The 144,179-nt window shown below is 38.6% G+C and overlaps 4 protein-coding genes across 6 annotated transcripts; 2 read left to right on the forward strand and 2 right to left on the reverse strand.

Moving 5' to 3' along the window:
• Positions 1-14,490: 14,490 nt before the first annotated feature.
• Positions 14,491-31,640, reverse strand: LOC146005244 (ribosome biogenesis protein SLX9 homolog). Of its 2 annotated transcripts, none has more exons than XM_083144334.1 (4): positions 31,381-31,640; positions 27,570-27,880; positions 24,010-24,220; positions 14,491-14,773 (listed from the first exon to the last, which is right to left on the reverse strand). In XM_083144334.1, the coding sequence occupies exons 1-4, from the start codon at positions 31,509-31,511 to the stop codon at positions 14,650-14,652; spliced, it is 777 nt and encodes a 258-aa protein (XP_083000460.1). In that variant the 5' UTR covers positions 31,512-31,640; the 3' UTR covers positions 14,491-14,649. The 2 variants fall into 2 exon arrangements, with proteins under 2 accessions (XP_083000460.1, XP_083000461.1); XM_083144335.1 differs by lacking the exon at positions 31,381-31,640 and adding an exon at positions 31,238-31,371.
• Positions 31,641-31,732: 92 nt separating this feature from the next.
• Prosbeta6 (proteasome beta6 subunit) lies at positions 31,733-40,693 on the forward strand. Its single transcript, XM_083144333.1, has 4 exons — positions 31,733-31,909; positions 33,681-33,870; positions 38,552-38,788; positions 40,363-40,693. Exons 1-4 carry the CDS (start codon positions 31,818-31,820, stop codon positions 40,546-40,548), a joined length of 705 nt encoding a protein of 234 aa, XP_083000459.1. The 5' UTR covers positions 31,733-31,817; the 3' UTR covers positions 40,549-40,693.
• Positions 40,694-47,578: 6,885 nt separating this feature from the next.
• On the reverse strand, positions 47,579-62,760 carry LOC146005365 (uncharacterized). 2 transcript variants are annotated; one of them, XM_083144572.1, is made up of 3 exons: positions 62,679-62,760; positions 54,202-54,732; positions 47,579-51,258 (listed from the first exon to the last, which is right to left on the reverse strand). In XM_083144572.1, the coding sequence occupies exons 2-3, from the start codon at positions 54,573-54,575 to the stop codon at positions 49,986-49,988; spliced, it is 1,647 nt and encodes a 548-aa protein (XP_083000698.1). In that variant the 5' UTR covers positions 54,576-54,732; positions 62,679-62,760; the 3' UTR covers positions 47,579-49,985. The 2 variants fall into 2 exon arrangements, with proteins under 2 accessions (XP_083000698.1, XP_083000699.1); XM_083144573.1 differs by lacking the exon at positions 62,679-62,760 and adding an exon at positions 57,962-58,044.
• A 440-nt stretch (positions 62,761-63,200) lies between these two features.
• LOC146005306 (uncharacterized) lies at positions 63,201-83,723 on the forward strand. The gene is made up of 3 exons (XM_083144438.1): positions 63,201-63,269; positions 76,374-76,932; positions 78,984-83,723. The coding sequence occupies exons 2-3, from the start codon at positions 76,544-76,546 to the stop codon at positions 80,293-80,295; spliced, it is 1,701 nt and encodes a 566-aa protein (XP_083000564.1). The 5' UTR covers positions 63,201-63,269; positions 76,374-76,543; the 3' UTR covers positions 80,296-83,723.
• The last annotated feature ends 60,456 nt before the right edge of the window (positions 83,724-144,179 follow it).

Here is a 144,179-nt window from a genome sequence, read left to right on the forward strand (position 1 = left end):
ATGATCCAATTTTGTGCCTGGACCACAATACTGATAGCCTGGAATGTGTAGTTCAAATGGCAGCTTGTTTATAATGTCATTAACCAAGCCCCGACCCTCAGAAATATTCCAAAATTTAGGTGGTAGAGTATTAATAATTTTTATGAGATATCCAATCCCCTTAGGGTCATTCACTATAAAATTAGATAATTTGGTGCTTATCATGTCCATAATTCCAACCTTTTCATTGTAAAAATTGTGGTTCCCAGCATTTTCCTCCCCAGCTATCACCAATAACCTATCTACAAGTTTCCTGACATCATCAACCCACACAAATTCTTTAGGCAGGGTGTTGTATTGTTTGATTCCACTGCCAGTCTTGATCTGTGACCATATGGGCTTGATTAAATTATTGTATTTTGCCCCACTGCTAGACTTGACTCTTTTTTGTGTGGGATCATTGTTCTGGTATAGAGCATCTGATTTTATTAATATTTCTTTGTAATAATCATAATCTTGATCTGTATAGCTGCCAGGCCTTTTCCTAGTCATCAGTTCCCACAACCCAGGTGTGCCGGGATATTTAACAAAACCACCTCTTTGTCCAAGATGAGATTCTGAATAAACAATTATATCATCTCCCATAAATGTTACTCTGAAATTGCCAATTCTATGTATGATGCTACCATCACGCTCTGTGTCAGCATATAAGCCAAACACCTCATCTTTGTTGTCTTTAGATGTGCTTAAATATTTTTGAGCAAGAAGACCCAATTCAATAGGATCCTGAGTAGCTTCAATTCTTCGAGGAGCAATAGGACTAGGTGTATGAATACTGGAAAGTGGGGTGATTGGATAATCTAATATGTTTCTTGCAGCTACAGGCACAAGCTCTGTGATCAAATTTTGATTTTGCTCTGTAACAGTTTTGATATTTTTACCTAATTCACTAATAGCATCAATTACAGGCTGTTCTGCTTGTTTGTGTTTTTCATAAATTCCCCGGTTCTCTGATTTCCATCCCTTAAATCTTTTTACAAGATAATCTCTTAACTTAAGATCATCAATGATTGGCCTTTTCATGGTTATTTATATATGTTTCAATGTCTAGAAAATTGTTGATTTTATTTCTGTATTTGCCACTACTGGGTTTTCTTGTCATATCAATTGTGACAAACCCATAACTGTCCTGGTTCCAGCACCTGCTGCAAAATTTAGAAAAATCATTGTAGCTCAAGTCCCCACCTACATATTCATCATGTATGTGTTTGAGGTTGGTATGATCTTGATGAAACACACATATAAAATTGCTGTTGTCTCGGATCAGCTGCTTCGGTATTTTAGAAAAAGTCTGTGCCAGGTAGAAGCAATCAATGTTTTTGTGTCGGCCCTGTGTAAAGAAATTTCTAACCTTGTTTTGATTATCCAGTATAATGTCATCAAACACAACAACAGAATTATCGAGACATTCATGAAGTGGCTTAACATCTGATTCAAAAGTGGCTATATCCAATCCATCATATAGTTTCATCAGCTGCTGATATTTTAATTGTTCCAAGCTCTTAGAGAAGATATACAAGTGCCTGTTTTTCCAGTCTAACCAGTTGGGTGCCAATAAAAAATTATCAACCATTAGTGTAGTTTTACCACAAGCAGATGGCCCAACAATAAGACATCTAATATTATCAGGCAGCAACTTGCCATTTCTCTTATTCTGTTGTTCAGGTTCTGGCAGCCTTTTTATAACATCCCAGGTGCTCATATTATTATTTTGTTTGCATCGATCCAGCTGTGTTCTGGAAGTCCTAGCCATTTGACAAATAACTTGTTGCCTTTTCTGCGGATGATTTTTTCTATGAGATATGTGTCAGGCTGTTTAGTTTTGCTGAGCTCTTCTTCATAGAATCTGCCTTTGACAATTTCTCCTCGATGATCCTTTATTATATATGTGTTAAGGGTCCCAGGTTTAATTTGAACCACTGTAAATAATTCAGGGCTCCAGTTTCTTGTAAAGCCTCTTTTGAATAAGTGCTTATATTTGCTGATTCTTACTTGATCACCCACCCTGTATTTGGCCTTTCTTGTTGTTGGCTGGTATCTAGGATAATAAACAGTCCTGATCAATTTTTGCTCAACAGATGAAGTTACTTCAGAGGGTTTCATGTTGATTGTGGAATGGACCGAGTTGTTATATTTATGTAGAAGTTCTGGAAGAATATTAACCCATTTATAATTACCTTGAAGTGTAAATTGTTTATACATAAGATTTTTTAAGGTTCTGTTGAATCTCTCTACAATTGAGGCTTTGAGATCACTGTAACTCAAATAATGTTGTATTGCCTGGCTTTTAATAAATTGTTGAAACACTGAATTATAAAATTCTTTGCCATTATCTGTTTGCAAATAGCGCGGTGATCTTCCACTCTGATTGATGATTGTTCTGATGGCTTCTGTAACACATGTTCCAGTCTTGGATTTGAGTGGCACAGCCCAGGCAAATTTTGAAAATGTATCTATTACAGTGAGTAGATACTTGTAGCCCTTGTTGATTTTGTCTAAGTTTTTCAACTGCCCACTTGCCATTTCAATCAAGTCGCTCTGCCATAAATCATCTATGCCCTTTGTGACTACTGGGAGTCTCTTAAAATTATGTCTGGCTTGTCTGTGTAGTTCATCAACAATAATTTTTCTAGACATAATATGTAAACAAGAATATTGCAACTATGGGGTGTTCAGCAGCTGATACTGCAGGATTTTCTAAATATAATTTGTCCCCTATTTGTATTTTAAATTCCAAAGAGCCATCATCTTCAGCATATGCTGTTTCTAATGTATTGGGATCTGTAAAATCCTCTAACTCTACACTGGTGATTTTTGCTTTGTTATCAGCATTTGTTATTGATAAGGTAGGGTAGTGGTGTGCCTGTGGTTGAAGCCAATATTTGATCTTGATTGGTCTCAATGTGCCCCCAACAAAAAACTGGTAATAAAATTGTGCAGGGGACAGCATATATATTTTGCCACCTGGTGTAAATGGTGAATCATATTCTTTGTTGGGGATGCTGTACAATTCAAGAATTACTGTATGTTTTGGATTCTCGATTATGCCTGTTATTTCCTTTTCTGCTGTAAGCAATCTGCTTGTTACAGATTCAAGGTGCTCATTGATGGTCCTAACAACATCATCATGGCCTGGCTTGATTTTTATGTCCACAATAAGTTTCTTGTATTGTTGCACAATCTCTTGAAGCTGGGTGGCAAAAACAGACAGAGCATTTGCTTGATTGGATTCCATGGTCCCTAGCTGTTGCTTGATATTAGCTACAATTTGTTGCAAATTTTCAATAACTGCCAATTTTGAATTTTGAGCAGTAAGATCATGGGCCTGTCTTCTGATATCCTCAAACAGGGCATGCAGTTCATTAATATGTTGATTGGTTGGTAGAGTGGCCACTGTCTGAGTGAGTTGTTTGATCTCTGCCTGGATATTCTTGATATCTTCTGATTTCAATATCCTATTCACTGCCCTCTTTATATTTTTAAGTTCCTGTGATGTAGGAAGATTTGATACAGTATTTTGTAAAAATTCAAGTGCCAATTTTATATTGTTTAATTCAGAAGCATCAGCCACATTTTGCATAGCATTTTGGAGCAGGGCTATATCTGCCTGAGAGGGTGTGGATTGTTGTAAAATTTCAAGTTTTGTTTGGATATCATCGATCAAGTGATGAAAATGAGATAGCTCAGATTCAGTGTTGAGGTTTTCAAGCTTTGTGATTTGGTGCTGGACACTGACAAGAGTATCTACAATCCCAGGCAATCGGGATTCTAGTACATTTGCCAAATCACTTTGCACTGCTGCTATTGTACCTTCAAGATGGGTTATGGTACTTTGAATTTTTCCAAAATCTTCATATGTTTCAAGTTGCAGCTTGATGTTGGCAACACTCCGAGTTATAGCACTCAAAGCATCAGAAGATGGCAAATTGTTCATAAAATTTTCAAGTGTCTCAATTTTTTCTTTAACCTCGGCTATGGCATTGTGCAGAGGGTCCAGATTAGGTATTTGGAGTGATTGAATCTGTTCTTTTAGAGTGGAAATCACTAGATCAAAATCTTCTTGTGATTTTATGCTTTTGACAATTGTTTGGAGTTGTGTCTGGACATTATTTATTTGCTCTTCCAATTGCTGTTTCAATTGCTCAGAGTTGGTGGCCTGGGTCTTAAATTTGGCTTGAAGAGCTGCTAAAGCTTCTTCTAAACTTTGAAAATTATCCAATGTGGCCAGATCAGTATATTTTTGAAGCAGCACTTTGAGTTCAGAATCAATTTTAAGAAGAGGGTCCATGCATTGTGATTGCAAATTTGTAATTTCTAATTGAAGACTGGCATTCAGTGTGGTTTGTAAAGCTTGTAAATCACTTCTTAATTTCTTGACTCTGACATCAAGCATCAAAATCTCATCACTGTGATCTTCATGCCTTGTATGGCCAAAAATATCATTAGGCATTTTTGTTTTAGTGGTTATTTATTATTGAATATCTAATTCTTAATTCTATAAAAAAGGGTATAAGCTTGTCATAAGATCCAGGGACCTCAATATATAAGCAGTCACCAGCAGAAACAGTATATACAGTGCCAGAAATCATGTTTGAGTGCTTAATTCTATAAATATTTCTCCCTATTGAAATCTTGACATCACCCTCAGGGGTTGTAATAAATTGCAATTGCCCACCTACAGGTAATTGGTAATGATTTAAATTATTGTTAAATATGTACAATATTTTACCTGTTTCATCATCAATATCTGTAAGTATGCTGTTCAGATGAATAATTAACAAGCCACTCAGTTTAGACAGCATATCAGGAGAGGGTTGTGGTGTTGGCAGCTCCATAATAGCCTGTTTTTTGAACCCAAATAAGTTCATAGGCATGTTTATTTATTTCAAATCATGCTCTGTAATTGGGCATTGATTTCCATTTTTCAAATCACAATGCCCCCAAGGTAAAGTATGTATGCCACATGATAAAATGCATCTCTTATCATCATGTGGGTCCAGAGCCACTTTTCTTACAATATTTGAAGTCAATAAGTGATCCACACTCTGAATTCTGGATTCTGATGTTTTGATTAAATTCTGGGATTTGAGGCAATTTTTATAATCCTCAAATTCAAGCTTTTTTTCAACAGTTACTTTGCCAATACCCTTGGCCTTTTTGGCAGCAACACCACTACATGTTTTAAAACTATACATCTTGGCACTTAACCCAGCAAATTCCACAATAACATCACCAAGTGTCTCATCTTTTAACTTGCCAGGCACCTTTTTGTTGTGGGGTTGAATCTTTGTATGTTCACTGGTATCAAAATATTTAAACAATTCAGGCTGTGACATATCTTGATAAACATCTTCTGTTTGAATATCAAGAATAAAACTATCCGTGTCCATGTACATCAATTTTATATTATCACCATAAAAAGGTTTCAACACATCATAATACAATGTTAACATATGTAATTTGGCCAATTCCAATATCACAGCCCCTACATAAATAGGTTTATCAAACTTAATCTTTGTTTTTTTCATGTTGAAAAGTGCCATGTGCTCATCATAAATTCTTCTATAATTGAAATTAGGCTTTGCAACCAATTTTTTGCTCAGGCTGGGGTCAGTAATTATTTTAACATCGGTATGTTTTCTGACATTTTCAATAGTTTTGCCATACACAGAATTAACCATCAATTTAAACAAGCCCTTATCAAATTGGCTCTTTGCAGATGTTCGAAGCTCTGTATTTGTATCAATGTATGGTTTCAACCATTCTGAGTGCCTGAACCTCAAAACTTTTCCAATTTTGGTCACTTGAACACCATGTTTCATCAGGAACTGGAGGTTTTTGTAATATATGACATAACCCTGTTTCGGCTCCAGAGTCATCATGAGCTTCTTCTGTTTAGAGCCAGGTGAGCACTGAACCTCGGGAATTGGGGGCAGATCAGAAAATTTATTGTGCAAATCATCAGGAATTGTCAGATCAACCTCTAAGAATAGGCCATACTTACTGTCATCAAAGTCCTGAAGATCTTCAATATTGAAATCTTCAACCCATTCAAGCCCTGCATATGGCAGTTTTTGCATCATGGCATGACCATAGAGGCTGTTTGCATCTACATACACTATATAATTTGATGGCCGTGCTGGATCATAATTGGGAATATGCTTGTTATTTGCTCTGGCATATCTCTGGGAACATTGCACCATCCCTCCTCTTATACATTTCTCCATAAACAGATACGTATCTTGATCTTGGATCAGATCCAATGGCTTTTTGGTGTTGAAAAACATTGCGGCCCATGCTAGGCCCGGGGCACTGAAAAAATACACTATCTGGCCATTCGTCACCGGACACCTGGAACGAGTATTTTAATCCGGTTTCAGGCGTCCGTCAGTATCGTGTGGGGCCACCTTTCGCAGCAAGTACAGCCGCAACCCTCTGAGGAAGACTGTCCACCAAATTGCGATAGGTTTCGACGGGAATCCTGCTCCATTCCTCTTGCAAAGCGGCGAACAACTCTTTAGTGTTTTTTGGGTGGTGTGGCCTGGCTCTCAACCGGCGCTCCAACTCGTCCCAAAGATGCTCAATCGGGTTGAGATCAGGACTTTGGGCGGGCCAATCAAGTTTTTGCACACCCATATCCTCGAACCACGTGTTGATCACACCTGCCGTATGACATGGGACATTGTCGTGCTGAAACAGATAAGGACCACTACCGAATTGTGCCCACAATGTCGGTAGCGCAGAATTGTCCAGGATCGTTTTTTATGCATCTGCATTCATGTTTCCACGCAATAACACAAGAGGACCAAGACCATACCAGGAGAAGCACGACCACACCATGATGCCACCTCAGCCAAATTTCACCGTGGGTACAAGACACTCTGGTAGCAATCTTTCTCCGGGCATACGCCACACCCACACGCATCCATCGGACCGCCACAGCTGGTAGCGCGATTCATCACTCCATAGGACGGATTTCCATTGCTCAGGGGTCTAATTGCGGCGTTCGTTGCACCACTTGACACGCTGGCTCGCATTGCGGGATGTGATAAATGGCTTGTGAACAGCTGCACGACCATGGAAACCAAGTGCACTGATTTCCCGGCGGACAGTACGATCACTTGCAACACTACTGGTAGCCGCACGAAACTCTTGTGCCACCGTCTGGAGCGAGGCCATCCGATTTGACTTCACAACACGTTTCAAGCTTCGACGGTCCCGATCTGTTAATATTTTTGGTTTAGGTGGTCTGGGTGGGCATTTGACAACCCCCTCCTGCTTCCACTTCCCGATAACATCACTCACAGTCGATCGGGGTATCGCAAATTTGTTGGCAATCTCACGTGTTGAATGCCCAAACCTGTGGGCTCCGATAATCATTCCTCGTTCCGCCTCGCCAAGTTCGCGTCGTCTGTCCATAGTGGCTGCTCTACCTACTGTGCGCCTATTCTCCACCTGCCATGCCTTTTATAGCTCGTGGTTACGTGCCCAGGTGCTTCCACACGCCTTTGGTGGGGTGTCCGGTGACGAATGGCCAGATAGTGTATATTGGATCCAGTTTATAATTTTGCATGGAAGATTTTCTGAATGCCTGCAGTATATCAGCTAAGAGGGTCACATCAAGTTTCAAATATGCCTTGTGATAATCACCAAATGTCTGGCATTTTAAATTGTTCCACATCAATTGGGCATGGTGATAATCTTCATCAGTGATTCCAGATCCTCTGATTTTGCTGTAAAACTCTTCTTGCGGTGGCAGAGAACACTCATCAAATTTAGAAAAATCTGTAACATAGTCATATGGATATACACCCTTCCGCCTAATTAATTTCAGGTCCTGATTTGGAAACAAGGCACTTGTGATTTTGAATTGATCATCAGATAATTGATTTGCCAGTGTAGCCAGGCTAGCAGATAAAATTCTGTAAGAATCAAGAAATCTTATGTGAATAGGAACACCATTAACTTTAATTATCTTGCTAATAGATATATATTTCTCATCATTTTCAGCTAAAATATTTAAATTCTGCTTGTCAAACCCCTCGTACCTGATCAGATGATGGAAATCATAATTGGATGCTCCATGGCAAAATATGGGGATAAATTTTGGTCTCTGGATCTGAATATTGCAGCTATTACACAGGGCCATTTTGAATTTACCATCTGTATGAGAATGGTGTTTCACCTTGATATTTGCATCTGAAAATTCAGAATCACATACCGGGCATTTTTCTGCATTGTTGAAATCTTCAATCTGTTTCTCTGTTAAAGGCAACATGGGTTTTGATTTTAATAGAACATTAGATGCTATGTCATGGCACTCATTTTCTATTCTATGTGCAAATATTTTGATGGCATCTGGTCCCATGTATAAGTGTGGCTCACTAGCTACACCATCCTGTACAATCACATAACAAAAGCTGGAAGGTTCATGTAGCTGGTATGGTGTAATTGAAGATTCTTCAGGATCTGGATTGCAGAATGCAAGAGGTTTGAGGTTTGATTCAAAATCACAGACAATATATGCTGGGTGTTCCAACAAGGCTTCAAACTTTTTGAATTTTGCATTTTCACTTGGATTAGGCATCACCATATGAACAGGTTTATGATTTTTACAGTATTTTAAATGCTCAATTAACTTATTTTTTGCAATTTCTGCACTCTCTTCACGAACCCCTTTTACCATTTTTTGACCATAAAATACAGTTAAGCATCTTCTGCACAACTTGAATATTGTATTGGATTTGTCTAGTTGTGTTCTCACTAAAGCTTCAAGATTATGTATCAGAGTGTAATGATATGTGCCATCCCCTTCAATTAAGAGCAGATCAATCGGAACAGCAGATTCATCATCAATTGTACTGATTCTGAGAGGTGCTATCAAGCAATTGCCACGGCCAGTGGAACAAATAAATACATTAATAGATAATTGTTTGCCATTGATATTCCTGGCCTTTTTTTCAAATTTATCAATATTCTGAACAGACATTGGATATTCTAAACCCTCCATTGCCTCATCAAAATCATTTTCATGTTGTTTATAATAAGTTATTCTCTCAGGATGCTTTGAAACTGGATACAAAGCAGCTAAAATACACCACAAAAAGCATTTCTGGTCGGTATTTTCAATATTGACCACGGCTCTTTTGTTTTTGATATTAGCAGGTAATGGCACATAAGTGGAACCTTGTAATGGGCTGAATTCAGAAATATGAACATATAACTTGTGTGGAGATCCGCATAGGCTCCATCCTGACTCTTTTGCTGCAAATTCAGAGTGTTTAATATTCAATTGATCTATCAAACTGCTTATTATTTTGTCTGAATTTGTATTTAGGTACACAGGTACAGTTTCTGTTATGTGGGGCTGTGTAAATTTTGTGCCATTTGGCTTCTTATATTGTGCAAACAATTTGAGGGACAGCTTATAAGAGCCATTTTGTGCATTTAGAATTGCCTGCACATCAGGATTTACACTGTTCAAAAAATTCTTAATTCCACATCTTGGCTCTGATACAAACCGATAATCTCTTAATTGGCCATTAAAACTGCTATGGATAGGTGGTGCATAGCGTGGCTGCTTTGCTGCTCTAGCATTAACAGGTGCTTCATGCTTCCTTTTCAGAGCAGATGTAGATGGTTGTGAGGGCAATGTTGATGACTGTGCAGAGCAAGTATCTTTATGTTTATATGTGAAATATTCCATGCTATATTTTCTATTACATTTGAGACATATTTTTGTGGGGGTTCTGTATTTGTCCGGGTTACAAATCTTTTGGTGCTTGGCCCAATTGGGGCTGGATATATTTTTATTGCATTGATTACAATATTTTTGACTTGGCATTTTTGTTGTTGTTTATTATATACAATTTCCTGGGTTTCAAATCAAAACTCTATGCTGGATAAAAAATATCAGCTGGGTTCAGCACTGTGCTTTGTATATTTTGTGTGTGTGTGTGTATGTGTATGTGTGTTAATATTTTATGGCTTTGGTATTTATATAAAATTTCTTGGGGTCCAAATCAAAACTCTATGCTTATCTTATGACAGGTTGTAAAGCCAATAGCCTACAAGTGGAAAAAAAAAAATATTCATTCACACTAACCTAGCACAAATGCCTGCACGGACATGCATGTCTAGAATGGCAATGACCTTGTTATGTATTGATTTTTGTATAACAGGCTGGGACAGATATAAGCCTGACCCTAAATATGAGTGGATTACAACAAACAAGCTGGATGTCAGGCAAAATATTGTTCAATATACCAGAAATATGATATTAAAACAAACAGGCCTGTAAGTATGAGAAGCACTGTAACAACACATCTGTTTTTCTCAACCACTCTCACAATAGTGGCTGATGCAATTGTTTGCACGCAAAGCTTCATTACTCGGGAAGCAAAAATCAATACATAACACAGTGCCAGGTCATTGCCATTCTAGAGGGGCTCTGCATATAGATAAAAAAATTGAACCTGGCATCCAATTGAACTTAAACCTGAAGTAAATATGTGTGGGTAGGTATGGGTTTTAGCTTAATTTCAGGTATAGCCAAAAAATATCAATTTTTGACAAGTTTATGGACAAAAATCCGGCTGATGCAATTTTTGTAAGTATGGCCAAATCTGCTTGAGGGGGGTTCATACTTTCCGAAGAGCATTTTTACAAAAATCTTGGATTAGACGGGGTTCCACACTTGAGCAAAAAGCTCATATGGGCATGTTGAGCTTGTTTTAAGTGTAGCCAAATCTGCTTGAGGAGAGTTCATACTTTCTCAGGAAATATTTGAGGGCATTTTCACAAAAATCTTGGATTAGACGGGGTTCCACACTTGAGCAAAAAGCTCATATGGGCATGTTGAGCTTGTTTTAAGTGTAGCCAAATCTGCTTGAGGAGAGTTCATACTTTCTCGGGTTTATAATACAGTCAATACAACTACTCCTGGGTCATTATAACATATCACATCTTGCAGTATGTGGTAAGATAATTCGGCACAGAAGACCAGAAAATGTTGCACTTCATACATAAACACTGGATGCTATTTACACTATTTATTTCAGCACTAGCACTGGACTACATTGAAGTGGAGTTGGCCAACATGTATCAATGTTACTTGATGCTCTCTTGTCGGTTATTACTCAATATGTAGAATGCATTCAAGTGTGTCTGAAATTAAGAGAATCATCCTGCCACTTGGTGGTGACAAGTTAAATTACCACTTAAAATGTGCAACTTCTCATGCATTCTTAACACAACATAAATAATGCATGCACTAAGCTATTCCAATCAAGCCAATTCAACTCCCTCCCTCCTCCTGCATTGTGCTGGTTGCAGGGTCGGCTGCTACCCCATTGATTGGTACTTTTTGTTACTCTTCCTGACAAAAATATTTTTCCATTCCATACACCATCATCTTAGGAAGATTCCACACCAAACTGGCAAGTGATGCTTCACCACAAACTACACACATCTGAGAAAAACTTTCCCCTTTTGTCTGGAAAAAACATTCCACCATCAACCATAGACCACAATGCAATGCAAAAAAGCGACAAGTGGTATGTGCAATGTATCTTACCATTTCAGTTCGAGAGGTTCATTGTCATGCTACATGTCACTTGTCAATGCAAGATATTTCTGGCCTCAGAATATGTAACCAAAATGCAAGAAGTGTGTGCCATTATGAGTTTCTGAGCTACTCTTTTGTCTTATTTATTATTATACAGGGTGCATCAGCATTCATAGTATAATATGAAGTTGTAATTATGTGTTTTTGTTAAATAACCTTAGTACCTAATTGTACAGAAAGGAATGGCATTTACCGGATAATGTTTGAATATGACCCTTGGCAAATGAGTATCATGGCACGTCACACATCCTTCCAAGCGGTGTCAGATGCTATCCATTTCTCATTCTAACATGTTCGTTGGCCACTCTAAGACTATGATAAAAGTCTTTAAAGGTGAACATTTCCAAAAATTCAAGGGTACAAGTAGATGTTTTCTCACATACATACATACATACAAATAATATACAGGGTGTCATTTTAATGGCGCCCACGGACCACGGAAACGTATAGAGGACATCAAAATAAACAACTTTTCTCAGTAACATTTTTCTCGTTGGTGCGTCATTTCGGCGCTACAGTCGTTCAAAAAAGCCCGTTTTGCCGCCTGAATGCTGGCAACCACACACAACATTTGATTACATTTGTGACGTCATATCCCGTCGTGAAGCGATGCGTTCCAGGGTTGCCAGGAACACACATACTCTGTGAAAAATGACATAGCTACAATCAGCCACATTATGTACCGTAACACAAAACGAGAAAACACGTTCTGTAACCTAACAGGAAGTAAACAAACGATACGAAAAATGGTAGAAAGAAAATAAAATTCAAGTGGAAGTGGTCATATCGAATTTTGTCTCAGCTTACATGTCAAATATTTTCAAATCTAGTTACCAAGTTGGCATCTACAATTTAGTCTATCCACTTCGTCCTTCTGATACTAATTGTCTGTGACACACTGAACAGATGACAAAACAGAAATGAAAGAACTCAAAATTCCAAACGTAAGCAACAGATAATATAATGTATATTCAGAGCATTATGAGGCAAGTGGCAAAAATGATTGAAAATACAGGGATATAAGTAGTAGTAATACTACAAGCTCTAAGACGACTATGTGTTTATCTATGCACCGGATACACATGTAATAGTTTGCATCTGTGAACAGGGCAGTATATTCGGTATTGATTCATCATTAGATTGTTACTGTGGTTGTACGTGTTTTAGTCGTAATGTAACAACGTGAACCTCGGATACTTCCGTTATCAGCACAAAAGTACCGCATGGCATCTGGACACAAACCTGTAGATATCAACCTTGCAACGAGATTTGCAAATATTTGACATGTAGTTGGGCGTAAACAGCCACGTGTAAGCTGTAAGTCCAATAAAATTTATAGTTCTTGATATTTTAGATGTAGGCTGAGACAAAATCCGACATTGACATTTCATTTTGAATACATTTTTACCATTTCTCATATCGTTGGTTTCATTTCCCCTTCCCCTGAGATGACTGCTGATCTTCTGGCTGGTAGGCTATGATGTTCGGTCTGCTGGACGCGTTTCTCGCTTCGTTTTACAGCTAATAATGTGGTTGGTAGTTTGTCATTTTTCACAACATTTGTGTGTTCTTTGCAACCCTGCCGTGCGCTGTTTCGCCGGAGGATATGACGTCACAGGTACGATAAAATGTTGTGTTGGGTTGCCAGCATCCAGGCGGCAAAACGGTCTTTTTTGAACGGCTGTAGCGTCGAATCGACACACCAACGAGAAAAATGTTACTGGGAAAAGTTGTTTGTTTTGATGTCCTCTATACGAATCTGTGGTCCGTGGGCGCCATTAAAATGACACCCTGTATAATGATGTGAAGGGGTCTGTGTGATTCCAATGTATCCAAATATTCTAATCAATTCAATTAAATGGTATATATATTTAAAATATTTAAGGTGTGGAATTTACATTTGCTATCTCACATACTCAGATTCGAAATACATCTACAAACACACGTTACAAATGTTATGGGATACACTAATGTACCAAAAAATGTTAACTATACAATAATTTCAAACTCAAATTTACCTAATCAGCTTCAAGATACCTTATCTTGCAAAAATCTTCAGTGTCAGATAGATTGTTCTGCAAAGGACACTAACAAAGCAGATTGAGAGAATTCTGTTTCATGTTCCATGCAGCTTTCTTTCCTTTCTTTGATAAAAATTAAAGCTAAATTGTGAAAAACTAGCCTCAGGGATAGAAATGTATAATATATATAAATTCAATGAGATTTGGATTAATAAAAGTTGCAATTTTTCATGTCTCCAGAGAAAAATTCACGTAGAATTTCTGAAGCCAATAATGCCTGCACAATTCCCGGAATTCAAGGAATCCTGGTGCATATCACCCTGGATACTGGTAATGAAATCTCTGATGGAATCCTTCAGTTCCAAGATTGTGTCAGGATGTGTTTGGAATACTTCTTGCTTGAGGAAACCCCACAAGAAGAAGCTCGAATAGGACAAATCTGGGGATTGAGCTAGCCACAGGATGTCACCGTAACAGGAAATCACTTTCTGTGGAACGGTCTGTTAACAAGAAATCCACCACATTTCACAGAATAACAACAAACAGCTAACGCACCGTCTGCTGCAAAAGGCAATTCATGCACAGTGTAATGACAATGTTGTTAACCGCACATTGTTGCCAACATCACCGTCATTTCCTACTCAAATTACATTATAAATGCTGACATATTCTGTACACATGGCATATGGCATGCTAATATTTGATTTTTAACCTCCACATATTCCTAATATTCTTATACACAATCAAGTGGTTGTTTTCAGTTGTTAAATGCACCAGAGAAAGGCAAATATAAAACATACGTCATATACGTAAGTCATTTAATCATATATCCACATAGTAAAAAAAATATATACATGTTTTCTCACATAATATTTAGTATTTTATTTGTAGAAGAAAAAGCAGGGTTACCACTTGTTAAAATATTAAACAAACAAACAAAAAAAAAAACAAAGTTTTGGCCCTTCAAGTTTCCTCCATGATGCCTTGTCGAATTTTATTGTGAATAAATGCTGTAATTGTTTCAAGAGGGTTCGACTTATAATCAGGATCAGCCCACACTTGCTGAAGGGTAATTATGTCTTGCATCCTGGAAAAAAGTATTGTTTAGTTTAGAAAAGTATTATCTGAACACTTCCATTTTCAATCTAATTCTTTCTTAGAAACTCAAGTAACCTATTTTAGATTATTATTCTAGCATCTTATCAATCTGCTATGAAAAGTGTAATTACTTTTGTAAGTATTCTTCCTGTGCATGAGGTAAGAACTTGAAGTGATACATAAGACAGTGTATGATTTCTTAACATTTTTAGCATTGCAGCAGAGGAAAGTTGGGCAAAAACAGACAAATTTACATTATTAGTTACAAATACATATTTACTTTTAATGTACTGTCATGCAATTAAAATTGTTGTAATTAGTGATTAGCTGATATAAAATTTTGGTCGATACCGATATAAAATTTGCCGATTTCAAGACTTCAAAGAGTGCGAATGGCAATTTTTCTTGTTCACTCCTCAGCTCCTTTTCCATTTTGCTGCTGGAATAGCGATTTTGGTAGCACTTGCCTTGTTGAACAGTTGTTCTCCATTATAAAGATTAATAAAACAGCCAAAACATCAAGAAAAACTGACAAACATTTGTTTTCTGCATTAAGAGTTTGTTGCACACAAGAACATAATACGGACTCTGAGAAGCTAGTTTTTTTTTTTAAAAAAATGTGTCAGATCTCTGGAAACCATAGAATGTTTCTTGCCATAATGCTTGCACAATTGTAGCCAATTTATACATGTAAAATAATATCACAAACTACGAGGGTCACTATTTATATTTTGAGCCTTGGCAACACTGATTGAAGTTAGGTGCGATTTGACGTTTGCACGGAATCATCTGGCATTATTGACCATAACGTACTTCAAATGTCTTGTCAATAGCTTCATTTGTGTTGTTTATGTTGCCTTGGAGATTGCGCGACAACAATAAAATGGAATTAACTCGTGAACATTTTCGTGCAGTGGTGCAGGAACGGGGGGGGGGGGGTACAGGGGTATATTGTACCCCCTCAAATTTTTGAAGGGGGGTACTGTACCCCCTAAATCTGTAAATCGAGTTGTACCCCCTGTACCCCCTCCCCCCACCTTTGGTAATTTGACAGCAGACGCAAGGTGCTACTGTTAAAAGAACATACTTTCAATTCGCCCAATAAAAAAGTGTATTTTGTTTATAACTTACAAGTGTTATCTTCCTTACCACAGAAATTCAAACCATTGTAAACTTATTCTACTACATTGTGCTTGCTACTACATTGTGCTTGATTTTTTACGATTTTCGACGTGGATTATCAAGACAAGAGTGCATCGATCAACTTACTTCCACATTTGGCGAAGAAGCCCCATCCTTTGCCACTGTGAAACGCTGGTATAACGAATTTAATCGTGGCCGCCATTCGCTCACCGACGAGATTCGCGAAGGTCGTCCAAAATCAGTTGATGTTCAAGAAAACATTGATGCTGTGCAAAACCTAATACTGCAAGATCGTCATGTGACATACTGTGAGATTGAGGCAACCATAGGCATTAGTTCCACCAGCATATATAAAATATTACATGATCTGTTAGCTGTGAGAAAGGTATGTTCTCGTTGGATCCCACATAATTTGACAAAAACTTAAAAAGACGCTCGCGTCAATTGGTGCAAACAAATGCTCAATAAATACAATCGTGGTGCTTCAAAAGACGTATATAAGATTGTAACAGGTGACGAATCATGGATATATGCATATGAGCCGGAACGTAAACAGCAGTCGACTGTATGGGTGTTTCAAGATGAACCCAATCCAATCCAACAAAAGTTGTTCGCGCTCGAAGCACATCAAAACAAATGTGGCAAAACAAAAGTAGTCGCCTGTTTTTTCAGGGAAACTGGTCATGTGGCAACTGTACCTTTAGAGGAAAGTAGAACGGTCAACTCTGAATGGTACACTACAATTTGTTTGCCAGAGGTCTTCGGTCAAATACGGAAAACAAACAAACGCCGTAGGATCATTCTTCATCAAGACAATGCCCAGCTGTCACACATCTCGTCTAACAACAGACTTTATGAACAGTCAAAAAATCGATTTGATGAGTCATCCACCATACAGTCCTGATTTGGCACCCAATGACTTCTTCTTGTTCCCGAATGTCAAGAATAAATTGCGTGGAAAACGATTTTCGTTGGCGGAAGACGCTGTTGATGCGTTCAAAAACCATATTATGGAGGTGTCTCAAGAAGATTGGAAAAACTGCTTTGACAAGTTGTTCGAATGAATGCAAAAGTGTATTGACCATAAAGGAGAATACTTCGAAAAACAATAAAGCAGTTTTCAATGACAAATTCCTGTTAAATATAAATAGTGACCCTCGTACAAACAAATATTTCACTTTAATTTTATTTCACTAAAACCAATTAGATTATAATTAAAATATTTTTACTACAATTATACACACACACACACACACATAATCGTGTAATCATTCAGTTCTAAGCACGGTAGTATACGAAGGGGGATGAGGGGGAATTGCACCTCCTGGTTTTTGCATCTCTTGCAGTTGCTTATTTATGGAACTTGGGATGGGGACTCTACATATAGTTTTTATAATATACTGATGCTGGAATAGCAATTATTGGATTCCTCCCATCAGGGGCGAACCCCTTAGTTCTGGACTTCAAGGGGTTGGAGTTCGAGATGTACGGCCCAGAGAGTTTCGACTGACTGATTGATTGATTTGGTGTTTTAAGTCCACTTTATGCACAGTAAGGCTAATCGGGACTGGACCTACAGTTTAAAGTGGGATCCGAACCACTTGTGCCTCCACTGGGTATCGAACCCGGGACCCCTTGATTACAAGGCAATGACGCTACCACTGCAACATGGGGGAGGCTCCAGAGAGTTTTGACATTAACATTATGTGGCCCTGCTCACAAACTGAGTTTGACATGGCTGATTTAGACCAACTGCTTACCTTGCCTGCTCTCTTAAGCCTCGACTGGATGTTGAACAGAAACGTGATTTCGAGAGTATCGTTAGTCCCTTTCCTAACAATAGTACAAAGAAGTGCGAGGGAGGCGTTGGCATCGCTGTCTACAAATTTCCCTCTGTCCTTATCAGACGCCTCCCATCTTCGCTGCCGACATTCTGCAACTGGTCTCACTTATCGCACCAAATTCAAACTCCCTCTTGGTCTAGCTCCGTATTTCTATCTTCTGAGGCAAGGCCAAGTTAAATGTTTTCGTTGTTAGAGCGTACTTATGCTGAGAGATTTAAACTAACAACCTAACCACGAAAGCATTCCGCACTTACGTCAGAAGATGAAATACAGTGTGTGACCAAGATGGTGTTCGAAATTGGTGCGATGAACCATACCCTTTCGGCAAATTGGCCCCATGAGTACGGTGCCTTGTACGGCGGGTTTTATGATCTGAAGGGAAGGAAAGGAAGAGAGGGGACAGTGAGGATTGAATGGTCGTGGTCACTGGCAGATGTGCCGGAAACATGTTTTCTTTAGTTGAACCATAGTGTCGAGAAAGTTTTTCCAACTTGCTTTGAGATCACCAGACCCTTTGCGCTGTGAAAAGTTGCTTGTTTTAGGTTTGAAGGTCCCAGGTGTAACTTGGCGAGGATAAGGGGTTTGGGAGATCAATTGCTCCCCAAATTTTCAGGCTATTAAAAATTTACAAGTTAAGGATATTTTTAATAATCTCCAGCGACGTAAGGAACAACGAAAAAAACAGTAGCTTTTATAATTTATCAAATGTAACAGTTATTTACTTAAATAGTTCTGGATGTTTTCTTCAATGAGATGGACAACTTTTTTATTCACTTCCCCCGCCAACTTAAGTCCCAAGTTCGATTTTGCCCTCCCCTTCCCTCCCAAAATATAGGCCCCAAATATTTTCGTGCAAAACGCTACTCAGTTTGTGATATCAGTTCACGATTATTCGTATTTTTGCATCTAACATTCCAGTAGTTTGAGATATAGATAAGTGTCCAGAATGGATGGACACACGTAAACAGTGTGGTATATAGAACATTTCTAGGGGAGGGCGATAAGCAACTTCCCGTAAAGCATTGACAGAATTAAAACAATAAGAAAAGTAGGATTTGTCCACCAGCCGTATTTGTGAAGGAGCATTCTCGAATGCATTATTAAACTGTAGACCAAGCAGGTGTGAAGCATTGCAAGGAAGCAGATAGGAGGAAGTGAGAAAGGCAGGAAGCATCGTCGGTTGTGTTCGTCGATGGAAAACCATTCGTCATGAGATGCCTCTCTCACTCCCTCCTATCATCGCAGAAGAAACGAGAGGTGGTTTTTCGAAAACGATGACATTTATCCAACATCCCCAGTTCTTTTCTTTCTTCATTTATTCTTTAATGTTTCAATGCAAGAGGTTCGGTTCCCTCTGGTGCTACTCTGTTTATTTTAAAGTGCATTGTGCAGGCAGGAAGTTCGCATCGCAAGAAGCACTCATCAGCCTCCATGCAACAGAGTAGCACCAAGGGGAGCCTCTTGCATTGAAACATAAAATAAATGAAAATAGAAAAGAACTGGGGCTGTTGGTTAATGAATCTTGTGAAAACTATATCCGAGCAAGTGTTGCTATTTTTTCTTTACAGAGTGTAGTACAGGAGTAAAAATTTAGGCAACAAAAAGGGGAGGTGTAGAAACCAGAATTCCCCACTTCACTTTACACATAATCTTGAACGTAACCATTCTGCTTTTTAAACATCTTGTAATGAAAGGCTCCCGGGGTTCAATTGTCACAGAGGACATTGTGAAGTGATTCAAATTCCATTCTAACCAGTCGGAGTAAAAAATTGACATAACAAAAAAATTGGAAAAATAATTTTTAGTTATTGCAACTCGTGAAGCAAGGAAAAGAGTAGGGAATGAATGTGAAACATAATTAAAAAGATGTAGAGGGACTTTTATATAGCGCATTAGAAAATTGACTGATATTACTATGCTTTAGTAACATGATTCATTCTAATTTCTTGTGCTTTATTTGTAATGTAGGGAGCTGTGGTCTAGTCAGTAAGGTGCCTGTCACGCGGGGAAGCCAGGTTTGATTAACGGGGTGGGTGATCTAAGGTCGGAATTTTTCCATACTTGTTCCTGCATAAAATGGCTCCGGGGCTCACCCAGCCCCAACTCAAATGTTAACGGGGGGGGGGGGGGGGGGGGCAAAAGGCAGCTGGAGGGTGGTGCTGATCATATCACCTCCAAAATGACAAGAGATCGAAAATGTGTGGTATTTAAGAAATTTCCAGAGGGGGGAAATTCTACCGACTGTCTAGACAGAGCATGAGATAATGCTTATATATTGTTGCATGACCTGATATAATATATATGTAAATATATATATATATAGATAGATAGATAGATAGATAGAGAGATATATAATGTGATTGGTTAATTTGGTGTTTCAAGTCCACCTTTATGCATAGTAAGGCTAATCAGGATTGGACCTACAGTTTTAAAGTGGGGACCAAACCACTCTGTGCCTCCACCGGGTATCGAACCTGGGACCACTTTATTACAAGGTGACAATTTTAATTGGTAAATGGGGTCACTCCACACTTCGTTTTGTCACCGAACTTTTATAAAAGGCTTTGAATAAAACATATTTTTAATAATTGATGAAAAATTGCTGATATAGCTCTTTGTATCTTGACAGAAAGAAATAATAATGATGATGGTGGTGGTGGTGGTGGTGTTCTTGTTGCTGTTTAATTTAAAATAGTTACATTAAATTAAATTACTTAATAAGTCTTTCAGGTGGGGAGGGGGTCCGGACCCCCTAAATATGTCCTTCCTGTTCTTCAAAGCCATATGATTCCAATATCATCCTTGTCTTCCAATAAGTTCAGAGGAAATTATACACAAAGGCTAAATGAATATACAGGGTTATCCATTTGGGTATGGATAAAATAAAACATTAATAGAAATGTAAATGTGATAGTAGGAAAATTTTCGTGTTGGTGTTTTCATGCGTGAAACATGGCCCATTTTTCTTTTCTGAGAACATAATAGTCATTTTCCTTACTTAGACATGTTGCAGTTGTTTCTACTGTCCCAACTCCAACAAGACAAGAACTTGAACATTGTGCACGCCCTTACATGCTATCGACAGAATCACCCCAGAGATGTTACACCAGATGTGGATTAAATTGAATCACCGTTATGAGTTGTGCAGAGTTTGCAATGAAGGTCATGTAAAAAACTGTCAACTGTAACAAACTGTTAGTAGTGTATAAAAATAAAAACTCCCACCTTTCAGTATTTTGTATACAATTACATTTGACCAAAAACAATTCACATACATTTTATTTTATCCATACCCAAACGGACCACACTGTATTTTTCATTACTTAATATTAGTAACATAATAAGGAAGTGCGTATTACTCACTATCAAATATAAAAAGCTGGAAACTTTTATAAGTGTTTTTTACCCTTGCCTTCAACCTATATTCCTATTTAACACTTTTTTACGTGACACCATGTTTGGTGTCTAGATATTAATGTGGACCTGAAGAAGGAGGAAGTATTGACCTCCGAAACGTCATTTGGATAAATTTATACTCACTCACGTAAGTTGTGAATTTTTAATACTATCTAAAAAGTAAAAAAAAAGTTCTCCCCTGTGCATAGCACCACGCCATGAAGGCATATAGGGGGTGTGGGGGTAACGCCCAACACTTTCTTGATCCGGTCGTGAGTGGAGGTGATGTGATCAGCATCACGCTATTAAACGTATTTATATTTTTATATTTAATATTAGTACTTGATAAGTCTTTCGGGGGGGGGGGGGGTTTCGGACCACCTAGACCCCCTAAATATGTCCTTGATGTAGACCTATATTTGTTCACAATTTCCATTAAATCCCTAATGAGTGCAGAACAGGGCGCAAGATCTTCATATATTTCAGAATTATCCGTTTTTAAAATTATCAAAAATCCTCAAAAATTACGAAATAATAATTATAAATATTCCAGTAAGAAACAGGAAATTCATGTGTGCTGTTCAAAAATGGGATTTTCCATGCCCGAACATTGTTAATCTTGTGCCCCCAAGAAAAAAGTTCCTGCGCTGCTTCTGCTTGTCGGAAGTGCTTGTACAGTTGTTAACATTAAAATAAGGAGTGAAATCTTCTATATTAATCAAAAAAATTATACACAAGAACAATTGCCCATACAAAGTGGATTCTATGTTCTGTGTGAAAGCACTGTACTCGACCCTGGCCAGCGAGAGACACTGAAAATGAGATTGAGTAAGAGGACAATTGTACGTTACACGTCACGTTAATATGTCAGTTTAAATTGCTGATTTTTATACTAAATGTTGTTTTGAATTCATGGAGTGCAAATAAATTTAGAATAATTTTCCAGCTCCACACCACGTGCATACTTGAAAGCATTGCTGTCTTAATACAGCAGGAATTTTTTTTGCTGGGATGAACCCAGGACTAGGAAGTGTGTGTGTGTGTGTGTGTGTGTGTGTGTGAGTGTGTGTGTGTGTGTGGAGGGGTGTGTGTATGGGGGGTGTACACACGCGTTGATTGTCTTCGAAAACGTTTTATACAACAAAAATAATATTTTATTATTTAATTAGAGTTTCAATAAAATTAATATAAATCGCTACGAATGTTTGAAACCTTCACGCCTGAAAAGATTCTGTGAGCTCTGGACTTTCGAAGTATTTATAACTATATGTAGTAAGAAAAATAAAATATCAAAATTTGATTACTGCGTATATTTATTCCCATTATTGTGCTTAAAGTAAATATATAGAAACAAAAGCGAAGAGTTTTAATCACAGAATAAGTGAATGACATAAGTTGACTTCTTCCTTCGGATGAGACTCATAAACTGGCGTGATTTGTGACTAATAATCTTGACGATGCACTGCTTCGACTTCCAAAACTGTCTGTCTTGTCTTTTGAAAGGAGCCACTGAAGTAATGTTGTTCCCTGATGTCATAAAGGTCTGTCTCTGCCTGAACAACACAAACCCAGATGGCAAGAAAAGATAAGCTTACAAACTGGGGGGTAAAACCTACCCCCCCTGCCCCTCGCACTTTGAGGGGCATGTCCCGCAGACGCGAGAATGGCAGGAGGAGGGTTGTTGAAATGCTTGTTGAAAAAGGACAGCAGCGCTACAAGCGGAAAATCCTCGAACTTTCAGAAGGCGTTGGAACTAAATACTTGTATAAAATTATGTAATTTTTATTCAAATTTTGTGCAAACACTTGGAATTATCTATATAAATTCACGACACTAAGATCCACAATATTGAACCTAAACAGTATAGAATTTTAAAACTCTTCAAACACCCCATTTAAAGCTGCTTTAGAGATCCCATTAATGCTGCTTTACTATTTCTAGTATGCCAAACTAGAACCCCAAATTGATTTTTTAGAATCTACATCACTCCGTGTATCCTTCTAGAAAAGCCTTGCAGAGTATCACCGAAATTGGAAGCATATGTTAGGAGATTTTGTCAATAGAAGGAGAAGCAGTTTTCAGCTGTTGAGACAAACATCCAGCCGAGGCTTAAGATTCCCCTTTACTAACCTCTTCTCACCTGGGAGCTGGCTGTCATTTTTTTGATGATATAGCAGTTTATTTCCAGCTCCTGACATAAGACAGAGGTTTGACATAAGACATGCATGTGGAGGTGTTATAGAGCGACCACAAGGAAAAAAACCTTGGACGAAAAGTCCCTGCGCAGCTTTCCCTTCTGTTCCGCTCGGGCCATAAGGAAGCATGGTCCACTCTCCCCCTCCCCTCTTCGCGGGAGTATGGTGCACAGGAGTTGTGGGTCTGAGTAGGTTTCTTTGCTTGTGGTTCCACTATAGCTACGGATACTGTATTTCTAGCTGCAGCAGAGAACAAGAACAAAGTATGTCTAACCACTATAGCTACGGATACTGTATTTCTAGCTGTAGCAGAGAACAAGAACAAAGTATGTCTAAAGAAATAACCCCAATATTATCATTATGTATTTCTCCACTGGAACCTGAACAGATTCCAAAGGCATCCAGGAACTGGGGGGGGGGACCCTTGCTGAGAGCAGTGTGTACACAGTGGATGGGAGTACTTTGAAGGAAATAGGTCGATAGCTTGTGAATTTACCTTTTTCTCAATTTTGTACACTTTCGGTTTCTTTTTGAACAGCCCTTTTACATAAATCCAGGGTGGTATTTGTAGGGAGGGATGAAACCCTTCATAAGGATAATTCTATCACAATTGTAAACCTTAAGACTTCAGAACAGAGATAACTTACATGTTTTTCTCCTTCTGTTTCATGGTGAGACAACCTTGCCTGCTTTTCTGAGACTTCTGCCTGGATTCTGATTGGCTGCTTTGCTTCTTCATGAGCTCTTCAAGAGAGGGCAGGGCATCAGCGAGAGGCCTCATATCACCAGTAATTACAGTCTTTTGTCGTTTGCGTCTTTCTTTCTGTTCCTTCTCCATTTGATGAATTGCATTAATTTCTGTAAGATATCAAATTCTTTTTAATACATAAACAAAAAGATTAAGGACAGACTGATGGAAAACAATGCTGATATAAAATGGCAAACATTTTAACAGTACCTGGTGGAAAAGGTCAAAATTTTTCTTTTACAACTATATATTTTTTTACCTTGTCCTCAAATTTCTGTGGGCATGCATGTTTTTGACGAAAACACAAAATGTGAAGCAAAACACTGTGATGCTAGATTTTCATGTTTTTGAATGGTGCGACATCATTTTCAGAACATATTTTGGCATAGAATGATGCAAAATTAACTGCCAAATGCAAAATAAACTTTTAAACATTAAATTTAGCATTTATTTACACAACACTTGAAAATTGATTAATTCTGCTGTAAATATTTCAGATGCAAAAATGGACTCCTTTACACAGGAATAAACTTAATACTCCAAAAATTACATAAATGTGCTATTAACCTTTTGGTGACCGATCGTCTCGATCGAGATGCTCTTAGGTAACCCTCAAGTGCCCTATCATCCTCGATTGAGATGCTTTGTTAAGGTCGTAGTTTTTACATTATAACTTCGCTATTTTCGGCTAGAACTCCGATATTCTTTTTTCATATTGTTGTTAACCCATGTATTTAACAGAAATGATTGTCGCATGTTTTTTTTTCATGAAAATGGCGGGAAAAAGGTGACTTCTTTTTTGTGTCTTTTTTCAAGGGAAAAATTTTGCCGACAGAGGAAGGTCGGCTTCGTTGTTCTAAAGCAATGCGTTTCCCTCACCCCTTGAAACTACATTCAAAGGAAGTTTGTTTATGGGTACCCGAGGTCATGCTGCTGCAAGTGGGGGGTGAGGCTTGAGGGAGGAGGAAGAGGGGTTGTTGAAACTGCATCGTAAGAATGGAAGTTCGAGGCACATTGAAGAAAAGCCTTTGTTCTTGAGTACAAGTGTTTCACAAGTGGCTACAAAGTTTACCCTGCATTACCTAAAAATAGAATTCGGAAGTAGCTGCAAGAATTGGCACGCTTTTTTCACTCCGTTCTAGCTTTTCATCCTGGAAGGTTGTGCGTTCCTGAGACTCGTTTTATGCCCAAGTGCCAAAGATTTTTTGAGTGAAGTGTGACTCTTTCCAAGACTTTCTTATCATCTTTGCTTCGTTCGTGTGAAGTGTGATAGTGTCGTCTGTGCCTGCCGTGTCCCCAAAAGGCTTATAGTCAACCATGGCTGCCCTGAGTGATCTCCGTTCTGATGAAATCCGAGATGAGCTGGAGGAGATGGATAGAGACTCCAATTGGGATGAAGAAGACATTGACATATCAGAAAGTGATTCTGATGATATGTCACAAAGACATTTCCCTTCCCCTCCTCCTGCTCCTTCACCATCCAACTGGCAACCCCCTCCTCGAACTGGTAGGACTGCTCCCAACCCCCGACCTTTCCTAGAACAGACTGGACTGAAAGATCGACACATTGACAATGCATCCTCTCCCTTTGACTTTTTTGCACTGACTTTCTCCGAAGAAATCTTCCAGCATCTGGTGACAGACCAACAGGTACTACTACCAACATATCACAAAGCACCCAACGAGAAAGTCCGAACGTGACGTGACCATTGACAAAATGAAGACTTTTGTTGGTTTGACAATACTGATGGGACATGACTGCAGAACACGTTGGCGAGACTACTGGTCCACGAAACCCCTCTGCTACACACAGTTTTACGGACAACAGATGTCGCGTAACAGCTTCATCCACTTGCTCAGATTCCTCCACAATACGAAGAACCCCTCCCCCCAAGATCCCAATTATGATAGGCTGTGGAAGATGAGGTTTGTCTTTGACAAGATCAATGAGCTTAGCTCTAAATGCTACTATCCTACAGAGCATTTAGCAGTTGATGAAGCTATGGTTTTGTACAAAGGGAAAGTCTCCAAGCAATGGCACAACCCGGTCCGTCAGGTCCCAGTCCATCAGCCAACAGGCGGTAAGAGGTTCGTGGCTTTCGTCACTTCCCTGCCATGGTACGAGAACAGCGGAGATGTGTACAGTGCGGGCATCGAAACCTATGATGAAGTAAATGCCGCTGTATTACCTGTAAGGTGCCCCTGTGTCTGGAGCCATGTTTTATGGAGTATCACCAGTAAGGTATCATGGCTCCAGACCAAGCCTGGGAGCTGGAGCAGCAAAGGTAAGTATATAAAAAGAAAATCTTATTTGTACTCCTCTTTCTATTTTTTTTTTTTACAAACTGACATGCCTGCGATAATTTCCATGTGCATGTTGATCTGTTCGTGTCCTTTTTTTCAGGGGACATTGTTTTTTCAAAAATTATTATATTTTGGGGGATTCCCCCCTTCCCCTCCATATATACGCCGAATGTGCATAAATTTCATATACTCTGATTCTGTAATTCATTCCACGTACAATGGTATATCATTCATCTCTCTAGGGCAATTAGCTTCCGAGTTATAGTCATTTCAATGTAACCCTGCATTTCGCTGAAATCCGAAGCTTGACACAGTGGCGGACATGCCTTTCGTTTTGGGGGTACAACTCGTGTTACATTGGTCATACGATAATGATGCAAATAGCAGGGGAAAAACCCCAATTTCTTTTTTAAAAAATGATTTTTTAGAGGATTCCCCCTCCCCTCCATATATATGCCGAATGTGCATAAATTTTATATCCTCTGAATCTGTGATTCATTCTGCGTACAACGGTATATCATTCATCTCTCTAGGGCAATTAGCCTCTGAGCTACCTCATTTCAAGGTAATGCTCCATTTTGAAGCTTGAATCAGTGGCGTGCTGACCATTCCTTTTGGGGGTACAACTCACGTTACATTGGTCATATGATAATAATGCAAATATTTTTGTGTTCCTTACATGCCAGCGATAATTTCCATGTGCATGTCGACACTGTCATGTACTTTTTTTCTGGGGGGGATACCCATTTTCCCCCGAAATTTTGGAATTTCTTCCATTCCCCAACCCCATATACGCCAAATTTGCATAAATTTTATATAGTCTGAATCTTCATCTCTCTAGGGCAATTAGCCTCCGATCTACACTCATTTAATTGAAACTCTACATTTTGCTCAAAATCGGCCCGGGGACCAAGGGGTTTACCTGTGACAATGGCCTTGGGATCCAAAAGGTTAAAAGATGTATATTTTGTGTAATAAGCATAGTTTTTCTTATTTACCATTTTAACACTGCAATCCATTTTACATACCACAATTTAATTCCAAAAACACAACCTGCTTGCTCGATTTGCTCAGAGAACCATTATTACTTTCCCCAAGTTTTTAGCTTGATAGCAGAGATAATATGCTTCCTTTAAAAAGAAAAAGAGTACTTACTTTTAAGGAACTGCTCACGCCGAAGCTTCATCTTTTCCTTCTTGCATACTGGTTTCTCGTTTGTTGAGAACCTCACCCACTTAACACTCTTCTTGTCATAATCAGGCAATGTCTGTTTTAAATCTTCAGTTGATATCTGCAGACCTGCAAACAGGTTGTCTGATACACTAACTGGAAGAGGTGCAGGCATTGAACTTTCACTGAGTACGTCTGCAGACTCCTTTTCGGCAATTTGTGAACTTGCATCCTCATCCTTTGTAATGGATGCATGGTACTTCTGCCTTGCTCTCTTTAACTTTCCCATTGTGTACCTTGAAAAAAAAATATCGTCATGTATTCTTCTATGAAATGACCTGGCAATCTCTATTCCTCTAGCAATACAATCATTGCAACTAGACTAAAATGCTTATAAATTATAATTTCTGCTAACTTTCATGAGAGTACACCAAACTTGGAAATATAGACACAAATTCTATTAATTAAAATTATGAACAACAGAGGTGGCTATTATTATTTTGGAGGCTGTACACCCAATGGCAAAAGAAACACTAGGTGCATTGTCCATCACCATTTTCATTTGGTTTGTATTGCATCAACATAATTTCATTCCTTAAAACAACACAGGATGTAGAATAAAAATAATGAAAATTACGATGGGCAATTTGCCTACCATTATCTTTGCTGTTGACTGTACATTGGAAAAGAAGTAGTGGACTGCCATCAAGGAAATCAAATTACAGAGCAATCGACCATGCTGCTATTTCTCCCTGTCTGTTCATAATTAAGATTCTCCTATTTAGAGCCCCCTGGAGCCCATTTCAAGCATTGGTGTGCAGTGAAACTTAGTACAGAGGCTATGGATACCTTCGGAAACTGAATGATGACGAAAAATATTAGTAGAAATTTTCACCGGTGGTAAAATTTTGATCTCCGGGAAACGTATTTCTTCAATTTTACAGGAGAAAGTACTTACCGAACTGAGTTTCTGTAGACTTTTGAAAGGTCATGGAAGTGTTTTTCCCCATCGTTTAATTTATTTGGCCGGTGAATCATGTATTTTTCAAGATTAATGTCTCTCTGATGCACAAAAGCTGTTGCCTCTATGTCCTTCCACTACGTGAGCCAAATGTTGCATGCGTTTGATGATGTAACCCCCGGTTAGTGTTTCCAACCATGCCGTTCTTTGCAAGAACATGACAATTTTGAAGATAACAATTTTAACTATGTTTGCCTAACCTAACCTTGCCGTGCATGGTTCGTGGGGCTATTTATGAATGGTTCGTGGGGCTATTTATGAATAGTATGTGAGGCTATCCATATATGATGTATGGGGAAAGTAGATATATTTCGGTGAAGAAGGTTGGAAACACTGCATACCCACGGATAATAGACAACACTAGTCAAGATTGCAGGCGAAAAACGAACGAACAATAATTACTCGATATGTGGAAAATGGAAATTGTTTTCGTGAAAAAAGCGAAATTCCACCTTCAAGAATCCTTAGCAATGCAGAATATGTAAGTACGAATGTGAAAAATAACAAAATAAATAAATTTGAGACGTTTCGCGGAGATTGAAATTTTAATAAATAAATTTAAAAATAAAGTATTTCATGTCTCGACTTCTGATTGTTTTTATTTCAATGACACATTTCCACCTGGTGGCGAAAATTGCAACCATTTTTTCCCCCACCAACATAGCCTCTAGAACAAGTTCCACCGTAATCTGATGATTAGGCTACAGAAGACTCTGAAATAGGAAACTTTAATTATTACCACCTGGTGCCTGCTCCTTGAAGCAGATTTTCCTACTGAATGAGCCATGCCAACCAGTCAACATTTCCTTGACATGGTTTCTCCTCTTCAAATCCACTTGCTTACAAGATAACTGGAGCTTGAACAAGACTTGACAGGTCTGGAAATTTTGCTCAAAAAATAGGCAACAATGCATTGCTTCTGGCAATTCCTTACTGCATCAACAGCTGCAACTGTTGCTACATACTTAACGCATATCCTATATCAGAGATGTTTGAAGAAGCTAACAATTTCACACAACAGAAAATCTAATACCTAGCATTTTAATGTAGGTAGTCTTTATCTTGGTACTGAACATGTAGATAATTCCGTATTGGAATATTACTTTCTTCCATTAAATGTTGTCTTAACCTGTTCTACAGAAAAAAAGCCAGTCCATGTTTGTTTTAAGTCCACTTTAAGCTCAGATAAACCAATTAGGACTAGACCTGCAGTTTAAAGAGGGATCCAAACCACTTTGAAATGTGACTCTACCAGTGATTACAAGGCAACAGCATTTACCATTGGGGAGATCCTGTTCCACAGAAGTGCAGTGTTAGTAACAAGAATCATTAAGTTTCTTGATGACTCGCTGACATAGGTCATTGAGTGGTGGACTCACAATCTTTACATTAAACATAACGTATTTGAATCCTGGCCTGAGTGTAAGGGTTTGGTAACAGTTTCATACATCGGAGACACATTTCTTCATTTTTACAGAAGAAACTACTTACGGAAATGAGTTTCTCTAAGCTTTCCAACGTTAGTCGAGGTATTTTCTTTGATTGTGGTATCTATTTAACCGGAAAATCATGTCAAGTGTTTCTAACAACCTTTTCTTTTTAACTATGCTTGCCTAGCCTAACCAAACCTAACCTAACCTTATCGGAATGGTTCGTGGTGCTATCCATCAGCTAGTCCTCTATAATGTACAATTTGCACACGTGACGAACACGATATGAGGCATTTTTCGGTGAAGAAGGTTGGAAACACTAATATTAGAAAACAAAAGAAGCGATATCATTTGCAAAGTAAGCGATATCACACCTTTACGTGCATTCAGTAGCACTTAGAAAAATGCGTTATTTTAGTAGAAAAAGTGTTTGTTTTCATGTAAAAAGCATAATGGCACCTTGAACTATGTTCCGCAATACACAATTGGTAAGTACGAACCATGCGAAACACAAAATATCCGAAAGAAATGTGTCTCCGATGTATGAAACTGTTACCTAAGGGTTTCTTTCAGTTTCCCTCATTTATCCGATCAAGGCATTGTCAATTTAAACTTTGCAAAAATATATGTACACACAAAGTCACTTTCCCCAATAAATGAAGAAATACTTGTTTTGGAGAAAGCGACATTGTGCCCACCCTGTATATCCTTAACAAAACTGAATAAATAAAATCAATAGAAGTTCCACAGGCATTTCATGTAGCATGTATGTAAGAAAACAAAAAAGTATATGTGGTGTTAGTACTAAGTCCTGGGAGTAAGAGTATTTGTGGGAAGTAAAGGCGATAAATAAGGCAAATGCAAGACTTCCGTTGTTTTACCGATAAAGTTTCAGATTTCTCACACAGAGAGAGAGAGAGAGAGGGTGGGATGAGTGGTGGTACAGGTGTCTTGTAGTACAGGTGTTAAAAGTGGGGGGAGGGGTTCCGGGCCCATTTTTTGTTATGACTGTGCCCAAATCATCGAGTTAGTGTCGTATTCGTCTTGCAACTTTCATTTCTTCAAGGAAATACTGAAAGATTTTACATAAATACATTTCCTAAATAAAAATTCTGAAATTAGAATGGAAAACTACAAAAGGGAACAACTAATACGAATGTTCAGTTTTTTTGTGACATATAGTTAACTATTACAATACCTACTTTAGTTAAAACTTCTCCTGTTCTACAAGAAGCCAAATTCAATACAATCGACTTTAAAAATATTACATATTACACTTTATATTGCTTTACATTCTTCACAGGAAAGCACAAATGAAAACAATGTCGACAGCAGCGTTGCCAACCTCTGACTCTGAACAACAGTAGCACGTTGATCAGTGATCAGGATAAGACCGCACGCAAGTGACATGGCAAAGTTGCAAACAGACCGTATTCGTCTCCAGGAGCGTACCCTTGGTTTAAGAATAGAATTCATTAGAAAAATATTTTACGGTCACTCATTCCTGTTTCGCAAGGTCGATAATATTTATAATATTAATGACTTGTGGAAAAAGTAGCGCAGGAAAATGAGTTGGGTAGCAACAGTTGAATTCGCATGTGCATCCAAAGTGGTAGCGTCTTAAGCACTCTTAACAGTTGCGCAACTGCTCCGTTGGTTTATTTCTTCTTCTTTTCTTTCTTAAGAAAAGAAGAAGAAATAAACAACTTGCATATATATACTGTGAAACAGCAGTGTCATTTCGTTTCGTTTATCTCAGCGTACACTTTTAATTGCTTTACGATGGCTCGTTTAGGTGGTGATACTTATGGGATTTCAGATTATCAGAACAGACCGAAACAACATGGTTTTTGGCCATATTCAGATAACGGAGGGTGAGTTTTAAATACCTTAAACAAGGAAAGTTCCTTACTTGGAATACCTTCAGGATCAACCTCAAACGGTGTTGGATCAATGAAAGAGTACATTTTTCTTTCACTTCAGTCTATTGTGGTGTGTGCTGAATGCATTTTTTTAAATTTCAATTTTCTTCTTTAACACCAATTATTTGGGAGGCACAATTTCTCCTCCAGTAAAAGCTCCATGATTCCGAAGAAACAAAACCGATTTCGTCTCTTTATGACAATTAGTTCTCAAGCTACGATTTTTTTTGTACTTGGCGGCAACTTTGTAAAGATCCCGTCTGGAGAAGGTTTATCCTAGCATGAGCTTCCGTCCGCTAAAGGTTAATGTTTTCTCTTGTTCATGGTGTTCACTGCGGACCTACATTATATGTCCAATTTAAATATGTTTCATGATAAGGTATCAGTTCGTTATATCGGAGACACTTTAAAATCGAATATTTTGAGTTTCGTACTTACCAATTGTGTATTTCGGAACATATTTGAAGGTGCCATTAAGGTTTTCGCACGATTTACAGAACGCACGTCATGGTGCGAGCCCCACAAACCATTCACGGATAGCCCCAAAAACCATTTCCGGATATCCCCACGGACCATTCACAGAAGGTTAGGTTAGGCAAACATAGTTATAAAATGGCATGGTTACGTTTTCGCTTCAATTGAAGCAATGGGAATTGATTTCCGGCTGAAATAGATTGAAAGATGAAAGAAAATACCTCGAAGAACTTCGACAATGCTACAGAAACTGATTTCCGTAAGTTGTTTCTCCTAAATTTGAAGAAAAGTATCTCCGATATAATGAACTCTTACCCATGATAATTACAACCATACACTTCGTGCTACATAAATATTTGAAAGTGTCCACTTCAGAATTTACACTACTTCACAGCTGCAAAGTGTACATATGAAATCTTAATTATGTGAAAAAATTGGAACATTCTGACATTTTCATGGTTATGCCAAACCTAACCTTCCTATTGAAGATTAGGCACACACAGGAGATGTACTATGTAGAAATTTTCTGCGAAAAATGCAGGCTCGACCAGGACTCTAACCCGGGTCTCTGGCTCCGTGCTCAGTGGTAGAGCAATGGCGCGATATCCCAGAGACCCGGGTTCGAGTCCTGGTCGAGCTTGCATTTTTTGCTGAAAAATTCTACCTAACCTTCCTAATCTTTCATAAGCATTATTACAGACAAATTGTTTTTTTTTTTTTATGTCAGGTCAGGGTTGGTGTTTGTGGTCTTTGATGTTTCCAGAATATGGGCTTGCACATATTTTCTATAGAAAATTAATATGGCACAAAATTACTCACTTTTCTATAAAGCATCTCGGCAAGCTAAAAACATCAGAAAACGTTCATGTAACACACAGTATTCATAAACTACATAAAATTTCCTCTTTCTCACAAAGGTTCTGGATGGTATCAGCACCTGGAAGTCTACTACGGTCTAATTTACATATTTTTAATTTTCAGTTAGAATTGATTTGTTTTTGAAAAAAATATAATATTGAAAATCTTGTATCATTACCCTCCCCCCCATCCCCTATACAGTTTTCTAAATGTAAATATTCAAATAAAGCATTTGAAAGTGATATTTCACTCATACATTCACTGCATGTTCCCCCACCTTTAAAAAAAAAATCAGATGAAATGTAGAAAATGCTTAAATTATTTTGCTACTGTCGCAAGTTATTATGAAATCATGTCAATTACTTTTGTTATTTAATTCTTTATTGTTTAGGAGCATTGTGGCTATTGCTGGAAATGACTTTGCTATCATTGCATCAGACACTCGGCTGAGTTCTGGATTCTCAATTTATACCAGAGACCAGTCCAAGTTGTTTGGACTTTCTGATACAACAGTGCTGGGATGCTCAGGATGCTGGTGTGATACACTTACTCTTACTAGAATTCTTGAAGCAAGAATGAAGGTGTGTGTTTCACTGTTGTTGTTTTATTTTTATTATTAATACTCATTTTTGACATGGAGACATTTTCTTGCATTACATTGTAGGATTTTCCTGTATTGACGATGCAAGAATAGTTTCATATATATGTATATATTCAGAACAGTTAATACAACACTGTTGCAATTTAAATTTTAACACTATAATGTTTTATGTGCCTTGTATTTCCATTTCACAGATTTGTATGTATGTAATACACATTACATGTGTTAGTTATTATCCGATTTGCATGTACAGTGGAACTCCGGTTTTACATTTTACTGCATTATAACACTGAATCTTGATGGTCCCAACACAGCAAAATGTTATAAAATTTTCCCCGATTTGACATTTTCCTGCATTTCAAGTTTTTTTTTAGCTTGGTTCCCTGAAAAACGTAAAATAGAGGTTCCACTGTATATCTTTTCTGTTGAATATTTCATAGGACTGAGCCAATACCACTTTTGAACCGATACAGATACTTTGAAAATTGCAATAATTAAAATTTTGTTCAAAATATTGATCAATATTGGTGTTTGAATATTTTTCTCCAATTATGTGCATCAGTTTACCAAGAAATCTGCTTTAGAATATTCAGGAATTACATCACAATATGTTATGTAATAAAAAATACAGTTTTTGTGCAAAATAGAAAGAAAGTTTGAATTTTGCACAATTTCCAGGATAATTAGAATCCGCGGGAATGTCATCTGGCATTTTTGCGGACCTTGTGAAACATCAAAATGCAGGAAAAGTGTTGGCTGGTATAGCTAGATAATTTCAACCGATACCAATACCACTGGTATTGCCCGATACATCAGTGTCTGCTCAGCCCTAATATTTAAGAGTTATATTTGGCCATTGTTGTCTGAGCGTATACTCCTTACAGCAAGTGTTATTGCTCCTTCAAAACTACCTTGTACCTTACCTCTGAAAATTATGTGCCTACTACCCGGATGTCAGGTTTTGGAAATTAAAAAGGACTAGCAACATGTGATTCACATAATTTCTTATGAACAACGCTTGATATTTCATTTCTCTTTCCTGTCTTTGGATGCAGATGGAGGTTTGTACTTGAATTTAAATTGGATTAACATCAGCAACTTCTAATAAAAAAAAAAAAAATCTTCTGTGTAGTTGGCAACACTGAGTACACTCATGCATTGTTGTCCAGACGATATATCACGGTATTGAAAAAATATCGTCCAGGTGATTGTGATATATTGTCACAAGATATGTATCGTGTCAGTGATATATCATCATGATATTTGGTGATATATGTCATGTTGGCAATATATCATCACAATATTTGGTGATATATATCGTGGATACGATATATCACCGATATCACGGTACAATAAAAATATCATGCATATTTTGTGTGACGATCGCGATATCAAATTTCTGATATAGTCCATCCCTAATTGTGACAAATCTGTGAAAATGGTGCTGGTGTGTTGTAGTTGAGGGAAACAAAATTTCCTATAACTGTTCAGCATTTTTATAGGAAACAATACAAGAGCAATATGCCTATGGAACATTGATTGAATTAATACTAGGAAACCAGCAACGTGTTGTATTGTTAATGAGAAGCTACATTAAAAAGCGTAACAACAACAGAACTACAGGGAAAACTGTAAACATAAGATGAAGCTATCCACTTGATGTACACTGATGCTGTAGCAACAGAAGTTTCAGGAAGGAAGATTTAGCTGGCGATGCTCCATCATTATTGACCTCGGCATTTCATCTTTCCTTACCCATTAGCCTTACCTTAACCCAACTTAATGTCTTCAGGAAGCCTTTTTCATTTTTCATCCCTGTAAATCATCCGGGTAGTCTAAATAAGGTTTCATGTTTGCTCATAAAGGTAATAATCTTACATGAATCTTGCTCATAATGTACATTAGAGTACTGCATGGGACTACTTTCGCTCGCTCATACTTGCTGAAGTTTCCCATGCTTGTGCGTGAGTGTATAGGATCAAATATCATTTCAATGTGACAATAATCATCTACATTATTTCATTTTCATATATTGTTATGTATCGGTAAGTTAGACTAAACTACATTTTCACATGGAAATGATGACTATGTTCACTTATTTTCACTGCATCTTTCACTTCACGATCCATATTTGAGGCTCGCTACCAGTGACGTGCGGTGACGTCGACACTTGGGGTAGCAGTCAGTGGCGTGCTCAAGGGGGGGGGGGGGGTTGGTGTGGGTCACACCTTTCCTCCCTTTAGGGCCAGTATTCCTACAAAAAAGAAGAATGTCAATAACCGGAAAAGATTGCAAAATTATGAATGAGTACCAGAAAAAAGTACGCGTAACCCCCACCCACATTCGAAAGTAAAAAACTATTTGATTTGACTCTAAGCCAGAGATCCTGGGTTCGAATCTCGGATTGGCCATTTGTGTTCTTTGTGTGTGTTCCTTCATCTATTTTGTTGTACCAAAGGTGGCGGAAAAGCGAAGTAAAATGAACCAAATTGAGCAATCAATCAATGATTTGATTTCATTTTTGTTACTTAGCGTCGCTTTTTTGTCACATTTGGTTAATTGCGAAGATACGATGAAATTGATGAAGGGACGAGCACAGAGAACGCCCATGCCTGGGTCGGGGTTCGAACCCGGAAATCCTGGTGTCGTAGCGTGCTATGATAACCAGTCCCCCACGCTTGGTTGATTTGGTGACAGGTAACAAAACACAACACACTTTTTTGTAGTTTCTTCAATGATATTCATTTGACTTTTTGAGTTCTGAGATACATTTTTTATTCCAAATTATTTCATTATTCACTGCAACACATAGGACAAGAATGCGCACTCATCACGGGTTCGAATCCTGGCCTGGATTGTTCATATGAGGTCCCTTAACCAATTTCATCATATTATCACTCAATCATCATTTTCGCGATAACCAAATGTGGCAGAAAAGCAAAGTAAAATAAACGAAACCAACAACAATATGAACACGCGTTCTCTCAGTCCAAGCCTCAGTCCAATCCTATTTAACGTCTTTTTAGACGAAATTGCTAAAATATGCAAACGACGAACACACAGAACGAAGATAGGTATGTGGAGATTAAGGCCAGTATATATCCAAGCACTATTATATGCCGATGATATCGTACTGATATCAGATACACCTGAGAGACTTCAGCAAGCAGTGGAAGAATGGTATGAAGAACTTAAAAGGAAAGGCATGAAGATTAATATAGAAAAGAGTAAGATCATGCGGGTGACTAAAGAGGACAAGGAAAATGAAGCCCTGAATATAATATGCGAAGGGAAACAACTAGAGAAAGTAGAAACATATGAATACTTAGGAACTATCATAAGTAACAGTGGGAAAATTGATCAAGAGATAATGAATAGGACAAAGAAGGCAGCATCAGCATATTATCAAATGAGTAATACTTTGGTGGGAAAAAGAGAGATCAGTATAAAAACAAAAATGCAACTCTACAACTCAATTGTAGTTCCCATCATGGGCTATGGCACAGAAAGCTTAGCACTTCAAGACAAACATCTAAGTAAATTTCAAGCAATCGAGATGAAATATCTTAGAAGAACAGTGGGGAAAACTCGAAGAGACAGAATAAGAAATGAAAGAATAAGAGAAGAGGTAAAACAAAAGAAGACAATGACTGACGTAGTAGAGGAACGCCAGCTGAAGTGGTATGGACATGTAAATAGAAGGAATGAAGATAGGAAAGCCAAGCAAGTGATGGAGATGAGGGTTGAGGGTAGAGTAGGAAGAGGCAGGCCAAGAAATACATGGGAAGATAGAATAGAAAAGATAGGATTAAAATATGGAAAAACTAAGAACGAAATGAGAAGAATGAGTCGAGACCGGACGGAGTGGATGAGATGGACAGAACGAGGTACCCGACGCTTAACGGCATAAGGGAATGGAAGAGAAGAAGAAGAAGTTCTCTTGCCCAAATAAATACATCCGTATTTATGACTGTTAGAGACCAAGAGTAGTATATTTAAATAAAACACTACTAAAACGAGAGTCAGATAGAGCCTGAGCATATATTTGTAATTTAATCATCATATATTCCATATTTGTAAAAGAAAAAAAGAAAGAAAGCATAACATGATTGTCTGCACATAACACGTTCCCATTTCATAAATAATAAAACTACATCCCATATTATACATACGCACATATTGTACAACGTGTAAAAGGTTGTGTAAATACAGAGAACATAAGTACTGCAGAAAATTTTACCCTGAGTTCTTTACAGGATTTACAAAAAATCTATGAGAAACCAATCCCCTATCTGTCTTATAGGAGATAGACTGGGGGACCTGAAAGCCTGGGCTTTCAACCATTGCAAACCGAAGAAGCTGTGAATTTTGTATGCTATCTAGCATCGTCCGTGCAAACTCCGACGCTCGAGCAAAAAGCCCTCGCTGCAGCACTCTAATGTACATAGTATGTTTTGTGTAAATGCTATCAAGAAGTACTACCTTCGATATTTTCCAGATTTCCAGGTCATGATGTTTCTGACCATTTTAACCCATGTTTTGTAATAATATTGTCCAAATGAGCATGCAATCATACTTTTCATGCTATAAACATTGTTTATTTTTAACAGTTAAATCTAGAATAAGAATGTTGACTTCATATACTTGTGAACAATTTTCAGATGTATCTTCATGAACATCATAAGCCCATGTCAACACCTGCAGTAGCACAAATGCTGTCTACAATGCTGTATTACAAGCGTTTCTTTCCTTACTACGTATCAAATATCCTGGCTGGTCTTGACAATGAAGGCAAAGGCTGCGTGTTCAGCTATGACCCCATTGGTCACTGCGAGCGAGGAACATACAGGGCAGGAGGTTCCTCCGGAGCTCTTCTTCAGCCGTTGCTGGATAACCAGGTACGCTAACATAACTAATTGTGTAACACATGTTCATGTTTTGCTTAGTTTCTCACCCTCCCTCCTCCCCACACAGAAAAGTGAGGAGGTAAGGGTAGGTGTCGTAGACAAGTTAGTCAGGTCAGTCCTCTAACAGGATTGGCCAGTATAGGTATATCAGTAAAATTGATCGTTTAACTGATTCAAAATTTCTGTAAAGAGTCAGGAATGTACTGCATATTTCTTCCATGTTGTTTTTTTCTAATGAATTCAAAAGGCATAATCCTGGTTTTACAAAGCAAACTTTAGTATCTGAAGAATTTTTTAATGGGAGTGAGGTCAAGCAGGCAAACAAAACCCATTACAAATACCTGGTTAAAAACATTAATTAAAGACTTGAATGAACGATTCATATTGCCTGTACAATTTTATATTTGATTGATACGTAGAATATCAGTTATTGGTAAATTTTATATAAAAAAATATAAAGGTCCATACTTTCGCTCACTTTTACTTGTTCAAGTCTCCCACTCTCGAGTATATACAATTGAATATAATTTCAATGTGACAATAATCGTAGACACATATGTGTAAAATATCCATTTTGGTAGTTTCAGCACACAATCATCTTATTTCATTTTGATATGTCACTGTGTTGGCAAGATAGACTAAAATTCATTTTAACATGGAGATGATGACAATGTTCAGTTGTTTCGTTGCGTCTTTCACTTCATGATCTATAATTGAAGGCTAACTACCACATACAAAATACTCTTATATGTGTACTACGGGGCTTAAGAGTGTATAGTGCTCGTTTTACCTATTCAAGCATTATTTGCTCGAGCAAAGCTCCTCTCAATACCGAACACTATCTAGTATCATCTGTGCAAACTAGTCTATACCTTATACACATATAAAAGTAAAATACCTGTTTACAACCGATCAAGAATGTGAAAAGGAAAAATGTGAATCAGTTCATCAGCCAAATGAATGGTTCTCGTTAAAACTTGTTCCTTATTATAAGAATTTGCTTATTAAAGGTCTAAATATGATGTGTACATATATCCACACACAACACAAATTTTGTGCCAACCTGGCAGAGTGGTTATCACAGCATGCATGCTACAATGCCAGGGTCCAGAGTTCGAATCCTGGCCTGGACATGGGTGTTCTTTGTCAGCGTCCCTTCAACAATTTCATCATATTGTCGATCATCCTCATCTTCGCAATTAGCCAAAAGTGGCAGAAAAGCTAAGCTAAATAACAAATAATAATTGTTTAGAATTTTGTTCCGAGTTTGAGAGCCATTTGAATGCTGGGAAACTAAAAATCTTTAGGCCAATGAGTCCAGGCATTGTGTGTGTGTGGAAGGAAAGGTTGCCTGGAGAGAGTTTGGTAATTGAAAAGAATATATTCACAGAGAAATGATAGTTAAATATTTTACATGTAGCATAATGTATATTGATAATTTTCACATTTTTGACAGCAAATGTTTAAATGTAAAAGGAAATTAACATTCATTGACGAGATGGGAAGAAACTACTCTTAAAAGGTGTTGATCTACAATTTTACTGAAGTGACTACTTTATTTTCAGATTGGTTACAAAAATATGCAGAACGTGACTCCTGAACCAGTAACATTGGAAAAAGCTTTGAACATTTTGAAGGATGTCTTCATATCAGCTGCTGAGAGAGATATCTACACTGGAGATGGAATCATAATAAATATTATAACTAAAGATGGACTGAAACGAGAAGAGTTTTCATTAAGAAAAGATTAAGTAAAGAACCCAGGAAAGGGAGCTGCTTTTCTTTTAAAGTTAATTTTGTTCTTTATGATATTTTGATAAAGTTCGAAACTCTGTTGTGAAAATAACACAATGTAAGGCTGTTTGTTTCATAATAAAATTTGAAAATTTGACTTGTCATGCCTGATTTTCTTCTCACCATCATAACATTAACTTTAATGTGAAGTAATATCACTAAATTACAATGAATTACACATTTTTAGAAACTCTTCACTCAGGTTTGGACCATTGTTACATCCTAAAGACATCTTAAGGTTCTTCTTCAGGTGTGTGGGAGAGGGGGGGGGGAATAGGAATGGAAGGACACAGGTGTATATTCAGGGTTGCTAGGCATCTGAAAAACTAAGAAATGTCAGGGAATTTTGTAGATCTGAATTTACGTGCTTTTTGGAGTCTGAAAGAGAATAAGTTGCAAAGTAAAGTAGTAGTTTATTTCCTCTTCCGAATTTGGTTCTTATGATTCCACTTCCCCAAAATATTGTTCAGAAACTTGTTAACTGTTCCTCTTGTTCTTAACAATTCTGTCTGCTACAAAATTATAGTTCCTTTGAATATTAGTTCTGTATAGACCTGCAGGTAATATATTTAATTTTCACTTATTTTACTAAGTTTTAGAAAGAATATCAGAGTAAAACTTTGTCCAGCTATACTGATTGATAACTAAAGTATGTTGACAATATGATCATAATTATATGAAAGGTTGGTGAAGAAGAGGTTATCGCTTATTATTTTACAGATCTTGGTCTTGTTGGCATTTACAGTTTGGTGTAGCAAGAAAAGAAATTTTGTTAGCAAGATTATAGAATTTTACATAATTGTTACCTGTCTGTTTTCGGTTAATTCTGCATAATAGTAGCAAGTACATGAATACTGCAAAAAGCAAATATAATGTCATATAAAAGTCTGCTTTCTTTGTTTATAAGCATGCAGCATCTGGAGAAATTGTGTAGCAAATTTCCAAGAAAGTGAAAAATATTCATATGAACCTGTATATTTAATTGAAAAACACAAGGTTCAAAAGCAAAAATCATCATAATATACATGTCTGGAAAAAATAATTTTTTGCCCCTTAAAATGTCTGGGGATTTCATAATCAAAAAATCATAGCAACGTTGATATTTATGGTTTCAGTTTTTGTCTAGGCCTTTTCCATTGAAAGGTTGTATGGTACGTCTGTGAATGTGTTACTGGAATTTGATGTGTTACTTGCATGTATTGCACCACAGCAAGGTACTACATCTCTCTACTGGATGTATTTTGCTCCTAAAAAGGTCTTCATCCTTCTGAAAGAAAAGAAGAGTAAAGCTGACACCTGTATGTTGCACTGTATCAATCGTAAAAGCATTTAGGTGTGTGGAGTTAGGCCCCCACCATTCTCGATCCTGGCCATAGTGTGGGTGATGTGATCAGCACCATGCTGAAGCTGTTTGGAGCAATTTCAGTTTGAGGAAGAATGGGGGAACCCACATTTTATATTCACCTAAATATTATACACTGGTGCCATCATTGCCCTGGAGGTCAAGTTAAACTGCTCTAAACCTTCAAAGGCTGGTACCCACGTATAGGTACAGTGGGATCCATGAGTATTACAAGGCAAATTGTCCATCACCATGTTTGTGCACTTTATTTGACCCAATAAGAGCTTCAAGAATTAAAACTCAAAACAAGCTGTTGACAACTTCTGCACCAGCATACATAAAAATCAATCGCTTAAAAACACACAGCATGTAAGAGAAAAATTAATGAAAATAGTCATGGACAATTTGCACAGTAATGCTCATGGATCCCACTGTACACCTGAACATTTGTACGACAAAATCATGTTAGCACTGTGCAGACGACTCCAGAGCTTTGAAAATTGCATTGGATATACCTGTGCATGTGCAGGCCTACCTCAACACAGTTAACCTTTAGCGTATAAATGGTTGAAATTTTGACTGAAACATGTATGCCAGTTAAGGATGGATGGTTGATATTTCGACCAGCAGTGCGTGGCAGCAATGTGCCATTTCTTGCAAACTACACACGATATTTCAGTTCTCTCTCTTTTTATCTATAGTATACATATGAAGGTATGACATACTTGAATTACAAAACAATATATCCATTGTTACTACTATTTAAAAGTGAAGTTTGAAAACCCCCTTAATCTCTTGGGAGTCCCATGTATTGCCTGGAGGTGATATCTAAATAATGTGTGTAAGAGATTTCCACATGCAGCATAAATTAAAAAAGCAGTATTAAATCGAGCACATCTGGAACAGAAGGAGAAAAAATACCTTTCTCCAGTAATGAAGCAAAGTAACTTACATGATTTGTAATTGCTGCTGGAGTTCGCCTTGTGCCTCAGTGTGAGGCGGACGTTTGTGTTGTGTTTGTCCCAATCATATTGCGAAGGACCTATTTATATTTCTAAATAGGAGGAAGAGTTTATTTTAACGTAGGATGCTATCGGATTTTGTCTGATACATTCCTTCAGTACCTCTGTCCAAAATCGCCATAGGGTGATAGGGACACTTGCGAGAAGAAGTAATTTCTGCTGTATCAGTAGAAGTTATGGTTCATGTGTTATGGATTCACAATCTGAAAGATGCATGTTCAAGGCCCCCTACCCTGTAGGGATTTTTTTTTTCTTTTCATTCGCTAATGGAAGCTCCAACATTTGTGTTTGAACCGCTCTGTGCATGGGTGCTGGCAGAGGGGGCAAGTGCCCCCCTGAGATTTGTGGAAAGAGTTAATGTAATTTGAATGGTGAAATATTTTACAACAAAAAGCATTGTTTTCTGTGACTTACAGACCATAAGTTACAGCAATTATTATTATTTCACGCAGGGTTACATTTAGGCTTAGTCTATTTTGCACTGATTATCTAACTATAAAAAACAGCTTTTTGTCCTACATGAATTAATGTTACGTTAATGTACAGTTATGCAAATTGTATATATACAGAATATGGAAATTTCAAATGTATGTAATTAAAAAAACATACGTGATAGTAATGTAATACTAATAGCAGTAATAACATTAATAATAATAATTATTATTATAATAAAAGTTTGTGACCCTACTCCTGAGAAAAAATCCTATGGGTGCCCTTGGCACTGTGACTAACTTTTGAAAATGATTGATTGATTTAATTCCAGTCGCATTGATGAAAGGTGATAAGATTAAATGGATGAAGGGACAATGACAAACACACATGAACAACGCAAGCTTCAAAAGATGTTCTGGCTAAGAATCTTCTGTTGGCCTGCAACATTGCAGTTCCCGGGTGTACTGCGTGGAATTGAAGCTGACTTTGGGGTGCCTTTAGGGAAGGCCACTCCAAGGAGGGATCACAAACGTCAATCAACCAATTGCTGAAAATGGATCAGGGTCCTACATATCAAATGCCTGTCAGCAAAATTAGTAAGATCCATCGAAAAGCTAGGCTTATTGTACACCCAACGGCAAAAGAAATAGTAGGCAAATTGTGCATCACCATTTTCATAGGTCTATTTTCCACAATGTGATTGTCATGAATTGAAATAAAAATGTGTACAACATTTGTTTCACATCAACAGTTGCTTTTCTTAAAATAATACAGGATGCAGAATAAAAATAAAAAGAATGAATATAGTGATGGACAATTTGCTTACTATTATCTTTGCTGTTGGTTGTATAATGCTACAAATGCCTTTTGAAATAGTGCGATTATATCAACTACAGGTTCTTCTGTTATTCCAAATTACTTGGATTAGATTGATTGATTTGGTGTTTTAAGTCCACTTTGTGCACAGTAAGGCTAATCGAGACTGGTCCTGCAGTTTAAAATGGGATCTGAAACCACTATGTTGCTCCATCAGTTATCGAACCCTGGAAATGCTTGCAATTATCAATGGAGGCACAGGATGAGCAGTTCGGGTGGTAATGCCAAATTCTTTTTATGGGAATAATATAAGGTATGCCCAAAGGAAAAGGAGACTACGGTTATATCTAAAGAATATTATATTACAGAATATTTGCATGATATAATATGTGAAGTACAATTAATGTGTAACATGATACCTACACATAATTGCCATTGATATTGATGCACTGATCCCAGCGCATAGGAAGTGAGTGGATGACTTCAGTGTCGAAACTCCTGGGTTGCTTACGGATCCAGTTTTCCTCGGTGTTCTGCACTTCCTCGTCACAGGTGAACCTTTGAGTGATTGTTTTAAGGGGCCGAAGATATGGGAGTCACATGGGGAAATATCGGGGCTTCTTCTTGACCACATGTGGCTTAACGTTGTCCTGGAGAAGCAATGTGCACTTGCCCGGGTTGTGGCAAGTCCTTGGTGCTTTCACGTCGCCCCACATAATGCTGACACCAACTGAATATGGTGCAACGTGCGAGACACTGATCTGTAAACGTCCTTTATCCTGCGATAAATTTGTGAAGCATGCTCGCCTTGGAAATTGGATTACAGCTCTCTGAGCTGATCTGGAGGAATCCATAATGTACCCGTCCATGCAAAAGAACTCTCACCAACTGAGGAAACAGCAGGCGAAGCCGTTCGCTACACCTGCAAACTGGGACAAACACCACACCACCTATCGGCAAACATATTTACCTTCTTCAATTAGATACAACGCCGCAACAGCAAAGGTCTCCTTTTCATTTGGGCATGCCTTATATTATGTAAATGAGGCTACAAATAAGAAACTTGTGGCACATGCAAATGTAAGTACTGCACACATTTATATTATAATTTTCATTACATAACATTTTTTGAAGCATAAAAATATGTTGCATATAAAATAAATTAAAATATGCGAAACACCTAACACAGCCTTGTACACCAGATCCAATCATCTTTTCTGCAAGTATGCCTGTAACACACTCAGGAAATGCTGGTGAAAGTTCACCTAATAAGTTCTTTTCAATTGCTAACGATTTCAAGCACGACAGGTGACTATTGTTCCCAAAATTCCTAAAATACGTTTTGATGCTCTTCAATGCTGGCTGTGGTGGTTGGTATAGTCGGCAGGCATTAAGTGCAGTCGTTTGCTTACTTCCTGATAGATGGAATCTAGACCTTTAGCAACAAATTATTTCAGGAGATATATTTTATGGGCCTAATGTTTTGTTTCATCTGCATATACAGAGTGTTACAAAAGTCGCACAACCCAAACTTTGAAAATTTATATCATAAAAACCATAAGAGATATTTACACCAGGTTTTCTGCATTATAAAGCCTCATTCATTGAGATATTTTTCAATGCTTAGCATTATCACTTTACTCCATACAGAAAATACTCAGCCCATAAAATCACCAGTCATAAATCCATCAAATGCAGCACATGATCAATATTGGTGGCTTATAACAGATTGACATGGCATCAATCATCAGACGTCTGATTATGGCCCTTTGATAATTTCTTATATCTTTCTCTCAAAAGTGCATTTTTGGAAAAATGTTAACGCTGCCTTCCAGTTATTAATTTATCTGATTTTCTATATGGAGTAAAGTGATAATGTTAAGCATTTAAAAATATCTCAATGGATGATGCTTTATAATGCAGAAAACCCAGTGTAAATATCTCTTAACAGTTTTCATGATATAAATTTTCAAAGTTTGGTTTGCGTGACTTTTGAAACACTCTGTACATTATGAAGTACATTTTGTAGCTGGCTGATATCAAAGAATTTACAATGCTTTACTAAAATATCTATTTTATCCTTGCAAAACATTTTGCTATAGTTTTTAAATTTATTTTCATGTACTCATTTCATGAAATTTAGATGATCTTCAAATCGATATTTCATTTGAGTAGTTTGAGAGTCTATTATTTCAAAACACAGTACTATCAGGTGGTCTTTCATTTTATCATCATACATCAGATTTCCATTCAACAGTAACTACAATGCACGCACCAACAGCATGCTATAATATGGTTCTGGTGCAGGGCAGATCCAGCTGCTAATAGTCGCTAAAACTAATTGCTAGAGCTCTAAACCTGGTGCTGCTAACCTAACAATTCCTAAACTGCAATGCACATGTGATTAGGATTTCATTACAAGGGCAATACAACTCTGTGAAATGCTCTTGAATGGAAATTCAATCTTGTACTACTGGCTTGTGAAAGCTTAAATCCTTTTTTTTTTTTAGAAAAAAAAACCTGTTCATTTTTGAAGAGTTACTGAAGAAATGAAATTAAGAAAGGAAGTTAAATCACAGACAAGTAAAACTTGTAAAAGTACTAAATTTGATTGGTGGATGTTGCATGGGTGAAAAGGGCATATGGGTAAAAGTGTAAAGTGTTTCACCTGTTTTTGAACTCTTCCTTGTCTACGTTTCATTACAGAGTCACCATCATATCTCTGACTGACAACTTTTTTTTATCTACATCTCACTCATAAAAACTTGACGTATGACTTCTGCCAATACTGAAGCAGATGTATCCTTTGAAACACTGCAGAAACCAATAAATCTTTCTTCTATTCTGCTGTTCATGCAATATTTCAATATTATGCTCATTTGGTTAAAAGATACATCTAATGTCTGGTCAGTAGGGATGGACAATATCGGAAATTTGATATCACGATATATCATCAAGAAAATATTGTCACAGATGATACAATACAAGATTTTTTCATGTAATATCGGCGATACAAGTCCAAATATCGTGATGATATATATCACCAAATATTGTGACGATATATCAGCAAATATCATAATGATATATCAGACATGATATATTTTGCCAAAATATTGTGATGATATATCGCAGACACAATATATTTTGCCAAAATATCGTAACAATATATTGTTTAGTTGATATCGCCTGGACAATATTTTTTCAATATTGCAATATATCGTCTGGACGATATATCGCCCAACACTACTGGTCAACTTGAATTAAAACAAAAAGGGGCTAATTTATTTCAGTTTTGATTAATTTATTCATAGAATTGATTATTACCTGAATCAGGCCATTTTGAATATCTGGCAATGATTCTTTTAATAACCCTAATTGTACAACAGATGTCAGCACCAGCCTCTGTAGCAGAGTAGTCACTCAGGGTGGTCACTCTAGGATCATCATAAAATTCAAGTATAATTCCCGGTTCAAGGACAGATATTTTTTTTCTTCTATTTCAACCTTACGTATTACAGCCTCTCACCACCCACACACATATACACAAATATATTAACAATATAAAGAGTCTGTGTGATTCCAATGTATCCAAATATTTTAATTCAATACAATTAAGCAGTATATATATTTAAAATATTTAATTTAAGTTGCGGAGTTTACATTTGCCATTTCACACACTCAGACTTGAAAAGATCTACAAACACAAGTCACAAATGTTACGAGGATATATGAATCTACAAAAAATGTTAATTGTATGAGAATTTCAAACTCAAATTTACTTAATTAACTTCAAGATAACTTATTTTGCAATAATCTTCTGTTTGTCAGATAGATTGTTCTACAAGTGATACTAACAAAGTAAACGGATTGAGAGAATTCAGTTTTATTTTCCATGCAGCTTTCATTTCCCTCCTCGATAAAAATAAAAGCTGAACTATGAAAAACTTGCATCAGGGCATTTATAAATATGTAAAAATTCAATAGGATTTGGTTTAATAATAGAAGTTGCAATTTTTTGCAACTACGGAGAAAAATTCACGCATAATTCCCAGCGAGTAGTCACCCTGTCACTGTAATATACTATGAAGCCAGAGGTTTCAGATTTGAATTCCGGGAAAGACATACTGGTGGTGGACATTGAAACTGAAACACCTGGAACGCAGACATTAACCTTAATTAGCATGGTGTTGAGCAGCAAGTAGAACAGCAACACGTCTGGGGAAGGACTGATAGAGGTCCTGCACAGTGGTGAGAGGGATTTGCAGCCATTCCTCCTGAAGCATCAATGAGTTCACGAGATGTTGTTAGTGGAGGGAGATGTCACCGCATGCGATCCTCCAAAAGACCCCATAAGGGCTCAATAATGTTCAGGTGTGGCAACTGAGCGGGCATGGCAGATGTTCAACCTCACGTTCATGCTCATCGAGCCACTCTGTGACCTTTTTATCAGTGGTTATCGGTGCATTATCATCCTTGAACACTGCACCACCGTCCGGGAACAATATTTGCACCATTGAGAGCAGATGATTCTCAAGCATGACCCTATAGTCCTTGGCAGTGACATGTCCCTCTAGAACGATCAGTGGTCCCAAAGACTGCCATGATATTGCACTCCACATTATTCCGGATACACTCGCATGTTTCACTCTAGGCACTAAGCAGTCTGGTTAATATACTTCGGATGGACTTCTCCACACGTAAACTCATCCAGATGTCGGAAAAACAGTGAAGGCGGACTCATCCGAGAACACAACACGTTTCAGGTGGTCTAATGTTCACGATTTGCGTTGCTGGCACCAGTCAACCTGATTTTTGGCATTGGTGCTAGTGACCAATTTCGGTGTAGCAACCCTGCCATGGATGTTGGCACTATGAAGTTCTCGATGGATGGTTTTGGTAGAAACAGGTTCAGTCAAGCATGTATTCAATTCTGCGGTGACTTACAGCGGTGATTTTATGCTTTTTGGACACAATCCTCTTCAATACCTTGATGTCCCTATCCGGCAGCTTCAGCTTCCCCAAACAGTTGCTCCTTCATTGTGGTATGCTGCCATGACTCCTGATACCCTACAAATATTCGCAGCCTCCGTTACTGGTACACTGTCGAAGCGAGCACCAACAATTTGCCCTCTTTCGAACCCTGATATGTCCCCCATTCTACTGCTCGAAACCGAACATTTGCCATGCAGTCCTGCTACTACTGTGCAAATGTGACTGGGAGGGATACACATACATGCTTGAATGCCTGCTATGCTGTGCATGACCAAGGTGGCACAAGCGAGCCCTCCAGCGGTGTGTTCTATAATCATTGGTGTTTCAGTTTCAATGTCCACTACCTGTAGATGTATGACTGTGTTTGTTCTATCATGTACTTCATCAGTTCATCTTCGTCGTCACAATGCAACCAAGATGCAGAAAACTGACATAAAATAATCAAAATGGAAGACAGGCTTCTTCCATTCATCACTGGATTCGCTTTCAGTTTCTTCTTACTTTCTTTTATCACAATCCATATTTCTAACAGCACTGTGTGGAGTAAGCAGACAGCTGCGATGAGCATACAGGAGACTTGAAATTGGCCATCCAAAAATTGAGAGCCCATATCTTTCCTTAGCACTAGTGTTATGCTTTAACAGTGATTGTACAATCTCAGAACAGGATAAGTTGTGATACAGGCTGTAACAAATGGAACTATCAACTTCATCTGGTATGTTTGATAATAACCTTTTCCTCTAATGCTACCTCTTCCAAATACAGTTAAAAAAGAGAATGCACAAAATCCTCACGAAAAATTTTCAGGCAATAAGTCTTTATGACAGAGCAACTTATGCCTAGTCACGTGACTTTTTTGTGCACACGGTTTATCACAGATGTCACACTTGTAAGGCGTCTCCCCTGTATGAACTCTGACATGTTTTACAAAATATGACTTCTCTATAAATGACTTTCCACATATTATACAATGGTAAGGTTTCTCTGTAGTGCTGTGAGCCCTAACATGTTTTGACATTGACGCCTTCACCGAAAATCTCTTTGAACAGATAGTACAAGAATAAGGTTTCTCCCCTGTGTGTGTTCTCATATGCCTCACGAGAATAGTGTGACTAGCAAAACATGTTCCACAGAGCGTGCAGAGGAATGGTTTTTCACCACTATGTGTTCTCATGTGTGTATTCAAATGTCCTTTCTCACCGAAGCCTTTACCGCACACATCACAAATGTAAGGACGTTCTCCAGTGTGTACATTATAGTGGCGACTGAGGTGTGATTGCTTGACAAACGTCTTTCCGCAGCAAGTGCAAGAAAATGGTTTCTCGCAAAGATGCCTTTGCAGATGAGAAGTCAAATGATCTTTCCTCGAGAACGCTTTGCAGCAGATGGAACATGAGTGTCGTTTATCAGCGTGAGCACGCATGTGGGCCGAAAAGTGCTGACTCACCATGAACACTTTCTTGCACACCTGGCAAACATATGAACACTTGGGCTTGACCGTGTGTGTCCGAATGTGTCTCGTGAGAGCTCCCTGCTGGCTGAAACTCTTCTCACACATCGTGCACTTAAAAGGTTTCTCACCTGTGTGAGATCGCATGTGCTGTTCAAGGCATGCACTCCGTGGAAAATCTTTCAGGCATACCTCACAATGATACGGACGCTTGCCCATGTGCACCCGAGAGTGAGAATCAAGGCTGTCCTTTTCTGTGAACCCTTTCCCGCATGTACGACAAATGAACGGTCTGTCCCCCTCGTGGCGAATTGTATGCCGCAGCAGTTCTTTCTTGTCGGCGTATGCCTTTTGGCAAACTGTACACGCAAAAGGCTTTTCACCGGTATGTCGTCTGACGTGAATGTTCAGTGCCCTCTTGCGGACAAAGCCTCTTCCACATGTCTCGCACACGTAAGGTCTTTCACTAGAGTGGGTGAGCATATGTTCTTTCAGAAGGGAATTGAATGCAAATCCTCTTCCACAAACATCACAAGTATATAAATTCTTTGTAGTTTCATTTTCAATCTTCAAGACAGCTTTCAGAACAATCTCTGTAGTGCCATCAGAGTTCCTGCAGAGAAAAACAAGTAATATTGACAATTAACTATATTAGGCAAACAATACACATATACAAGGGAGTCAAATGAAAGCCTTAAAGGTCCAACAAAAATGTAAACAGCTCAAATTTACATGAGGTATCGACTGTTATTTACAAAACGACATCAAAGCTGCAACACTGATCAAGCGAGCTTCACAACTCAATTTTTGTCATTTTAAAGATGACGCCTCCTTGATACACATGCACCAGCAAAGAGCAGTGGTTCCTTCACCTCTGCAAGCCTAAAACTTATAGACATTCTACGGCAAATGAAAATTCAATGTCTCTATGCATGCATACCATGCCAGCAAGTTTATAAATAGAGGATGTAGTTCAACAATGGCCTCAGTCCACATGCAGATGGGTGGAAAGACCTTCGCGGTGGCTCACAATTGACTGCATATAGATTCCAAATGCTGGGTGTTTCATTAATACTTGAGGAGTTACAAAAATTTATTGCAAATAAACTATTGAACTTTTCGTTAAAGAAACCAGTCCAGAATAAACGAGGAACTCGAACAATTTTTTTTTTTTTTCCGGGTTGCTAAGATTAATAGTGACATTCCCAATTCCATTTATTTATTCTTGCTCCTGGAGGTGGAATTAAAAATGTTGTTCATAAATTGTTGTTAAATTTATATTATAGTGAATTTGTAAAAGATATTACTTTATAATTTGTATACTGTACTTATGCTTTTAAATACCTGTAAATAAAATTAGTTACATTTTATGCTATAGTTAGATTTGATTAAACACCCGGGCAACACCGGGTAATCAGCCAGTATTTGTAATAACATTAATCGAGAATCCAAGCAATTTCAAAAATTCTGCTACATATTTATTTTATTTATTTATTTGAACATATTCAACATAATTTTAAGGACATAAGTTGTTCAAATTACATAAAATTTGCATATCATATTTATAAACTCAAAAAAGCACAGCAACGTGTACATATTTAAGAACTATTTAATTTTGTCAACTATTAATTACTTTTCACATCGCAAATTATTGTAGAATATCTAAATATGTAAGACATGGGTTAAAACTAGGACATGCATTATCTCGCTGTTAGGAAGGTAAAAGAAACTAACGAAGGACTAAAACTAAATGGTGTGACTCAGTTGTTAGCATATGCAGATGATGTAGACTTATTAGGGGATGATATAAATACAATTAAGAATAATGTTAAAATATTTTTCAAAACTGCTAAAGAGAAGCTAGCAAAGAGAAAACTAAATATATGCTTACAGGTTGAAACCAAGTGTTAGGTAATAATCAAAATCTAATTATTCATAACAACTCATTTGAACCAGTTTCCAAATTCAAATACTTAGGAGTAATATTAACAAATGAAAATTATATTAAACAGGAAATAAAAATTAGGCTTAATTCAGGAAATGCATGTTACTTTTCTATTCATAAACATTTGTATTCTCATTTAATACCTAAAAAACTAAAAGTTAAAATATACAAAACAGTAATTTTGCCTGTAGTATTATATGGATGCGAAACTTGGTCCCTTACATTAAAAGAGGAATATAAATTACGAGTATTTGAAAATAAGATCCTTAGAAAAATATTTGGACCTAAAAGGAATGAGGAGACAGGTGAGTGGAGAAGGTTACATAATTTGTATTCATGTCCAGATATTATTAGAATAATTAAATCAAGAAGACTTAGGTGGGCAGGCCATGTGGCATGAATGGGAGAGGAAAGAGGAGTTTACAGGATTCTTGTTGGGAAACCTGATGGTAAGAGACCTGTAGGAAGGCCAAGACGAAGATGGAGGGACAACGTTGAGATGGACCTAACGGAAATTGGTAGGGATGGAAAAGAGTATATAGATCTTGCTCAGGATAGGGACAGATGGAAGGCCTGTGTTGCTGCAGCCATGAACCTTCTTGATTAAGAAGGCTAGAGAGTTTTGTAACTTTCGAAACAAATAATAGAAAAAAAGGCACCTACAGAAAGAACAATCGAATGAAAATACATAGCTACGTTGATACTTCTTGTATGAGGGAACATTTTGTGTAACTTGCTACGTACACAAGCTTTCTTGTTCACTAATGGCAAGTTTCTAAGTGCTTTGCCTTAACTTAAAAGCGAAATGAAAATATGTAACCAGAAAGAAAGGGGGGACTCCAGCATCTTTCGATAAATAACAGTTCCCGTATTTTATCTTTTGTCTTGAACCTGTCTTTCGATTTGGCATCATATGAGCTACAAATTTCTTCATCATGTTTGAGACATCGAGGATATATGAAAAAGGATCAATATATGAATTAATTACTGAAATATGTTGTTTCATGTAAAGTAAATTAGCAAATATGTACAATATGTAATATCCTGGCAAATATGTAACATAAAACTTATGAAAAATTATGTCAGTTGTATAATTTGTTGACATTTTCCTGTTCAAGATATGTATCTAGAAAGGAATAGAATATATAATTACATACAAATCCAGGCTCTAGCGATCACTTAAGAGTAGATGTCAAGGGGAGGATAATAATAACCCATGGTACAACAGCCAATGAGCGCCAAGGCCTACCTACCAACTGCCGGCCTCACTCCCACCTGCAACCTCCTGTCATTGTTGTAGGTTTCCATGCCCAGGTTATGCTACTAATTCATAGCTCCCCAATTTCCTCACGATGGCCGGTGCCCACTGGTCCCATACACTGGCCGAAATATTTCTCCGAAATATCAGCAGAAAAGTTGTTATGATTTACCCCCGGAGACTCGAACCTGGGTGCATCAAGTAGCCGGAGCCCAAAGCATGATGCCTTAGACCACACAGAAATGGTGTGGGACCCAAGGGGAGGATTAAAACCTTTCTTTTTCTCTCTCTCTCTCTCTCTCTCTCTCTCACATACACACACATGTATGTGTACATACTTATACGTACATTACCTTGATTCAGGCTGCTGCTCCTGTAATGAATTCTCAGTCTCACAGGTGGATGGTTTTTTTGTTTCATTCTCAGAGTTCTCACTTTGAATAAGACTGACTTCTGGCTTCTCATCTGCAACAAAATCTGACGCGTCTTCATCTAAAATGTCATTGTCAACCAACTCAAGCTTTGCAACATACTGTTCACTTTCCTCCTCCCTGGCACAACTGCCTCCAGTTTCAAATACACTGTTTTCTGCCCTACCTTCGGAATGATAGCTTTCCTCTTCTGAATCTATCAATTCCATTTTCACGTAGGCTAGTTCGGGCAGGGCCTGAGTGTCGTCATCAGGACTTTCTGTTTCTTCTTTGTTCACTAGATCACACTTCTCCATTGTATTGCTATAGCTCTAATTCACCTTAGAGGGTAACAAATACTTCTTGGCATTTGTACTTAATACTTGTTCCAGCATTCTACAAATATAAACATTATGCAAAAAAGGTTCTGCCTCAACTTCTCTGGTCATGATTCCATACGAACAACAGCATTACCTATAAAAAGATCACAAAAAAATATTAAATCGGATATTATGCTTGACTTCAAAACAACAAGAAAAAAGGGTAAGAATTTACAATATAGAGAAAGTCTCCAATTTCGTTAATTTTCGGTATACTAACTAATTTTGGCCTCCTAATCACGAATCTGTTGTAAAAAACCGGGGGTCACGTCTGGAAATTGTACATTTTGGTGAAAAATTGTTTGTTAGCGCCAAAAACCATCCACGGGTAGCCCCACAAACCATTGACGTTAGCCCCAAAAATCATCCACGGGTAGCCCCACGAACCATTCACACGAGGTTAGGTTAGGCCTGTTAGGTTCTGATGGAGACTTGTTCTTGGACTGAAGGTGAGGACTGAGGCTGCAGGAAGACTACGTTCCTCTCCCAACCGGGAATTCCTCAAAAACAGCAGGTACTCCGCTAACTTTGCATCGAACTGTAAAGAAGTCAGATGTGGATGTTCATGCAACACCTTCAACATGCCAGTCTTCACCGTGCGTACGTACCTCTCTGCAAGCCCGTTGCTAGGACTGTGGTACGGCGGTATTGTGATGTGTTTGATCCCGAACTGCTGGCAAAAAGAACGGAACGTGATGCTGCTGAAAGTTGGACCATTGTCGGAAACTATTGTCTGTGGAATTCCGAGAGTCGAGCATGACTGAAGAATCCAGCGTATGGTCTCTGGTGTATCTAACGACGATACTGGCCAGACATCTATCCAGTGACTGTAAGCATCCACAAGCAACAGAAACTTCCTCCCAGCCAAGAAGAAATGGCCTACGTGGAGTCTTTGTCCTACGGATCTAGCTTCCGGCCACATATTATCTGAACCTTTCTTGACTTTCGGACTTGAGGATTGACAAATTTCCTCTTCGACTGATCTTTTCTTGATAGAAGACAATCCGCTATCCGATGTATGTGCAGCATCTTCACTTAACGGCACGTGTATGGTGTTCGACATCGGCTTCATTACGACTACACCAGTGTTACAAGAAATGACTGGATCTGAATTCGACTGCGAGTGTTGAAGTTGCTCAATCTCTGTAGATATCCCTACCATAGAACTTGCCGACTCTGAGCGTAACAGTAGCGTTCTCCAATCCGGAGTAACGATATCTAACCAGGTACGACCTATGAGTGGATAATTTAGATGTTCCTTGCACAAAATAACAGGAAGTGAGTAAGTCGATCCTGAGTGTGTTAGTTCCAGTTCAGCCTGTCCTTGCACTGAAAGAGCATGTTTCCCTACGCCATATATTTTTATAGAGGAATGGTTAATATCAGTCATTGGAAACCAGTTCATGAATGAATCCGCTTGGAACAGAGTTACGGCAGATCCTGTATCGAGCTCACATTGAATAAACTTGCCGTTAATAAGTAAATCCTTTAACATTGGATTCTTTGATAAAGAATAATTGGACGTAGGTGACCCGATGATGTGTGAGTCATCACTGTATGAAATGACACTAGGTAACCATGCTGTTTGCTCATCAAGTGAACTTTGAGATGTTGACATCTGTAAATTTGTGTGTTCAGTAGTTTGCCCTACGTTATTACTATTAGGTTTCCGATTAAACTTCTCTCTCTTCCTACACCGCTTTTGCCAGTGACCACGTTTCCTACAGAATGAACAAACTGAATCCTTGGCTGGACAGTTGTCTTTAAAATCATGTTTGTACGTACAGTTAGGACAGCTGTAATCAGTATATTTCATTCCGTGAATCGTTGGATTAGACGAACTATAAGTATGTTGTTTTGTATGTTTGTCCCCTTGCACTGTTCTTCTTGGAAATTGGGTTGAGGTGCGTGAAACTGCTGACTCTTGCTTTACACTTTCTGATCGTATTAACAATCGGGTTTCTTTCTCTAACATTTCATTTTGTAATGTCAGTTCCTGACATAGCTGAAAGGTTAGTGACTGTACTGAAAGCAACTTTCTTCTAGTAACTTCAGATCGTATGCCCAATACTATCTGTTCAACTAAAGCTTCGTCCAGATAATTGCCGTAGTTACATTTTGTGGCTTGTTCCTTCAGCCTTATGACATAATCAGAAACGGTTTCACCTTCCTCTTGTACACAACGTCGAAACTTATATCGTTCAACAAACTTATTAGTTACAGGTTTGTAGTGTGACAAAAGACTATCCTTTAGACGAGAATACGACAGATTCTGTACAAGGTCTGGTGCGACTACATTTTTCAAGACTTTAAATGCCTTTGCACCTATAAAGGCGATGAGTATAGGAACTCTCTGATCATCGCTGAACTTTTGAATGATACACAACTGTTCGAAACGTAAGAGATAATCTTCAATGTCCTCTGAATCTTCGTCGAAAGCGTTAAATGTCAAGTTTGTGTACATATTTATGACTGTAGATCCAAACGTTTAACCTAACAACTATGAAAAGTGAGTTTTCACGTATAATTATACTTGATCTGCATCGGATCACAATGTATCTATGAACGTGACAAAGCCTTTGTACGTTTCATGATTATAACTTGGTTCCACGTTAGAAGGAATCTTGATATATATATATTTACATCACACTATTTTTGTAAGACTTAAACAATGTAGACGGTAATTCTTACCGTGTTATGACAAATTGCGTCAAACCGACACGTTTATGATTGTTCCAACAGTTTGTTGTACGAATGAGGACAGTCAGTCAGAGATGAATAAACTTACGGAAATGTAAGGTTCTTGCAAATCCTGCAATCCATGAAGAGTAAAGTTCTTTTATACCGACTGCGCCATAATGTTGTGCGATGGAAACACATATGTTAACAAGATTAACTGCATTTATTACACAAACTCACAAACAAAGAAATACTTTACATTATAACGAAACTACGTTCACCATTCCAGGTCCTGTTTGCACAGACTCTTCCATTAGCACTCATTTCACCCCTAAATTCATCGAAAAAATAGGGATCGTACTAGAATTGAACATCATAAATCATTTTCTTGTAAAACAACGGCGTGGTTGGACACAATGACAGGAGAGTACATTTTTGTTCGTAAAACTACGCATATACACCTATATATAAAAAAATTCAATCGGCTTTTTTTTTCAAATTTTCAGACGTGACCCCCGGGTTTTTCAACAGATTCGTGATTAGGAGGTCAAAATTTGTTAGTATACTGAAAATTAACAAAATTGGAGACTTTCTCTATATTGTAAATTCGCTCCGAAAAAAGCAACACTGTCCCTCAAGCTTACCTTACAATCTTCACGATATTCCATATTTCTTGAATCCTGCAAAAGAAATGAAGATTTCATGGGCAATATGAAATGGGATGTGAATACTGAAGAAGAAGCTTTCACGGCCTTTATTTTCATAATGGATGGTAGACTATTCAGATTTTTGGACTACATAGATGTTAGCAATGCACTTTAGTGTTAGAGAAAGAGCCTAAAAATATGGATTATTCTGATGGTACTTGTAGCAGAAACAGGCCAATCTTGCAATGTTTGCAGATAAGATAACAAATATGTGCTAGTTTCAAATGGAATCATACAGGAGTACAAGGAATGGAAAAATCGTTCTCCAGAAAACATGCAGCAAGCAATCACTAAGACTGATGTGGAATCTGCGTTAAGGCTGAATTATGCATTATCACACATGAATAGAAATCGAATCATGCAAAAAATGCATTTGTAGAATGATCAGTTGGGAATTAAGCAACTGTAACTTGGGCCATCCTTTGGAACAAGAAAGATATTTCAGCTTAACTTAGCAAAAATTGGCCCCTTTTCAACACTGCATAAAACATGTAAAATTTCAGAAATGAAGAAATTCAATTCAATTATTCTTTATTATGAAGGGCGAGGTTCAGTCTAGATAGTAAAACTGATGGATCTGGATTTAGGAAAAGAATACAATTTTGGAGGAATCTGGAATTTGAAGGAAATACAGATTTCAAGTTAAGTCTTCTGAATCTGCAGCCAAGTCCATTTCTATACTGGTAAAGTGTAGCAGTTAGGTAACTGAAAAGCAATGGGATTTAATGTTCTTACAACAGCATTGTAAAGCTAATGACCAAACATGCCCACATTGTTCGACATTGTTTTAGATTCCTTACAAGCCATAGCAGTTGCACAAGAGCGTATTTTCATTGATTCGACAATTTTATGCTCAATGCGCACACACTTTCAAAAAAAAAAAAGGTAAAGTGCTCCCCTGTGCTTAGCACCACGCCATGAAGGCGTATAGGGGGTGTGGGGGTAACGCCCCACACTTTCTTGATCCGGTCATGAGTGGGGGTGATGTGATCAGCATCACGCCCCTGACCGCCTTTACCCCCCAGGGTTTCCCCCAGGTACCCATGTTATTCGACGCTGGGTGGGCGCCGGGACCGCTTCCAACGTTAGAAAAGTTCCCGGATTTGAACCGGCCGGGGATCGAACCCGGGACACACTTTCTGATACCAAAATAATATTATTGCATCTGCTTCTTGCCACGGAGTTCAAACAATGGAATCGTATACAACACAAAAGCATCAAACTTCCTTCTGCTTTCGACTAAACTGTTCCTGTATTCGTAAGTCGTACATACAAACATTCAAATTACATGTGACTGTTGTGCAGGTGCTGTTGCTCCCAACTGCCATGCTTCTGGATATGTTATTATGTATGTAATGTATCACCAAGTTTAACAGGTTTGAGATATTGTTTTAGTTAAAGTCCACTTTATTCTCATGATAGGAGTTGGACCTACAGTTTAAATTTGGATCCAAAACACTATTCCTCAAAATGGCATCAAACCAGAGACCTCTTGAGAGAATAGGTTTTGTTTGCTTTTTTTATCCACTTTACTTACTCATCAATTTATCATTGGCAATGGGAGGAAATATGATAACAACATACAATAATAAACATCTATTTCAGCAATAGATTCCTATTTTTGCAAAACAATACTTCAATCTCTAGAATATGGAGGTCATCTTTGTTCCTCTTTACAGTACTACATAATGTTTATATAAAACAGTACAAAATTAGGTTAGAAAATGTAATTCTCGGTGAGATGAGATACCAGGCTCAAATTTGCCCCTCCCAACTGTAACTTCCGGATCGGCCCAAGTTCCTTCTGTTTTATTGCGATTTCATCATGCTACGAATGCAATTTTTACATGGTTCAATTTCGATGTACATCTGTTAACACATACTGCGGAGTTTTAGCGAGGTTTTGTTCAATATATGCTTTTGTGGTTAGGTTCCCTTAGCATTAAAATAAAGTCCCTAAATGCATTCCACTAAGGTTCCGATTTACTTCTACATTCATTCCCAGGCTTCTACAATATTTACTGTCGCTTGTCGACGGAGAATATCTTGTCCATGAGAAGTGCGTAAGGTAATTTTCAAGTTGTTTGTTTTCAACATAACTAACTTTTTTTTAAGTCCAAACAGTGCTCATTACTTTAAGGAAGGTTCAAATTTTGTGTGACAATGATTTCCAAAATTCTACGATAATTAGTCTTTGTGCTGGAGAAATCATAAAACAATCGGAACCGTTACCCCAAAAAAGAAAACATGGGTAACAGTTTACTATGGGGGTGACAGATTTCTTCAAATTTACAGGAGAAAGTACTTACGGAAATCATTTTCTGTAGAGCTGTGGAAGTTCGTGAATGTAGTTTTGATCCATTTTAATGTGAATACATGTTGTTTTCTGCAAAAATCTCTGTCCAACACGCTGTTTCTGCTGCCGCCATTTGCTTTCTGCACGAGAGCATAATGTTCCGTGTGTTAGATGACGTAAACCCCGTAGTCAGTGTTTCAAACGCGCCGTGTTTTCACTAGAGCATGACGTGTCGAGTATTTTTATTATCTTTTTAACTATGCTTGCCTAACCTAACCTTACGGAAAATGGTTTGTGGGGCTAACGTGAATGGTTTGTGCGCCAACGTCAATGGTTTGCGAGGCTAACGTCAATGGTTTGCAAGGTATTAGCATAATTTCAAATCTGGGCACGAAAGTAGGTATTTTCCGGTTAACAAGGTTGCAACACTGCATAAATCGACAAAACACTCGCACAACGTGCGATGAACCAGTTCACTATCGCCATAATGTGTGTTACAGAATCGAAATAACAAGTAACAATAAATACTCGTAAATGTAAGAAACAGACATTATCTTAGTTAGAAATGCATTATTTCACCTTATGAAATGTTCTGCAATCCAAAATAGGGTAAATATGCGATATCGCCCGGACGGATTTCTTCAAATTTACAGGAGAAAGTACTTACTGAAATGAGTTTCTTTAGGATTCTGGACGTTCTTGGACGTATTTTCTTTCACGGAAAGTAAAAACTTCGTAGTGTAATGCTGCCGAACAAGAATTAATCACTTTTTACGTAAGAAATTGGCATTACCTGCCTCATTATGCCGTTGTTTCCATTGTGTGCGTGCAGATGGCGAGAGCGTTGAAAGTCACGCGATCTCTGCAGTGTTTCCAAACGTGCCTTCTTTTTACGATGAATTTAGGGGTGAAATGATTGCTAATGGAACCTAACCTAACCTTATGTGAATGGTTTGTGGGGCTATCCATGGATGGTTTTTGGGGCTAACGTCAATGGTTTGTGGGGCTACCCATGGATGGATTTTGGGGCTAACGTCAATGGTTTGTGGGGCTACCCGTGGATGGTTTTTGGGGCTAACGTGCATGGTTTGTGGAGGTAAACATGAAAAAAAAATCGAAATAGTACGTAATTTTCCGTCATGAAGGTTTGAAACACTGCTTGCGCACTGAAAATCGACAAAACAAAAGCTGGCGCGTCATGACGCGCGATGATCCATTACGAGTGCATGCCATATTGTCTATTACAGAAGCGGAACAAGTAAGACAAATAATAAATCGTAATATGAAAAGTTGACACTAATTTATGGAAAAAGGCATAACTTCACCTTAAAGAATGTTCTGCAAGGCAAAATAGGTAAGTACCAGTGGTAAAATTAAGGAAATAAATGAGTGAAAGGTGTCCGGGCGTTATCGCATATTTACCATACCCAAAATAGTAACAATGTAAAAAAGTGTAATAAATGATTTATAGGTGTCACCCCCATAGTAAACTACTACCAAAAGCAACACTTTACTATACCCGAGACAGATTTCTTCAAATTTACAGGAGAAAGTACGGTAACACTTTACTATACCGGAGACAGATATCTTCAAATTTACAGGAGAAAGTACTTACGCAAATCATTTTCTGTAGCGTTGTTGATGTTCGGGAATGTAGTTTTGATCCATTTTAATGCGAATGCATGTGGTTTTTTACGAAAATCTATTTCCGACGCACTATTGCTGCTGCCGCCATTTGCTTTCTGCACGAGAGCACAATACGCTCTCGTATTGTCCGTATATGCTAAATTGAACGAAAGGAGTGCTAGTGGAACCTAACCTAACAGGCCTAACCTAACCTAGTAGGCATACCTCGTCCCCGTGATGGTTCGTGGGGCTATCGTGAATTTTTGTGCTAACGTCAATGGTTTTTGGGGCTACCCGTGGATGGTTTGTGGGAAATAAAGAACAACAGTAAGTATCCGTTAATGTAAGAAATAGACATTATTTTCGTTAGAAATTAATTATTTCACCTAAAGAAATGTTCCGCAATGCAGAATAGTACGTTAGCAATGTAAAAAATTGCGAAATAAATCATTGATGGGTGTCTCCGGTATAGTAAAGTAGTACCAAAAAGGGACAACTTGGAGAAGTTGAAATAGAAAAAAAATAATCAGGAAATCCTTGCCTTTACTATTTTTGGTACTACTTTACTGTTACCCTATTTTTACTAGTGTTGTTACTACATATATTAGAGAAATAACCTCTCGATTTCCCCCCCCCCCCCAAGAATAATACACGAACTAAATTAAACCGCGTGTCCAACAGTTCTTCCGTCCAAACACCGTAAAGCAGCTGCCGAAATACAAATAAACATACCTTCATTATCCACCAAACGTATGCCTGTGGGCTGTCAGATAACATAAACATTACGAAAAAAAGTGTACGGCCGACAACGGTGAGGAAACTGCGTTGTCAAATCAAATTGATCACTACTAACTTCAGATTTAAAATCGTTTCACATTGGCCATATTAGATTGGATTAAAAAATGTTTATATGCTGACAAAATTATACATTCCTATGTCTTTTTTACTTCAGCTAGGGTTCTTCCGTTGGTATAAAAAAGAGGATGTTAGTTTGCAGTGAACCATAGGACTTTTTGTATTATACCAGAATGGTTGGGAATATGCCTTTTTAATAATTGTCCCGCATGGCAATTACAAAACGAAAAGGACAATAATGCTAATATTTATACCTCCCATATTTATTTCCTTTAGAAACTTCGATATCATATATTTACAAACATCATATTATAACACATCCTGCGCTCGATGCTTTGCTATGTATTCCTTGCCCTGCGTCATTGCAGTAAGGGACTAATTGAATTATTGTGCTTCCGACATGGATTTCAGGGGTATCGGTCTGGTAATGAGAAAACTTTGAAGTCTGTAAATATTATTTATTTTGAGGTGAGTGTATATCTCAGACACGGCTACACATTTCATGAATTATAACATGAAGGTAGTAGCTTTGACTTGAATTCATAGAATTGTTATTTTGTGTCAGTAGAATGCTGTGGAAATTTGTGCAATGTAAGTTCTATACTGTTTTGCAACACCACTTATTTGTTACGTAGGACGGTGTTACATGGTTTTTTGTGTAAGACCGCTAAAATGTCTACTTCTTCCTACCACTCGCTGGCATCCGTGCACATCTTAGCACATCGCGCTAACACGCCAGGGGTTCCAGATTCAAATCCCGTTTTGGGCATGGGTGGTTGCGAGTGTCTATTCATTAATTTCATTATATCAACACTAGAGACCGGATTTTAAAGGGAAGTCCTTTTTATTTTTCAACACGGATCATGGAATAAATAACAACAGTGTTGATAATTACTTTCTCAGCCCACATTCCCCCTTTTTAAAAACATTTTTCTTTCTCGTTCCTTTATTGACTAGTTTTTCAGCCTACATTCCTTTTTTCCCCCTTTTCTTAAAAAAATCTTCCTTGGTCCATTTATTGACAAAATATCAAATATTTTGTACGACTGTTTTTTCCCCTCAACAAAACATTCAACAGTTGTCTATTTGGTGCAGCTTAGAGGAAAGAAAGAACAAGCCTCTTCTACCTTACCTTCCCTCCATGAGTGTTGGGCAGTGGCGGTCCCTCCATGGAACAGAGGGAACAGGCTGTTCTCTCCTACTTCTCGCCCATTGAAGCTATTTTAATTATCTATATTAACATAATAAGAACAGTTCTTTCTCCTGAAATAAACATGCTGAAGAAAACTTTCACCTTGACTGGACGTTTGTTTACTTCACCTATCCTCGTCGTTCCACCCACTAGTGCATGACGCCAAGTATTTCCGACCACGCACGAAGCTGAACTCTATAGCTGTTCCCTACGAGAGACAGCGAATTTGTTTTGCTTCGAGTTTTTGCTATGTGCTAAAGTTTAATTGCGTCGTAGTGATAGTTTTAAGTGTAGTAAGTCTATAGTTTCCTAATCTCATTGCAAAATTGCATCTGACATTCATAACGAACTGGAAAAATCTTCTACAGTTAATCGTCTGCTAAAGGCCTTGGCTAAATGCTGCAAAATAGCTTCCGAGGGAACAGCTCGCATCCACCTGTTCCAACAGCCCCAAGACCAGGCGCACGCAGAGGCAGGACAAGAAAGCAAATGTTGCGAGCGTAGGGTTGAGAATGTTGTGTGATCGACAGGCTGAAGACGAAAGCTTTTAGTTCATTGAACTTTACAGAAAAGACAGCAAACCAAGACCTACCCTAACCGAATTAAAAACAAAAACAAAATCGTACACAAGGCATTTTATAAAAAGTTACTACAACTCTGTAAAATGATTAACTGGATACTCTTCCAGTGGCAAATTATTGTCCTTGTTTGTTCACGAGAAGGGAGTTTGGAACAGTTCGGGTTTTGTCACAATTTCTACAAATCTAGTGAACGTCATGAAAAAACTCTGCCATCTGAATGCCATTATTGCATTGAAGACGTTTGAATTACAAGAATGCTCAACTCTACAAAAAAGTCAACTTAATCTACAAATAGAGATATGAAACAGGTTTTGACAAAACATTTTTTCTCTCTGATCACTCATAAATTGCTTTTATTATTATTTTCTTTGTTGCGCATCAACAATTTTGTTTTTAATGTTATTTTTACATTATAGTATCATATTTGCTTTAACATTGTTATTGTCCAAATTTTAATATGCTTCATGTATGTTACTTCTGACAATTTGTAACATATTATGTATCCTATATTTATTTGGTCAGGAGAGGTGCCAACAGGGGGGATTATGGCACAGGTTGCGCTATCGAGATTTGGGGGGGGGGGGGGTCCCTTCAAATAATGTAAAATTCAACATTTATATCTTTGGTACTAGTTTACTATCCTTCGGACAGATTTCTTCATTTCTACAGAAGAGACTACTTACCGTAATAAGTTCCTGTAGTATTGTCTAACATCTGGAAGGTGTTTTGTGTGAGGTCAATTGTAACATATGGTCGCTTTGCTCGACAAGGTAACTTCATTAAATAAAAAAACATACAAAAGGAAAGGAGATGACAAATTTCCTCCTAATTATCTTAAAGAACCTTTTTTTTCTATGGGAATGTTTCATAACGGAAATTCAACCATTGACACATAGCCCCACGAACCATTCATACATAGCCCCACGAACCATTTCCGGTAAGGTTAGGTTAGGTAGGGTCACAATAGGTTACAATAGTTAAAAATTGGTTTCGAAAATATATGCGTAGCCCCACACACCATTCTCGCATAGCCCCACAAACCATTGACACGTAGCCCCACAAACCATTTGCGGAAACATACGTTCTTCAGTTACAAAAACACTTTTTTAAAAAAAATGATCAAAAAAACGTGAATACACGTTAAAAAATGATCCGCGAAGCAGATAGGTAAGTACAAATGTCAAAAATTGACGTAACTCAGAAGTTATAGGTGTCCGAAGGATAGTAAACATTTACCATATCTTTTTCCAAAATATATGTAAAAATTTTACACCTTAAATGCACCATATTTAATCAATTAGATGAAGAAAATAAAGTGGTTAAGGGTATTATCGAAGGGGGTGGGAGGGAGAAATATCAAACTCTTACATATTAGGCCTTAATTGACACGGGGGTTCTGGGGCAGGATTGTGAATTAAACTTTGGGGGGAACAGTATCCAACTCTAGGTCTAGATTATTGCAGATATTTTAGTTAGAGGGGGATTGAGCCTTAAATTGAGGGCAATTATACTATTGTTTATTACTATTGTCTTAGACAGACTATTGCGGAAATTCTGGTGTGGAGACTGAGAATTATTTTTTTGGAGGAGGCATAATCCGCTCTTCAATATCAACAGTAAGTCTAAAATTGGCATGGAAACTTTGGTGAAATCTCAGATTGGCAAGAGATTTCTGTAGTGGAGAGAGAGTTCGAAAATTAAATTTTGGAGACTGCATTTAGCGATATGATATCCACACGTTTTTGACCCCGAACGTGCCAAAGGAGAAGCTGGAAAAGACGAAGAAAGTATTGACATCCTATTAAATTAATATTCTTGAAAGCCTGCAAAGGAATGGATTTAAAGATTTTCTTGCTTGCTTCGATGGCAATGATATGTTACTAGGATGCATGTTTGGCACGTGAATGAGGTGAATGTGAAGTTTATATACTATAGCTGCATTACAAGACAAGATATATTCTCGATTATGATGAACAATTTTAGGGCTGGTCTTGAGTGATGGGCACCTGTTTATTAGGAAGGAGAGGCACATCAAGTATAGTGTTCAGTAAAGCTAAGAAAGAAGTTACTTTCGGTAGACACGCTGTCGTAGTTAAATATGTTGTGGGGATTACTATATGGTTTAAGATCACAAATTATATGATTTGGAGGGGATGTGCCATTGCCCTTGGGGGCACCCCTGTATTTAGTTTATTTCAATAAGGGTTGAATTTTACTTGGTCTACTGTATTATATTACAACGGGTATGGGGGGGGGGGGCAAGTGCAGGTCACGTGTTCCCCTGTCTGATTTAGCACCGCATGCCACTGGTGTTGGGAGTATGTTGCAGGGATTGCAACGCATTGTAAGCTTGTAAGCACCTGTTGAGTTGAAAGTGTACTTATCTGCTAGACTTTGGTGTTTTTTTGTTTTTTTTTAGAATAGTTTTAACTTAACTGTGTGACAGTGACGACAGTATTGAGTGTCAGTGAAATGACAAAGCCAGATACAAGTGGCAGCAAGCAATGGAATGTGGTAAGCTGTTTCAAGGAAGATTTCATCGAAATGGATGGTAACGTTATTCGCTGTACTTTACCTTCAAAAAAGGAAATGAAAAAGGGCTATAGTTTATTTTTGCATTCCACTAAAAATACTATTTTAAATGAAAGCACAATATGTACCATTCATATATAAAAAGGGATACATTAATACGAAATGTAATGTATCCTTTTTTATATATGAATGGTTGTGCTTTCATTTAAAATAGTATTTTTAGTGGAGTGCAAAAAAACTATAGTCCTTTTTTGACCTTTTTAGAGGAAAATTTTTCCCTTTAAAATCTGGTCTCTAATCATCACTCATCCCCATCTTCGAAGTTAGCCAAAAGTTTTCAGAAAAACGAAGTAAAATAAACCAAATCAATAAATCTTCGTATCATTCCCGTTTTATTTCCTGGGAACCACAAGTCCTGAGGATATTACATAGGGGAGTCGGGTACGCATGTGTTCTTAAGGCTCAGCTGGACCTTTAACCAATGCGAGGGCACCTTTTTTCAAATTTTCCTCTCCTTTTGAAAAACCACTATAATATCCCAAAATCCGAAAAATGACATTGCTTAGACTGTTTACCAGAGAATTCACATAAATCTTCATGTTCTTTGCTTCGCTGTTTCCTAGATATTATCAAAAGTTTGATCATAGACTAGGGTGACCATAATATTTTAACCTACAATGGGACATTCCTAGAAGGTCAGATTACCCTCCTGCCCTTTCTGAAAAATCGATTAGGGCTAAATATATAATTAGTGTTATTAAAGTATGGATCACATAAATGATACATCATAAACAATGAACGAAATAAGTCTTGAAGGTTTCCTGGCGAAAAGGGATGAAAAGATTCTTTCAGGCTATCGACCAGGTGAGTTCTGGAAGTGATTCCAAGCTTTCGAAGTGAGACAATCTTCTACCCTGAAGATGAGAGTCGCGTTAGTTCACGAAAGCTTGGAATCATTTCCACAACTCACCTGGTCGATAGCCCGAGAGAATCTTTTCATCAGTTAATGAAATATTATCTCCCGTTGTCAAAAGTATTAATTATGTAATTCACTATGGCTTATAGTGTTTCAAGTCTCTTCTGATCAATCTTTGATGTTAGCCTGATGCTGAATATGAGGAGTGTTAAAAGTATTCATCAGAAGAATCAATCTTACTTAGAAAAACTTTATTCTTCACCAACAGACAGAGATTTGTCTTTACAGTTTGCGTTCAGGTGTGGGAATTTAAATTTCTGTTGCAGGTTTGCATTGAAACTACACGTACGCTGAACATTTTTGACGACAATGGAATTTTTGATTGTTATAAAGTGCTTGAAAGAATAGAGCTGTTTTGCCACGGTGAAGCCATAGCGCTAGTTTAATAATTCCATCAACATTTTTTAACATGAAATGCCTCTCAAATTTAGATTTCATTTACAAGCAAACTCCTTGACTTTTAAAAAATGGGACAAATAGTGTTTTTTTTAATAATATCGATGGGACGGCTGGGACATGCCTCCGAAACGGCATGTCCTGGTCAAAACTGCACGTATGGTCACCCTATCATAGACTTACGTTATCACAAAACTATTGGTTGACCTGATAGTTCTGCAATTTTATTCTCTTCTGTACAAAGGTACATCGCCACTTAACAGGACAAAGGATCCCAACAGTGGCATGATTATCAGTTGGAATCACAAAATGTTAACAGTTTACCTCATCAACTTAAACACACCAGGATTATTTTCCCAATCCTTGTAAGACCATTTCACATTCTATCCCAATCTTCCAAATGATTTTCATTTTCGTACTACATCTATAGCAGATTGTGTTGGATGTTTCACCAATAATTTCACTTCTGAAGGATCTAGATTTCAGTCTTACCCACAGGGTGTACCTATTGTGTTTGTTTTTTAACCTAACCACCAATGTGGATGTCTGTTTTTCCATGCAGTTTTGCTTCGTTGGTCATCATGAATAGTGAGCGTACTGACCTCCGTGGCAGAGTGATTAACACAGCGCTATGGAGCCAGGGGTCTCGGGTTCGAATACTAGCCTGAGCACAGATGTTCTTTGTGAATGTCATCACATCTGCCAAAAGTGGCAGAAAAGCGACTCTAAGTATTTTTTTTTTATTTCCTTCAAAATAATTTGTCAGAAGTAGGAATTGGGTTGCATATGATGTTGCATTTGCACCATTGCTCAAAAATTTCTTTAAGCAATGCAGATATGTTTGTAGAGCAAACTTTCAAAATATGTTTTCTCTAGAAATTCAGTAATTTTTACCTGATCATGCCATATTATTTTCTTTATTCGGTATATATTTACAATACCGGAAGTATCTCCGATTTGTTTGAAATTCAGTATACTTACTAATTTTGGCCTCCTAATCACAAATGTGCAGTTAAAATTTGGTGCTCACATGTAGAAATTGCAAGAAAACAGCTTCAATTCTCGCAATCATTCTCCGTATAGAAGTATGGAAACCATATTTGTTGATATGGACAATTCACGTTTGCAATCAGTTACTGTGTCTACAGCGTTGCCACAGTGTTGATTTCATACTTGGAGAGTATGGATCATGTTAGAATGGCGGAAGGGAGCAGTAAAAAAGTTGTGAATGTTGGACAGATCGTTAGGTGCAGTGTGGAGGAGGATGGCCATGGGCTAATTAAGAAACTTATGGATTTCGGTGTTTTGCCTAAAACGATCCCACAGAGAAATGCATCAAGGACGAAAACCACGGAAGTGAAAGTGACAATCATGATGTAGAAGAGGATGTGGAATGCGAACTGATTTCATTAGAGGTAAGTTTAGCAACAGTGCATGGATTGTAAAATTGCAGGATACGAAAATGGCATCTTCGATGAGCAATGTTGGCCGTGAAAGTGCTACGAAAATAAGATTTCTTATCGGTTCCTTGTCGCAATTACCGGAAAACCATTGATGGATAGCCCCACTGACCATTCCGGTAACGTATGGCATATAGAGGTGGTTTCCTCTAAGGTGAAGGCCCTATTACTACACAATATCTTGAATATGGGGAACTTGGCATATAAACTTCCTTTTGATGTTTCGATGATCTATTATAGATCAAACTTCCTGTCAGTGATATGCTATGCTGCGTCAGTCTGGGTGCATCTCACAGCGCAAAAACAAATCAAAGATAGTCTCAGATCTGTACAACGGAATGTCCTGTTAAGGATCCTTGGAGCGTTTAGTACAACATCCAAGACTTCGATAATAGCTGTTACTGGTGGAAAAAGGGACTAAAAGAAAAGGCACATGACCTGCTGGGAACTCGGGTCATTTCCATCCAAGAAATTAAACAACACTAATGTAACTCTGAGTGGAGTCAACTCCAAGAATCTGCCCAGACTAGAAAGTACATATCGGACATACGGGATAGGATGAAACTTTCCTTCTTCAAACCAAGTAGGGGTATGGTCCATTTCATGACGGGTCATGGCCCATATAGGACTTATCTTCGAAGATTTAATCTTAGCAATGATGATCAATGCTTAACATGTAGGGTGAAAGGAACACCGGAACATGCAATAGTCAGCTGTAGAAAGTATTCTGATAGTCTGATACCACGATTAAGGCAGGGTCTAGATGAGGTCACACTGGCACAGGAAATCCATAGCATCAAGACCTTCGGTAAGATTAACAGACTGGCTGGACTAATTTCGTCATTAGAAGAAATGGACTACAAATCAGCATCTCGAGTTAGTTCTGGAAATGAGACTTCAACATTAAGTACCATCCGACAAGTTGGAATAAGAAGAAGTAGCCGAACCAGACAAAAGAAGATCCCATCGTCAAAACAGAAGACCGAAGAAAATGGACAGACTCAAAATGAACCAAGATATTATGAGGAGGGCCCAACCACCTTGAATCGAAGGAAGTTCTATATAAAATCCTTAAGAGGCAGTGCAAGTTCGAAGAACTAGTGACTTGCAAAGTTGTATGGATAACAGTTGGGCTGAAAAGTTCATAGGCTAACATAGTAAAAAATATTTTTTTGGCAAAATTCGATTTTATTATTCAATATAGTTGCCTTCGAGGGCGATACAACGTTTATAGCGGTCATACAATTTTTCAATGCCATTTTTATAGTACAATTTCTCTTTAGCCTCAAAATAGGCCTCAGTTTCGCCGATTACCTCTTCATCAGTGCTAAATTTCTTTCCAGCGAGCATTCTTTTAAGATCTGCAAACAGGAAAAAGTCACTGGGGGCCAGATCTGGAGAATATGGTCGATGGGGAAGCAATTTTATTATGGTTGAATATCGCTAAACATTGCTCCGTATCATCAAAACGTTGTTGCTTTTGATCGATTGTGAGCACGTGCGGCACCCATTTTGCACACAGCTTTCGCATGTTCAAATATTCATGCACAATATGTCCAACACGTTCCTTTGATATTTTTGAAGTCTCAGCTATCTCGATCAACTTCACTTTACGATCATTTAAAATTATTTTGTGGACTTTTTTGATGTTTTCGTCGGTAACAGCCTCTTTGGGGCATCCACTACGTGCATCGTCTTCGATGCTCATTTCGCCTCGTTTAAATTTAGCAAACCACTTCTCAACGGTTGATTTTCCTGGTGCAGAGTCCGAATAATGTTTATCAAGCCAAGCCTTGGCTTCAACAGTATTTTTTTTCGCCAAAAAGCAATGCTTTATTAACACACAAAATTCTTTTTTTTATCCATTTTTTCACAATAACAAAAGCTGCTTCACTCACAATGCTATATCTCACGAACTAATTATCCGGCAGCTGTGAAATTTATACACGTATCTTTTGAAGGTTAGTACTAAGTAAAAACCACATGTATTTAATTCTAGTAACGCCATCTATGAGTCAGCCTACGAACTTTTCAGCCCAACTGTTATTTGGTGGAAACTAATTAGCGATTGTGAGGACTGACGTTCATGTGAAATGGATTGATAGTGTGGAATTAAGTGTGGTTCTATCAAGATTTGACAATGTATGGAAGCGAAGTGAATAATGGAAATTTGGGAACTGGTATAGTGTGACCTTTGATATGATGAGAATCAGTAAGAAGAATGAAGAAGATGACCACAACTTTATGGAATGAAGAAGAAGCCCTTGGAACTTCCTTCTCTTCTGGAAGTCCAGTTCATTTGATTATTTTATGAGGCTTAAGGTCTAAGGACTTATAATTTGGTATGTTCTAATTATTCAATATATATAAAATTTATCTTTCATTACTTATTCATTATTTATTCTTAAAGAAGAAGATAGCCTAAATTCCTTGAAAGCAAAATAAGAAGAAGCCTGTGGAACGTCCTACTTCTGGAAGACCAGATACTTGCAACTCCTGTTCCGTGGGAGGCTTAAGGTCTAAGGACCTATATTACTCAATAAATTGACTAGATAATATCATATTTTCTAAGTTAGTATTTTATTATATTTATCATTATAAATTTCCGTATGATTTTCAAGCTGCATATCAGCACGAAACAAATCCTTAACATATGAAGGGCCAGGGGGAAAAACGATGAATGTCGATTTTTCGTCCATTTTGAGATCGCAACGCCATCTGATAGTTCAGAAGCTGTACTATAAGAATGAGAACGGCCTTGGTTGGGAAACGATGAGAAGTGCCTGAAAAACGCATTATTATTCTGGCATATATTAATGTACTTATGAAAAGAAATACTTTGTTTTTCATTTCCTGGCAAATCGTCTCGAATGAACATTCATTGTTTTTCCCCCTGGCCCTTCATATACAAGTCAATTTAGAAATTTTGGAAACACTGGTCAAACATATATATGATTTTGTTTGTTATATTTTATATTCATATTCTGTATATACTTTTCTTTTATTATATTTATTCCTCAAGTACAATAATCTTAGAAGACACAAACATATATATATATATATACACACCTTGGTTTTATTAATAGGCACCAAGGTCAGAAACTTCTCCCTACAAATACTCGAATCCTCTTCCATATTCCAATCCTAAATGGGACACTACCGCTCTTGGCGAAATAACAGCTATGATAAGCAATCTACGCAAAAGTATACCAAGAGAGAGGGTTGGGTAGTGTGAGTGGGGAGAGGAGGCTGGAGGACCTCATCTTTTAAAAAAAATTCCGGTAAGGTTAGGTTAAGTTTGGTTAGGCAAACATAGTTAAAATTTGAGGTCGTAAGATCATGCACCGGTGCATACACCATTGACGGATAGCCGTAAGGTTAGGTTAGGCAAGCATAGTTAAAATTTGAGGTCGTAGCAATATCAGGGATGTATATATCGTTTTTTAAGTATTTGAAACAGAAAATTTTCCGGTAAATAATGAGCAATTGTGCCGATCGCAGACCACTCAATTTCGCTTATTTTGAAATTTCTACACGTGAGCACCAAATTTTAACTGCAGATTTGTGATTATGAGGCCAAAATTAGTGAGTATGCCAAATTTCAAACAAATTGGAGAGACTTCCGGTATTGTAAATTTGCTCCCTTCATTCAATATATTCTTACATATTTTTAAAAATTTAAATGCCGCTCTTGAAGGCCCCAGCAGGCTACTGAACTGTACCGAGAATTATTGTCATTTACATATCAATTTAACACAATAATGCATTTTCAGTGTTATTTAGCACATTACAATTTCATTATCAAAGTAAAACCTTCACTAATTATTATGATTTGAAACATACATTTCGAGAGCATCTGCACTTTTTAGTGAACAGCCATTCTTGCTTTCCAGTCATCTCAGACATGGTTTTATGCTAGTCTCAAAAGTGGTTTCATAGTTGAGACCAGATCTGATGTGATAAAGTGTTGGAAGCATTTAGGAATTTTAAGTAAGTGTTGAAGCTTTCCTGGCAATGAATGATGAAAAGATTCTTTTGGGCTATCGACCAGGTGAGTTCTGGAAAAAATCCAAGCTTTCGAGTGCTAACGTCACTCTCATCTTCCACATCTTTCCACAACTCACCTGATCGATACCCAGAATCTTTTCATAATTTAGGAATGTTATTTTAATGCTAAGAGCCCTAAACTCAAACCACCTAACCTAACAACTAAAGCATCTAGGATGTTTTATTAATGATAAGAGCTCTTAACTTAACCCACCTAACCAAACAACTAAAGAATTAGCAATGGAATACCCCTTCAAACCCCCACATGTCTGCAACCAAGAAGACAATAAACGAATGGTCGTTAGTAAGCAAAGAATCATGTAGGAATGTATGGAAGGGAAAAAACTTTCTCCAAACGTAGTAAGACTAAAGTATATGAGAACAGGCATAAATACAAATCAATCCATGTATAAAAAATTCCCTACCTTTGAACAGTAGACACACTAAATATTGAAGAATTTGATGTTACATTGCATGAGGTCACCACCAGATGGCATTGGGTAAAGTGTTGATAATACATTATTTATGTTGACTTCTAACTGATATTATGAAGCAAATTCAATCTTTTCTGTCACACTTGTGTAAACTTTTGATAATGGTGGTATGTCATGAAGAGTTCTGATTTAATTTAGTTTCATGCTCTAAAATTTAGTACAATAGTAGACAACTTGTAATAATTTAGTTGTAATGAGACTCATAAAAGTTATGTAACATGTCGTATATATAAGCATCTTAGAAGTAGGACAGCATATTGTCTCATTTTTATTAACTTGTTTTTAAGTATAGGGACTTTTTCCTGACTAACTTTATTTTCTGTTTACAAGGGTTGGATAAAAAGTAATGGCAACACTGCTGTCCCGTGAAAGGGGTGAGTCACAGCGCCACAAGCGTTTCGTGGCTGATAAAGGAATGTCAGACGAGGAAGTATAGTGAGTGGGAGCGATTGTATGTTATTCAGTCAAAAACAGCAGTGCTCTGAAGCAGAGGACGAGAGTGCAAGCACCCTAACAATATGTTTAGGCAAGAAGAACAACGTCTCTCAGGCAGACGGTCAACGCAGCCTACTTCTGCACCTTCTTGCAACACCACCTTCGTCTCGCATTAAGAAGAAAGCGACGGCACGGTGTCCCATCATCCTGCTTGACAATGCAAGGTGTCACACTGCGAACAATGTGACGGCGCTCCTGCATAACTGGTAGTGGGATGTACTGGAACATCCGCCGTATTCACCAGTATGAGACTGTGTGATTACGACCGTTTTGTCAAATTCAATCTTTTCTGTCACACTTGTGTAAACTTTTGATAATGGTGGTATGTCATGTGCCGTTGATGTATTAGAAGAGTTCTGATTTAATTTAGTTTCATGCTCTAAAATTTAGTACAATAGTAGACAACTTGTAATAATTTAGTTGTAATGAGACTCATAAAAGTTATGTAACATGTCGTATATATAAGCATCTTAGAAGTAGGACAGCATATTGTCTCATTTTTATTAACTTGTTTTTAAGTATAGGGACTTTTTCCTGACTAACTTTATTTTCTGTTTACAAGGGTTGGATAAAAAGTAATGGCAACACTGCTGTCCCGTGAAAGGGATGAGTCACAGCGCCACAAGCGTTTCGTGGCTGATAAAGGAATGTCAGACGAGGAAGTATAGTGAGTGGGAGCGATTGTATGTTATTCAGTCAAAAACAGCAGTGCTCTGAAGCAGAGGACGAGAGTGCAAGCACCCTAACAATATGTTTAGGCAAGAAGAACAACGTCTCTCAGGCAGACGGTCAACGCAGCCTACTTCTGCACCTTCTTGCAACACCACCTTCGTCTCGCATTAAGAAGAAAGCGACGGCACGGTGTCCCATCATCCTGCTTGACAATGCAAGGTGTCACACTGCGAACAATGTGACGGCGCTCCTGCATAACTGGTAGTGGGATGTACTGGAACATCCGCCGTATTCACCAGTATGAGACTGTGTGATTACGACCGTTTTGTCAAAATGAAGGAACCACTGGGCGGGAAGCACTACGACACGCGCGAAGCCATCATACATGCTATAGGGCGGTCACTTCGGGACATCAACAGAGATGGATGCGTTGACGGTGTACAACGTCTTCCATACGTGTGACAGAAGGTCGTAGAGATGAGGGGCGATTACTTTGAAGGAATGTAACACGTGCTCCTCTGCCAATACATCAAGTACCAATTATACCAGTGTTGCCATTACTTTTTATCCAACCCTTGTAATAAACAACAATAAAATACATTGTTCAATTTTTTAATGCTTTTATTTAAACTTAACAGGTTAAAATTATTATTTGTCCGAGATCATCCTTATTTTAAGTCAGACCCCATTGTCCCATAAAATCTGATTGTTTTTGTCTTATTTTCAGATTATGGTGTCCTGCATATGGAATTATTACAAACAAAGTGGAGGAAGAAGTATGTTTTATTGAATGTTTATCTTATGATGGAACAAGAAGTAAGTGCAAATGCCAAGACATATTTGTTTCTCTCTAGGATGAAATAGAGGTACAGAAACATCAAGAAACATAAAATCAGAATGGAGAGATGTGATGCAGTGGATTATTCAATGAACAAACGAGGAACAGAGAGTACTGATGATGATTCTGAAGCTTTGCCTGTACAAGCTTATGTGAAAGTAGAATTGACAGATTCGGACAATGAAAGTTACGACTCTGAATGTGCAGCAGAAAATGGTGTATTTGAAAATGCACACAGTGGTACAAGTGACGAGAAAAGTGAACATTATGTTGAAAAGCTTGAGTTGGTCGACAATGACATTTCAGACGAAGATAGACTAGATTTCGTGACAGGTAAGGAGCCTGAAGGCAGTCTTCTTCAAACAAGTGAGAACTCTGAGAATGTAGCTGAAAACCCATCTGCCTGTGAGACTGAAAATTCATTACGGGAACAGCAGTCTGGATCAAGGTAATATATATTTCTGTATTCTAATAAGGTTAGAATTAATGATGTAGCTAGGTTTAATAGAGTTTCACTAGAGTAATATTTCTTGGTAGTATGCATTGTTGAGGACTGGTGACCAACTGTACATCCTCTAAAATTCTAACTTTTTTCCTTTCCAATCTGCACATTTCGATATTTTAAGGTGCCTGAAAGTGATTCTGACATGCGGAAACAACAAATAAATGAGATATTTATCCTCAAAATGTGACCACGTCACATTCAATCCTTCACATTTCGGACCACTTTCATCACTTATTTCTAGAAATTTTCGTCTGACACGCAAGAAATCAACGGTGGATATAGAAGGATAACATGTAATTACTATCACTATGAAAAGTAACCAATCTAACGTAACAAAAGTGGTAAATATAATTTTCACCATTTATTGTAATCAATTTTAGTTTTCACAAATGAAAATTTTTAAAAAATAACGTGTGCTACACTTCACACATTTCTTGTTCTGGGCCACTAAACCTTCCGCTTGCAACTCACGAATATACATGGCAGGCTCTCTATTGAAGAGATTGTAAATTTGAAATATTGTAGAACAACATGTTTGGTAGCAAGCACACTTTCCATTTGCGACATTCCCCTCAATGATATTTATGCTAAGAAAACCATACCTAACAGGCCAACCCAACAACTTGGGCATGATGTCATAAATCATATCACATAAAATTGCTAATTACTCACTTGTAATGCATCTCTTCACACAAAAAAAAAAAAATAATACACGTTTGTATGAATGACAATCTTCCGAATCCACTAAGAATTTCAAGTTTCTCCCAGGTGTACGGAGGGTCATCATTACCCATTCTTGTTATTAGGCCATCAATACTAATACTGAGCAGTGAGTGAGTGAAAAATATTTCTAAAAATGATTCAAAACTCTGTTTTCAAAGAAAATTATTACATTTTTCAGTCATGAAGAAAGTAGAATAAATTATGAGAATATTTCATATAACATATCTTAGCAAAAATTGTTCATCATTGTACAAAAAATTCTAAGTTTCTTCTACATTTCTTCAGCAATTACAGCACAGGATAATTCTATTTCCCTTCTAAAAGTTTTAGTATGACCACACTCATTGGCATGCTGTTTACATACATTATTTTGTCAACGTGCATTATGTAATCTGTACGCAACTGTAGACTATTGTTGTTTAGTGTACAGGATGGTCCGAAAGTGTTGTTACCCCCTACAGAACAATTTACTGATCCAGAAAGTCAACATGACTTCCACCATTTTCTTGACACAAATAATTTATCTGCGTGTTCTGTGCGAGATTCTTGTCTGTCATGGTTGGACTTCTTTGTTAAATCTTGCAGTGAAGTCATATTACACTTGCCATGTTGTTTTACTAGTCTGTGGACATTTGTGTGTCCATACACATGCTACTCACCATTCATCCACACACTAGTTACAGGCCTCCCCGATGGCGCAGTGGTAGTGTCGTCACCTTGTAATCAAGGGGTCCCGGGTTCGATACCCGGTGGAGGTACATAGTGGTTCGGATCCCACTTTAAACTGTAGGTCCAGTTCCGATTAGCCTTACTGTGCATAAAGTGGACTTAAAACACCAAATCCATAAACACTATAGTTACTTGTGTCAAGACGTCTGAAGGCAGAGAACATATTTAATTATCCACTGTGATGACCACCTGGGATGACAGGACATTTCGACCACCCTGTACACTAAACAACAATAGTCTACAGTTACGTACAGGTTACATAATACACATAGACAATACAATCTATGTAAACAGCATGCCAATGAGTGGGGTCATACTAGAAGTTTTACAAGGGAAATAGAATTATCCTATGCTGCTTTAGATAAAGTAAATTCTTAAATATTGTGCTGGTGCCTCTAGCAACCACCACCCTTGGAATGTGTAAAATTAACAATAATCCCTGTGTCAGCCCACTAGAGATACAATACATGTTATTGTGTGTACATATACATACGTTTGCTTTAGACAACTAACATGCCATTATTACTTCTCTTTCTCTGAAGGAATTCTGCTGGCAGTTCAAGTACTGTGGATTCTACAAAGGATGAATCTTCCAAAGATGGAGAAGTTTTTCTTCGAAAGGATGTTTTGGAGATTGTGAAGAATGTTGCAAAGAAGTCTAATATTTGTGATGTTTGTGGAAGAAAATTTGCAAACAATTGCCACCTAAGGGATCATATGCTGATCCACACTGGTGAAAGACCTCACGTATGCGAGACTTGTGGGAAAACCTTTACTCGCAAGGGGGAACTGAATATACACATTAGGCGACATACTGGTGAAAAGCCTTTCTCGTGTTCAGTGTGCCAAAAGAGTTTTGTCGACAAGAAACATCTGCTACGGCATTCGAATCGCCACAGCGGGGATAAACCATTCATTTGTCCTACGTGCGGGAGAGGGTTTGCAGAAAGGGACAATCTTGTTTCTCATTCTCGGATGCATACGGGCGAGCGTCCATATCATTGCGAAGTGTGCTTGAAAGATTTTTCGCAAAGTGGGATACTCAAACGGCACATGCGGACCCACACTGGTGAGAAACCATACAAGTGTACGGTATGTGAGAAGAGTTTTGCAGAGCATGGGTCTCTCAAGAAACACACTCGGACGCACACAGGCGAGCGTCCGTATGTTTGCCATGTGTGCAGAAGAGCATTCTCGGTGAATCGGCACCTTGTGGACCACATGCGTGTACACACAGGCGAGAGGCCACACACGTGCTCCGTCTGCCACAAAGCATTTTCAAAGAAAGGAGATTTGATTGTTCACGTGCGACGCCATCTTGGTGAGAAACCATTTGCTTGCACCTACTGCGGGAAGACATTCGTGGAACGGTCGCACCTCAGTCGTCACTATAAGGTACACACCGGAGAACGTCCATACATTTGCGACGTGTGCGGTAAAGGATTCAGTGACAAGGGACATCTCGACAAGCATTCAAGAATGCATACAGGTGAGAAACCCTTCCTCTGCACGCTCTGTGGAACGTGTTTTGCCGATCGGAGTACGCTTGTGAACCACATGAGGATACACACAGGGGAGAAACCTTATTCTTGCACTATCTGTTCGAAGGCATTTGCACAGAAGGGGTCACTGTTGAAACATGCCGAGGTTCACAGCACAGAGAAGCCATATCATTGCACCATATGTGGAAAGTCATTTGGAGGCAAGTCGTACTTTGTTAAGCATGTCAGGGTTCATACAGGAGAGACACCATACAAGTGTGACATCTGTGATAAACCTTTTGCACAAAAAGGTCATGTGAGTAGGCACAAGTCTTTCTGCCACAAGGACTTGTTGCCTGAAAACTATTCATGAGGGCTTCATTCATTCTCGCTTTTGAAGTGTAATTTGAAAAGTTAGCATTAGAGGGAGGCTGGTATATCGCAGAGTGTCCTAAAACGCTTCATACACAGGGACAGGGAAAAATTACTCCGCCTAGTTCTGTTACGGAATGTTCTCAATGTAGTTGCCATCAGGTCTCAGACACAGATCAACGCATTGATGCCAGTTTTGCCGAACATGTAGCAAGATGTCTGGCATCACGTGAGTGCAGACATTGATGATGCGAGCTTTCAGATGAAGCATATCTCTGATTTTTTCAGTATCATGATTCATTCTCTTCTCAGGGCCATATCTCCTGTTGAACTCCTCTGCCACATGCCTGCTGCTACCTGATCCAGCCAGGAGGATTACCTCGATATGATTTTTGAGTATCAATGGCATTTCTCTGGTTCAATTGTGTATTTCCCTATGTATGAATGCTTTTGGGACACCCTGTAGATTGAGTTGATAGTTCTGTGTAGTAGTCATGCATCACAACTTTATCCCACTCTGAGACTTAAGCCGCTTGCATATCTACCGAAATTTTATCGGAGTCTTTACAGCTGAGAACACCGACACTGATGTGATATTCTGTGTACTCACACTGATAAGATTGTAGTATCCTCCAATACCTTAGCAGCCACATTAAAAAAAATGATTGAGAAAGAGCAGTTTGATCCGAAAATTTGTAGTTGAGATTCTTGCCTTGAATATAAGATTTTCATCTTTTTAGTTTGCAGCATCTACAATGCAAATTCTGCCTCACTACATTGACTTGTTACTGGATGCACCCACTGGTCACAAGATTCGTGGAAATCAGTTCTCTCACTTTAAAAAAGTTCCAGTAATTCAATCGCTGTCACAGTGTTCTCCTTAAATTTATGCATGCTGAAAATATTTGTCTCCGACTAGCAGAACTATTGATGACCGGGGTTTTCATTAGGGCTGAGCCGATACCGATACTGTTACAGATTCCGCCGATACCGATACTTGAAAAATACAATAATTAAAATTTGTATTTGTAGAAAATATTGATCAATATTGGTGTGTAAATATTCTTCAGGAATTTACATCAATTTATCAGGAAATTTGCTTTAGAATATTCAAGAATTAAATCAGAATATTAACTGTTATGTAATCACAAAATAAAGTTTTTCATTCAAATTTGATGAAAATAAAAAGAAAGTTTCAATTTTGCATAATTTCCAGGATAATTAGACACCACGAAAATATTGTGGAGCATTTTTGCAGACCCATGAAAGACCAAAATGCCAGGAAAGTTTCAGCCGGCATTGGTTGAGCCCTAGTTTCCATAGATCGAGGTACAATTAATCTTACTTCCACAGTGATGTCTAGGAAAACTCTTGCTGCGTGTTGATTGCTGATGGTCGGTCTGGAAAGCATATTATCCATGCCAATGTGTGCAGCTGTGCCATTAAACCCCATTGATTTCTTGTGCTGAGATATTGTTAAGAGATGACAACAATTTTATCCTCTTGTGTGCAAATGCTCCTTCTGTTAAAAGTAACACTGAAGTGATAATTCCATAGTGTGGGCTATGTAAGAAAGGATACAGGATCTTGATTTTTGCATGACCACTTTTAAAATCCCTTTTCACACTTAGGTTGGCTAAATTGTCGTCTTGCTTATTAACGCTGAAGGGCAGTGGTAGCGTCGTTTCCTTATAATCAAGGGGTCCCAGGTTCGATACCCAGTGGAGACATATAGTGGTTCGGATCCCATTTTAAACTCTAGGTCCAGTCCCAATTAGGCTTACTGTGCACAAAGCGGACTTAAAACACCAACTCAATTAATCAATCAATCAAATTATTAAGGCTGAGGGGTCTCTGCCATTCCAGACAGTGCAATCAGATAGATGGAAAACTCAATATGCTGACCAAGGCAGAAATGTATTTTATTTTAAAACATAAAAGGTTCAAAACAGGAAGATGTATATACACAAAAATCACTCCTCGCCAGACACAAGATCTTGTGTCTGGAGGGGAGTGATTTTTGTGTATATATATATCTTCCTATTTTGTACCTTGTTTCATTTGTACTTGGTACAGAGTCTGAAGAAGACCGTTTAGTTTATGTTTTAAAATAAAAAAATTTCTACCTTGGTCAGCATATTGAGTTTTTCATATCATAGAAACAAGGCTTAATGGTGTTATAAATATATATGGATTGTGATAGAAGAAAAAAAAATAGAATTTCAAATAGAATCCAGTAATTAATGGAAGAACCCAGGATGCTGGCATGAAAAGTAGTTCAGCAACAAATATAACAGAATAAACTCTCTTCTGTCATTGCTCTGCAGAGACACCTTTTTATGTAGCGTTCCCAGCAAGAGGGAGTCATACTCCAATTTGGCAACACAGCAGTGAAAGAAAAAGAGAGATGGTGTGTAATTAAAATTATAATTATGCTTGTCTTGCATCATGTGTAAAATCTGATTAAACAGTTGTAAAATATAATTTGAGATCTACAATTAACATTTTAGCTTCAAAATCAGAGTAGCCACTGATCTGAAAATCATGGCAAATATAGGGAAAGCAACGTTGTCAATATTTGGGAGTAAAAATAAATATCGATGGACGGTACATAAAAATGTTTCTATAGTTTATTTTTGTTTATTATATTGAAGAAAGTCGAATCAGTTTTATTCTCTTATTATAGGAAATTTATTTTCAAATTTTGTGGGAAAGTTTAACCAAATGAGGCAGGAACCTTGAAAATGTAACATGAAGAGCGAATTATGAAATTGAGGGTCAGTCTTTATGAAATGGATAATAGTTTAATTTGGACATCATCTCACTGCCTTGAGAAAAGAAAGGTACTGCATGATTTGTTCCTTCGTGAAAATGGCTGCGAGTGTTCTTGATCCTGCATCCTATTTCATTTTAATTCCCTAAAATTTTCAAGTAATCACTCTGATGAATAAAAGAAAATTGATCAAGGAATTGTTAGTGCAATAAATATTTCTTATTAAAAATTATTGACAGTTGTTCTTGTTCATTGTGTGATTTTGATAGAATTGGTTTAGTTTATTGTTTAAGAATGGTAATTGACAAGGCAAGGCATACTGCAGTAATGCATGTAAGGCAATACTACCAAAGTTATACTAATTTGGGATTATGTAAATGCATTAATTTTGTGTGAGTAATCCCTGTAAGACTGATACATAATTTATGTGAAATAGTGTTATGTGGTCCATGTTGGAAGAAAGAGATGAAACGTTAGTTTTTATGACTCTGTGACTGAAAATGGTGACTATATAAGTTGAATACAATATGTTTTCAATAATGTACGAAGTTGATTCCATGCAAGTGAATTATTTATTAAACTTTTTACATGCACTAAGTGCATTATTAATATAATTTAAATGACTGCATATTTTGTAAGTATACAATTGTTTTCTGTTCTTTTGGAGTGGTTTTTAAGTATTATCAATGTGTAATATATATACAGAGTGTCCGAAAAGTCACGCAACCCGGTGTTTACGACCGTATAACGGAATAGCGAAACGGAATGAGAAGAAACGCTTTCTGCCAAGAGAATGCCCTGTATATTGGGAAAATTTAGAGAGACAAACATATGTAAGAACATGCATGTTTTAATAACAAATAAGCAAAGTGTTGCCAAAGGCGGAAAAAAAAATATTTGCAAATCGTGTGTATTGATGCACAGAACCCATTGAGGTAAATTATCGCAACATTTCACAATACCAACGAACAATTTGGATGGCCATCTAATGAATTTGACAGAAAAAGAACTTTGACGAAGTTTCAAAAACATTGCAGACGGGAATAAATGGGCTGTTCCAAAAATCGATGTTTTCACAATATTACGCAGGACACTGGCAACACTGTTGGTGTCACGTGTCACTAACAGATGTGTTTTACCTCAGGCTATCACACTAAGGCACTTTTAACGACAAAGGAGAAAGTTGGTTATTCTCGAACATATGCAATGAATTAAATACACCTTGCAACCCTGAAATGTGGGTATCCCTAAATGCATCTCTTACGCGAGAATATGACGATGTTCGGATATATTCATCAACAATAAACACTCTTTTCTGTGTAGAATATGGCATTTTGAAAACACACACACGATGTCAGCATAAGTAGACACAATCTGGAATGCCCGCAACAAACAGCAACCACTTAAGGCACAGAACACATAACAATTGATACATGTTCTTCTGTACCCACATTTCAGGGTTGCAAGGTGTATGTAATTTATTGCATATGTTCGAGAATAACCAACTTTCTCCTTTGTCGTTAAAAGTGCCTTAGTGTGATAGCCTGAGGTAAAACACATCTGTTGGTGACACGTGACACCAACAGTGTTGCCAGTGTCCTGCGTAATATTGTGAAAACATCGATTTTTGGAACAGCCCATTTATTCCCGTCTGCAATGTTTTTGAAACTTCGTCAAAGTTCTTTTTCTGTCAAATTCATTAGATGGCCATCCAAATTGTTCGTTGGTATTGTGAAATGTTGCGATAATTTACCTCAATGGGTTCTGTGCATCAATACACACGATTTGCAAATATTTTTTTTCCGCCTTTGGCAACACTTTGCTTATTTGTTATTAAAACATGCATGTTCTTACATATGTTTGTCTCTCTAAATTTTCCCAATATACAGGGCATTCTCTTGGCAGAAAGCGTTTCTTCTCATTCCGTTTCGCTATTCCGTTATACGGTCGTAAACACCGGGTTGCGTGACTTTTCGGACACTCCGTATAAGTATAGAAAAGATATTCTTTTCATAGTTATTCATTAATTGTATATATATATATATATATTTCATCACATAATAAACATACGTGTTATGGTAATAACCATTTTTCGTTGATCCATCGGTGGGAAGGAATGAAAGATAAGATGACTTCCAACACTTGAGTCCAGATATACTTTTCATATTGTTTTGATGGTGTAATCGGGCCTCCTGGATGGTGTAGTGGTAACGTAATTGCCTTGTACCCGGTAGAGGCACATAGTGGTTCAGATCCCACTTTAAACTGTAGGTCCAGTTCTGATTAGCCTTAGTGTGCATAAAGTGGGCTTAAACAAAAACTCCATAATGATAATAATAATAATAAACAAAAATGCAACCAAATAGGAATAACAACACAATGTAGTCTACACATTCCTTCTACTTGTGCAGGAGAGTTCTTATATGTTAATGCTAATTTAGAAAGATACCTCAGAATTGATTGATTGATTAGTTTTATTTTACTTTGCTTCTTGTGCCACCTTTCGCTAATTTGCTAAGATGGGGATGAGTGATGATATGATAAAATTGATGAATTAATATCAAAATTTATTCACGTACTGTCTGGCTACGTTAGCTCAGACCATGGATGGAAGTGTGCATGCGCCAACTGGACGTGTTCAGTGGCAAAATAGGGGTGACAGCAGCAAGTATGTTTGGCGCAAGAAGCAGGCTGCGGGAAAATCGTCTGCTGTGGAAACAACAATGAAGTTTCAAGCTCAATAATATGCGCACAGGGGGCAATTGCTCGCCCTAATCATGGACGTCCGCAGATTTTTTTCAACAGAGGGACAAGGGAGGTATTTTTCCATGGAGTATATTGCCCCCTCACAAACACCACTTGAATTTGAAATTATCACATTAATGTAAATTACTATGACTGAAATCAAATTATACGTGTGAAATATATACTTTTAGGTTGACATTCAATTTCTAAGGGGGAGGTGTGGCCAACTTTGCTCCCCCTTCCAGACGTCCATGTCCCTACATTATTATACTTTCATCTAGAAATTTCGTGTAAAGGAATCTTATCGCCGTTATTAAACGATATTATACTCTAAAAGAATATTTTCAAGCCGATTAAATTCCAAAGCAAGTACGGGGTAAGGGGATTACCCCTCCTCAACCTTCGATGGAAATCAATTCTAGGGGGGCAAACATTGAGGTAAAAGAAAGCTCTAAGAGTATCAGGACAAAAGGATACTAAAGATAGAATTTGTTTTCACGTCTTTCTTGCATTATTTCTTCCAGACAGCTAAGTGCACCTGCAGGGTGGCTCAAATGGAAAGTGCCTCGATATAAAATTTAAACAATTAAGAATACATTTCGTAAAATTTTCTTCCTCGCTTCGCTCGCATTGCCTGCTTTTCTTACACTAACTAACTAACTCTCTAGCCTTCTTAAACCCGAAGGTTCATGGCTGCAGCAACACAGGCCTTCCATCTGTCCCTATCTTGAGCAAGATCTATGTACTCTTTTCCATCCCTACCGATTTCCCTTAGGTCCATCTCGACGTTGTCCCTCCATCTTCGTCTTGGCCTTCCTACTGGTCTCTTACCATCAGGTTTCCCAACAAGAATCCTGTAAACTCTTCTTTCCTCTCCCATTCGTGCCACATGGCCTGCCCACCTAAGTCTTCTTGATTTAATTATTCTAATAATATCTGGACATGAATACAAATTATGTAGTTCTAAATTATGTAACCTTCTCCACTCACCTGTCTCCTCATCCCTTTTAGGTACAAATATTTTCCTAAGGATCCTATTTTCAAATACTCTCAATTTATGTTCCTCTTTCAATGTAAGGGACCAAGTTTCACACCCATATAATACTACAGGCAAAATTACTGTTTTGTATATTTTAACTTTTAGTTTCTTAGATATTAAACGAGAAGACAAAAGTTTATGAAGAGAGAAGTAACATGCATTTCCTGAATTAAGCCTACTTTTTATTTCCTCTTTAATATAATTTTCATTTGTTAATATTACTCCTAAGTATTTGAATTTGGAAACTGTTTCAAATGAGTTGTTATGAATAATTAGATTTTGATTATTACCTAACACTTGGTTTCGGCCTGTAAGCATATATTTAGTTTTCTCTTTGTTAACTTCCAAACCTATCTCTTTAGCAGTTTTGAAAAATATTTTAGGATTATTCTTAATTGTATTTACATCATCCCCCAGTAAGTCTACATCATCTGCATATGCTAACAACTGAGTCACACCATTTAATTTTAGTCCTTCTTTAGTTTCGTTTACCTTCCTAACAGCATATTCTAAGGCAAAATTAAAGAGCAATGGAGATAATGCATCTCCTTGTTTTAACCCATCATGAATTGTAAATTTGTCAGACATATTAATACCCACACGAATTTTACTTTCTGTTTCACTGGTGCATATTTTTATCAAACTAACAAGCTTCTTAGGTATTCCAAACTCTACTAATGTATTATATAATTTATCTCTTTTGACCGAATCATATGCTTTTTTGAAATCAATGAATAGCTGATGGACATTTTGATTATATTCCCACTTTTTTTCAAGTGTCTGTCTGATGTGAAAAATTTGATCTGTAGTTGATCTGTTACGTTTAAATCCACATTGATAATCACCTATAATTTCATTAGCATATGGGGTTAGTCTTGTTAAAAGAATGTTAGATAATATTTTATATGTTGTTGAGAGTAGAGAAATTCCACGGTAATTATTGCAGTTCATTTTATCACCTTTTTTAAACACAGGAACAATTATGGATTCTTTCCACTGTTGAGGGATTTCTTCTTTATTCCATATTAAACAAATTAATTTATGAATTTGACATATTAATGAATTCCCACCATATTTAATTAACTCAGCTGGTATTAAATCAATGCCAGGTGCTTTGTTATTCTTTAGCCTTTTAATAGCATCTTTAACTTCAGTCAAGTTAGGTTCTGGAACTAAAGGTTCTGCTGTGTGGACTTCATTCACTTCTGGTTTATCTCCTACATGGACATTTAAAAGGTCATTAAAGTAGTTCTTCCATCTATTTAGAATATCGCTTGGGTCAGCAAGAAAATCACCGTCTTTATCTTTTATCAAGTTTACTTTAGGTTGCCACCCCTTTCTAAACTTATTTACACCTTTATATAAATCTCTGATATTTTTATTTTTGCTGTTTGTTTCAATTTCGTTAATTTTGCTTTTCAAGTAATCTCTTTTTTTACTTCTAAACGTGCGGTTAACTTCTCGCTTTATTCTATTATAATTGATTAGATTTGTATAATCAGAGTTATTTAACCACCTAAGTCTAGCCTGATTTCTTATTTCTATTAGAATATGACATTCATTATCAAACCATGGCTTACTTTTTCTCGGTTTATGGTATCCTATACTTTCTTTAGCTGCTGATTCTATTGCATTACGTATGTGCTCCCAATTCTTATTTACGTCTGTTTCATTTATATTTTCATCATCATTTAAATCCTGCAAAACATCAAATCTATTTGACAGTTTAATTTGGTAATCTTTCTTAATTCTTTCATCAGTAAACTTTCCTGTATCAAATTTTATAACTTTTAGATTTTGTTGCTTATGATTTATCACTGAGAGTCTTTCTCTTAATTTAGCAATTACTAAATAATGGTCACTGGCACAGTCAGCACCTCTATGTGTACGAACGTCAATTATACTAGTATGCCTTCTCTTATCAATGAGAATATGATCTATCTGATTATGAGTTTTACCATCTGGAGAAGACCATGTATATTTATGGATATCTTTATGTTTAAAAGTGATACTTTTCACAATTAAATTCTTTGAGGTTGCAAAAGTAATCAATCTTATACCATTATCATTACTTAATTCATGAAGACTTTCTTTACCAATCGTGGGTTTAAATGTCTCTTCTTTGCCAATCTGTGCATTACAGTCACCTAACAGAATTTTCATATCATACTGAGAAAATTTATCAAAGACCTGTTCTAACTCTGTATAAAAATCATCTTTAGTATTATCATCTTTATCTTCCGTTGGTGCATGTATGTTTATTAAAATAATTTTACACCACCTACCATGTAAAAGTGCATATGATATCCTATCATTAATAAATTCTACTGTTTTAAGAGCTGAGATAATTCTATTATTTATGAAAAAGCCTGTTCCAAAATTATGATTTTCAGTACCACCATAGAAAAAAGTATAATTTTTAGTTTTACAATTCCCTTCTCCTGGCCACCTAACTTCCTGGACAGCTACTACATCTAATTTATACTTAACTATCTCATTAACTGTACACTGAAATGCCCCAGGCCGGTAAATGCTCAGAACATTCCATGTGCCTAATTTAATATCCTTATTCCTAACATAGATCTTATCCTTAGTCCAGGGACCTCCCAAAGTAGTCCCCACTCGGAGATCAGAACGGAGGACTACTTTACCTCCGGAAAATTTTACCTTGGGATCATCCATGGCCTTATATTGCTGATTCTTGACATGGCTTTTTACAGTGCAGAGTTGTCAGCTCTACGCCTAACCCCCAATATGAATGGAGGAACTACTACAGAAGACAAATACATTAGACAGCACAACTACTACACAAGACACACACAAACACATCATAACTATAACACAATATAAACACAAACACACCACAACTACTACACAAGACAAACACAATCAAATTAGACAGCACAACTACTATGCAAAACAAACATACTAGACAGCACAACTACTACACAAACATACTAGACAGCACAACTACAACACAAGACACATACATACACACCACCGATACTACACAAGACAAATAGAAACACATTAGACAGCATAACTACTACACAAGATAAACACAACCACACTAGACAGCACAGCTACTACACAAGACAAACCCACATACAAGCACATCACAACTACTACACAAGATAAACACAAACACACTAGACACCACAGCATTAAATAATTAATTGTTTTCCTCCAGCACTTAAAATACTTTGTGTCAAGCCTACTTTCAGCATCCCTTGTTGGCTAATATAATCGCTTTAATCTTAGGTTTTAGTCACAATATAAAAAACATTATAATCTGATGTACGCGAAACAACTGTATTTTCAGATGCTGACCGACTACCATTTTTTTCAGATTTTTTTGTCATCAACTTCCGAGCCTTAATTATAACATAGGCCAATTGGATTTGAGTTCCACGAACCCTCATAATTTGTAGTCACTACACATATGCACTTGTTACTTATTCAAACTTACCTTATAATTTTGTTCATTTTGCACATTGTTATTATTGACCTTTTCCTTCTTATTCATTTCTCTCGTTGATAGGAGCTTGGCGTAATAACACTAGAGGCACTATTATTAGCTACACATATTCCTACTCCTGTGACTCAACAGGAGTAGGACAGGCGTAAACCTTTTTGGTTGGTGTTCCTTCAACAAAACTGACGAAAGATAACAACCAAGGACACTTTGAAGAAATTAAAACACTTTCCGAACTCCTATCCATTGTCACACTTCACCACAACCAGATAAAACGAACTCAAATACTGTGGGACCTTCATATCACTCATTTTCCTCCATGTAAACTGTAGTTCTGAAGCAGCGACTTTCATTTTCTCATTGTACGAACGCCATTCCGTTTAAAACTGAGCCACAACAGAGTTCCCTGCATCGGATCTGGCGAGTAATCGCATATCAAACCATAAAGCTTGATAAGCGATTAAAACTAAAACAACAGTTCAACTAAACGTATATGGTTAATTCTAAAAAGTCACAAATTCATCAATGAAAGAAGAATTGAGAAATTTAGATTCTGTTAAAATATCTCATTAAAATTATAGTAAAAATCAATATAGGCTTGATGAAAACCTTTTCTTACAGTCTTGTCAGATTTAAAAGATGTAGCTAGGGAGCAGCCAGAGTTGGCCCTGGGTGCCGAACGATCTAAATGGAAAAATTGTAAAAGAGAATTATGCCATGGCGACCCATGATTTTTTTAGTGTCATATTACATCAATATTGTTTTGAGTTTGCAAAAATTTGGATCTAAAATTTTCTTCCTTGCTTCGCTCGCAATTTTCTTGTTTTCTGTACATTGTAAATTACCAGAGACAAAAGTTACAACTACTAAGTACTTCAGACTCTTGCTGCTAAACAGTTTTGTCTTAAATGCATGAACACAATTTGGGGAGGAAAAGGATCGCGGCACATTTCAAAGACAATTTATTTATTCGTTATGGTGCCTCTATGTTGCTGAATTTATATGGGTATTGATGGGTTGTATATACCGCCATCAATGCAATGAAACTAAAACAGTGAGATAAAATGAGGTTTTTCTTTCTCGACTGAACTTTCATCAAGGCTTTTGCACCCCCTAATCAGAGGGTCTGCGCATGCCTATGGCTAGAAGATAAGTTTGCTTGCTGAAAGTGCATTGGACATTCAAGTCAAACACCTGATTTTGAATGTACAGCAAGATCGTGGCACAGTACCAGGGGGAGGCAAAATATAGTGGTGCATCATACTCCTAAATTTGTCTTAATGGATACACCACGTATGTTATATACTTGATGGTGTAAAATTTATCCACTGTACCTTCTTCAGCTCATCTCTAAGAGCCATGTACCTCGTGCCATTTGATTTTGACATAAGAAAATTAATAAACAAAAAACGTTTGTCTCCATGGTTATCCTACCAGAGCAGTAGCTACAGCACAGCCGCGGGGCAATTGTTCCGGGAGCTGAGCTAAGAAGAGCACGTAATGAGCAAGAAGAAATAATTCTCGCAGCACCCTACTTAATTAATACTGCTGTCTGTTTGTAAATAAATAAATTAATATAACATTTTTCGTTTTGACTTTCCTGCCTATGTAACGATTTCTTCTGTAAATAACCTTGTAAATAACTTTACTCTAGTTCATCCACTTTATTTTACCAAAAACTCAGGATGTTGCCCGTAGGTCCAGTAGCCCCAATTCCACCATGCAGGATATACAAAGTATACAGTGCTCGAAGTGCTCCAATCCCTCCAATAGGCATTTCATTGAGTGACAAATTTTCAGTGAATAATGTCCAGTCGCTGCTTAATTTTCTATCTCTCAAGACTTGAGTCCGCCTCTATTTCTTAGCAGCAGATTGCAATTGACCCGAAGATATTAGGCCACCATTGACAATGTAGAGGTCCAGTTCAACCCTGTAACTGAAATGATAAGTTTGCTTGAGTATATAAGTCAGTATTAGTATTAGAAGCGTAATGTGAGCGGCTCTTACGTTGAATTTTGGCCTGGCATAGCCAGAGGATGGTTTTTTGGGCTGAAGGTGCATCCACCTCTTAAGTCCAAAAAAAGGAGTGTTACCTATCCTTTAAACAATTTACCCAAACAGCATTTTTTAAATATATGTGTATTATATGTAACCTACATTAAAGAAAAGACGCTTCGAACAAAAAATACAAAGGATCACAAACAAAATAGTTGGCTGTGTGAAGCCCCACCTCCTTAAAAAAGAATCCTGGCTGTGCCACCACATTGAAGTAAGAGAAAATATTTCTAATTTCTTCCTCCAGTTACTTATCAGAGATTCAGACCACCCTGATTTAGTTTCGACAAACTACTAAACTGATATATAGCCTAAGTCGATGTCGAAAAATGGGAAGGAAGGGTTAATTCATTTTACAACTTGGGGGTTGCTAACTATTGTGCGTCTGTCCCACTCTGGCATCATCTCGATGTTTATTTTTTTTTCACTGAGGGATGGCCGAATATTTTATTTGCAGGGGGGGGTCAGAGAACTGCGCTACGTCACTGCCTTGAGGCAATAAGATTTGTTGAATTGTTCGATAGCGGGAAATTTCGCATATATGCAAAGGAGTTTTAAATTTATTGGGGTAAGTACATCGTCTATGCATGTGTTTCTTTGGTTAGAAATTAAATTTTTAAAATTTGTGTTTAACTTTTTATTTTAATGTTTAGGTGACTCCGAATGCAGTTTTTAGGGTGCCCACAAATCCTAAATTACAATCACACAGCGTAAATTAATTAAATGAGTCCCCCCTTTTTTTTACCTAAATCGGTTTGGTCATCGTTTGCCCACATGAAAAAATAATGAGCAAATAAAGGTACTAATAAATAAATAAGAAATTCCGTACCCCTTTAGTCGTATGCGGAAAGTTCGCATATGTAAGACGTTTACTACTATACGATTAACGTTACCTGGAATTTCGAAAGTAATTGTGTGACGTTTGCGGATCATATGGTTTATTTTTAGTACCGTCACTTCATTATGATATTTAGACAAATCCATCGACCGGGCCACCTCTTGGCATGCCATTGTATTGCATGTTTTGTTGTACTGAAACATTGCTTGCCTCCTTCGTAAGACTACGCTTCGCTACTGGTCTGTATGTGTGTTGTTTTAAACAATCTGGCCTCTCCCAAAATTATTTGATTATGGCGCTATTATAACAAGTCGTTTCGTTTTTCCTTTTTCCCTCCATAAGATTTAGACGAGTAATTAAAATGTGGCGAAAATGATCAGCATTGATCGATTGAATTGGTGTTTTAAGTCCACTTTATGCACAGTAAGGCTAATCGGGACTGGACCTACAGTTTAAAGTGGGATCTGAACCACTAGGCGACTCCACCGGGTATCGAACCCCAGAACCCCTTGATTACAAGGCGGCGACGATATCACTGCGCCATCGGGGAGGCCCATTATCAGTATTCTTGTACAGTGGGATCCATGAGTATTACCGTGCAAATTGTCCATCACCATGTTCGCGCACTTTATTTGACCCAATAAGAGCTTCAAGAATGAAAAGAAAACTCACAACAATCTGTTGACAAATTCTGCACCAGCATACATAAAAATCCATCGCTTAAAAACGCACAGGATGTAAGAGAAAAATTAATGAAAATAGTCATGGACAATTTGCACGGTAATACTCATAGATTCCACTGTACTATCTGTTGGTTCCTATTACTGGCAGAAAAGCGAAGTAAAATAAACCTAATCAAAGCAACCTATTCGCACTATTGACAAACTGTAAGATGCCTCCTTAAATTGCGAGATGTTTTGTGTAGGAAATGGCCATAGACCTGTGAAGAGGTCTGCCTTAAAATTTTCATTGATTGTTCAGTGCAAATTTTACTGCTTCCATAGAAAAAGGACAATGCATTTTTTTTTTTGTTAATTGCACGCTGGAAGTAACAATTGGTTATGGGACTTTATTGTTGGTTTTACCATTCTGTGGAAGAGAAAATGCGTTAGCATTATAGGATTGGGACCAGGCACGTATCCAAGGGGGGCTCGAAGCCCCACCGAAAGTTTTCAGTTTACACTAGATAAAATGAGTTTTTTTGTTCCTTGTGGTGTGAAATAAAGTAAAATGAGGATAATTTGAGGAGATAAATAATTATCGAGGAAAGACTGAGAATGTTCTGTAACCCTATTATTGATAATAGCACGTATCCAAGCTGGGAATCAGGGGGATCGAGCGCCCTCCGCCAGGAAATTTTTCAGTTTACACTAGATAAAATTAGGTTTTGGGCTTCTTGCATAATGTGACAATTATTTAAGGAGAGAAATCATTATCGAGGCAAAACGGGGAATGTTCTATAACCCTCTTATTGTTAATAGCGCATATTCAAGGTGGCGATCAGGGGCTCGAGCCCCCTCCCCAGGAAATTTTTCAGTTTACACTAGGTAAAATTAGGCTATTGGCTTCTTGAATAATGTGACAATCATTTAAGGAGATACATAATTATAAAGACAAGACGGAGAATGTTCTATAACCCTGGGCGCGTTCCGAAAGTCTTAACGAAACGAACGCATTCAACGAAAATAACTGGGCTCGTGAATCTGGTGAAACCAGTTATTTTACGGACTTATGGGACACTCTAGGCGAAAGCGCAGGCGCAGCGTTTTGTTTAGAGAAAGTTTCCGCATGGCGTCAGCGGAAGGAATGTCCTTATGGCAAAAATAAACTCTATTATGGCCACTGTTACTCATTTTAATCACATTCTAAGAACGGTCAAGGCATACTTATCTTGTGAATGTTGCTTCATATCGCTAACTGTTAAAATTATAATACATTTTCCGAACTAGTACAGTTTGAATCCATCAGCACGCGCTTTGTCTGCAAGGAGCAGACGATTTTCACGGAACAAACCAGCATCCTGGCCCGTGCGTTTGGTGAATCTCGTTCTTGCACGAAACGCACGGAATGCGACTTTTGGGACAGCATAATGAAACTCACGAAACGCAAGGAAGCACTTATGGAACGGCCAGTTGCCATAACTCGTTTAACGCGTTAAACTCGTGCGACTTTCGGAACGGGCCCCCTGTTATTGTCAATAGCACGTATCCAAGGTGGTGATCAGGGTGCTTGAGCCCCTCCCCACACACACACGAACAGGAAATTTTCAGTTTACACTACATAAAATTATGTTTTTGTCTTCTTGAATACTGTGACGATAATTTGAGGAGATTCGTAATTATAAAGGCGGAGAATGTTCTATATAATCCTGTTGTTGATAATATTGCACGTAAACTTTTCCTGCGCTTTCGATGTTGTCGCAGCGAACTTTTTGGAAGCTGCACAACAAAGGTAGCACCACAAGTAGGACGATTCATTGTAATTTTTAATCTCTGGAAAGCGCGAGAGGAAACGTTCTTGAATAAGAGAAGGAGTCGAACTACTGGCAATATTAACGAATCGTTTTATCTGCGGAACGTTCTAGAATATAATGAGAATATAAATATGCGGCTTCAATTTACCGGTTGATCTGTACAACAGAATCGGTTAATGAGACTTAAGAATTTTCAGAGTATGGCAATTCATACAGTCGATTAGTGATCTGTGAGTGTCCATTGCTTGCTTTGTAAGATCTAGTGATTCGAAAATAAAAAGGACTGAATATCATAAAGTAACGAAGTCTACTAGTTCGGGTCCAAAGCTGAAGACATTGACGACAGCGGAACTTCCGGAGCCTCAGTGTAGTGCAGCTAGTTCAGGTCGAGGGCCGAAGACATCGAAGGTCTCTCTCTCTAAAGTGAATATTTCAGCGGTTTATTAAAACAGAAATAAGCTTCACAGATCAACTGAAAATCAAAGTTTTGAGTGATGATTTAGTTGTGCCCGAACAAAATTTCATGTATGCAGTCCGAGAATTTCATGGCATAAAATAAATAATTTTGTTTAAGCCTACTAGGTTCGCACACACAAAAATACTTAACTACCATGAAGGGACAGCCGAAAATTTTATGAATGTCGAGAAGAGAAAGCAAGAAGATGTTGCATATGTAGTTATTTTAACAGAAATTGCAGGCTCTACCATGGCTCTACCAGGACCCGAATCAGGGCTCTGACATACCATGCCATTGCTCTACCAACTGAGCCACCGAGCCACCCTCGACTTCGACTGAGTTTGCGCTAAACTGTATAGGCTACATAGTACATGTTCTGTGTATGTCAAATTGTAAGATGTTACTAGTTTTTTTTAACAAGCACAGAAAATAAAGGAGAAAGAAGAAATCTGAGGGACATTCCCACCGGTTGAGGAGACATTTTTCTTCGGTGGTCAATACGAGCTACCGCTTCGAGGTGACGATGACAGTGGCATACTAAGGGAGATTTCACACTGTGTTGCCTGAGGATTTCACAAGTCGAAAGTTGGTTTGTGAGGCCTTTTGTGTCGCTACGGTGTGAAACGTTTTTGTTGATTGTCTCATTCCACACGTCATGTATCGCGTATCCCTTCGGTCTGAAATCTACTTAAGTCTTGAAGATCCAAGTCACAAGGATGGAAAATTAGGGTTTGTTAAGGTTAGGTGCGAAGGCAAGCGAAAGCACCCTAAAGGATAATATCCAAACCTGCAGGAAGAACGCACTTTACCTAAGTCTCGAATACGAAATGATAAAAACTTGTGGTGAGTTGATTTTAAAAAAAAAATGTGTCCGAGATAAAGAATGGCGTGCCCAGGATTATCGGTAGGGAGACGGGTTACGAATACTATTTAGTCCTCATTTTTCCATCTTTTCCTGTCTTTCACGTTCCTTTTTTAAGGAATACTGGATCAAATGGGGTTATGACCCCACCAATCCTCCCTTGGGCACGTCACTAGAAATAAATAAGTAAGCATTTGATCATATTGGAAGACGAAACATTAGATGTGTTGGGAACGGAAGGGTTTTCAGAGGCCTGAATATGAACAATTTAGTGGGTTTCGGCTTTTATAAGAGCTGCAAACATGGGAGGACAAGACACAGTAGTGGTGTTCAGGCTCGAATCAGAGATATACATTCGAGAACTGTCTGCGTCCACCTCGTAGCCCACAGTTTGAATCTCGCTTTGTCGAGTGGATTGTCCATCCCGTGCATGTGTAACGGCGACACCATAGATGTGTTGATACCTGATGAGAAGAAATGGACAAACACACACACACACAGATGGTTCTGGCACACAATGTTAATGCATGGAAACAGGGGAGTCGAGTGGTAAAAAACGTTCCGATTTCACGTTCTGATTAAAATGGCAGCCTTAAACAGTGGCAACCATTTAGGGGATAGTTGCTCCCCATTTTTTGCCTCTTAATCCTAGGCCTTGTCTACCAAGAGAAAGTAAACTTTCCTTGCACCCCCCGTTTTGGAACCCAATCGCCACCACAGGCCTTAAACATACAATTGTGAGCAGTGGCGTGCGGTGCTAAATCAGGCAGGGGAACAGGTGACCTGCACTTGCCCCTCTCCCAAACCTGTCGTAATAGTAGACCAAGTAAAATTCAACCCTTACTGAAATGAACCAAATAAATATACGATACATATGTTACAAATTGTCAGAAGTGACATACATGAAGCACGTTAAAATTATGATAATAACATTGTTAAAGCAAATATGATATAATGTAAAGGAAACATTAAAAACAAAATTGTTGATGCACAACAAAGAAAAAAAATAATGAAAGCAATTTATGAGTGATCAGAGGAAATATATGTTTGGTCGAAACCTGTTTCATCTATCTATTTGTAGATTATGTTGGCATTTTTTTTTGTAGACTTGAGTATTCTTGTAATTCAAACGTCCTCAATGAAATAATTACATTCAGATGGCCGCGTTTATTCATGACGTCCGCTAGATTTGTAGAAATTGTGACAAAACCCGAACTGTTCCAAACTCCCTTCTCAGGGACAAACAAGGACAACAATAATTTGCCGCTGGAAGAGTATCCAGTTAATCATTTTACAGAGTTGTAGTAACTTGTTTGAAAATGCCTTGTGTATGATTTCGTTTTAGTCTTTAATCCAGTTAGCAGTGGCTCAGGAACGATTTTCATTTGGGGGGGTACAAAATTCAGCCTCACACACACACACACACACACACACACACACACACACACACACACACACACACACACACACACACACACATATATATATATATATATAAAAGGTAAAGTGCTCCCCTGTGCATAGCACCACGCCATGAAGGCGTATAGGGGGGTGTGGGGGTAACGTCCCACACTTTCTTGATCCGGTCGTGAGTGGGAGTGATGTGATCAGCATCACGCCCCTGACCGCCTTTACCCCCCAGGGTTTCCCCCAGGTACCCATGTTATTCGACTCTGGGTGGGCGCTGGAGCCGCTTCCATCGTTAGAAAAGTTCCCGGATTTGAACCGTCCGGGGATCGAACCCGGGACCTTTAGCATGGTAGTCAGACGCGTTACCGACTTTTTTTTTTTTAATTTTCTTTATTGAAATTAGCTACTACTTACACAAATTTTACATTTGGACGTCAATTTCAAAGTATCACATGTAGGAAATTTGCATACAAGGCTTTACAGGTTATCTGATCATTGTGATAATATTGTTCATTGGCATAGAATTTGAATGACAGTTTTTGTACATGAGGTTGGTTGCCAAGCACATAATAGACGTAATGTCCTATGAGAAATTGCACTGCACGTGTTCTTGTGAGAGGAAAATACTGAAACTCTGGATTTAATAAATGGTTCACAGTGAAGTCGTTCGGGGAGCGGCGGCATATGATTCCAAGTAACTTCTTAAGGTGTTTCCAATGTTCCACGACTGTCACACATGTCGTCAGTCGATGCACTAAGGTGTCGTCCTGTGCACATTTGGTACAATGGGAGTTGTCTGCCATAAGGTATCTCTGCAATCGTACTCTAGTGACGATAGCATCGTGTACAGTTAAGTACCATATGGAGCGCACTCGATTGGGGAGGTGGGTCGCGGCTATGTTTCTCCACACGATATTCCAGCGCACACTGGGGAATAATGGTACAATACGCGGAATATGTTTCATCCGGGTTTGCAGCATTTTTGATAGAGATTTGACTGTTATATCAGAAGGATCCACACTTGGAAGGAGCATCAACATGTAACAAATTTCCACTATGGTTGTTCGTAAATAGAGAAATTTAGTGGGTATAACACCTGGGTAAATTGGGGCACATAGTTCCACTTCATCCAGCATGGAGCGTAGCACACGAGCCGTAATGCTATCTTGATGCTGGACTATCATGGTGATATGGCGGTGCAAAAATAAGGCTTGCGCTTGTCGGTCGATACTCAGCAGGTTTAGTCCTCCAAGGCGAGTTGGTAGGCATAGTGTGTTATGAGCTACATGGAACAGGTGACCGTGCCAGAGAAAGCGTGTGATCATTCTCCGGATTCTCGCAGCCGTTTGGGTAGGCACGGGTAGTATTTGCACCACATACCATAGTTTCGAGAGTGCATAAGTGTTAACATATTTGATTCTAGCGCTTAGTGACAGTTGGCGGAGTCGGTTGAAATGTAATACTGCTTGTATTTTGGGCACTATGGTTTGAAATGTGTGGTTGGAAGTCTCGACGAGATTTCTCGAGAAGTAGATCCCGAGTACTTTCAATACGTCCGTCACGGTCATTGGGACAGATTCTGTCCAGTTCCATGAAATTGTCCCCAAGGGTAGTATTTTTGATTTTCTCAGGTTGAGACACAAGCCTGTGTTTACTCGTAATTGTTCCAAGATTTCCATTAGGTTAACATAATCCTGATGATCACGCACCGCCACTGTGACATCGTCGGCGTATGCAAAAACTCGGTAGGTCATGCCATACGCTTGTATTCCTTGTAGTCGTTGATTTATTTGGTGTAGGAGGGGACTAAGAGCTGTACAGAAGGCGAGGAGTGAAAAGGGGCAACCTTGCCTAACAGAGCGCTGAAGAACAAACGGCGAGGATAATGTTCCATTTACACACAAATGTACCCGAGCCTGGGTGTATAGGCTCTTTATCGCTTCTACGAAGGATTCTCCGCATCCAACCTGAGTTAAATGCCGAAATAGATAATGATGATACAATGAGTCAAATGCTCCTTTGAAGTCCAGGGCTACTAGAGCTGCTTCCGAGTCAGGGGCTTCATTCATTACAGTAACGATGTCTCGTATGCTAGTGAGAACGGTAGTTATATTGCCATTAGTTCCGTGCACAAATTGATGAGGGCCTAGTAGGGTAGCTGCATAGTGTTGTAGTCGGCGCGTTAATATTCGTGCCAATATTTTATAATCGGCACATAACAAAGTGATGGGGCGATAATGTTCAGGTGTTAAGGGATGTATCACTTTCGGGATTAAGACCATGACCCCTGTCGAGCTTGTACGACCTAACTTCTTCTGCGCAAAACAGGCATTGAGCCACCGCATAAGCAGGTCTGCCATGGTAGGCCAAAATGTTTGAAATAACTCAATCGGTAGTCCGTCTATACCCGGGGTTTTTCCTTTTTGAGCTTGTTGGATGGCCGCTTCCACTTCTTCCTTAGTGAACGGTTGGTTTAAGATGGCTTCATCTTCCCCTGATAGCGTGGGGATATCGGGGTATGTCACGTGTTCTTCTTCCGCCTGGGGTGCCTTAAATTGTGCTGCAAAGTGTTCATATAGGCATGCACGAATGTCCGAGGGTTGTGTGAGGCATTCGTTCCCTTGTTGCAATCTCGTTATGAGTTTCCTTTTCCCACTTCGCTGTTCTGCGCTTACATGGGCAATACTGGCTTGTTCTTGGGGGTCAATTGTTGGGAGACGACTTCTCACCACGAAACCTGCCATTCGCTCGTGGTGCATCCTCAGTAGGACCGATTGTATGCGTTTCAGTTCATGCAGGACTGGGTCGCCCCGTATGAGTTGTTTCGTCAACTCGTGGAGTACGCGATAATAGAAGTTGTATTTCTTATGGAAATCCGTGTGCATCATACGTGTGTATGCTATACAAAAATGCTTGATTGACGGCTTCAGGAACGTGTCCCACCATGTGATGATATCAGTTTGGCGCCTACTCATATTTTCCCATCCCTTCCACTTTTGTTTGAAGGCTGTTCGAAATTGTTCATCTTGAAGAACCCGACTATTAAGTTTCCAGTATCCCCGTCCCCGAACTGCAGTTTTGGCGTCCATTGCCATGTCTAGTTGCACACTGAGGTGGTCGGTGAAGCAAGTGGGAAAAATCTTTACAGATGACACTTTGGGTAATAAGTTCGCACTTACATAGAAACGGTCTAATCGACTGGCCGAGTCTGGACGTATGAAGGTGAATCCTTCCAGTTGTTGGTGCTTGGTTTCCCAGACATCTTTTAGGTGAAAGGCCTCGACCAGGGTAGAGAGACTAAGGGATGAGTTAAACCCTGGATATTGATCTTGTCGTCGTAACACACAGTTAAAATCCCCAGCAAGGACAATATGTTGGTGATTGCCCCCTAAAGCTGTCGCCACTTCTGTTGCATAGAAAGTGTTTCGTGCCTCGCGGGCCACTGATCCTGAAGGCGCATAGATATTACAAAACCAGATTTTACCTATTTCGACGCACGTAATTCGCCCAGAGGGATGCAGGAAAGTTTTGTTAACAGGTATACCTTGTCGTACCAAAATGGCAGTACCTGTGGCGTTGTATGTGAAATTATTATATATAGTGTAGTCGTGGCCACATGTAAAATCGTCTGTACCGACCTCTTGAAGGAAAAGAAGATCGAGAGCACTTTGCTTTATATAATCGGTCAAGGCATGGTGTTTGACTGTAGAGGATAGTTTGTTCAGATTTAGTGTGGCAAAATGATACACGGGAGCCGTCATATAACACACTAATGATATAAACAACCAAAACATTGCATGTACTTACAGGTTTCCTGAAGAATCGGTATTTAGAGTGGTCGTCATCGTGGGGTTGGGGGGTGTTTCCAAAGGGTTGGGCACAATTGGGGTCAGGGTATACTTCACTGGCGATGGTGAACGCTGTTCGTTCGTTTTCTTCGCCGGGTGGGTGTGATTCTGGTCCGTGCTACGTTGCTTCTTCCTCTTCTTCTTTCCCAGTATGGGTGAAGATAGGGTCGGCAATGATGGGGGTTCTAGAGTCAGGTCCATGTTTGTCGTCTGCGAAGAATCTGCATCTACTGGTGGTGAGTTCTCGATGGTTTCCACAGGAGTCATATGCGTGGTATAGATACTTAGCGGCATGATTGCAGTCTCGTCATTGGCAGATACTGGAACCTCCATGGGATCGACACTAGGCAAGGTGCTGTTTTCTTCGGTCGGTGTTAAAGGGACATCCTGTATTGTATCGGAACTGGCATCTACGGTTGATTCAGTTTGCGTCTTGGTTATTGGAGCTGGAAGTACTGTCCGATCATTGTGTATCACTTCTTCAGCGCTGTTGGGGTTGAATGGGGCGGGTCGCACTCTCCCTGCGTACGAGTTATCACTTGTGCGTGCTGTTGGCCTCTGGCGACTAGGGCATTGGTTAAAGAAGTGATCGACCGCGTCACAGTAGGAACACGTACGCTCTTGACCATTGTACGTGACCCAATATCGGCCGCCACTGATCGTAACATATGAAGGTATCGCACGGGACAAGTTCATCTTTACTAATTTTCTTCCGGTTCTCACTGGGTATATGTGGTATTTCGAATACGTTTCGTCATCAAGGAATATCACCTGTCCGTAGTTAGTTAGTACAGAATATATTACTTCATCTGACATTTCACTCGGCACGACATGCAGCCGCACTATCACATGATTTTCATCTGCCCACGTCATTATCACTTCATGTTCGCCGTCATCGTCATTATACATATACACTCCTTTCGACTCGCGTAATAACTGTTCACCCGTTACTTTAGACAATAATTTCACAAAAACACATTTTCTATAATAGTCTACTTCTATACTTACAACCTGTTCTGGTTTCAGTTTCAATTTCGTACTTATCCAGCGATGTAGTTCATTTGACGTTGGCTTATATCTCACTTCTCTAAAGTTCAATTTCAACGTGTTCACTCGCTTGATGGCCATTTTCAAGACTTCAGTTTTGTTCGACTGGACGATTACGTAATACACGCGCGCTGTCTCAACTACAAGCTACGGGAGAGAGCACCGATCCAACTTCCTCCTTCCGCGGTTCGCGCGAGACTTGCTACTGAGCCACCGCGACCACTATATATATATATATATATATATATATATATATATATATATATATATATATCTGTGTGTGTGTGTGTGTGTGTGTATGTATGTCCAATCAAGTGTACCAATAATAATAATTAGGATAATTATATTTAATTAAATTAATATATTAATCAATTAAATATGTACATTAATTAATATTGTATTATTATTACATGAATAGGTAAAAGATAGTAAAATAATAGAAATATAACAGCAAGTATTCATTATCTAGCGTACGCGTAGTTAAGATCGCCAAGATTTGCACAAAATCAACTGCCCTGGCTAGGAATTTAATGTCAGATAGAAAAAGAATTGAATATTTATTGAATAACAAAAAAAGGAGTTAGATTCAAATAACGAAAAGTAAAGTTCCTGATTAATATTTTATGGATATTATCATTAGTAGTGTGCATAAATCTTTGGAATCCTTCAAAGCCGTATGAGCCAAATTCCTTGCCTTCCAATAAGTTCAGCGGAGAAAACCATCGAGTATACAGGGTGCAGCAGATTTCATTCGTGAATAACAAAGCAACGATCGATGTTATGCAAAATTTTATTTCACAGTTGGAAAGAACAAGGATTACCATTTTGTTTCCCATATGTGCCGAGACAACTACATGAACGCCCCTACTTTTTTGAGGAACACGGCACGCAGTTAATGTAACGTCTGACCGTTATGTATGGATGTTACGCAACTTCCTGCAGCCGCAATCGAACGAACGTGGTAAATTGGCTGTGTGGTTCCAACAGGATGGTGCCACAGCACGCGTATCGATGAACGTGCTACGTGAAATGTTTCCAGGGCGTCTGTTCTCACTTCGAAGTCACTTTTCATTGCCAACTCGTTCCCCCGAGCTCGCACCCTGCGACTTCATTCTGTGGGAGTACCTGCAGGCTAAAGTTTACCAAGGAAGGCCGAGGACAGCCAATGATCTGAAAGATGGTATCAGAAGGAAAGAGCGGCAATACCGACCAGACATGACTAGGAGGGTAATGCAGAACTTCAGGGCGAGACTTCAGAAATGCGTACACTGTGCAGATCGGCATTTGGACGATATCATTTTGAAAAGTCAACTATGTCACACAAAATGGTGACTTGTGGCAATTTTGACAAAAAATAATTGGAACATTTTGTTCTTTGCAAATGTGCAATAAAATGGTAAACCCTGTTCTTTCCAACTGTGCAATAAAGTTTTGCATAACATCTATCGTTGCTTTGTTATTCACAAATGAAATCCGGGAGATATTTCTGCCGCACCCTAACTTTTAATTGTTACGCTGTTCAAGCATGGTATTGGCATTGATGGAAATTGAGTATAACAAATGCTAAACAATTATATTTTGATAAATTACTTTCACTACTTGGTAAGTCTTTCGGGGGGAAGGGGTCCGGACCCCCTTGTACCCGTATTTCCATGCGTGCACACTAGTATCAATATATACATATATCATCTTCCACATTTATTATCATTATCGAACATTCAGCACGTCTCGAAATCCCCGTCAGTTTCTGAGAAGCCAAGCAAAGGTCATTTGCCTTGCCCACAAAAGGCAACGGCTATATTTACGCTTTCTCTCCCAGAAGCCCCTTTGTCTCCCCAACGTGAAATATTTCCATTCTTCCCTGCAACCAACCCCCTCCTCCACGCCAGCCAATAGAAAGTGGACATGGACAAAAACCCCTAACCCAACGGTGAATTTTGGCGGTTCAGTGTGCGTCTATAAGCTAGACAGAGGACATCGGTGTTGAGAATGTAAGTGAAGAGTCGGTGTTGAGAATTGAGGTGACAAGTGTGTCTAGAACTTGTACCGGAGAATCTGTTGTCGAGAAGTTGCGAATCTGTGTTGAGAATTTAAGGTGACAACTGTGTGTCTAGGGATAGTACAGAAAAGTCGGTGTCATGAAGAGTCTGCGTTATGAAGCCAGTGTCCGTCAGTGCACAGAGTATTGCAAATAACACTTGATTTATGATGAACGGGATAGTTTTCGCTACATATAACGTTTGCATATAAAAGTATACATGTTAATGGTCAGCGTACAGAAGACAGATGTGAACTGTGACGTGTGCTTCCGCGGCCCGATATATATGTAGGAATCGTCACCGGAGGGCAGTGTGATTGACACCACGGACAGTTGGGACAACCAGGCTCCCTAAGGACAGACAATGGAGACATCAATACACAGCACCAGGACATCGGTGTAAGTGTGACCGGAATTGAAATTAAGGTGTGGACTTGCAATTCTCATGTCATGTAGAGATTCTTAACATAATACATACTCACATATCACAGTCCATGAATCAAATCGCTATAATTTCATATGCAACCCATCCTTTTCCCCCATCTCAATAGTATTTTTCTATTTGTTTATGTGCACCGTGCAGGTACAGCTGGGCATCGAACCCTGGACGGCTTGGTCCCCAACCGCCTATTGTTCGGCTTCAACCAAGCGGCCCAGGGGGGAAAGAGCTAGCCTGTACGGCCACATAAAATGGCGCCCAACGTGGGGCATTTGAACCCAAGTTTGGCTTCAAAAGTACCCACTTTTCATGAAATTTTACATTTTTCACTTCAAAGTAATTTAAATTCATGGCATAAACTTATATCTATATTTGTTTTTCAATTGACATCATTTCCACCATTTGAAGAGCAACATCGACGCATTTATATTTTAAATTGCTTGTGTGCATGTATGTTTCCATTATCAGTAGTTTCGTAGATGTAGCTTGTTTCTTGCATGTGATGTAGTAGTCGCTTGCATGTACCGTTAGGATGTTCGCGAGTGCTTCGCTTCAAAATTTTCGAATTGTGTCAAAGCGCTACGATCGGCGAGTATAAAAGTTGCAACGAGCTGTCAACAGGGAAAACATTTTTCTTGGATTGAACTTTAGTGCATTTTGGCGTATTGTTTATGGTGCTTACCCGCTCACAATTAAAATTAAAAATGGCAGACGGAGAAAACGACGTCGAGAAGAGTGGCGAGACCAGCACGTCGACGGAACATCCAGAAGCGATGACCATGCAGCAGATGATGGCCCAAATAATGATCAGCATGAGAACCGTGACGCAAGAGATGGCCCAGGACCTACGTGAACATATCCACCAAGAAATCAGCAATGTCCAATCAATGCATGAACGATCAATAAGTGACCTTTACTCGTACATCAGCGAGGAGAACAAGAAACTGAGGGACTCAATGACGAGAGATGGCGAAGGAGCAAGGGCTGAGATGCAGAAGATTTGTGAGGATAATCGCAACAAACTTGCTGAGAGATTCCAATCTGACCTCAACAGAATCGATGCCGAAATATCAGCGTGTGGCCAAAACCAACAACAGATGGAAGCTTCAATTGTAACGAATCGGCAAGACGTGACGCAACTAAGAGCCGAATTGGATTCCACTCGGAGCGCTACGCAGGATACGATCAAGGGACTACTGGATTCGTTTGAAGATGTTCGCAAGGACGTAGATGTGTTGCGCAATAGCACTTGCCATGAAGCACGCGGTTCCGAGAGATCAACTCGCCACCATTTGATTAGCGAGGGACAACAACAACAACGAGTCGCGACGTCCAATGAATCGAACGTCAGCCAGTCGCTCTTCGATCACACGCCTAACCGACCCACCGTGCCGGACGCCGCTGCTGTGATGTCACATTCGGTGAAGGTTCACGCTCTGTTCAAGCCTAACTTCGACGGATCTGAAGGTCCACTGAACCTATCAACGTATTTCCAAGAACTGGAAGACTATTTGATGCTGAGCAACGTTCCTCCAGAGTTGCAAGTTTGCGTTGCCCGGAACACCTTGACGGGAAGAGCAAAGCAGGCGTATGAGATGCGAGCGGATAACATACGGGACCTCTCTACTTTCAAGGCGGCCCTGGAAGAAGAGTACAGAGACGACAACACTATGTCTGCTCTGAAATTGTCGCTGTATACCAACAAATTCGACAACGCCTCAAGAATGACGTTTGCTGAACATGCAGCAAGGCAGGTGAAAATAAATCGAGCGCTGAGAACTCCATTGTCGGAAAGCGAACTTATCAAAGCCATTAGTAAACAGTTCAATCCAAGAATTCAGAGGACACTGATTGCCCATAGCGCCTCCACGCTTTCCGAACTAATGAACATTTTAAAAGAACTGTCAAATGTGAGTTCCGACAGGCCGAGTGCACCCCGCAGGGAATACACCCAGGAGAGAAGACAGCACATAGTTCATCAGAATGCAATGGCGTTGAACGGCCCTGGAAATACTAACAGAGAGAGAGAGCAGAATGACCGACGCCGGGACTCGAACCGAGGACGCTGGAACAACCGGCCGCCGATATTCCAGAGAAGCCAGCGGGACGGAGCCGATTGGCGGCACAGCGACCAAGAAAGCGACCGGGACTTGAACCCACGTAATACCAATCACCCAGATTTAAACTAGATACGCCTTCAGGTGACGGGGAGAGACCTGCAGGCGAAGTTGCAAACTTTCATGGAACCACGAGTGAATTCCCCATTTATACGGCAGAGCAGATTTCGAGTCAAGAACCAGTTTCTAGTACTGCAAACTCAGAGGGCTTGAAGAGGAGACCTTCGCATATTTCTGATAGCCCGAGGCCGATGACACGTCAAAGCAATCCTTCAGATGAAGAGACTAGGGTAAAAGTACCGTTCGTCGGAAGTGAAAGTGAGCCCTCCAATGTTTCGTTCTCTAGCACAAAGTTTAATTCTAACGCTGATAGATCAGCTGATGGCAACACTGCCCCAGGATTGTGCAGGAATGAAATGAGCGCTCAAAACCAGTCTCTAGCGTCCATTGACGTCACTGATAACGGGACCACCCTCAAGAATGAAGGGGTGCGTTACCTCCCGCAAATCGAAGCATGCGTAGGAAAGCAAGTCATCCATTGTCTCGTAGATACAGGCGCCACCTGTGCGGGAATTAATGCAGATCTTTTCAACCAGCTGAAAAGAAATGACCCCTCTTTGCCTTCGTTCAGAGTAACCAACGTCGTTGTGAGAGGAGCGACGAACGCAAAAGATGTGAAGATTCAAGAACAAGCTTTATTGAGTCTTGAAATAAATGGAGCAAAACTATGTTGTCCTGCTCTGGTCGTACCTGGATTACGGCACGATTTGATTTTAGGGTGTGACACGTGGCTTGATTACAAGGCCAGGTTAGATTTCGAAACAAAAGCAATGCACCTCAACGTCGATAACCAAAGCGTTAGCGTACCCTTCATTTCGAATGAGAATGCACTCAGCAACGTATGTCACATGTTGGTCGACACAGTTGACGAAATGAATGAAATTACCGTGAGCCATGATGAGAAAGCATACAATTACTTGAGAAGTGTGAATGCGAATATGGCGGGACAAGAGGTTCTGAAAGCTAACTTGGAAGGTGCATACACAGAAGAGGATATCGTGAATCACGTGCGAGGCTGTGATTATGTATCGACTAAGGAGCAACAAATGTCACGTCGACTGTTATTGAAACACAAGCAGCTTGTCAGCGAAGAACCACGCATGGTTAATAGAAATACTAATGAGATTAAGGTGGATTATGAAACTCCAATCAAGAAACTTTTTAACTTCATACCAATCACCTGTGAAGAACAGATGGTGAAGGTGATAAGAAAGTTATCCAGACGTCCAGAAAAATGGAGGATAACAAGGAAAGTCAGGCTAAAAGTCTCATCGCATAACACCAAAGGAGCATATAGAAAATGAAAGAGCATATAAAGGAAAGATATTATTCTTATTGCAATTTTATATTGTGTTAATTTTGTAATCGTTAACATTAATTACTCTTATAGCTGTCAACCTATGTAGTGGATTTGATACCTATCTATTTCATTTATTATTATTCTTATGTAATATTCTTATTTGATTTTAGTGTTTTCCTTTATTTCTACTGTATTTCTATGGCAATTATGTATATGTACTTAGTTTTGTGTGTTATTGGTGAAGTTTTATTTTATTTGTGGGATTTATCATTTTCTTGTTTATTTAGTTTTGTATTTACTCTCCAACAGTATTTTGAATTTTATGTATGGGATCTAGCATGTAGTAGTATAATGGAACCATAGATACACATGTTATTATTTTTATGCAATGATGTTGTTGTTCACGTTCTACGGAACATATTTAATCAACGCAACGATTTTCAGGATTTAAGTCAGGCGACCAAGGTGGCCACATGCTTATTTATCATTACTTGTGTCAGTGCATCACTTGAGATCTCTTCAGTCCCAAGTATCGCACTTGGGAGGGGCATAAAGTACCCGTATTTCCATGCGTGCACACTAGTATCAATATATACATATATCATCTTCCACATTTATTATCATTATCGAACATTCAGCACGTCTCGAAATCCCCGTCAGTTTCTGAGAAGCCAAGCAAAGGTCATTTGCCTTGGCCACAAAAGGCGACGGCTATATTTACGCTTTCTCTCCCAGAAGCCCCTTTGTCTCCCCAACGTGAAATATTTCCATTCTTCCCTGCAACCAACCCCCTCCTCCACGCCAGCCAATAGAAAGTGGACATGGACAAAAACCCCTAACCCAACGGTGAATTTTGGCGGTTCAGTGTGCGTCTATAAGCTAGACAGAGGACATCGGTGTTGAGAATGTAAGTGAAGAGTCGGTGTTGAGAATTGAGGTGACAAGTGTGTCTAGAACTTGTACCGGAGAATCTGTTGTCGAGAAGTTGCGAATCTGTGTTGAGAATTTAAGGTGACAACTGTGTGTCTAGGGATAGTACAGAAAAGTCGGTGTCATGAAGAGTCTGCGTTATGAAGCCAGTGTCCGTCAGTGCACAGAGTATTGCAAATAACACTTGATTTATGATGAACGGGATAGTTTTCGCTACATATAACGTTTGCATATAAAAGTATACATGTTAATGGTCAGCGTACAGAAGACAGATGTGAACTGTGACGTGTGCTTCCGCGGCCCGATATATATGTAGGAATCGTCACCGGAGGGCAGTGTGATTGACACCACGGACAGTTGGGACAACCAGGCTCCCTAAGGACAGACAATGGAGACATCAATACACAGCGCCAGGACATCGGTGTAAGTGTGACCGGAATTGAAATTAAGGTGTGGACTTGCAATTCTCATGTCATGTAGAGATTCTTAACATAATACATACTCACATATCACAGTCCATGAATCAAATCGCTATAATTTCATATGCAACCCATCCTTTTTCCCCATCTCAATAGTATTTTTCTATTTGTTTATGTGCACCGTGCAGGTACAGCTGGGCATCGAACCCTGGACGGCTTGGTCCCCAACCGCCTATTGTTCGGCTTCAACCAAGCGGCCCAGGGGGGAAAGAGCTAGCCTGTACGGCCACACCCTGGACCCCACAAAAACGTCCTTGATACCTAGTTATAATGTGAAGCCATGAGAAATATTCTCTTTTAGTACAACACACACGAATGTCCTGTTATTTAATGCAAAATATGCATAAATATGGTTTTTGCTAGAATTTAAGTTTTCTTAAAAAAAAATAAAAAAAAAATAAAAAAAAATAATTTAAAATCAGATAACAATTCTGAAACATATAAGGCTAAGCTCTGGACCTCATTCTGGGCTTATTTGGATTTCACGGAACGGAAAATCAGGAGTGAGGGGGATCTTGAGCCATCCCAACCAGCAATAATTATCTCCCACCCACTGGATATAGAAACTACATTATATAGAGTTCCACTTCAGTTCCGTTCATTCTAATTAGCTACGCATAAAATGTCTTTAAACAATTTATGGCAGATGTGTACCACATCCAATGTCTTTTAGAAGCCGCCATGTATTTGGTATTTTCTCAGACATCTATAGGCTGTTGTATTAAAAAATGAAAAAAATGAGTTCAGATGGTTCCCAATCAATTCGTAAGAAGTCTAACTTTGAAATATTTGTGAACAATTTGACAAATCATTTATTTGTAATATAATTAGCTGTACCTAATGACGCTCTTCAAGTACTGAAAGTAATATCATTCGATACATTTACAAAACCGAAATCCTTCAGCTCTCAGAAGTAGCAAGGAAAGCCGTACGCTCAAAGGTTTATTCTTTCTTTTCAATTTTTGGTGGACAATGTGAAGAGCCGGCCAATGTTTATTTTCGTATGTAGTGGTATTAAATGCAGATACATGCGTGTGTTTTAGGAAGACATGTCAATTTATATTTTATGTGAAAAGGTAAACTTTAATGTAAGCAGAAGCATGTGCACGTCACAGTTAAATATTTTCGCATCTACAAAGAAAATCCAAAACACATTCCCACCTCGCCGGACTCCGTGGCGGAGGGGTTAGCATAGCGCGCTATGACGCCTGAGGTCCAAGGTTCGAATCCTGGCGTGCCCATGGGTGTTATTTTTGAGTGTCCATCAATTTCATCATATCATCATCACTCATCCTCATCTTCGCGATTAGCCAAAAGTGGCAGAAAGGCGAAGTAAAATAAACCAAATCAATCAATCAAATTTTCCCATCTTACTCCCAGAGACCTTGTAAATCCAATCCAAAATCTACCAATAGAACCTGCAGTGAGTCTCATTTATCTCGTGCATTCATCTGACTAATGTAATTTTCTTACAATTTGACTTTAGAGTTTAAAATAAAATGGCGTTGTGTTTGTGTTGCATTCGATATCACAATTAGATTTTAAGCAATTTATGTCCAATTATAAGTAGGCTATACCTAATACATAGGTAAAAAATAGTCCCCCCTCTGATAAAATCGAAAATTGCACCCTGTTTAAATGTCTAGGAAAGATTTCATTTCACCTAGGAATGATATCGCGATGCGATGAGTCTAGAATTGTCACAGCCTCATCTCGTCTCCTGTGTGGTGAGGTCCTTCTTGTTCTTGTTTGTGCTTATTTTTCTTTCGGTTTCCACTCTGAAGTTATGAAAACTTATTCCAAATTCACCTCATTCTCAGATAGGCTAATCGGCACTCTATTTTAAATATATATATATATCTTAATATATAGGTTTAAGTATAATTTTCCCAACACCCTCTTACAAATTCATGAAAAATATAGGTGAGGTACAGGAATGTATTGTACCCCCCCCCCCCCCTTCCCAAGTTGGTCTGTCGTGTCTCGTCTCGTTCGTGTAAGTGTTTCGTTTCGGAAAATTCCATTATAAATATTCAAAAGAAAATGGGGTCAGTCATATACTCTTCTGATGAAGATTTGTATCATATCTTCGAATCGACGCGACCACTGCTTTAGAAATGTGTACCCCCCTCTTCCCTTACGCAAAGCAGCAATCGTCTGCTGCGTAATTGTCTGAGAGTCAATCTGATTCCATCGTTCCACACACATTTTAAACAATTTTCATCTCCTTAAAGAGGTTTCCAAGAACTTAGGTCAATGAACTAACTAGTAGCAAGCACAATGTAGTATAATAAGTTTACAATTAAATGTTTTGAATTTCTGTGGTAAGGACTATAATGCTTAAAATTTATAAACAATAATACATTTTTTTATTGGGCGAATTGATAATAGGTAATTTTAACAGTAGAGTCATTCCATGCGAAATCAACACAGCCTTTGACCTGACCAACTCCGATTTTCATGAAATTTGGGGAGTTGAAACTACGCATGGAACTTAGTAAGTATAAAAATTTTAGTTTCGTGCGTCTTGTAATTGTTAAATTATTCAAGGTCAAAGTTAGCATAAATTGCCCTTTTTGAGCCCGCTTAGCTATACTAAATCTGCTGTAACTCCGCCCCTATATTGCCTAGGAAGCTCAAATAAAGCTTATTGTACAGGAAATTGAACAAGTTTTCAGTGATATATAACAAGACTACCTTTGGATAAAAATATAATTTTGTCACGTGACCTTGACTTTTGACCTTGAATATCTCAAAACATGTCATCACCAAAAATCGTGAAAAAAATATATTTGGTCCCTCAATCCATACTATAAAACATATCAAAAAATCATTCTAGGACTGCAATGGGATCAGAAGATACAAAATAATATGTGTAACTATGTGACTGATAAAAGCCCCATTACATGAACTATGAAGAGTCAAATGTCCCTTAACACTCCCTACAAAATGTGAAGGAGTTATCCTGGGTATATAATTGGTCATGAAAGAAATAGGTTAGGCACAGGGAGATCCCTAGCCGTGTGTGTCAAGCGCAGATCCGGCATATTGTTGACCGCCATATTGAATTCATCGCAAAAATTTCAAAGGAAAGGGGGTGATGTGATATATCAAATGAGGCTAGAATTTCACGAGAAATGAAGTGACGAAGGATTTTCCAACGTATCTTACGCCAGCAAAAAGTTATACACATATCTTTCACTTACGATATATGCACATTATAATGTTGTCAATGTTCCTGTGAGCACACTCGTTGACGTCTCTCACACTCGCATAGAACATTTGGCAATGTAGCATGTGCAACAACATCGCAAGCAGCAACTGTGCCTTCTCTCAGATGGCCAATATCAGGGACTTTTAGTGCATGTACCATTCTCTTCAAATGTTTCTGAAGGTAAAAGTCCTCCTAATATGTTAGATCTGGGGAATGTGCAGGCCTTTTAATAGATTCCCATGTGCCCATCAATCTACCTAGAAAATTACCATGAAGAAATTGTAAAAATGTCCACATAGTGTGGTCACACACTGTCCTGTTTCAAAACTCTCGAAAAGTGCCATATCCCGTAACCAACGGTGAAAAAACCTGTTCACTTAACAAATCCAAGAAGCCCTCACCATTTAAGGTTCCGTTGTTGAATATGGACCAACCATTTCCGTTCGCCATACATTATACCACATAATTAGCTTACCAGCAACAACCATTCGACTGAGCAAATCACAGATATTGAATATTATTTTTATTAACTTCACCATGAACACAAAAATTAGCCTCGTCGCTGAAGAATTTTTCATTCCAAAGGAAGTGTCACGTAATTGTTTGAGATACTTTTCCCAATATTCTTCACTATTCAACTATTTGGTGAATGTAGCTGATTAAAATCATATGCAATGGTGCGTATACTGCTTTCTCTCCCAAGATGTCAGCGTGATCTCGATGAGTTCCTAACACGTTAGGAGCATTCCAATGCTTTGTTTTTAACACCTCGAAAAGGAGAAAATGGTTACAAGCATGCAGTAATAAATTTTTGCTGGTTAAATATATGTTGGATAAACCTTCGTCACTTCATTCCTCGTGAAATTCTAGCCTGATTTGATATATCACATCACCCATTTCGTTTGAAATTTTTGCGTTGAATTCAATATGGCGGTCAACAATATGCCGGATCTGCGCTTGACACACACGGCTAGGGAATTCCCTGTGCCTAACCTATTTCTTTCATGACCAATTATACCCAGGATAACTCCTTCACATTTTGTAGGGAGTGTTAAGGGACATTTGACTCTTCATAGTTCACGTAATGGGGCTTTTATCAGTCACATAGTTACACATATTATTTTGTATCTTCTGATCCCATTGCAGTCCCAGAATGATTTTTTGATATGTTTTAGAGTATGGTATGAGGGACCAAATATATTTTTTTCACGATTTTTGGTGATGACATGTTTTGAGATATTCAAGGTCAAAAGTCAAGGTCACGTGACAAAATTATATTTTTACCCAAAGGTAGGCTTGTTATATATCACTGGAAAGCTTATTCAATTCCCTGTACAATAAGCTTTATTTGAGCTTCCTAGGTAAAATAGTGGAGGAGTTACAGCACATTTAGTATAGCTAAGCGGGCTCAAAAAGGGCAATTTATGCTAACTGTGACCTTGAATAATTTAACAATTACAAGACGCACGAAACTAAAAATTTTCATAGTTACTAAGTTCTATGCATAGTTTCAACTCCCCAAATGTCATGAAAATCGGAGATGGTCAGGTTAAAAATTGCACATATCTGTGTTGATTTGGCATGGAATGACTCAGTAGCACCTTCCGTCTGCTGTCAAATTACCAAAGGGGGGTACAGGGGGTACAACTCGATTTACGGATTTAGGGGGGTACAGTACCCCCTTCAAAAATTTGCGGGGGTACAATGTACCCCTGTACCCCCCGTTCATGCGCCACTGCCAGTTAGTATAGGTTAGGTGTTGGTTTGCTGTCTTTTCTGTAAAGTTCAATGAACTAAAAGCTTTCGTCTTCGTCCGGTCGATCATACAACATTCGCAACCCTACGCTCGCAACATTCGCTTTCTTGTCCTGCCGCTGCGTGTGTCTTGGGCCTGTTGGAACAGGTGGACGCGAGCTGTTCCCTCAGAAGCTATTTCGCAGCGTTTAGCCAAGGCATTTAGCAGACGCTTAGACAGGCCCGTAGCCAGGAATTATTTGTAGGGGGGGCGAAGTCAATCCCAGAGGGGGCAAATTTTTAATTTATTGTGTCGCATTGGCAGATATAACAGGGTACACAGAGCCACTTGCCCCCTCCCCCAAAAGAGATAAGTATCAGAAAAGGAATGACATCTTGAAACTGCAACGAACAAAAGAACTTCGGGCAACATGAAATAGCAATATTTCGATAATGACCTTTCCAGATTGCCAAAGAATATGAAGTTTAACATAAATACCTAGGTAGGATAATAGGGACTGTATCTACTTGATATTTACCGATAATGTTAATAGATGATTAATATGCATCAGGAACTTTGGGCCTCTCTGCAGAACTGATTAAGGGAGCCCTTTATAAATCATGCTTCATAATGATTCCCTCTAGTTTCCAGTATGCAAGATTTTTACGCACAAAGGAATCTAACGAGAATCTAACACCACCATTGTGTTGTGTTATGCAAGAAAAATAGAATTAATTAAATAATAATGGTTACATATTACCTACATTTTGATGAATTGTGTAAAAATTTGTACCTAATACATTTTTTTTGTACTTGCTAAAACATTAAAACACGTGTCCCTTAGTCCATTACGAACTCTATTTCTTTCAAAGGGGAGACTCTTGCATCACTACAGACAACGTTTGCCTGCTGGTTACGTTAACCATTTTGCAAAATATTGTGTGAATTGTATTATATTATATTTGAAAAACATTTTTTGATACCTGACAAACAAATAGGAATCCCCTGATTAGTCAATAACTTCTTGGATTACAGTGTCATCAGTAATATTTCATATTAATTTTCATAGAAAGAAATTGTTTTAATAGGGTGCAATAATTTCACGGGGCACCATAGCACTCTCTTTAACATTTTTTCCCCATATAGATCGTTTGTCTCCCAGGGCCGACTACTGCCGCCCCATAGCTATGGCTCTGAACTTGGACTATAAGAAGAGCAGAGAATGCGAGCGAAGCGAGCAAGAAAATTTTACGAAATGTTTTTTTATTTGTATAAAATTTGAAATCGAGAGGGGGCAATTGCCCCTCTGTGCCCCTTGCAAGTGCCCTTGGCCGTCTGGTAGAATAATGCAAGGAACACGTAAAAACTAATTCCATCATGAGTATCCAATTAATTGTCCTGCTGTTCTTAGATTTCCCTAGTCTTGTTTTTTTACTTAAATGTTTGCTTCCCCTAGAATGGACTTCTGTCCAAGGTCAGGGGGAGAGGACAATGCCCCCTGTAGTTGCGGCACTGTTTATGAGTGTCTCTTCATCAATTTCATGTCATCCTTCATTATTGCGATTAGCTAGCAGTTGCAGAAAAGCCATGCAAAGTAAAAAAAAAACAAATATCCACTCCCTCTCTCTACCACACTATTACCAAAAGATAGGACTTGGGAAACAAAACTTTAAGCAATTCAAAGTTCATAGCAACACATCCAAGAAACACATTCAAACACATTAGGCACCTCTAATACAATACTACTCAACATGCCACAACTGTTCTAGATAATGAAAATTGTGAAATCATTTCCAAAAGTCTAATCTGAAAGCGAATCCCCCCCAATCCTGATACGACATTATACGGAATCCCATACACCCTAATAAATCAGAAAATCAATAAGTGTTTGTAATGTTGCTAGAGTAACACATGATATAATTGTAAAGATTAGTGAAAATACCAGGTAGTGTTCTGTATTTTTCACAGGGGGGCAGAGCAGGCTCTCAGGGGGGGGCAGTTGTCCCCCTGCCCCCCTCTAGCTACGGGCCTGCGCTTAGGCTGTAGAAGATTTTTCCAGTTCGTTATGAATGACAGACGAAATTTTGCAATGAAATTAGGAAAATATGGACTTACTACACTCAAAACTATCACTACGACGCAATTAAACTTTAGCACATAGTAAAAATTCGAAGGAAAAGGAATTCACTATGTCTCTCGCAGGGAACAGCTAGAGAGTTCAGCTTCCGTGGTGAGGATCGTTTACCTTCGCGCGTGGTCGGAAATACTCGGCATCAGGCCGTAGAGGGTGGAACTATGGTGGAACGACGAGGGTAGGTGAAGTAAACAAGCGCCCAATCATGGTTAAAGTTTTTCTTCGGCTTTACTTTTGGAAATGTTGATTTCGGGAGAAAGAAGTGTGCTTATTATGTTAATATAGATAATTTAAATAGCTTCAATGGGCGATAAGTAGGAAGGAACAGCCTGTTCCCTCTTGTTCCATAGAGGGACCGCCACTGATTGTGAAGTTCTATCTATACCCCTTAAAAATATGATGTTCAGCCCCCCCCCCCCCCCCCGAAAGGAATTCCTGGATACGTGCCTGATGGGGACGACCGATTTACTTTATCTTAAATTGCTTTCCTCTACTTCACCTTACTACAAACTGTTCTATAATACCTGAGCCACTAGCGTACGCAGGATATATTCGGGTGGAGGGGGTGCGGAACTTGTAAAATTGGATGATGCAAGCTGCGTCCAGTGGCGCAGGAACGTTTTTCATTCAACATTCACAGACACACACATATCAGTGGCTTCGATTGGGTTCCAAAACGGGGGGGGGAGGGTGCAAGGTACCAAGACTGTGGGGCAAGGACAGTTTACTTTCCCGAGGTAGATAAGGTTTAGCATAGTGCGGGAGTGACACACCGTGTGTGTGTATCAGTGGCGAAGCTCCTATGAGATTTAGCCTGCCCAAAATATGTTGAAATTAAAATGTTCTTGTACCCTGTAACAATCAAAGTTCGTTAAAACGAATTAAGCTATGTAATCCGAACGTTTGGTTCAGCCGATCCTTCCAGATGTCTTGGCAGTCAGACCAGAAAGAGGAGAGCGCGTTCGGTCCGAACTGTGAGGCTTTTGACGAAAAGCCTCGCGTCGCGATAAAAGGCAGCTACAGCGTGAGCCGCGTGAGCTCTGTGTAGGTGGGAGGGGACTGCCGATTCGCTGGGTGAAAGCGTAAGTAAGTAAGTATTTATTGCTCATCTCATGTGCGAGCCATCGGTTGTGCGCACTACATCTATTTGTATTACACAACTATGATTTTCCTTACAGACTACACTTTCCATTACATTCCGTATATGTGTTAAATAGCAGTTCTATTGTTTTAACTGTTCTCACTTAAACTAACACTTATTCCTCTTCCTTATCCCGTCTCTGTGCAACACTTCTTTTCCCGGCTAGCCTCAGAACCAACCTGTTGTGTGAGTCTTCTTGTGCAAAGTGTGTCGTTCACGCGCTGCATTGTTGAATGTTAATTTACTTGAAGTGCATGCGCGCGTGTGTTTGTGTGTGTGTGTCACATAGTGTATTTATGTTATAAAAATGGCTGATACTGAGAGAACATTGACGTCATTCTTTGGAGGAAGACAAAATAGAAAGTTTCAGTTTTCATGGTATAAGAAATATCCTTAGCTAACAGGGTGCTCTAATACAAGTAAGTTATATTGTTATACCTGTATACTGTATGGGGGTGAAAAAGAATGGTCATCTTCTTCTTACGGGGGCTGTGTAACAAAAATTTTGATAGAAAGGTTGGGGGATATAAACTAAATTTCCGTGATGAAATTAAATAACCTTCTGTCCACATATCCATTTTTCAAACAAAGAACGATTAGAAAATGAATTAAAGAATATCTATGCTGATGAAGAAAAGCATTTACCTCCTGCAGACCTTCTAAAATTCATAGTTAGCAACATAGGCGTATCTAGAACTTTATATTTGGGTGTGCACAAAAAAAATGAGGTCTTGTACCTTTTTAATAGCATATTTTGCAACACAATCACTTGGCTCTTTAACTGCACTGATGTTTGTAAAGGAATATAAATTCACTAAATGACAGTGTTCGAAATTTCTGAATATATGTAGTAGAAAAAAATCAAATTGCATAGAAATTACACACACACAAAATGTTCATAAATGTTACAAACAAATACATCAAATTACACGTCATCTATAATAAGAGACGTCTGTCAAAGGGTACAATGTTCTTAAACTCATCAATAACTTCATTTACATCAATAGACTAAGCTTTTTCCTGTTCCACAAATAGCAAGAGCAGGGCTTCCAATCTATCCTGCTTCTGAGTTGCTCTTAATTTAGTTTTAACGTGTTTAAGCTTGGAGAAAGCTCTTTCTCACACGTGCAGCTTGTGACAGGTATAGACGAAAGGCGCTGCAGTACAGAGTAGAATGCAGTAAATATCTTATTTCTCCAATGACATCAAAAAATCTAAAAACTATAGACACTCGTTTCATCAGCGATAATGCACACGTTTGTACCAAGTAATAATGACATTTTCAACTTCTTACAAACTGCCGCTTATTTTCTCTCTTATTGAAATATCTGTCTTTAATTCTCTTCGATAAAGCAGCCCATTAGGGTGTGCCTAGGCACACCCGGCAGCTACGCCTATGGTTAGCAATGATCTTCAAACAATCTACAAAGAAGTAACACAACTTATCAATTTGGTCTTGACATTCCCTGTTACAACAGCTTCCTCCGAAAGAAGTATGAGCACCCTCAAGAGAGTAAAAAATTATCTCCGTAATTTAATGAAAAATGAAAGATTAAGTTCTCTCAGTACAATAGCCATTGAAAAAAAAAAACTGGTTAATGAACTTTCTATTGATCGAGGCTTCAAGGAAAGAGTAATTGATACTTTTGCGACCAACAAGAATCGACGCATAGACCTGCTGTATAAAAAAAATATAAGGTAAGTAGATTTTTCAGCCTACCCAGTATTTACGCCTTAGCTTCGCCACTGGTGTGTGTGTGTGTGTGTGTGTGTGTGTGTGTGTGTGTATGTATGTATATATATATATATATATATATATATATATATATATATATATATATATATATATATATACTGTATATATAAAATACATTTTATTTATTTTTACCGCATACCGGGTAAATTCTTTTGTTTTAAATCGATGCCCCGATCCCAACAATTTCTTTGCAAGTACCTTTCTAAATTTTTAACTTATTTATAATTATTAATATATATGATATGATTTATTTCATTCCATTGACCATTCTACAGTGGTTGTTTTCCACACATGGTATGTAACATGTCAGTACATTATATTATTTTCAAATAGGTACGTACCCCTTGATATTAACGATTAATAAATACATTACGACATAATCATCAGATCAATAGATCGATTATGCCTAGGCTTGTTGACAAACATGAAATTATGTTAGTTACTAACTACTGGATGTAATGAATATATATAGAAAATATTTAAAATTCAGAAACATTTTTTTTGTAAAAAGTATTAAATAAGCACATATTTGGAACAATCATATTCAAACTCATAACAATCGCTGTCATTCCAAATATTGGAACATTTCGGGGCGCCCCTGTGCCACAGGGGGGCGCCGCGGCGCACACTGGGATCCACTGGAGCAAATTTCCCCAACCGTGAGAATGTGACAGGTATTTCATATAGATGAAAGTGTGTTTTATCCCTAGATAGGCTAATCAGGACAGGACCTACAGTTTTAAAATGGAATCCAAACCACTATTCAATATGCCCTGACTGGATTAGACCCGATATTCCTTGATTACAAGCATGGGCGTATTTAAAGGGGGGGTTCAACGGGTCCAACCCCCCCTTTGGTTCAGTAAAATTACTAGATTACCTGTTCTATCCGCTATGCGCAGACTTACCTTGTTCTCATAAATTGCAAGCGTATAGAACGGGATACGGATGGGAAAGAAATTAATTCCACACACCAGATGGGACTACAAAGCAAATGTCTGCTATTTCCTGATAGTTTCGGAATTTCTCTGCAAAATACTCAGAAAACTCCTGACATTTATCAAATTCTATAATGCCACATGTAATTTCTGCCCGAAGCAGCTGCTTGTGAACTTATAGAGCGAACATTATAATTTCATTAGAAGTTCCCGATATGGTTTGTTACCATTCAAGATTTAACTATTCCTCAGGTTCTATTTTTTTAATAATTAGAAATTTTCCAACTGTTTGATAATCCCGAAAGTCGATAAACCATTTTCCAAACTCTAGATCGGAATGGAAAACTTGTCCCTATTGGAGATTGTAACTGCATCTGGGTTAGCTTCAGCTATTAGTTCTTCTACTCTCTCTGGGTTGAGTGGGTGTGATTTAAAAAAAATAGTTGGTGAAGAATTTGATGGTGCTGATGCAATGTGTGGTAGAATTAAGGAGGTGAGGTACATAGATAATTTCAGAGAAATGTCCAAAAGCAATTTTTGTACATTGTTCAGCACATATTTTAACCCTGGCTATTGCCCATTCCTGTGGAATTTCTGCGATATTGAGACTGTCAAATCATTTATATATTTTTCTCCTCGAGTCTTCTCAAAGGAGCAGCCCCCCCGTGGTTAGCACATCGTCGGTCCCAGGTTCGAAACCATGAATGGGCATGGGCGTTTGTGGGTGTCCATTCATCATGTCATCACTCATCCCGATCTTCGGAAATTAGCCAAAAGTGGCACAAAAAGCGAAGTAAAATAATGCAAATATATCAATCAATCTTCTCAAAGTAGTTTGATTGTAAAAAATGTAGTGGAAGATTGCTAGGGAAGTTCTGTAACGTTCTGAAGTTGTTTGACACAAGATGGACAGAAAAGTATCAATACTCAGTAGGGTGACTTGTGAAATCGTATACACTAATAGTAGAAACTTTACTGTTGTCCATTTTTGGACCATTTTGTAGTAGAAATGAACCCAAGTTTCTCTGAACACAGTCAACACATTGAAAAACTGCAACAACTTATTCCAATATGAAATACCTATTCCTCATTCAATGGAACAGTGTGTCAAAATGTTGGATGGCCTGGTTGATATTCTTTACATTTACAAATCTGAATGAAAAATGTGGCAAACAGTAATTGAAAAGACTTGTCCAGGGTCTGCATTGTAGGCAGTAGAAAAGCTCTTGTACTCAAATATACACAAATTGTTGGTGATCTTGGCTACACTGCCAGTTTCATCTTCAACAACCGAGAGGATGTGTTTAACATTAAGGAGATTGAAATAATGTCCTCGCAATTCAACGGGAGATCCTCGACTAATGAACCCTGAACTGTTAAGTGTACATACATACGAATATTAAAATAACACTCATGATATTTTCAATTTTGTAGCATGGAGGAAAAGACTAATTCTAACATTGTAATTCTTTTTTTTAAAGAAAAGCTGGGATTAGCTTTTTCAAAAGCATTTTCTGCTCATTTTATGTAGAAAAGTTAGTTTATAGATGGACTTAATTTAAGTGACCTTTTTTCATGTGGTGGCAGATTGGATTTAGATAGCCAGATCATACCTAGGGACGACGCGATACGTTCCGGATTTTCAGGGACAATCCCGGAAAATCATTTATGCCGATGTTCCGAATAGTTTCTTCGGGATGTACGAATGTCCTGTAATCGGGTTGGAAAGAAGAAATGATTAAGACTATACTTTCCTGAACTTCTTTTATATTTAAATGCGTGGACGTAATTTTAAATTCTCATTTTACAAAACAATCTAACTCTACATTGAACCACTCCCTCTCCACAATACGAGAGTTGACGAGATACAGACGGTAAAGCAAACATCTTTGACTTCACGATGGCGCTGCCGTCAGCTAGCAGTGCTGAATTTCAGTTATGATTCTCTTCCATTGTATAGTAACCTGCTTACTATAAAGAGTCAGTGCTTGGGTGCCTATCTGTTCAGTCCGCAGTTTTCAAATAAAGTTCCCACACAATGTGTGATGTAAATGACTATTATGTTGTACATACATACAACTTTATCGGTTCCAGTCCCCACCCCTACTCCCTAACAAGCTACCGGTCAGTAGTGTCCCTGATTTTCACTTATGAAATATAGGAACCCTAATTGAATCAAAAGTTGACCCCGCCCCCTTAAGTGAGCTATATATACGCCCATGATTACAAGACCACTATCTCATTGGGTAGGCACACACAGACACCCAGGTAAGCAGTAGTGTCAAGAATTATATATATGGTAGTGTAGTGGCGGGTCACGAAGCAAAATATTTCATCCAGCCTGAGTTTATCCGAACGACGTTTGTGGAGGCGCCACTGTTCCGTGGGATGTTTCTGCTGAAATATTGTCCATCTTTATTTATTTTTACCTCAACAGAAACATCTGTAGTGGTTTTGTTTGATTATGGCTCTTGAACATTTTATCAGGAAAATAGTAAGTAATGCCACAAAATGTTTGTTTTTTCCCCTAGTAAACTGTATAAGGAACCAGCAGAAATGAATATTTTAACCGTGAAGCTTGTTTAATCATAAAGTATTGTTTGGCTGAAATATTAAAAACCTGTGTTAACTCGCCAATACCTTGTCATCGAGACAATATGGATATAAGATTATACGAATTTCATTCATGAGTTTAAAAGCAAAACGATTCACATAATAGGAACATGGTTAATCCTATCGTCTGTTTAGTGCGCATGTGATCATTAAAAAAGAAAGAGCCATGGGCCAAATTTTATCGAAGTGTTGGAAACGAAAAAACAGACACACCAGGAAGGATGATGCATGTCTACCGAGCTTCAATACTTCTAATGACGTTGGATTAACTAAATCAATCAATAACTTTGGGTTAAATGATGTTGCTGCTGAAGAAATACTGCAAGAAAATTCAGCTGGTGCGAAAGCTGAGGACCTTCTGCTGAAACCAAAGAAGAATAGGCCGATTGCTCACGTCACAGGGAACATGATGACTTTGCCCGACGAAGTACTAGAAGTAATCTTCAGGCGCCTTCCAGTGAAGCAAATAGGTCTTTGCCGTTTGGTGTGTAGACGTGTTCGTGATGTTTGCAACAAGACTCTGAATACTTTATTCGACAGATTGGATTCGAGGATCGAGAGAGAGTCGACTGTACTGAGGGATGTCCTCTCTGTTGAGTCTGAGGCTTGTAGTGAGTGCAGTATACGTCGATTACTTCTTCTTGAGACATTGCAGTACGAGTACAAGATGATACGGGCTTTGTGCTGGCGATACATCAAGGGTAATGTCTACCATTTCTTTGCTTGGCAAATCATAGAGCAATTCACCTCCTTGCTTGATTTGATCATAGATCGTTGTTGCGATGGTGAGCTGCTTAACTTCAAGACATTATTCAGAGTGCTGTTCAAGTACAATCGGAAGTTTGTGTTGCAATTTGACCGTTTCAGCAATGGTGTACGTAACAGGAATCTTGCTTGGGACGTTCTGGATGTCTTAAACTGCTCCATGAGAGGTACAACAGTGATCAGGCAGCATTTAACAGAGAAGGAGTACCGTCTGAGTATAAAATGCTATATGAGAAACCCTCAATTGGACTGGACAACAAGCACATCTTCAGATCTGAAAACTGTAAAGGTTATCGATTTCTTCAAGGACATTGTAAGACTCTTGTCTATTCTTATTATGATAAGCAACAGAGATTACCTATACTGCCTCATGTCTGGCAAATCAAAAGTGAGGTATGTTATCGCCTTTGAGGCAGTAATTGTAGACGCCGACACTATAAAAGCAGTGCTGTACATAATACGGCAAATGGTACATCGAGATTCCGACATGGACAACAATTTAAACCTTGAACTTCCTCATGGATCGTCAGACCCCAACAATGAAACCAGAATAGACCGGAAGTTGTTTTACAAAATCCTCAATTTGCGAAGACGATCTGAACTGAAGGTGCGGGGACAGTGGGATGGTTTTTGGGAGAGGAAATACAGTGGGCGAGAAATAATAATGAAGTTATCATAAGTGAACTTGGCTTTGTGTGATACGACACTTTCAGCTAAAATTTGTAAAGTCCGATGTACATGTAATGGACATATCTCAAATAATCTTGTGTAAACATTACTTACATTTTCACAACTTAAAAATAAATAAAATCATTTGATGACCTACAAATAAGGTACATGTAGTTTTTTTTTTTTATTGCAGCTGAAATGACATTGAAATTAGCATTTATAGATGCCAAACACTTAATACCACTTTAATATACATATATAGATTGAGAAATGTTCCTAGAAAAATCACAAAAAACAAAGCGATTAATGAATAAAATAAGAACAATCGGAATCCTATTTTTTAATAAGAATGTTTTCAGGGGGGCTGCTGGTCCATAGCGAGAGCAAGCAACCCCTGATACTCACCTTATAAGAGTCTTGCAGAACCCATTAAGATGTAATTAAGCAGTGTTGTTTAACCCAGCATATATTATTCTTGTTTAACCTTTTTTGAGGGTTTGACAATCCAGTGCGTAGCTAGAGATAGGTTAGTTCTTCAATTTTGAAGGAGAAAGACAAAAGTGTTGCGAGTGCGAAACATGGGAGTGGGAGTAGTTAGGAAACACATCAAGACTACATCTACTACATACGTCTTATTTGAAACGAAAAATTTCGCGATTTGGGCAAATCTGGTTTCAAAAGAACTAAGATGGTAACAGTAGTAGAACTGGACTTCTTGCAGTGTAAGGTTCAGAAGGAAATATTGGCTAACTATTCTATGATATTGGCAGGGGCGTGCCGTGACCTTTCGTGATAGGCAAGCGATGGGTGAATTTTTCGTTTCGGTTAATTATAACAATTTCAAATATAATATAGGCCTACACACATCCCTACTTACAATAATGTGCATAATGGTGAAGTATCGGGCTTGAGTGTGTGAAGTGCATATATACCGTAAAATCAAATCTTCGCTGCACGGTTTTTAAAGAAGGAAAACAGCCTTTCGATATAACTTTTAAGTTCCAACCATGAATAAAATTATGATTTACCTGATATTTGACGGCAACTGTAAATTAAATTACGTTCTTCTTTAACCCTGAAAATAAGAAACATCCTATTAGCATAAAGTTTCGATCTTAAATAAACGGACGGGTTTCGATTTCTTACTTGGCTAGAATTATGATTGATTGATTGATTGATTTAGTGTATTTTACTTCGCGTTTTGTGCCTCTTGGCTAATTTGCGAAGATGGGGATGAGTGATGAAATGATGAAATTGATGAATGGACATTCACAAACAACCAAGCCTGACCGGGATTCGAACCCGGGACCCTTAGCGTCGCAGCGCGATGTGCTAACCCCTGATACTCACCTGAGGGGTCGGGCGGCTAGAATTATGAATCATGACCAGGCGTGCGGTGATAAATCAGGCAGGGGAACAGGTCACCTGCACTTGCTCCCCATCGCATGGGTGTCTTAATATAATACAATAGATCAAGTAAAATTCAACCCTTATTGAAATGTCAGAAGTGACAAACATGAGGCACTTTAAAATTATATGACAATAATAATTTTAAAGCAAATGTGATATAATATAAAGAAAACATTAAAAATAAAATTGTTGATGCCCAACAAAGAAAAATTTGATATAAATTTGTGAGTCATCAGAGAAAGAAAATAATATTTTGTCGTGACCTGTTTCATCTCTTTATTCGTAGATTAAGTTGACGTTTTTTCATAGAGTTTAATATTCTTGTAATTCAAACTTTCTCAATCCAATAATGGCACACAGATGGTTGAGTTTTTCATGACGTTCGCTAGATTAGTCAGGGTGGCTACTGTAGGACCATAATAAAATTCAAGTATAATTCCCGGTTTTCAAAGCGAACTTTACAAAAATTCAAGCAGATGTTTTCTCTACTTCAAACTAAGGTTTTACAGTCTCTCACCACCCACACACATACACACAAACAAATACTTATATTAACAATATATGGTTTGTGCGATTCCAATGAATCCAATAATTCTAATTCACTTGGACGGTACATATATATAATAGTAATTATGCACCCGCGTTGAGGTCGATAAATCAATTGATTGGAAAAGATCGATCAAAGATCAATTGATGACCAAGCAGTGTGGGCAAGCAAGGGTGGTGGTTTGGGTGATGACGTCATGAAATGGGTGTTGTTTATTTTGTTTGGAGGGATTTGATTGGTGTGACGTCATTGAATGGGTTGTGTTTATTTTCTGAGGAGTGTTTTGATTGGTTGTTGGGGGAGGAGGAAAAAGCGGTGGTGGTTGGGGAATTGATAAGATGGTAGCCTGTTGTTAATGAGGAGGTGATGGTTTTCTGGGAGTGTTGATATGGGTTGGGGTTTCCTGTTGTTAATCAGGAGGTGACTACGGTTAGTTTTCTGGGAATGGTGATATGGGTTTCCGTTGCGGTTGGAATAAAGGGGCGTAAATGACTGTTGAAGTTGATAAGAGTCGACGGTTGAGAAGATAAAGGAGTTGGAAAGGAAATGTGTTGGGATGTTGAAGCGATATGGAGAGATTGTGGAACACGTGTCGGGACATGTCGGATGTTTCGTGGAATGGGCGTGTAGAAGTTCGTGGGAACGTTGATAAGGTATGATTGTGTGCAGGATAGGTTAGTAGTCGGCGGAATGGAGAGCGGGCAAAAGGGAAAAAAAGTTTCCGAGAGGCAGCATGTGAATGGAATAAAAAAAGTTGCGTTCTCGGAGGAGGTGGAGTTTCATAGTATACCGGGAAAAGAGGAGGACCGACGAGGCACGTGGGCGTTGGATGCCTTGCGCGAGAGAATGCGCAGAGAATATCAGGGAATTTGAGGAGGGGTAGGTAGGTATATAAGAAGTTTGGCCGTGTTTCACTTACACAGTTCGGCAGACTGTAAGCTATCAGGTAGTAATCATCTGCGACCTTGCTGACACTTGTTCCTGGACGCCCTTGCTGACACTTGTTCCTGGACGAGCTAGGTATAAAATCTGTATTCCGAGGTGAGTACTATGGGTTTTGTATCCTGGATGCTGTCATTTGTCGGTGGGATGATTGGAAAGTCCTCCCCACCTGAACCGGTAACTGATGGTAGTCCGCTACCTACTTCTCAATGTTCACCAGAGCCGCCGATACGTTCAGGTGTGAGTACGGAAGAGAATACAGATGTGCCGAGCTGGATTAGTGAAGAAGAATTTCGTAAATCGTGGGAAGAAAGGAATGCGGCACATCATGCATACGAGAAAGTAAAAAAAACAGCGTAAGCGAAACTGTATCGACGGTGCTGGTGAACCTTTGAGAAAAAGGAAGCAGTCTGTGTTCAAGAATCTAACGTGCAATCCTTTATATGGGCATATCCTGTTACGGTTTCTGATCGAGGAAAAGTGAAGTCTGGTAAACCAGAGAAGGCTGTAAATAACGGTTCAAAATTATTAATTTTCGATGCTCCTGTGAGGTACAGGGAAAGCCTTTTGGTTACTTTTTATATCTGATGAAATTCATCCACCGTTGCTGAAAATAAAGATGTTTCGATGTAAATTGTATAATACTGACGCGTGCATAAAATAAGAATTTCTCTTTTATTTTCAGATGGCATTGTTACCTTTTGATTTCGACCTTTTGTATGCTGATCTTAAAATCGAGAATCAGAAGGGAGAAAGAAGAAACCTATGGAATAAGAACCAGGCTAAGCAAGCGGAGAAACATATTGCGTGTTACGTAGACTTTTGCGAAGAAAACAACTTAGCGGAAGATCTGTTAAAAAATCTGGAAGAAGTGTGCAAAGATATGGAAGTGAGAATCGACAATCTGATAAAAATGTTTTCATGTATAATCGGGAAAAAAGAAAAATCTGCGGTATTCGGGGATTTCGTCGAAAATATAAAACGTGGGCAGTATGTACCTTCCCATCTATCTCTTCGAGTGTGCTTTGAATTGATGGAGTTATTTAAAGGTGTCAGACAGCAGAAAGAAGAGGAGAAAATGGGGGGCGAGGAGAAAGGAATGGAGAAGAGAATGGTGGAGCTTTTGAAAAAGAGAAAATTTGAACAGCTAGAACTAACAGTACTAATACACAAGCACACTGTTCAATTTTCTGCGTTTGCATTCGAAGAGATAGATGGGAAGTTTATTGATTTGTTGCAATACAATTATTCACCTGTAGAGTTTCATTATGTGTAAGAATTTCTGTATATATATTTTGTAAATTGATGATCGACACCAATAAAGGTTGCGATGTGTAAATATGAACTTATTATTTAACAAAATGAAATTAATATAAGGTACTTACATCGTCCCCGTTCTCCATTCTGGTCCTTCGTTAACAATTTCCAAGTGTGAAATGATCGTAGAGAAACATATGCAGCTGCCGCAAACACAGATTCCAGTATCATATCGCCTTTCAAGATAGTAAGTCAATTCCTGAATCTGGCTAATTGGTATATCCGGTAAACTTTGATTGCAGTATCATATCAAATTTGTGTCAACACTTGCGAGATGAACTAACTGCTGGCTAATCGGCATATCCGGTAAATTTGGATAGCAGTATCATATCAAGTTGGTGTCAACAGTTGCGAGATATCTAATTGCTGCATGTGGTTGATTGCTTGGCAGACTCTAATAGAAAAATAATAAGGGTCTAATTAAATATACAGCTCTCTGACAGCCCGGTCGAGAAGTGTTGAGATAAACTGTTCTAATATAAAGTTCCTTCTTTCTGTTTCCGAATGTAATGTTATGAACCAGTGTTGTAATATCGGCAGGAAAAGTCTACAAATATGGATGTTATTAGCTGAGGCAGGTGTCTCACATAATAAAGATGTATTTTATAATATTGGTTATATATGTTTTATAATAGGTTATTGATTTGGTGTTATAAGTCCACTTTATGCACAGTAAGGCTAATCGGGATCGAACCTACAGTTTTAAAGTGGGATCCGAACTTCTATAAGCTTTCACAGGGAAATGCACAGTAAGGCTAATGCTTAGCACCACGCCATGAAGGCGTATAGGGGGTGTGGGGTAACGCTATTTTTTATAATGGGGTTATTGATTTGGTGTTTTAAGTCCACTTTATGCACAGTAAGGCTAGTCGGGATCGCACCTACAGTTTTAAAGTGGGATCCGAACTTTTATAAGCTTTCACAGGGAATATATATAAGTATAATATATATATATATAATATATATGATATATATAATTCTTTGAACTTGACCTCGACCCTTGACATTGACCTTTGACCTTGACCCCGACCTTGACCTTGACAATTTCAAATTCGAATATCTCGGCTCCTAATTGAGGTAGAGGGATAATTCAAACGCTATTTTACTCAGAAAAACATGCTCTTTCAGATGAACCGGGTATTTACGGTCGAAGACTTTTGATGTTACAATCAAATGAAAGGTCTTGCCGTGCAGATTCCGAATATGCAATCACTTCCGGTCTAGCTCAATTAGGGCCGGCAGGACGAGTGTTTAAATTTTATTTCCGGTCGGAGACCTTTGATGTTACATTCAGATGAAAGGGCTTGCCGTGCAGATTCTGAATATGTCATCACTTCGGGTCTAGCTCAATTAGGAGCCGAGCTATTTCCTTATCTACGTCCTTCTTCCTTTGTCGATAGATAGACATTTCAGACGTTCCTTCGTTAAGAATTTATCTACATCCTGTATTCCGTGTTTACAGATAAACATGAAAGCCGTTACATAGTGATATCAAAGAGGAAAACATGTGGTGAAGCCTGTTAACCATTTCCGGGATAATTACATAGGGTCAGTAGAACCGTTAGGATCGGAGATAACTGTTGCGTCATGCTTGTGCATATAAAGGACGGCGTTCTCTCCACAAGACAGTCTTCGTGAAATAATCATTGTACGATCATGGACGTACAGTTATCCGCTGACGATCTGTTAGTGCTATATCGTGACGGATATTACACAACATCTGCACAATTACGGGAAGTGTTGGTGATCATTGCGCAGAAAATCATCGCGGGAGAAAGTATATCATTGGTCGAGGAGTATGACCACTTACTACGGACAGTGACAACATCCGCACCCGATCTTTCAGGAGGAGGATGGACAGGTATTCCCGAAGAGTCCCGAGGCCCCCCGTCGACACCCGATCCTGTATTCAGAGTCGCCAAGGAGACGCAGGCATCCGACACAGGAACTTCTAGAAACGCTGCATCCAGATCACACCCGGAGCCTTTGCCAGGACCGTCATGGAGACCGGACCCACCAGCAGAACAGCCATCAAATGGGAAAGGTAAGAAAAGGAAACGTGCTTCAGTGTCTCATGAACAGATAGGGAATATAACATTACATAACATTCAAGAACGTGAATATCCTAAATTCCGTTCTAAGGGACGACGTGTTGAATTCAGTTTCTCACACCCACCAGAAAATGTCGATCCTCACACTTGGATTCGCGAAGGTGTTGAAAATCTTCTCACCTACGTTAAAAAAGACACCAAGGATGAAGACAAAATAGGTTTAACTTTGTCTAACATATCTGACCCAACTGTGAAAGATATTTACATCGGGTGGCATAAATGTGATCAGTTGCATAGTGATATGGTGTGGAACATTATGTACAAAATACTACAAAGTGCGAAAACCTTCACTGCTACAGATCGCTTAATTTTACGAGCAGACCTTGTCAATATACCTGTTGGAAGTGGTGGGGGTACTCGAACATATTGTTTACCTAATCATATGTTAAGCACTCAAAAAAGAAGTATCGTCGGTGTGCCAAATAGAAAAAAAAACACTCTGTTTAGCTGAAGCGCTGGTCATAGGGAAAGCCTATGCTGATAACGATCCTTCCTATACTCAATACAGAAGAAACAGAAATCTTCTCAAACCTGTTTTCGAAATTATGCGAAAAGCAGATGTAGATCTGACAGACAATACGTGTGCCGGAAGTGGAATTCCCGAGCTGAGAAAATTTCAGCAAGTTCTCCCAGAATATAAAATTATTGTATACAACAATCTTCGTGACGTTAAAGATGTTTTGTTTGAAGGACAGGTTGAAAACGCTTCCAAATTTATATATCTTCTCTACGATAACCTGAGACAGCATTATGATGTGATAGTGAACAGTGTTGGAGCATTTGCGGCAAAACAAGAATATCGCGGGTGTAACGAACTCATATTTCAGAAAGCTCATAACCATCTGTGTAAACAATTATGTTCTATGTGCCGTTCAACTCCACCGTGTGTGCCTGAACAGGGTGTTCGTAGAATATGTCAAACATGTAACAGAATTTTCAAAAATGAGAACTGCTTCACAAATCATGATTCTACACCGTTCCGAAACGGTACTGTCTGCAGCGAAATCCAACAGTGTCCCCGATGTTTCAGAATTATTCTCACGAACAATAGATATATAGATGCAACATGAAATATTGTACGGTATGTAATTGTGTGAAACCTGTAAATCATTTCTGTTACATGTCTATACCGAAACCTAAACAGAACTCAAAATTTCTATTTGTGTTTTACGACTTTGAATGCTACACTGACATTCCTTATCTTGAGAAAGAAAAAACTTTTCTTCACGTTCCGAATCTTATTGTGGTGCAGACGGCCTGTCACGCATGTTACAAAAAAGAGGATTTAACAGTTCCGTGTTCTGTATGTGGAACAAGAGAGTTTATATTCTGGGATGACCCTGTAGACACATTCCTGTCCTATTTGGAATTGCAGCATAAGTTTTCCGACATAACCATCTGTGCACATAATGCACGAGGTTACGATTGTACATTTTTATTACGGAGAATGTTGGAGAGAGAAATGAAACCTCGTGTCATCTTAGATGGTACCAAAATCATCAGCATGACATACCAAAATCTTCATTTTGTGGACAGCCTCAACTACGTTCAGACAAATCTTGCAGGCTTTTCGAAACTTTTCGGTTTGCCTGTTCAGAAAGGATATTATCCGAATTTGTGGAACACCTGCAAGAACAGAAATTACATTGGACCGATGCCTCCTCCTTCTGCATACGGTTATGAATACATGAAAACAGTTGAAGATCAACACCGTTTCATGGTTTGGTATGACGCCGAATCCATGCGAAACATACCTTTCAACAACAGAAATCAACTTCTCCAATACTGCATCAAGGATGTTACCCTGTTGGGACAAGGATGTCTGAAGCTGAGACAGATTTTCCTAGACATATGCAAAATATACATTTTCAAGGATTGCCTCACAATAGCATCTGCCTGTTCACTAATTTACAGACAGAAATTTATGCCTGGTAACACTATAGGAATAATTCCTAAAGGAGGTTACCATCATGCAGATCAGATGTCGAAGTTCGCATTGAAATGGCTAACCTACGTTGAAGAACAGAATAATGTAATACTTCTTCACGGTGGACGTACTCGTGAAAAATATGTCATAGGAGGACGTTATAGAGTGGACGGTTATCACGAGGAGACGAGGACAGTGTATGAGGCCCTGGGCTGTTACTGGCATGATTGTAAACGTTGCATATCCATTAACAGGGATATGTATCCGAAAGATGACGATGAAACCGATCAGGATAGTAACAGTCAGAAACACAGTGACATGTTGAACACTGCAGCCTTCAGATACGAGACAACATGTCGTAAACTTGCGGCTTTACGTTCTGAAGAATACCATGTCGTCACTGTGTGGGAATGCGATTTCAACAAAATATTGAAAGCAGATCCTGAACTGAATAGATATCTATCGACACATCCTATCGTCTGCTGCATTCCTTTAAATCCACGAGACGCCTTATATGGAGGAAGAGTTGAAACAGTCAGGACTTATTACAAGATCAAGGAAAACGAGAAATTGCAGTACAACGATTTTACAAGTTTGTACCCTTATGTGAACAAATACTGTGCCTATCCTGTCGGACATCCTACAATATTTATAGGAAATTCTGTTCCTCCGGTAAATGAGGTTTTGAACATGGAGGGACTCATCAAATGTACTATTCTGCCACCAAAAGCCCTTTTACATCCTGTTTTACCTACAAAAATGCACGGAAAACTGATGTTTGTATTGTGCAAGGAATATGCTTTTAGATTAAAATGTGAAGGTACATGCAGCCATTCCGATGATCAACGTGTACTTTCAGGAACTTGGGTCATAGCCGAGCTGTGTAAAGCTTGCAGTTTAGGCTACAAAGTACTGTCAGTGTCGGAAGTGTGGAAGTATGAAACATCGATGTACGACCCTGTCACAAAGACTGGAGGACTTTTTTCTGGTTATGTCAACACCTTCTTGAAAATAAAACAGGAAGCGAGCGGGTGGCCTTCATGGTGTCAGAACGACGAGGATAAGCAGAAATACATACAGGAATATTTCGATAAGGAGGGTATTCTGTTGGAAGAAAACAGTATCGAAGTCAATCCCGGGAAACGTACTCTGGCTAAACTCTGCCTTAATTCTTTATGGGGCAAGTTCTGCCAACGGGACAATCTTTCCAAGACAACCATCATCAAGGAATCGAAGGATTTCCTCGATAAAATGACTGACCCAAATATCATAATCGGAGGAGTCGTATTCATCAATCAGGACACTGTTTTAGTGAACTGGAAATATGTTGAAGAGGCAGTCAGTCAGAACAGGAAAGTAAACGTTCCTATCGCTGCCTTCACAACATGTCATGCTCGTCTGAAACTTTATGAACTTCTAGAAAATTGGGTGACAGGGTATGTTATTGTGATACAGATTCAGTAATTTACATAGATAGTCCTGAAATGGAATACCACCCCCAGACAGGTGACGCACTAGGAGAACTCACCGATGAATTGACAGATTTCGGCCCCGATGCGGTTTGTGAACAGTTTGTTTCAACGGGACCGAAAAGTTACAGCATGAAAATAACAAAACCGTTCTCCGAAGCACAGTATATCTGTAAAGTGAAAGGGATTACATTGAATACCTCCACATCAGAATTGGTTAATTTCGATACCAAATGCGACATGATAAACAATGAGAAACCTGAAGTTATGGTCGAAAATATTTTCAGAATCAGAAGAACAAAACAGTTCCAAGTCATCAGTACAAATGAAAAAAAGCTGTTTCAGCCAGTATTGTTGAAACGACAATTCGACCATGAACATTTATCGTTTCCTTTCGGATAATGGGCAGACTAAAATATGTCTGTAACGGTCCAGAGTTCGAACCCCTCGTGGGCTGATATAAAACGTGTTTGCAGACTGACAAACCTTCATTTTTCTTCAGAATCTGTAAGACGTTTCTTCAGCATGATTCCTAAACTTTCTCATCCTTTCACCATGATGGTTTGCGGAGCATCAGGAAGCGGAAAAACTACTTTTGTGACAAATATGGTCGATTCCATCGTTCATCTTGTAGAAGGATACGTCAAGGAAATCATATGGTGTTACGATCAGGAGAACAGTATTCCACAAAGTCTTCGAGATGTGCAATATCATAAAGGTATCGTCGATTGGCAGTCGTGGAACGGAAAAACTCCTACACTCATAATCCTGGATGATCTTATGAAAATTGCACAAGGGGAAAAAGTCGCCGACCTTTTCACAAAAGGCAGCCATCACAAAAATATTTCGGTGGTGTTCATAACACAGAATCTTTTCCACCAAGGAAAAAATTGCAGGGACATTTCGTTGAACGTGAAGCACTTTATTTTTAAAAATCCTCGAGATATGAACCAATTCACTGTTTTTGCACAACAACTTCATCCTCACCGCATGAAGGAATTCGAAAAAGTATATATAGATGCTACCACGTAACCTTACAGTTATTTGTATATCGATCTCTCACAGTCAACACCGGATCCTTTACGTTATCAAACAGACGTTTTCAACCAGAATTACTCAACTGTATATCTTCCTCAGGAATGTTTAAAACATCGAGATGAGGAAAACGAGGAAGACACGTACCAATTCACGTTCTAATAGGAATAGACATTCGACTTCTTTCCTGAAACATTCACCCTTCTTGCACGTGTTGAAAAATTCGCCGCCCTAAATCCGTAAATCATCATTGAAAAGTGCTCCGAAAAAAATGATACGTTTCATCAGCGAATGCTGCCTGAACGTTTTAAAAGGAAACGTGAAAATTAAACCGTCAGCAAAACGTCGTCTGACACCTTACAAGTCGGTCATACGCAATCTAGTGAAACCGAAAGTGAAGATCGAGAAACGCAGAAAGCTTCTTGTTCAGAAAGGAGGATTTCTACCTTTACTTCTAGGCTCCTTGTTATCAGGTCTTCTCGGTAGTCTCATTCCTCATTGAGAAATGACATCTTCTTACAAAAAAATGATCGTCCTTTCACCGGAACAGTTAGCACGTATTCGTGGTTCCGAATCGTCTGTGACTCAAAAATTATCCGTTCTAGATAAGAAGATGAACGATATTCTAAAAATGAAAAATATATCAGACGATCAAAAATGGCGTCTTTACAGAAAGGAACTGGACGAGTATTTATGGCTGAGTCGAAAATCCAAAGAACCATTACAGATTCCTATTGTTCCAGATAACGACGGTTCTTCTACTATTTCACCAGAATCGACGTATTTTCCTCAGAACCTGGCAGAGACATTACCCCGTAATACACGTCATCAGTTACAGAATATCATCGATGAGTACCAATCTATGGCACAACATTTGATAGACGAACGTCAGAAAAAACACTTCCGGATCCGAAAACGTTGAACTTCTCATCGTCGCCAACGGAAAGCCCTGGACCGTCTCATCGACAGAAGAAGAAGAAGAAAGTGACCGTCCGTGTTTCCAGGAAAACTACACCTTTTCTGAGAACACCTGACGCTTACAAACTGGTTCCTCTGAGAAAAAGCCGTAGACAGAGAGATCGATCATGGGAGTCCCTAAGTTGAAACACAATAAAATTCTCACGAAAATATATTACGATCCCCGACACCATGCTTCATTCTCATCTGTAGATCGTCTGTGGAAAGCGGTACGGGATAAAAATATATCCCGCGATACGGTGAAAAAATGGCTGATGCATCAGGAAACCTACACTCTCCACAAACCTGCGAGAAAAAGGTTTCCTCGAAATCATTACAATGTATGGAACATAGACATGCTTTGGGAAGCTGATCTCAACGACATGACATCGATTCAAAAACATAACGGCGGATACAAATATCTTCTGACAGTGATCGATGTGTTTTCAAAATATGCCTTTGCATTACCGCTAAGAAATAAAACAAGCAATTCGGTAACCGAAGCTTTCAAAACTATTTTCGAAGAAAACAGACGGAAACCTGTCACACTACAGACCGACCAAGGAACGCAATTTACAAATTCTAAATTCCTGAAATTTTTAAAAAATGAACATGTACAATTCTCGACAGCAACAAATTATCCTGTGAAAGCAAGTGTAGTGGAACGTTTCAACCGAAAATTAAAAGAACGGATGTGGAAATATTTCACCTCAAAACAGACAAGACGTTATGTAGATATTTTACCGCAACTTCTCGAAGGTTACAATACAGCAATCCACAGTTCGATAGAAATGGCCCCTCGAGATGTCAACGAAACAAACGTTTACATTGTGTGGAAACGTCTTAACAAACCTGACAGACATGTTTCACAACCGTCTTCAGATCTTAATATAGGTGATATTGTAGGAATTTCTGTCGTCAAAGGACATTTTGAGAAAGGATACGAACAAACGTGGTCACGAGAACTTTTCAAAATCCATTCCCGTGTTCAGCGAACAAGGAACCTGAACCTGTAAAAGGTACATTTTACAAACATGAACTGCAGAAAGTTTATTCGGATCCTGACGAATAGTATAAAATTGATAAAATTTTGAACACCCGGGGAAAAGGAAAAAATTTGGAATACCTGGTTCGTTGGCTCGGATATCCGCCTAGTTTCGATTCATGGATCAAGGCATCTTCCATAAAACAGTTATCGGGAAAATAATTTCCAAAACATATTTATATCAAAATATGACGTTACTGCGATCCAGTGAGTCCTCTGTGTTCGGCGAGAATGGACGATAATTTCTACGTTTACCTCCTATCATCTGCATCGGAGGAATATTTTCCAGACAACACACTCACCCATTTCACCGTAAAACTTGCTAAACGGATCGATCTGTATCCAGAATTGTGGGAAGTCGGTTTGGCAGAACTACATTATTCAACTCTATACGACAATGTTTTGGAAACTGATTCTGGAATATTAACTCTTCCTGTTCGGACATATGCAAGTGCTGAGGACCTAGTCTCTACCATCATCGAATCTCTCCCCGACGACCTGGAAATAAGGAGATCCGTTCTGGAGAAATTCTGGCATTTTTTGACGGAACCGCAATGGGGAACATTTGGATCTACTGTCTGTGCGGATAACACACTCTATATTAACGAACAACCATTTTATTTTCCTGCAGCAACATATACGATAGAGGATCTGGTTTATTTCCTGAAAACAGACCCTGCTAATGTAGCTGTTCCTACTCATCTCAGGTTTTTCTTCAAAGAGGCCGTGTACAAACATCTATCCGTGATAGGGGTTCCGAAGCCTGAACCTGACGATACTCCAACAAATACCGTTACACCCATAGACGAAACTGATGACTATGCTAAATTTCGATATGACATATTGAAATCTATTTATTCTACGCACGCAATGTCCAATAGCGTTGTGGATAAAAACCCATATATATTCATTTACTCCGATCTGGTGAAACAACAATTGGTCGGGGGAGAAATGGTACGTCTCTTGCGTCTTACCCGAAAACAGTGTTCGGATACAAATACGTCTTGCACAGTACCCGTAGCCCATCATACATTCGACCCGATTCATTATGTTCCTCTGGATAAAGCCTCTTTCGAAACAATAGAAATTGCGTTGTACGATAGAAAAGGAAATTTCTTACCTTTGAGAACTGGGTCCGTACCCACAATCGCTGTTTTACATTTTCGTAGAAAAGCAAAGTCCTTTTAAAAAACAGTAGACCGCTATTTCTCTCAGTCTTTGTCGAAAAGCGAATGAATCACCATGAATTCGCAGACCGAATATTATAGTAACCAAATCCGTGGAGGAATTGGCCCCATCTACCGTTCAACTAGAAATAAAAAAGGGAGAGGATTGGGGTCACTTTTCGCAGGACTGTTTAGAATGGTGAAACCTCTACTCTGGAGTGGTGCAAAGGCGATCGGAAGAGAAGCTTTAAAAACAGGCACTAACATTATCACCGACATTGCAACAATCCAACAAACTCCGAAAACTATTGTTCGTCAACGGGTACGTGAAGCAGGTCAAAATCTTCAAAGTAAAGCACAACGGAAAATCGACTCTCTGGTAGGTTCCGGTTTAAGAACAAAACCTGCAACAAGAATTGCTCAGTTGATGTTAAAACGTTCAGCCACCCGTATTAGAACATCTACGATCCGTAAAAAACGAGCATCCAAAAAACGAAGGAAAACATCCGCAAAATCTAGGAGAACACGTAAAAGAAAAATCAAACACAAGGTCTCAGGGGAAGATATTTTTGGATAATGATGGAGGATAACATGTGCATGATCTCGCAGTTTGTCATACCGGGGGCAGAAACTGATTTTCTCGATCTTCCATCTGCCTATCTCCGTCTGCAAACGCAAATGGTTAAACAGAATGGAAGTCCCATGAGTGCTTCCGAAACCGAAAAGACCCTCACAAAAAACTGCGGGGTCGTGAATTATCTTCTCCATTCACTTTTTTCCCAATGTACAGCGACTCTCAACGGCATTGCTGTAACAGCCGCTGATAACAATTATTACGCATATAGCACAACGGAAAATCGACTCTCTGGTAGGTTCCGGTATAAGAACGAAACCTGCAACAAGAATTGCTCAGTTGATGTTAAAACGTTCAGCCACCCGTATTAGAACATCTACGATCCGTAAAAAACGAGCATCCAAAAAACGAAGGAAAATATCCGCAAAATCTAGGAGAACACGTAAAAGAAAAATCAAACAGAAGGTCTCAGGGAAAGATATTTTTGGATAATGATGGAGGATAACGTGTGCATGATCTCGCAGTTCGACCTCTTCCGGAAAAAACCTATTCAGCAAAATGTGGAAAAAACGTACACAGCCACCTACAAACCTATCGCTTCCATCGATAATCAGAATATAATTCAGTTTGTCATACCGGGGGCAGGAACTGATTTTCTCGATCTTTCATCTGCATATCTCCGTCTGCAAATAGTTAAACAGGATGGAAGTCTCATGAGTGCTTCCGAAACCGAAAATGCCCTCACAAAAAACTGCGGGGTCGTGAATTATCTTCTCCATTCACACTTTTCCCAATGTACAGTGACTCTCAACTGCATTGCTGTAACAACCGCCGATAACAATTGCGCATATAAAGCGATCTTCGAAGCATCTATCAATTACGGAAGCGATGCCGCAAACATGCATCTCACGAATGCCCTATGGTATTTGGACACACCTGAACATCAAGATAAAATCACTGCCGACAACACAGGTTTCACCACCAGAAAAGAATTTTTCCAGTACGTTCCGACGACAGGCAATCCTACGGAAGTGACAGCCGTGGTCGAACTTATGGGAAAACTTCACATAGATTTCTTCCACCAGTCTAAATACCTGATCAACGGTGTTGAAGTACGCATCGATCTAGCTAGATCACGTGACGCTTTTTACATCTGGGGAGACCAGACATCACCTACAGTCAGAATAAAAATTTTAAAGGCTGTTCTCGAAATAAATCACATCATTCCTACTCCTACCACCAGTTTGGCCATAGATAGACCACTCACTTACGCTCCTGCCCATTATCCGTTCACCAGAAGCGTCATCAAAGCTTATTCTTACGTCGCCGGAACGCAGCAGATTTCGATCGATAATGCTTTTCAAGGTCCTTTTCCGAATGTTGTTCTTTTTGCTATGGTATCCACCGCCAGCTTTCTCGGAGACAGTAAGAAAAATCCGTTCGACTTTAGAAGTTATAACCTATCTTCTTTCCATCTTGTGAAAAATGGAGAACTCGTACCTTCCGAACCTTTACGGATCACCACAGGAGGAAACAGCGGATTGATAACACGTGCCTATCAAACTCTATTTTCAGGTACAGGCATTCACCACGCCAATTACGGACACCAGATCACACGGAAAATGTTCGAGAACGGATTCTTTTTCCTGATTTACGACATAACGCCTGACTCTTCAGGAAACGACACGCACACCAGTCTCCAGGAACAAGGCATCATCGGAACCGAGATGCAGTTTTCTCCTCAGCTGACGGAAAATATAACATGCCTTTTGTATGCTGAATTTGAATCTGCAGTAGATATACCTAAAGATAAAAGTGTCATCCTCCATCAGTGAGACCGAATTTTCCATAAATATGTGTGCCTGTATTTCTGACTCACAGTGTTACCGAAACAGCTCCGATGTAAACATTATACTGCTTGTGATGGAAAAAACCACCAAAGTGATAACCCGTACTATTAAGCATAGTAGTGTTTCTTCGAAAGTGACAACTTCAAAACCTGTGAACATACAATTGTTTCCCGACCTACTTGACAACAGCCCTGGAAGCATAGAAATGACCAAAGACAGACACATTATTATACATTATTGAAAACATAAGCAGCATGAACACGTCGCAGATCAGACAGATTCTATCTCGTAACTGTTCCACCAGAAACATTTTCTACGGTGTTCACCCGAGAGATCTTTTACCTCGGACGTTTCCAAAGCCAGCCTTGATCATCGCAAACACTGACAAGTCCGACTCCCGGGGTACACACTGGGTGGCCTTCTATTTCGACAAAAACAATGTGGCCGAGTATTTCGATTCATACGGATTTCATCCTTTCTATCAAGAATTCGTAACTTTCCTGAACAGTCATTCCTCGGTCTGGACTTACAACAACATTCCCTTACAGGGGATATTGGCCACAACATGCGGTCATTACTGTTGCGTGTATGCTTATCACAAAGCACGTCACGTTACAACCAAGCAGGGGCGGCGCCAAGAGAAATTCACCGGGTGGGCAGAAGTTGTATATTGATAGATTAGAGTGGGCAGGTATAAATGTAAGGCCATATACATATATGTATGTATATATGTATATGTATCCCCTCCTCTCTTACACTCCCGATTTCCCTACACTTCTTTTCACTTTACTTTTCATCTTTTCTTTTTTACTCTTTAATGCCTTCTTATATCTTTCTTTCTCACCTTGTTACCTCTTTCTCCCTTTCACTTTCTCTCGTTCCATTCTTCAAGTATTTCTCTTAACTGGCACACACACACACACACACGTGTGTGTGTTTGGTTTCTTTCCTCTTTCTTTTCTAATCTATTCTTGTATCTTGTTCCACTTCTTTGTCTTCGATGGACACAATTATTTCAAGGAAGTTCTAATCACATTCTTTCATTCATGTCAATGTAGTGAAATAAATGTGAATCGGTTGCATCACATTTTGTCCTTCAAGTGCAAAAAATACAAGGCACATACTCAATTTTATATAGCTATCCGGCGACAGTGATAGAAAGTGTGATGGTATACAATGCTGAAGAATTAAATTACTTTCTCGTAATTTAAATGAATGTTCCTGATCATTTTATTTTCATCATATGAGTTTTTGACTGAAACACTTTTCTTGGCTTACAAGGTTATTGTAACTGACAAATGTATGTTTGCAATAACGGCGATCGGATGCCAAAACATGGGGGCAAGAACAGTTTACTTTTTTGGTAGAAAAGTCTTAGCATTAAGAGGCCATAGTGCGGATGCAACAAGTGGCAAAATGTGGAGGGGGGAACTTTCCTCCTAATCGCCGCCAATGGATATGTGGATTAAAATTAATTGGGAATGTACACATACACGCGCGCAGAAAAAAAGCAATTCTTTCTTCATTCTGTATAAAGTGTCCAAAGGCTTATGAAAGGCTATTTTGACAAGACTTCGCCCAAAAGTAATAATCAAGTATCATTGAAAAATCTGTTAAGAATTGAAGAGATTATTTGCTAAATTGCTATTCGTTTTCCGATTTTATTTGCTAAGTTGCTATTCGTTTTCTGAAGTCAGTCTTCGTTACTCATGTGGGAGAAGTAACACACGTATGGTTACATCCACACATGCACTGAGGTAAATGTGATTTTGGACACAAGGAATTTATCGAATTTGATCACCATACCCGGTAATTCATTTCTTTTTCACAGATGACTTGGGTTGTATGACGCGACCTTTTCGAAAGCGCTCAAACGTCAACTTCTATCCTGCCCAGTATACCCTGGAAACTTTAATCTTGCAGGTGAACGAATCTCAGGCGGCTGGAACTCCAGTCAAAATAATAATTTGTGGTGGGTTGTATTTTCAGTGTCTGCCTGTATTTGTTTTCGTCCTTCGTCACTTTCACATAATCACCATTGATCGTCGTCGCAATTAGCCAAATTACCAGAAAAGTGACTTCACATAGAACAAAACAAATCAGTCGAATCAGCAACAACTTACTCTTTCAAAAGTTGAGTTTCATTAGTTCATACCCTTCGAAAGTTGAGGTGGTAGTTTCAAT

The sequence above is a fragment of the Lepisma saccharinum genome, chromosome 23 (genome assembly GCF_977018435.1).
Source record: "Lepisma saccharinum chromosome 23, izLepSacc3.1, whole genome shotgun sequence".
NCBI lineage: Eukaryota > Metazoa > Arthropoda > Insecta > Zygentoma > Lepismatidae > Lepisma > Lepisma saccharinum.

Coding starts and splice junctions, on each gene's coding strand:
- LOC146005244 (XM_083144334.1), bottom strand. CDS start 31,511: ATGAATTCTATTCTTAAACCAAGGGTACGCTCCTGGAGACGAATACGG. Junction 24,221..27,569: donor GCGTGAGCAGTTCCTTAAAA/GTAAGTACTCTT, acceptor GATATCTTACAG/AAATTAATGCAATTCATCAA. Junction 14,774..24,009: donor AAACAGAAGGAGAAAAACAT/GTAAGTTATCTC, acceptor ACTTTTTTCCAG/GATGCAAGACATAATTACCC.
- Prosbeta6 (XM_083144333.1), top strand. CDS start 31,818: ATGGCTCGTTTAGGTGGTGATACTTATGGGATTTCAGATTATCAGAAC. Junction 31,910..33,680: donor CCATATTCAGATAACGGAGG/GTGAGTTTTAAA, acceptor TTTATTGTTTAG/GAGCATTGTGGCTATTGCTG. Junction 33,871..38,551: donor TTCTTGAAGCAAGAATGAAG/GTGTGTGTTTCA, acceptor AACAATTTTCAG/ATGTATCTTCATGAACATCA.
- LOC146005365 (XM_083144572.1), bottom strand. CDS start 54,575: ATGGAGAAGTGTGATCTAGTGAACAAAGAAGAAACAGAAAGTCCTGAT. Junction 51,259..54,201: donor GAGCAGCAGCCTGAATCAAG/GTAATGTACGTA, acceptor TTTTCTCTGCAG/GAACTCTGATGGCACTACAG.
- LOC146005306 (XM_083144438.1), top strand. CDS start 76,544: ATGGAGAGATGTGATGCAGTGGATTATTCAATGAACAAACGAGGAACA. Junction 76,933..78,983: donor GAACAGCAGTCTGGATCAAG/GTAATATATATT, acceptor CTTTCTCTGAAG/GAATTCTGCTGGCAGTTCAA.